The following is a 126,608-nucleotide window of genomic DNA, read 5'->3' as shown; positions in this document are numbered from 1 at the left end:
AAAACTTTCCAGATTTAGCGTTCCTTCATGTTCTCACAAATGGATCTGTTTTCTAAAAGGAATATGGGTTCAGTGTTCAGCTGACTGATGGGAGTGGCTACTGATGAGTCATGTGACCTGCCATCATCCACTGATAAACAGTGCTGGGTAGAATGTAAATAAAACCTGATTACATGATTACAGATTACATGATGAAAACTGTAGTTAGTAACATTCTAGGTTACTAATTTTACGTATTCTCACTGCTTTTTAGATTACTTATAATCAAACCTGTTTTATACTTACCATTAAAGATACAGTAATGATATAAAAAAAGCAAAGAGAAAGAGAAAGAAAACATTCTCCTTAAATATATGTATATATATATATATGTAACGCATTAAACATTACAATTGCAGGGTTTCCCAAACTGGGCTTAATATAAGAACTGAAGCAGGTTTGTGAGTTGATAAAAAGCTAATAATTAATTAAATCATAAAAACGAAAAATAAAATACTCAACACTTGACACTTAACACTTGAATACTAAAAATATGAATATTTATTTGTTTACCTGCAGGTCAGTATGAATATTAGAGATTTATTTCCAAACTAATATTAGTTTGAAAACATTTTTTGTCCAGACTTCCAGAATAAAAAGTTCACGTGTTTGCAATTACATATATTTGAATTGAGAAAATAGTAATCATATTTGCGTGACCCCCCAAATCCCTATAGTTTGGGATGAGAATAGTTAAGAGCGAGGAGATAGGGTGGAGGAAGGATGCCGGAAAACTGTTGTGGAACAGAGGTGAGTTGGCTGTATATATAGCCTAAATATTGTGCTAGTTAAGTTGATTATCTAGACGAGCTCCACCTGTGTTGAATTGATTGATTATCTGAACGTGCTCCTCCCGAACCTTGTTAATAAAACATCACTTACTGAAGGTCACTAGATATGATGAAGACACAGTTTTCTACATCTACACATCACTAGTGTTTAGTAACTTGCATAATTTTTTGTTTCATACATGCTGTAATTGCTTGAGAGGTCCCCCCCCCCCCTAAATTCAGAAGCACGATTTGCAAATTTATTTACATGATATTTGTGAATATACTCCAAGCTAAATGTTATGACACTCTGTATCATAAAAAAGTAATAAAACAAGTAATTAGGAAGAATCGATAAATTATGAATAATTTACTGCCATTGTGTGAATAAAATGTAATCATGTAATACATGAAAAGGTAACTACAATCTGAGTATGAGCATTTTACAATGTATTATACTCAGAGGTGTCAAGTAACGAAGTACAAATACTTCGTTACTGTACTTAAGTAGAAATTTGGGGTATCTATACTTTACTTGAGTAATTATTTTTCAGCCGACTTTTTACTTCTACTCCTTACATTTTCACGCAAGTATCTGTACTTTCTACTCCTTACATTTTAAAAAATAGCTTTGTTACTGCTATTTCATTCCGGCTTGTTATCATTCAGAGAGAAAAAAAACCTATCCAGATAAATCGCGCCATCCGGATGGAGTGAATTTGATTGTGGTTGGATGAGAAGTATAAACATATACCATTCCGACACCCTATTGGTCCATACGCGATCCATCGCACCTGCACATGACACAAATCACATCACACTCCAGCAAGGGCATAGCCAGTTTTGGGTTCGTTTATCAAAAAATATATTTCTTAAAAGTAGGGTTGGGTATGGAATCGGTATCCGATCGCCTCAGAGTCAGTCCGCTTAAATTTCAAATGAAACCGGCGTCAGACCGGTCTCCTCCCATCTTTCAGCGCGCTCTTCAAACCGCAGACCGCGGCGGAGCAGCGCGAGCTCAAACAGAGACAGAGGACACAAGGTGTGTGTTTATCAATAGATTGTTAGAATATCTGTATCTGTGAAGTTCTTTGTCATAAATACAGTTTACAAAAGGTCACGAAGAAGCAGTCGGTTTCTCATCTACTGTAAAGTTTTCGCTTGTCACTGCTCATCACGAAACAGCTGTTTCCTCCAGCGACAATCTAGTCCTTAACACATATGAACGAACACATACTTTAATTAAACTTATTTAAATATACTTCATTTAATCGTACGTACTTTATACATACACTACTGTGCAAAAGTCTTAGGCAGTATTTTCACTTAAAATAATTCATTTTGCCATTGTCAAACTGCTTGTGCATTCATAATCGCACTAGAAAAAAAAAAAAAAAAAAATATATATATATATATATACATATATATATATATATATATATATATATATAATATATAAATAACTGGCTTAAAACCATTTTTGGGGTGAAAATACTATTCTTTCTTTTCCATAAGACTTTTGCACAGTACTGTATTTTAAAAACGAGATTGTTGCTACTTTATAAAGAATGAGCATACAGTCATTCACAGAACTGATTAAAGACAGTGACAGACAGCACTGATCTTAACTAAATATCAGAGTGAGTGACAGAGATACAGTAGAAACATCATGTGTGGTTTTGTATTAAATAATGACCCAGATTGTGAAATACATTTATTAGCCTTAGATTAAGGGAAGCCAACTTGGGAAATGAGATCATCCAAGGTGAAAGCTATGGATTTATTTTAAATATTTGTAATGTTCTTTAATGTTATCCATAGTTTTTTTTTTTGTAGTTCTTTTTTTTTTTTTTTTGTATCGGTTCAGGCACCATTTAGGCGCCTGTACAGTTTTAAAAGTATCGGAAAGGCACTGGACCCTACTTAAAAGTTATTATTTCTCACTACTGGCTCATTTACCAAATGGGTGCTTTCTCTCCGTCCTCCACAAATTAAGCTACTGTAGGTAGTTGGGTAGCGAGACATTTTAATAAATTATCGTTTGCGATTGACAACGCAAATGACAATGTTGTGATATCTAGGCTATAGAGCATCACAGTCCCACCCACAGCTGGTGCCGGAACTAAAAATTCAATGCAATTTCTGCATTGACATTTGGGGTATAAGCCATAAAAACGTAACCATACATGGTAGACTTAAAACCAGCTACGGCTGTACTAAGCGATAGTATATGCTCATATAAACGCAAAAGGATCATGGAGCACTAACCTTGTTTTGATATAAATGCCTTTTATTCGCGATGTCTTGGCTAAGTACTTCATTATCCACAATCCTGAACAATCCCACAATCCCACAGTGATGCATCTGATTGGTGAAGCTCATGTAACCGTCTGGTTAAACCCCGCGAAGGTCCGTGAAGACTGAAGATCATTAATAAAAAAATAAAATAAAATAAAATAAAAACCTGTGTTGCGTTTTTGCACGGTAGACTTATCAGTGCAATCATGATCTCCTTGGCTGCCATTGAGAGTTTTGCAGGGAGGTTGGTAACTTTTAGTTAGCATTATCGTCCACTTTAGCTAGGCTACTGTAGCTTTCATATGAAATGTCATATCAAGCGTTTTATAATGCCACTGTCAAAACAATATTTAGCCTAGGCATACCTTTTTTGTACATTTACTGAACATTTGTGTAATGGCAACGACATGTGTTGACGACTGAGCAGTGATTGCAGTCAGGTACAAAGCACTGCACCATGTTGCTGACGTTATCATTAACCACTTTCACACACGCACACAATATATAAAATACACGATGATAAATATAAAAATCAATACACAATACATATATAAAACACAATTTATTTACACGATTAATACTGAAAGAACTGCTATTACTGCACATTCACTATATAAAATAAAATCAGATTTGGATGTCGCTCAAAAGGCTTGTTGCCTCGTTCGCAGTTGTGGCTTCAGTCGAATTCAATGAGGCGCGGTGGTTTATGGGATGAGTAGTTCCTGTGCTCGAAATGAAAATATGTACACAGTCTTGTACCTTTGACTTTGTTTTGGATTTTGTCTTATTTTTTTCACTCGAAATGATGTGTTATATGCTTATGAGATCAGCCGTAGCTGGTTACCCTCACACATGCTCTAAAACTCTTTAGATACGGATTTTTCCGAAAGTGAATGGGAGAAATGAATGGGAAATTTACTTCCGGCACCAAAGCTCTCTCGGCTGTGGGTGGGACTGTTAAGCTCTATATCAACTTTGTAACTCGTTCCCCCCCGAACACTGGACATAGCAGACGTATGTACCGAATACAAGAAGCTATCAATCAAGAAGGTATCAGGATTATGAGTTATTTTTCATTTTTCGTTTTTGATTAATCACTTGGATTAATCATTAATTTTGACAGCACTATAATGTTTATTGTAAATAGTCAACCACACAAGAGTAATTGTTACTAAGCCTGCACCAATGTTCTTGTCCATTCCCCTCACAGATTCCTGCAGCTAAGCTTGGATGTACATTTACATTCCATTAAAGGTTATTGATGACATGCCTCTGAAGTTTGACTTTTTGCACCATAACAATACTTATTGGCAACTAGTCATCATATCTCTAGCTCTTTAATGTATTTGCATTGTACTAAAGTGCGTTCATTTTAAATGGGCATATATGTGGCTGAAACAGGTAGCCTAGTGCATCCCAAATTTTTCAACATGAACATTTTAATATAACATTATAGTCATTATGGCCTTTAGAAAAATGCTTTTTTGAGGAGGTGTGGTAGTGCACAATAGGCCCCTGTGGCACGGCCCAAGCTTTTGTTCTTAATGGCATTTTTTTTCCTTACATTACTTTTACTTTTATATTTTAAGTAGTTTTTTAAAGCAGTACTTTTACACTTTTAATTGAATAAAAAGCTTGAGTTGATACTTCAACTTCTACAAAAGTCTTTTTAAACCCTAGTATCTATACTTCTACTTGTGTAATGAATGTCAATACTTTTGACACCACTGATTATACTCTAATAACAAGTACTTAATTTTTGGAATCTGATTATGTAATCCAGATTACTACCCAGGGGTGCATTTCCAAAACAACAATGCATTACCAATAGAGTTCAATAGAACTTACCACATAAAAATATAAATCATAACTTATTCAGAGAAATAACATTGACTATATACTGTACAGACTTAAAGACATGAATAATTATTTCCAAGATGACGCATATCATTACAGAGCAATATAGTAACAGAGGCTTGCATTGTATTATTCATTGTATTTCCTCTTCAGGAACTCGAGCTGCATCGAAAGGCTTTGGGGAACGCATTTAGCGTGAGCGACTCTGAATATGATATCTGTCTTATAGAAGAGTAAGCGACCAGGAAGCTATAAAGACACGAGCCGCGCAGCTGGCTTCAGCTTCTGCATTTTCAGCAAGCGCTCTATGTGTGCATGTCATTCTGTCTTGTCAGTCTTATTTATTGTTGTTTGTCACTATTAGCTCCTAACAAAGGGTAAGCAATAGTCAAAGAGCAAAGCTAAGAAGAGACATCTGAAAGGCGAATCCAGATCGCGTTTCAGATTGTGTGTTTATCACGAGTGGGAATACACGGTCTGTGCGCGGTCTGCCTGGGATTGAGGCACGCTGTTTCGGCTCTTGAGGGAGCCGACTGCCTGCACTGGTACAAGCCAGTGTGGACGCTTCGATCCCGGAGGACTCTCTCGAGGGGGAGTCTTCGCCAGCGTTCCTCGCGGTGTCGGTCCTGCTTTCGCCGAGGCGGAGCGGCGCCTGCACTCGCTGGGTTCGCAGATAAGATCTGCTGGAGGGTAGGGAGACGGGCGCATCCCTATCTCCTACCTCACCCGCCAGATCTGCCCGATATCCGGGTGCGGAAGCCCGAGTGCTGCGGTCCTTCCCCCCCGAGTGACGGCCGTGATGCACCGCCTTTTTTTTTCTCCGAGGAGATTGTAACGGAGGGCGTCGATGAGCTCGCAGTTGCACAAACATAAGCTGCATAAACATCAATTGCACAGACAAACAGTTACACAAGCATCAGTTTCACAAACATATTATGCCTAACTGTATAACGAGCAGTATTAATGAGGAGCGCAGCTCACGCTGTCAGCTCTCGAAAAAAATAAAAATAAGGGGGCTGACTGTGCTTCTCGCATATCTAAGGACGGGGCGAAGACGGCTCTGCCTATCTCCACCCGTATTCCCTAGATTTAGAGTTCATTCTCGAGGTTCGGAAGCACGCAAAGCGGTTCCTTCCCCCTCTGTGAACTCGCAGCTGCAGCTACTTATCTCCGAGGAGATTAATATTGTTTGTGTGACTAAGCGGCTCGCGTGTTGCCGAGGCAACGCATGTACTACATAATTTCAGTTTTGATGTAAATCTTGCCAAAACCAGACCGTCTTTACTCGTCTGACTGGATAACTGCATTAATTCTGAGGAACTAAATTCAGTATCTATCTGACTATGAGAAGTTAGATATGAATTATATTAACAATGCAGACCGTGTTTACTCGTATGATTGTTTGTTTGCATTAAATTCTGAGGAATATAATGACACTTATCTCACTCTGAGAAATTATATATACTGGAGGGGCTGCTGGGTGGGAGCAGAGGGCAGAGGGTGACCCCTACTGGGGTGCAGCGGCATACACCGCATTACACGGTTCCCGTCTCGCCTCAGCGCCCTCTGGGGGCCGGTCTGCCAACCCTGCCAGTGTTCCAGGGCGCAGCGGTCCCCAGCAAGCATCATTCTCAGTATTTTCCGCCCGTGCGTGTAGCGGGGCTGAGACGCTCGCTGCCCCTGCGGGGGCCTCTTACACCAGAGGTCAGTCTCGAGAGACTGATTCCCTTAGTAGATTATTTAGCAGCATGAAAACTACTGCCAAATGTATCTCAATGGGTCCTGCATACAGTAGAAAAAGCTACCGTATTCAGTTCAGCTCTGTACCACCGATATTCAACGGGGTCATTCCGACGATGGTCGGCCCCGGGCAGGGTCTGGTTATGGAACAAGAAGTGGAACCCTATTAGAGAAGGAGGCCATCAAGGTGGTCCCTCCTCAAGACAGGGAGTCCAGGTTCTACAGCTGGTATTTCACAGTTCCAAAGAAGGATGGGGGGTTGCGTCCGATTATAGACTTGAGGGTCTTAAATCGTTCAGTTATGAGATTGAAGTTCAAAATGCTCACGATCAAGCATGTTGTAGGTCAGATCAGGTCCGAGGACTGGTCTGTCACAATATATCTCAAAGATGCATACTTCCACATTTCCATCCTTCCACAACACAGGAAGTTTCTGAGGTTCGCTTTCGTGGGCGAAGCCTACCAATATCGAGTACTTCCCTTCGGCCTTGCACTCTCACCCCGCACGTTCACAATATGTGTAGATTCGGCTCTGGTTCCCCTGCAATGTCTATTCACTTTATATGCAACAATGGTGACGTGTGTGTTGCTGTGGCAAAAACGTTGTGGGCAGAGCTACCTGTAACCATGCATGACATTGAGAAGGCTCAAAGAGCTGATACTATGTGTGAAGATTTAAGGCAGCCTGATGTAGATTTTACTTCAGGACGCATTGGTTATAAAGAACAACAAGGAGTGTTGTATCGGGTTGTGCCATCTAAACATGGTGGGTCTAATTATCAATTGGTTGTTCCCATAGAGTTGAAATCCCAGTTTCTTTCCTATTTTCATGATAGTCCATTTGGTGGCCACCTAGGTAGAATGAAAACCCTTTTGAAGATTTTAGAAGTGGCATGGTGGCCATCAGTTAGGAAAGACGTATGGGATCATGTTCGTACGTGCATTACCTGTCAGAGGTATAAAGGTGATAACAAAAAACCAGTAGGGAAGATGCAAACAGTAGAGGTTTTGACCCCTGGGGAAATGCTTGGTGTCGATTTTATGGGACCGCTCCCTGTGAGTAAGGCCCGTAATACGATGTTGATGGTGGTTGTAGATTACTATTCGAAGTGGGTTGAACTTTTCCCTTTGAGGGATGCTAAGACACCAAAAGTTTGTCAGATTTTGAAAAATGAAATTTTTACCCGTTGGGGTGTTCCAGCCTTTTTGGTTTCAGATCGTGGACCCCAGTTTACTGGCCAAGTTATGAATAAGTTGTGTGAATCCTGGGGAGTGGTACAGAAATTAGCCACAGCTTACCACCCTCAAACTAATTTAACTGAAAGGGTAAACAGAGTTTTGAAAACAATGATAGCTTCATATGTTGGTCAGCATCATCAGGATTGGGATAAATGGTTACCGGAATTCCGTTTAGCTATAAACACAGCTGTTCATGAAACCACTGGGGTGGCCCCTGCGTTGCTAGCTTTAGGACGGAATATAAAAGGCCCACTTGAGCGGTTGATTAAACCCATGCCGGATACGTCAGCATATAACACTCTGCAGAAGCAACAGGAAATACAGGAAGAGGTGCATAGACATATTGGTGTAGCCAAATCTAGACAAGCTAGATATTACAATGCACGACACAGAGATGCACACTTTGAAGTCGGGGATCTAGTCTGGGTAAGGGCTCATCCTTTGTCTAAAGCTGAAAGTAAATTCTCTGCTAAACTTGCACCACGATGGTTAGGGCCAGTTAAAGTAGAGAAAAGACTAGGTCCCATAATGTATAGAATTAGCGGGGTGTTGAATGATGGGAAATCAGATACAGTTAATGTAGTTAATTTGAAACCTTTTTTTTTTTAGCCCCAAGCCGTAGGTTGGGGGGGGGGGGGGGGGGGAATGTAATGGTGCCCATTAGCTGAGTCTGTTTCATGCATGTTATTGTATACATGAACGATTTTTGTTTTGTTTTTTTTGATTATTATTGTTTTTATCGTCATGTATTTTGTATGCATATTGTGTCTCATTTACTCTGTGTATATCTGATCTGGGAATGAAGATCGATAACGTGATGCGGAGGAGAAAGTATGAGGTGGAACATGTTAATGATGTGTGGACTCGGATGTATATAAGGGGAACGCAAACGGAGGGAAGGAGGAAAAAAAAAACAGTTCCGCTTATGCCCGGCGAAGCAAGACCTGCGTTCACTTAATCGGAAGTCGGAACGATGGGCCCGGTGGTGGACTTTTGGTCCGAGCACGATATTTTCCACGAGTGATTTGCGCGGTCGCAAAATGCCTGTGTGGTAAGCAGCGGGGATTTAAATGTGTGAACCGCTGTGTTCTGCTTCTAATCGCTGTGGAGTCAAACGGCCGCAAAATGAACGTGTTTTAAAGTGGTCTGAATTGGAAGAGACTGGGAAAAACGGACTTGATGAATTGTTCTAATGGACTCTGAAGGCTGTTATGGTGTTGAATTTCCTTGTCGATTATGTAATGTAATTTGTAATTGTTTTAAAGGTACGGGGTTATGTGCAATGTAAGTTAGGTGGGGGTATAATGAAAAAGGGTGTTTAGAAGATGAGAAATGAGGTCAATACACGCACTTTAAGCAATTTATGAAGTATGATGTGTTTTTTTTTTGGTTGTTTTTCTTTTTGATTTGATCAAAATGATATTTGCAGTCACAAATGGATCCAACTTATGCCCTTGAAGCGTACTGTAAAATCCCTTATTGTAATTGTTGATGAAGAGTAAGTGGATTGTTACAATATGCTCTAGACATAAGGTATGTTTCACATCATTATTGGGTGGTTTAATATTCGAATTGTGTAAACATTATGTCATTACATGATTATGTAAATGAACTACTAAAGTGAACCGGTTCATTGAAATAAACTGTCTGAGAGAAATGCATTTTCCACGTTGCCTGAGAGTCTGGATTACTGCTAATAATGTCCATTTTCTGTTCAGTTTTTCATAAGACCTAAAAATAGTGCAGCCACTGACTTGCATTATATCTGTCACAATTTCTAGCCGGGGTGTCCATGAGCTCCATTAGAGGGCACTCCATCCTTTATTCGGATCACCGGATTTCTATGACCCTTAGGGAAGCATCTGGAAGCCGCTCATTAAAGGGTGTGTGTGAGTTTGTGTGTGTGTGTGGGGGGGGGGGTGCTCTGTCACGATCTCTTTTGCCCATGAGCTCCTCTAGAGTGCACTCCATCCCTTACCTTCACCTTCTCACCCCAGAGTCCCATTCCCAGAAACCCGAACTTAGGAACTCATTACAAACACGCCTGTTTCCAATTAGGAGGACTACTTCAGTTGTACTCTAACACACACATTGAGTCTTTTTTTAGCTGTTATGAGACATTTCTAAGCATTTCATTGTTTCCTTGCCTATGTGTTTTTGTCGTTGGATTGTTCCCTGGTTTGTGATTGTTGGCTGCCTGCTCTGACCAATGCCTGTTATTTGGATTACTCTTTTGCCTTGCCCTGGGACATAGTTGTTTGGTGGTGTTTGACCCTGCCAGTTTCAACTAAACTTATACCATGACTTATACCAATGTCATGCCGCCCAATCACCAAGGATCACAGTTTCCATTAAAAACTAATTATATGTGACACCTTTAATTTTTGTCTAAAATCATTGTTGGACTGATTGCTAATAAACAGCTTTAAAGATGTATACTTTGAAGATCACCTGATCCATATTTTAAAAAGTTGAAAAGTTAGTAAAATTTTTAAATGTAAGTGGCGCTAGTGATGTTTGGCAGATAAATATATCTTCCAGAAGAGAGCTGATAGAAATAAGAAAGAGATTTCCATAGCTGAAAGCCATTTGTAAGCAGCGTCTCATTCAGAAGAAGATGATTATATAATAAGACACTCATGAAATGTTTCTCTGTGAGTCTCTGTCACAGCAGGATCTGCTCAAGTCCACTATGATCCTGTTCTTCTAGATCTGTGTTACCTGCAGGAACTGGATGTGATCCTGTGTGTGTGAAAGCTGCTCCAGCTCAGCGTCTCTCCTCCTCAGATCATTGATCTCCTGCTCCAGTCGCTCCAGTCGTCCTTCAGCTCGACTCACTGCAGTCTTTTCCTGATCTCTGATCAGTCGTATCAGCTCAGAGCGGCTTCTCTCAATGGAGCGGATGAGCTCAGTAAAGATCCTCTCACTGTCCTCCACTGCTGTCTGTGCAGAGCGCTGTTAGGACACACAGTGATTCAGCTTCAGTGAGACTCAAACAAACTTCTCTTCTTCTCCAGACTCACCTTATGAGACTCCACAGTCTCTCTCAGCTGCTGGAGATCTTTCTCTCTCTGCTGGGATGTCTTCTGCATCTTCTTAATCTGTTTCTGCATGACAAATGGATGACAGTAAATATTACAGAAAACTACTGTCTCTAAATCATCATGTGGACAGATGAATCCTGTAAAAGTGGAACTGATAACCAATGGCTGTAGGTTCAAAGTCAAAAAAGGATAATTTATTATTTACCACCATTGTACATGAATTGAAATGCAGATATAAGCTTGTTTCTCTTCATAAGTGTAAGCAGTAGTGTTAAATACCTGTTTCTCTGTCCTCTGTGCTACAGCTGATACAGTTTTGTGTTTTTTATGCTCATATTTTGTACACAGCTCACAAATGCATTGTTGGTCAGTAAAGAGCCAAAAAGAATACATGTCACACCTCTGTTTATCAATTTGCACTGGCTTCCAATAGCTGCTCGCATAAAATTCAAGGCATTGATGTTTGCCTACAAAACTACCACTGGCTCTGCACCCATTTACCTAAATTTGTTACTTCAGACTTATGTGCCCTCTAGAAGCTTGTGTTCTGCAAGTGAACATCGCTTGATTGTTCATCCCAAAGAAGCACAAAGTCACTTTTACGGACTTTTAAATAAAATGTTCCCTTCTGGTGGAATGAACTCCCCAACTCAATCCGAGCAGCTGAGTCCTTAGCCATCTTCAAGAATCGGCTTAAAACACATCTCTTCCATCTTTAATTGACCCTCGAACTTTAACACTCACTATTCTAATTCTATTCTTTAAAAAATCTAACTACCTTTCTAATCTTTTTGTATTCTATTTTCTTTTCATTTATTATGCAATTGTATATGTATGTGTGTGTGTGTATGTGCAAAGACCTCTAACACTAGCTTGCTCTATTCTTTTTTAATTTTATTTTTTATTCTATCTGTTTTCTTTTTATTTATTATATTAGTTAAAATCCCATGCTACGTGTACTGTGTTAACCTAACTGAGACTTGTTATAGCACTTATATATCATTGCTCTTTTTGTTGTTTTTGATTGCTTCCACTGTCTTCATCTGTAAGTCGCTTTGGATAAAAGCGTCTGCTAAATGAATAAATGTAAATGTAAATGTAAACCACGCCCCCCCTGCCACAACGTTAACAACATCAGTATTGCGTGACAATGTGTATATAGTGTGTATTAGCTACTTGTAGATTTCAATTGCTGTACAGTCTAATCTCTAATTGTCAAACCATTCGAAATTCATATAAATAAATTGCTCTTTTAACACAAAAAGCAAATTTATGTTCCTTAGAACTGGTTCTATTTGATCTTGTGTAATCCTGTGTATCAGTACCACTTAAATTAGAAAACATTATTACAAGCATAACATTGTGAATCGGGTAAGGAGGTAAGGTAAGGTAAGGAGATAGCGTTGAAACCTTGGCTGGTAATGTACTTGCTCAAGAATTTATTTTGGATCGTTTTTAACCAAAGAAAAGTCATGGACTGCAGCTCTAAAATAAAGTGTAAACAAAAGTAACTATGAGCATTTGAAAATGTAATATACTTGAGGTACTTTATTTTTGGAATCTGATTGCAGATTAAACAGTTACTGCCCAACACTTCTGACCTGCCCCCCAACACGTGAGGCACACACACACACACACACACACACACGCACGCACGCACGCACGCACGCACGGACGCGCACACACACACGCACGCACGCACGCACACACACACACACGCACGCACGCGCACAAACACACACACACGCGCGCACGAACGCATGCACGCGCACACACACACACACACAAAGGCATGACAATAAAATCAGTGGCAAAAGAACACAAAACACTGAAAAGTGCTGGAGAAACATGAGATGAATAAGGAAAATGATTAATTGTCTGTGATCATCTGAATTGAAAGGATTTTTAATAAATAAAGTAATAATAAAAATAACTGATGTGACTTTACATTAAAAACTAAACGACTGATTTCAGTCAACACATGCAGAGGACGAGAAAAGCATAGAAACTACTATTTGAGGATTTGATATACACATTTATTTTGATTCATGTTATTTCACTGACAGAAGTTCAGCTGCAGTATTAATGTCATGAAGATAAAAGAAGAGACACTATAACATCTACTGTTCCTAATTTATCTTGCAGCTCAAAGCATTATGGGTAGAATCTCTCGTCAGTCTATTCTGAGTCTAACACAGTTTTACTGATGATCCTCTATAAACACCAAACCCAGGATAGAGCGTCTGAGTGAATGTGGTCTGGACTGTGTGGATGAGGTTCATTGTGTCAGAGACGCTGTAGAAGGACAGAGTTCCTGCTCTGTGATCCACAAACACTCCTATTCTACTGCTGATGGACTGTACTGGGAGATCAGTCCATGTGTTATTGTGTATGAATGAGTATCTGGAGGGAGAGCAGTACAAACTCCAGGACTGATCATTATATCCAAACACACACTCATTTCCCCGTCCCTTCCTGCTGATGCTCTTATATGACACTGTTATAAACACACCATTATACCCACTCCACTCCAGCTCCCAGTAACAGCGTCCACACACACTCTCTCTACACAACACCTGATTCACATCAAATCTGTCTGGATGATCAGGATACGACTGGACTGTGTTAGTGGCAGTAATCACTCTGTTCCTCTCAGACAGACGGAGGCGTTTATTCACTGTGTTCAGATCCAGAGTGAGCTGATGGGAATCTGATGGAGATAAAACACATCAGAATCAGGAATTATGAATCGGTTTGATCTTTTCATGTTCAGTGTATCATCAGTGTCTCAGTACAAATGACCAGATATCCTGTACAAATCATCATTTACATCATCAGTTATAAAACTCTTCTTTCTCCTTCTACAGGAAGAACATGAACACACTCAGTGAGGTTTTCTTCTGGTTTTCTTACTGACTTACATTGTAGGAAGTCGTTCCTGGTTCTGGGAACAATGTTGGTGAATGTGACTGTGGAAATCAACAGACATGAACAGTGTGATTCTCATGAACCTGTATCCATTCCTAAGACATTTCTAAAATGTGAACCTGGAGCACAAAACATAAGTGTAAATTTTTCAAAATTGAGATTTATACATCATCTGAAAGCTGAATAAATAATCCTTACACTGATGTATGGTTTGTTAGGAAGACAATATTTGGTTGAGATACAATTATTTAAAAATTTGGAATCTGAGGCTGCAAAAAAAAAAAATATAAATATTGAGAAAATCGCCTTTTAAATTTTACAAATAAAGTTCTTAGCAATGCATTTTACTAATCAAAATTTTTTGTTTTAACATTTATAAATATCTTCATGGAACATGATCTTTACCTAAAATCCTAATGATTTTTGGCATAAAAGAAAAATCGATAATTTTGACCCATGCAATTTATTTTTGGCTATTGCTTCAAATATACCCCAGAGACTTCAGACTGCTTTTGTGCTCCAGGGTCACATACGATGTTCTCCATGATATGAGATAATTATGGACTCATTTCTGAGAGCAGATGAATCTCCAGGACTTTACCTCTGTCTGAGATCTTCTTGAGCTCCTCTTTGCAGAAATCCTCCAGTTTGTCTCTCAGCTGATGGACAGATTCTCTCAGACCATCAGAAGAGAGAGAACTGAAGAGATCTTCATTTATGTCTGTAGATTCAGGAGGTGCGGAGAGAGACTGGAAACTCTACAGAAAACAGAAATCAAAACTCATTTATAAGTGGTGTCTCTTTCAAAAGATGATCAGATGAGAGTCTGACTGATGATTATACAATAAGACACTCATGAAATGTTTCTCTGTGAGTCTCTGTCACAGCAGGATCTGCTCAAGTCCACTATGATCCTGTTCTTCTAGATCTGTGTTACCTGCAGGAACTGGATGTGATCCTGTGTTTGTGAAAGCTGCTCCAGCTCAGCGTCTCTCCTCCTCAGATCATTGATCTCCTGCTCCAGTCGCTCCAGTCGTTCTTCAGCTCGACTCACTGCAGTCTTTTCCTGATCTCTGATCAGTCGTATCAGCTCAGAGCGGCTTCTCTCAATGGAGCGGATGAGCTCAGTAAAGATCCTCTCACTGTCCTCCACTGCTGTCTGTGCAGAGCGCTGTTAGGACACACAGTGATTCAGCTTCAGTGAGTCTGAACTGAGACGGAGACAAACTTCTCTTCTTCTCCAGACTCACCTTATGAGACTCCACAGTCTCTCTCAGCTGCTGGAGATCTTTCTCTCTCTGCTGGATTCTCTGCTGGAACGTCTTCTGCGTCTTCTTCAGCTGCTTCTGCAGGACAAACAGATGATAGTGAATATCACAGAAAACTACTGGCTCTAAATCAACACATGGACGGATGAATCCAGTAAAAGAGGAAGTGATGGCTGTAGATTAAACTCCAGAAATCATGACAGGAGTATGTGAATTCACATGAAGTTTAAGCCTGTTTCACCCTACAAGTGTAAGTATTATAAAAATGAAACTGACAGAGACAGAGCTTCACACTGACAGTGTTTCTGCTGCATAATTAAAACTGCATAAATAACTGATTAATAGTTCCCTCCATTATTTTATTTTGCTTAATCAAATCCTATTTTATTAAAGATTGTGTTGATAACAGTTTATGGGGCATTTTCACCAAACATTGATACTCTTCTAATAGCTGCTGTTCATTTATGCTGAATGCTATAACCTGTTAATATGAGCACCAATATAAACAGTTATAGGGAAAGTTACTTTTAAAAGTTACAATATTCCATTACTCCTTATAAAGTAACTAATTGCATTTGTTACTTTTTATGTATCAGGGAACAGGCAGACCCGTTCCCAGCCAGTGGCCGACACAGGTATAGTGAAATTCCCATCATTCCAAGGATTAAAGACTGTTTATTTACTCCCCGTCTCCTCGTTCCGCACTTTTCCCAACACAGATCGTGACATTTGTGTCACTTATTTGAAAGAGTAATTTGACATTTTGTCATACATTTTAAAAGTAATGTGTTACATCACTAGTTACTTGAGAAAAGTAATCTGAATACATAGTTCACATAACTTTTAATGTGTTACCCCCAGCGCTGGATATAAGCACATATGAAATGGGCACATATGAAAATTGTTAGCAATATTTAATTAGAGTCAAGATTTAAATACCTGTGTCTCTGTCCTCTGTGCTGCAGCTGATACAGTGTCATGGTTTTTATGTTCATCCATCGTACACAGCACACAAATACATTTCTGATCAGTGCGACAGAAAACCTCAAGAAGCTTCTCATGTTTCTGGCAGATCATCTCCTGCAGTCGTCCAGTGGCTTCAGTCAAATTGTGTCTCTTTCCTTTAAACCAACTCTCGTGTTGCTCGAGGTGATTCAAACAGTAAGAATTAAGACACACCAGACAGGACTTGACAGCTTTGTATTTTCTTCCAGTACAGACGTCACACTGCACATCTCCAGCTCCAGCATCACAGTCATCAGAGAGTCTGGTCTTCTTCAGTTTCTCCACCACTTCAGCCAGAATGGTGTTTTTCCGTAAAGCAGGTCTTGGACTGAAGGTCTCTCTGCACTGAGGACAGCTGTAGACTTTCTTCTGATCCTCCTGATCCCAGCAACCTTCAATACAGCTCTTACAGTAACTGTGTCCACACTGGATGGTCACTGGATCCTTCAGGAGATCCAGACACACTGGGCACATGAACTCATCCTGAGAAATTCTGGCTTCTGCCATTTTACTGCTTAAATACAGAGACACAACACACGACAGCTCAACTACACTTTAGTTTCTCTTTCCCTGAAATCATGTGACTCCTGTTTCCCGGTTCTGTTTGAGTCACGTGTGTATAACAGGTGTGTCTGTGAGTCTGTAAAGCATGAAATGTCTACTAGATGTCAGTCTCAGACAAACTCTCAATGAACACAAGTTACAGAGAAGCAGCACAAGAGCTTTAAAAACTGCAGAAATACTGCATCCTGATTACTACACTTAATGCAGAACTGAAAACTTTGTCGAGATTAAGCGTTCCTTCATGTTCTCACAAATGGATCTGTTTTCTAAAAGGAATATGGGTTCAGTGTTCAGCTGACTGATGGGAGTGGCTACTGATGAGTCATGTGACCTGCCATCATCCACTGATAAACAGTGCTAGGTAGAATGTAAATAAAACCTGATTACATGATTACAGATTACATGATGAAAACTGTAGTTAGTAATGTATTCTAGGTTACCAATTTTAGATGATGTATTCTCACTGCTTTTTAGATTACTTATAATACAACCTGTTTTATATTTTACCATTAAAGATACAGTAATGATATAAAAAAGCAAAGAGAAAGAGAAAGAAAACATTCTCCTTATATATATATATATATATACCAGCATTATAAAATGCATTAAACATTACACCTGTAGGGTTTCCCAAACTGGGCTTAATATAAGAACTGAAGCAGGTTTGTGAGTTGATAAAAAGCTAATAATTAATTAAAGCATAAAAATGAAAAATAAAATATTCAATAATAGAATAAAATAGAGATTTATTTCCAAACTAATATTAGTTTGACAACATTTTTTGTCCAGACTTCTAGAATAAAAAGTTCACGAGTTTGCAATTACATATATTTGAATTGAGAAAATAGTAATCATATTTGCGTGACCCCCCAAATCCCTATTGTTTGGGATGAGAATAGTTAAGAGCGAGGAGATAGGGTGGAGGAAGGATGCCGGAAAACTGTCGTGAAACAGAGGTGAGTTGGCTGTATATATAGCCTAAATATTGTGCTAGTTAAGTTGATTATCTAGACGAGCTCCACCTGTGTTGAATTGATTGATTATCTGAACGTGCTCCTCCCGAACCTTGTTAATAAAACATCACTTATTGAAGGTCACTAGATATGATGAAGACACAGTTTTCTACATCTACACATCACTAGTGTTTAGTAACTTGCATAATTTTTTGTTTCATACATGCTGTAATTGCTTGAGAGGTCCCCCCCCCCCCTAAATTCAGAAGCACGATTTGCAAATTTATTTACATGACATTTGTGAATATACTCCAAGCTAAATGTTATGACACTCTGTATCATAAAAAAGTAATAAAACAAGTAATTAGGAAGAATCGATAAATTATGAATAATTTACTGCCATTGTGTGAATAAAATGTAATCATGTAATACATAAAAAGGTAACTATAATCTGAGTATGAGCATTTTACAATGTATTATACTCAGAGGTGTCAAGTAACGAAGTACAAATACTTCGTTACTGTACTTAAGTAGAAATTTGGGGTATCTATACTTTACTTGAGTAATTATTTTTCAGCCGACTTTTTACTTCTACTCCTTACATTTTCACGCAAGTATCTGTACTTTCTACTCCTTACATTTTAAAAAATAGCTTCGTTACTGCTATTTCATTCCGGCTTGTTATCATTCAGAGAGAAAAAAAACCTATCCAGATAAATCGCGCCATCCGGATGGAGTGAATTTGATTGTGGTTGGATGAGAAGTATAAACATATACCATTCCGACACCCTATTGGTCCATACGCGATCCATCGCACCTGCACATGACACAAATCACATCACACTCCAGCAAGGGCATAGCCAGTTTTGGGTTCGTTTATCAAAAAATATATTTCTTAAAAGTAGGGTTGGGTATGGAACCGGTATCCGATCGCCTCAGAGTCAGTCCGCTTAAATTTCAAATGAAACCGGCGTCAGACCGGTCTCCTCCCATCTTTCAGCGCGCTCTTCAAACCGCAGACCGCGGCGGAGCAGCGCGAGCTCAAACAGAGACAGAGGACACAAGGTGTGTGTTTATCAATAGATTGTTAGAATATCTGTATCTGTGAAGTTCTTTGTCATAAATACAGTTTACAAAAGGTCACGAAGAAGCAGTCGGTTTCTCATCTACTGTAAAGTTTTCGCTTGTCACTGCTCATCACGAAACAGCTGTTTCCTCCAGCGACAATCTAGCCCTTAACACATATGAACGAACACATACTTTAATTAAACTTATTTAAATATACTTCATTTAATCGTACGTACTTTATACATACACTACTGTGCAAAAGTCTTAGGCAGTATTTTCACTTAAAATAATTCATTTTGCCATTGTCAAACTGCTTGTGCATTCATAATCGCACTAGAAAAATATATATATAATATATATATATATATATATATATATTATATATATATATATATATATATATATAATATATAAATAACTGGCTTAAAACCCTTTTTGGGGTGAAAATACTATTCTTTCTTTTCCATAAGACTTTTGCACAGTACTGTATTTTAAAAACGAGATTGTTGCTACTTTATAAAGAATGAGCATACAGTCATTCACAGAACTGATTAAAGACAGTGACAGACAGCACTGATCTTAACTAAATATCAGAGTGAGTGACAGAGATACAGTAGAAACATCATGTGTGGTTTTGTATTAAATAATGACCCAGATTGTGAAATACATTTATTAGCCTTAGATTAAGGGAAGCCAACTTGGGAAATGAGATCATCCAAGGTGAAAGCTATGGATTTATTTTAAATATTTGTAATGTTCTTTAATGTTATCCATAGTTTTTTTTTTGTAGTTCTTTTTTTTTTTTTTTTTTTTGTATCGGTTCAGGCACCATTTAGGCGCCTGTACAGTTTTAAAAGTATCGGAAAGGCACTGGACCCTATTTAAAAGTTATTATTTCTCACTACTGGCTCATTTACCAAATGGGTGCTTTCTCTCCGTCCTCCACAAATTAAGCTACTGTAGGTAGTTGGGTAGCGAGACATTTTAATAAATTATCGTTTGCGATTGACAACGCAAATGACAATGTTGTGATATCTAGGCTATAGAGCATCACAGTCCCACCCACAGCTGGTGCCGGAACTAAAAATTCAATGCAATTTCTGCATTGACATTTGGGGTATAAGCCATAAAAACGTAACCATACATGGTAGACTTAAAACCAGCTACGGCTGTACTAAGCGATAGTATATGCTCATATAAACGCAAAAGGATCATGGAGCACTAACCTTGTTTTGATATAAATGCCTTTTATTCGCGATGTCTTGGCTAAGTACTTCATTATCCACAATCCTGAACAATCCCACAATCCCACAGTGATGCATCTGATTGGTGAAGCTCATGTAACCGTCTGGTTAAACCCCGCGAAGGTCCGTGAAGACTGAAGATCATTAATAAAAAAATAAAATAAAATAAAAACCTGTGTTGCGTTTTTGCACGGTAGACTTATCAGTGCAATCATGATCTCCTTGGCTGCCATTGAGAGTTTTGCAGGGAGGTTGGTAACTTTTAGTTAGCATTATCGTCCACTTTAGCTAGGCTACTGTAGCTTTCATATGAAATGAGTCATATCAAGCGTTTTATAATGCCACTGTCAAAACAATATTTAGCCTAGGCATAGGGGTGGGCGATATCTCGATATTTAAAATATATCGAGATATTTTTTAAACACGATATGGATTTTGACATATCGTATATATCGATATGTTGTTTATATTTAATTCTGATTCCGCCACTTTGCTTCTTTGCCTTCTCTGTGCTGTGCTCGCCCCCGCTCGCTCGCCCCCGCCTCCTTGCTTTTGTCCCCACTCCCTTCGCGTGTATAGAACTAGTCTAAAAAACAAAGTCTAAAAACAAAAGGACAACTGGCTCCATTATATGGAGATACTTCGGTTTTAAGGCGTAGGACGAACAGAAGGCAGATGTCTAACGTAGGGCCCAATGATTTCCGCGATGCAGAAAACACGGACGGAATCCAGTCATAAAAACGGTATTTACAGTTTAACGCGGAATGTCACGGAATTGGTTAAATTTTGAATGAATTATCAAAAGTAGGTCATGCACTTAAATCAAATCGCGATATAGACTAATATCTGCAAATATTAACCCAGAAAAGTCTATTTAAATATGAATCCTGCATGTTCTGCGTGTCTGTGTTAACGAATGGCGCAGAAGCGCGTCTTCATTCATTAAACACACGGAAGCGCGTGATGCTCGCGCTGATTTCAGCGTCTTTCCTCTCACTGATAAAGATGTGAACACATGAGGAACATCTCCAGAACTGCACCGAGAGTCACTTCATGAGCATCTGACCGTTTGATTTGAGTAAAACTAGCTCATATCACATCATAGACTGTAGTATCACATACACAGAACTGTAAAGGTAAACCCGTCAAAATAAAAGTATTTGACAGAAATCTATTACTATTGTACAGCAGAATGTAGATAGCCCACTACTACTATTATTAAAATGAAATGAACATATTTTTTAAGGAATAATCACACAACATTTCTTCCATGTTTTATTTTTAATAGTAAATCCCCTTTGTTTACCAAAAAATAAAGTTTGCTTAATTTTAAATAATTAAAAGATAAATTAAATAAATGCTTTATGCCTTCATTTGACAACCAGAAAAATGTAAATACACAGAATTTCTGAAGGGAAAAAATTTCACATAAGGCTATTTTAAGATTTTTTTAACTAATTAAGTTGTTTTTATGCATTTAAATAATTACACATGCTAAAACACAGAATTAGGTAACAATAAAGCATATGGTGAAGAAAAAAATAAAACGTTTCATAGGGCCCTAAACATGTAATATTTGGCATATTTGTTTTTGCAGTAGTTTTAGGGGGGTTATTTTTCCTGTAAAGATATCGAGATATATATCGTATATCGAGATATAGCAAAATATATCGAGATATATTTTTTGCTCCATATCGCCCAGCCCTACCTAGGCATACCTTTTTGTACATTTACTGAACATTTGTGTAATGGCAACGACATGTGTTGACGACTGAGCAGTGATTGCAGTCAGGTACAAAGCACTGCACTATGTTGCTGACGTTATCGTTAACCACTTTCACACACGCACACAATATAAAATACACGATGATAAATATAAAAATCAATACATATATAAAACACTATTTATTTACACGATTAATACTGAAAGAACTGCTATTACTGCACATTCACTATATAAAATAAAATTCACTGGAGGAAAAAGTTTGCGCGGGCGGCCGTCATCAGATTTGGATGTCGCTCAAAAGGCTCGTTGCCTCGTTCGCAGTTGTGGCTTCAGTCGAATTCAATGAGGCGTGGTGGTTTATGGGATGAGTAGTTCCTGTGCTCGAAATGAAAATATGTACACAGTCTTGTACCTTTGACTTTTTTTGGATTTTGTCTTATTTTTTTTCACTCGAAATGATATGTTATATGCTTATGAGATCAGCCGTAGCTGGTTACCCTCACACATGCTCTAAAACTCTTTAGATACGGATTTTTCCGAAAGTGAATGGGAGAAATGAATGGGAAATTTACTTCCGGCACCAAAGCTCTCTCGGCTGTGGGTGGGACTGTGAAGCTCTATATCAACTTTGTAACTCGTTCCCCCCCGAACACTGGACATAGCAGACGTATGTACCGAATACAAGAAGCTATCAATCAAGAAGGTATCAGGATTCTGAGTTATTTTTCATTTTTCGTTTTTGATTAATCACTTGGATTAATCATTAATTTTGACAGCACTATAATGTTTATTGTAAATAGACAACCATACAAGGGTAATTGTTACTAAGCCTGCACCAATGTTCTTGTCCATTGCCCTCGCAGATTCCTGCAGCTAAAATTGGATGTACATTTACATTCCATTAAAGGTTATTGATGACATGCCTCTGAAGTTTGACTTTTTGCACCATAACAATACTTATTGGCAACTAGTCATCATATCTCTAGCTCTTTAATGTATTTGCATTGTACTAAAGTGCGTTCATTTTAAATGGGCATATATGTGGCTGAAACAGGTAGCCTAGTGCATCCCAAATTTTTCAACATGAACATTTTAATATAACATTATAGTCATTATGGCCTTTAGAAAAATGCTTTTTTGAGGAGGTGTGGTAGTGCACAATAGGCCCCTGTGGCACGGCCCAAGCTTTTGTTCTTAATGGCATTTCTTTTCCTTACATTACTTTTACTTTTAGATTTTAAGTAGTTTTTTAAACCAGTACTTTTACACTTTTAATTGAATAAAAAGCTTGAGTTGATACTTCAATTTCTACAAAAGTCTTTTTAAACCCTAGTATCTATACTTCTACTTGTGTAATGAATGTCAATACTTTTGACACCACTGATTATACTCTAATAACAAGTACTTAATTTTTGGAATCTGATTATGTAATCCAGATTACTACCCAGGGGTGCATTTCCAAAACAACAATGCATTACCAATAGAGTTCAATAGAACTTACCACATAAAAATATAAATCATAACTTATTCAGAGAAATAACATTGACTATATACGGTACAGACTTAAAGACATGAATAATTATTTCCAAGATGACGCATATCATTACAGAGCAATATAGTAACAGAGGCTTGCATTGTATTATTCATTGTATTTCCTCTTCAGGAACTCGAGCTGCATCGAAACGCTTTGGGGAACGCGTTTAGCGTGAGCGACTCTGAATATGATATCTGTCTTATAGAAGAGTGTGACGTCACGGGCGGGGTGACGTAAGCGACCAGGAAGCTATAAAGACACGAGCCGCGCAGCTGGCTTCAGCTTCTGCGTTTTCAGCAAGCACTCTATGTGTGCATGTCATTCTGTCTTGTCAGTCTTATTTATTGTTGTTTGTCACTATTAGCTCCTAACAAAGAGTAAGCAATAGTCAAAGAGCAAAGCTAAGAAGAGACATCTGAAAGGCGAATCCAGATCGCGTTTCAGATTGTGTGTTTATCACGAGTGGGAATACACGGTCTGTGCGCGGTCTGCCTGGGATTGAGGCACGCTGTTTCGGCTCTTGAGGGAGCCGACTGCCTGCACTGGTACAAGCCAGTGTGGACGCTTCGATCCCGGAGGACTCTCTCGAGGGGGAGTCTTCGCCAGCGTTCCTCGCGGTGTCGGTCCTGCTTTCGCCGAGGCGGAGCGACGCCTGCACTCGCTGGGTTCGCAGATAAGATCTGCTGGAGGGTAGGGAGACGGGCGCGTCCCTATCTCCTACCTCACCCGCCAGATCTGCCCGATCTCCGGGTGCGGAAGCCCGAGTGCTGCGGTCCTTCCCCCCCCCGAGTGATGGCCGTGATGCACCGCCTTTTTTTTTCTCCGAGGAGATTGAAACGGAGGGCGTCGATGAGCTCGCAGTTGCACAAACATAAGCTGCATAAACATCAATTGCACAGACAAACAGTTACACAAGCATCAGTTTCACAAACATATTATGCCTAACTGTATAACGAGCAGTATTAATGAGGAGCGCAGCTCACGCAGTCAGCTCTCGAAAAAAATAAAAATAAGGGGGCTGACTGTGCTTCTCGCATATCTAAGGACGGATCGAAGACGGCTCTGCCTATCTCCACCCGTATTCCCTAGATTTAGAGTTCATTCTCGAGGTTCGGAAGCACGCGAAGCGGTTCCTTCCCCCTCTGTGAACTCGCAGCTGCAGCTACTTATCTCCGAGGAGATTAATATTGTTTGTGTGACTAAGCGGCTCGCGTGTTGCCGAGGCAACACATGTACTACATAATTTCAGTTTTGATGTAAATCTTGCCAAAACCAGACCGTCTTTACTCATCTGATTGGTTAACTGCATTAATTCTGAGGAATTAAATTCAGTATCTATCTGACTATGAGAAGTTAGATATGAATTATATTAACAATGCAGACCGTGTTTACTCGTCTGATTGTTTGTTTGCATTAAATTCTGAGGAATATAATGACACTTATCTCACTCTGAGAAATTATATATACTGGAGGGGCTGCTGGGCGGGAGCAGAGGGCAGAGGGCGACCCCTACTGGGGTGGAGCGGCGTACACCGCATTACACGGTTTCCGTCTCACCTCAGCGCCCTCTGGGGGCCGGTCTGCCAACCCTGCCAGTGTTCCAGGGCGCAGTGGTCCCCAGCAAGCATCATTCTCAGTATTTTCCGCCCGTGCGCATAGCGGGGCTGAGACGCTCGCTGCCCCTGCGGGGGCCTCTTACACCAGAGGTCAGTCTCGAGAGACTGATTCCCTTAGTAGATTATTTAGCAGCATGAAAACTACTGCCAAATGTATCTCAATGGGTCCTGCATACAGTAGAAAAAGCTACCGTATTCAGTTCAGCTCTGTACCACCGATATTCAACGGGGTCATTCCGACGATGGTCGGCCCCGGGCAGGTCCTGGTTATGGAACAGGAAGTGGAACCCTATTAGAGAAGGAGGCCATCAAGGTGGTCCCTCCTCAAGACAGGGAGTCCAGGTTCTACAGCTGGTATTTCACAGTTCCAAAGAAGGATGGGGGGTTGCGTCCGATTATAGACTTGAGGGTCTTAAATCGTTCAGTTATGAGATTGAAGTTCAAAATGCTCACGATCAAGCATGTTGTAGGTCAGATCAGGTCCGAGGACTGGTCTGTCACAATATATCTCAAAGATGCATACTTCCACATTTCCATCCTTCCACAACACAGGAAGTTTCTGATGTTCGCTTTCGTGGGCGAAGCCTACCAATATCGAGTACTTCCCTTCGGCCTTGCACTCTCACCCCGCACGTTCACAATATGTGTAGATGCGGCTCTGGTTCCCCTGCAATGTCTATTCACTTTATATGCTCTAGACATAAGGTATGTTTCACATCATTATTGGGTGGTTTAATATTCGAATTGTGTAAACATTATGTCATTACATGATTATGTAAATGAACTACTAAAGTGAACCGGTTCATTGAAATAAACTGTCTGAGAGAAATGCATTTTCCACGTTGCCTGAGAGTCTGGATTACTGCTAATAATGTCCAGTTTCTGTTCAGTTTTTCATAAGACCTAAAAATAGTGCAGCCACTGACTTGCATTATATCTGTCACAATTTCTAGCTGGGGTGCCCATGAGCTCCTTTAGAGGGCACTCCATCCTTTATTCGGATCACCGGATTTCTATGACCCTTAGGGAAGCATCTGGAAGCCGCTCATTAAAGGGTGTGTGTGAGTTTGTGTGTGTGTGGGGGGGGGGGGTGCTCTGTCACGATCTCTTTTGCCCATGAGCTCCTCTAGAGTGCACTCCATCCCTTACCTTCACCTTCTCACCCCAGAGTCCCATTCCCAGAAACCCGAACTTAGGAACGCATTACAAACACGCCTGTTTCCAATTAGGAGGACTACTTGAGTTGTACTCTAACACACACATTGAGTCTTTTTTTAGCTGTTATGAGACATTTCTAAGCATTTCATTGTTTCCTTGCCTATGTGTTTTTGTCATTGGATTGTTCCCTGGTTTGTGATTGTTGGCTGCCTGCTGTGATCAATGCCTGTTATTTGGATTACTCTTTTGCCTTGCCCTGGGACATAGCTGTTTGCTGGTGTTTGACCCTGCCAGTTTAAACTAAGCTCTGTAATACAGCTTTTACCTGGATCCCTTATACCAATGTCATGCCGCCCAATCACCAAGTAACACAGTTTCCATTAAAAACTAATTATATGTGACACCTTGAATTTTTGTCTAAAATCATTGTTGGACTGATTGCTAATAAACAGTTTTAAAGATGTATACTTTGATGATCACCTAATCCATATTTTTAAAAGTTGAAAAGTTAGTAAAATTTTTAAATGAAAGTGGCGCTATTGATGTTTGGCAGCTAAATATATCTTCCAGAAGAGACAGCTGATAGAAATAAGAAAGAGATTTCCATAGCTGAAAGCCATTTGTAAGCAGCGTCTCATTCAGAAGAAGATGATTATATAGTAAGACACTCATGAAATGTTTCTCTGTGAGTCTCTGTCACAGCAGGATCTGCTCAAGTCCACTATGATCCTGTTCTTCTAGATCTGTGTTACCTGCAGGAACTGGATGTGATCCTGTGTGTGTGAAAGCTGCTCCAGCTCAGCGTCTCTCCTCCTCAGATCATTGATCTCCTGCTCCAGTCGCTCCAGTCGTTCTTCAGCTCGACTCACTGCAGTCTTTTCCTGATCTCTGATCAGTCGTATCAGCTCAGAGCGGCTTCTCTCAATGGAGAGGATGAGCTCAGTAAAGATCCTCTCACTGTCCTCCACTGCTGTCTGTGCAGAGCGCTGTTAGGACACACAGTGATTCAGCTTCAGTGAGTCTGAACTGAGACGGAGACAAACTTCTCTTCTTCTCCAGACTCACCTTATGAGACTCCACAGTCTCTCTCAGCTGCTGGAGATCTTTCTCTCTCTGCTGGAATGTCTTCTGCATCTTCTTAATCTGTTTCGGCACGACAAATGGATGACAGTAAATATTACAGAAAACTACTGTCTCTAAATCATCATGTGGACAGATGAATCCTGTAAAAGTGGAACTGATAACCAATGGCTGTAGGTTCAAAGTCAAGAAAGGATAATTTATTATTTACCACCATTGTACATGAATTAAAATGGAGATATAAGCTTGTTTCTCTTCATAAGTGTAAGCAGTAGTGTTAAATACCTGTTTCTCTGTCCTCTGTGCTACAGCTGATACAGTTTTGTGTTTTTTATGCTCATATTTTGTACACAGCTCACAAATGCATTGTTGGTCAGTAAAGAGCCAAAAAGAATACATGTCACACCTCTGTTTATCAGTTTGCACTGGCTTCCAATAGCTGCTCGCATAAAATTCAAGGCATTGATGTTTGCCTACAAAACTACCACTGGCTCTGCACCCATTTACCTAAATTTGTTACTTCAGACTTATGTGCATCTAGAAGCTTGCGTTCTGTAAGTGAACGTCACTTGATTGTTCATCCCAAAGAAGCACAAAGTCACTTTTACGGACTTTTAAATTAAATGTTCCCTTCTGGTGGAATGAACTCCCCAACTCAATCCGAGCAGCTGAGTCCTTAGCCATCTTCAAGAATCGGCTTAAAACACATCTCTTCCATCTTTATTTGACCCTCTAACTTTAACACTCACTATTCTAATTCTATTCTTTAAAAAAATCTAACTACCTTTCTAATCTTTTTGTATTCTATTTTCTTTTCATTTATTATGCAATTGTATATGTATGTGTGTGTGTATGTGTAAAGACCTCTAACACTAGCTTGCTCTATTCTTTATTTTCTATTCTATCTGTTTTCTTTTTATTTATTATATTATTAGTTAAAATCCCATGCTACGTGTACTGTGTTAACCTAACTGAGACTTGTTATAGCACTTATATATCATTGCTCTTTTTGTTGTTTTTGATTGCTTCCACTGTCTTCATCTGTAAGTCGCTTTGGATAAAAGCGTCTGCTAAATGAATAAATGTAAATGTAAATGTAAACCACGCCCCCCCTGCCACAACGTTAACAACATCAGTATTGCGTGACAATGTGTATATAGTGTGTATTAGCTACTTGTAGATTTCAATTGCTGTACAGTCTAATTTCTAATTGTCAAACCATTCGAAATTCATATAAATAAATTGCTCTTTTAACACAAAAAGCAAATTGATGTTCCTTAGAACTGGTTCTATTTGATCTTGTGTAATCCTGTGTATCAGTACCACTTAAATTAGAAAACATTATTACAAGCATAACATTGTGAATCGGGCTAAGGTAAGGAGATAGCGTTGAAACCTTGGCTGGTAATGTACTTGCTCAAGAATTTATTTTGGATCATTTTTAACCAAAGAAAAGTCATGGACTGCAGCTTTTAAATAAAGTGTGACCAAAAGTAACTATGAGCATTTGAAAATGTAATATACTTGAGGTACTTTATTTTTGGAATCTGATTGCAGATTAATCAGTTACTGCCCAGCACTTCTGACCTGCCCCCCAACAAGTGAGGCACACACAGACACACACACACACACACACACACACACGCACGCACATACGCACGGACGCACACACACACGCACACACACACACACACACACACACACACAAAGGCATGACAATAAAATCAGTGGCAAAAGAACACAAAACACTGAAAAGTGCTGGAGAAACATGAGATGAATAAGGAAAATTATTTATTGTCTGTGATCATCTGAATTGAAAGGATTTTTAATAAATAAAGTAATAATAAAAATAACTGATGTGACTTTACATTAAAAACTAAACGATTTCAGTCAACACATGCAGAGGACGAGAAAAGCATAGAAACTACTATTTGAGGATTTGATATACACATTTATTTTGATTCATGTTATTTCACTGACAGAAGTTCAGCTGCAGTATTAATGTCATGAAGAGAAAAGAAGAGACACTATAACATCTACTGTTCCTGATTTATCTTGCAGCTCAAAGCATTATGGGTAGAATCTCTCGTCAGTCTATTCTGAGTCTAACACAGTTTCACTGATGATCCTCTATAAACACCAAATCCAGGATAGAGCGTCTGAGTGAATGTGGTCTGGACTGTGTGGATGAGGCTCATTGTGTCAGAGACGCTGTAGAAGGACAGAGTTCCTGCTCTGTGATCCACAAACACTCCTATTCTACTGCTGATGGACTCTACAGGGAGATCAGTCACAATGTTATTGTGTCCAAATGAGTATCTGGAGGGAGAGCAGTACAAACTCCAGGACTGATCATTAGATCCAAACAAACACTCAACACCCCGTCCCTTCCTGCTGATGCTCTTATATGACGCTGCTATACGCACTCCATGATCACATCCACTCCACTCCAGCTCCCAGTAACAGCGTCCACACACACTCTCTCTACACAACACCTGAGGCCACGCATCAAATCTGTCTGGATGATCAGGATACGACTGATCTATTCTACTGCCAGTAATCACTCTGTTGTTCTCAGACAGACCGAGGTATTTATTCACTGTGTTCAGATCCAGAGTGAGCTGACGGGAATCTGATGGAGATAAAACACATCAGAATCAGGAATTATGAATCTGTTTGATCTTTTCATGTTCAGTGTATCATCAGTGTCTCAGTACAGATGACCAGATATCAGTGCTGATCATCATTTACATCATCAGTTATAAAACTCTTCTTTCTCCTTCTACAGGAAGAACATGAACACACTCAGTGAGTTTTTCTGCTTGTTTTCTTACTGACTTACATTGTAGGAAGTCGTTCCTGGTTCTGGGAACAATGTTGGTGAATGTGACTGTGAAAATCAACAGACATGAACAGTGTGATTCTCATGATCCTACATCCATTCCTAAGACATTTCTAAAATGTGAACCTGGAGCACAAAACATAAGTGTAAATTTTTCAAAATTGAGATTTATACATCATCTGAAAGCTGAATAAATAATCCTTACACTGATGTATGGTTTGTTAGGAAGACAATATTTGGTTGAGATATAATTATTTAAAAATTTGGAATCTGAGGCTGCAAAAAAAATATATAAATATTGAGAAAATCGCCTTTTAAATTTTACAAATTAAGTTCTTAGCAATGCATTTTACTAATCAAAATTTTTTGTTTTAACATTTATAAATATCTTCATGGAACATGATCTTTACCTAAAATCCTAATGATTTTTGGCATAAAAGAAAAATCGATAATTTTGACCCATGCAATTTATTTTTGGCTATTGCTTCAAATATACCCCAGAGACTTCAGACTGCTTTTGTGCTCCAGGGTCACATACGATGTTCTCCATGATATGAGATAATTATGGACTCATATCTCAGAGCAGATGAATCTCCAGGACTTTACCTCTGTCTGAGATCTTCTTGAGCTGCTCTTTGCAGAAATCCTCCAGTTTGTCTCTCAGCTGATGGACAGATTCTCTCAGACCATCAGAAGAGACGAGATAACTGAAGAGATCTTCATTTACGTCTGTAGATTCAGGAGGTGCTGAGAGAGACTGGAAACTCTACAGAAAACAGAAATCAAAACTCATTTATAAGTGGTGTCTCTTTCAAAAGATGATCAGATGAGAGTCTGACTGATGATTGTATAATAAGACACTCATGAAGTGTGTCTCTGTGAGTCTCTGTCACAGCAGGATCTGCTCAAGTCCACTATGATCCTGTTCTTCTAGATCTGTGTTACCTGCAGGAACTGGATGTGATCCTGTGTGTGTGAAAGCTGCTCCAGCTCAGCGTCTCTCCTCCTCAGATCATTGATCTCCTGCTCCAGTCGCTCCAGTCGTTCTTCAGCTCGACTCACTGCAGTCTTTTCCTGATCTCTGATCAGTCGTATCAGCTCAGAGCGGCTTCTCTCAATGGAGCGGATGAGCTCAGTAAAGATCCTCTCACTGTCCTCCACTGCTGTCTGTGCAGAGCGCTGTTAGGACACACAGTGATTCAGCTTCAGTGAGTCTGAACTGAGACGGAGACAAACTTCTCTTCTTCTCCAGACTCACCTTATGAGACTCCACAGTCTCTCTCAGCTGCTGGAGATCTTTCTCTCTCTGCTGGATTCTCTGCTGGAGCGTCTTCTGTGTCTCCTTCAGCTGCTTCTGCAAGACAAACAGATGATCATCAATCTCACAGAAAACTACTGGCACTAAATCAACACATGGACGGATGAATCCAGTAAAAGTGGAACTGATGGCTGTAGATTGAAACTCCAGAAATCATGACAGGAGTATGTGAATTCACATGAAGTTTAAGCCTGTTTCACACTACAAGTGTAAGTATTATAAAAATGAAACTGACAGAGACATAGAGCTTCACACTGACAGTGTTTCTGCTGCATAATTAAAACTGCATAAATAACTGATGAATAGTTCCCTCCATTATTTTATTTTCCTTAATCAAATCCTATTTTATTAAAGATTGTGTTGATAACAGTTTATGGGGCATTTTCACCAAACATTGATACTCTTCTAATAGCTGCTGTTCATTTATGCTGAATGTTATAACCTGTTAATATGAGCACCAATATAAACAGTTATAGGGAAAGTTACTTTTAAAAGTTACAATATTCCATTACTCCTTATAAAGTAACTAATTGCATTTGTTACTTTTTATGTATCAGGGAACAGGCAAACCCGTTCCCAGCCAGTGGCCGACACAGGTATAGTGAAATTCCCATCATTCCCAGGATTAAAGACTGTTTATTTACTCCCCGTCTCCTCGTTCCACACTTTTCCCAACACAGATCGTGACATTTGTGTCACTTATTTGAAAGAGTAATTTGACATTTTGTCGTACATTTTAAAAGTAATGTGTTACATCACTAGTTACTTGAGAAAAGTAATCTGAATACATAGTTCACATAACTTGTAATGTGTTACCCCCAGCGCTGAATATAAACACATATGAAATGGGCACATATGAAAATTGTTAGCAATATTTATTTAGAGTCAAGATTTAAATACCTGTGTCTCTGTCCTCTGTGCTGCAGCTGATACAGTGTCATGGTTTTTATGTTCATCCATCGTACACAGCACACAAATACATTTCTGATCAGTGCGACAGAAAACCTCAAGGAGCTTCTCATGTTTCTGGCAGATCATCTCCTGCAGTCGTCCAGTGGCTTCAGTCAAATTGTGTCTCTTTCCTTTAAACCAACTCTCATGTTGTTCGAGGTGATTCAAACAGTAAGAGTTCAGACACATCAGACAGGACTTGACGGCTCTGTATTTTCTTCCGGTACACACGTCACACTGAACATCTCCAGCTCCAGCGTCACAGTCAGCAGAGAGTCTGGTCTTCTTCAGTTTCTCCACCAGTTCAGCCAGAATGGTGTTTTTCCGTAAAGCAGGTCTTGGACTGAAGGTCTCTCTGCACTGAGGACAGCTGTAGACACTTGTCTGATCCTCCTGACCCCAGCAGTCTGTAATACAGATCTCACAGTAACTGTGTCCACACTGGATGGTCACTGGATCCTTCAGGATATCCAGACACACTGGACACATGAACTCATCCTGAGAAATTCTGGCTTCTGCCATTTTACTGCTTAAATACAGAGACACAACACACAACAGCTCAACTACACTTCAGTTTCTCTTTCCCTGAAATCATGTGACTCCTGTTTCCTGGTTCTGTTTGAGTCACGTGTGTATAACAGGTTTGTCTGTGAGTCTGTAAATCATGAAATGTCTACTAGATGTCAGTCTCAGACAAACTCTCAATGAACACAAGTTACAGAGAAGCAGCACAAGAGCTTTAAAAACTGCAGAAATACTGCATCCTGATTACTACACTTAATGCAGAACTGAAAACTTTGTCGAGATTAAGCGTTCCTTCATGTTCTCACAAATGGATCTGTTTTCTAAAAGGAATATGGGTTCAGTGTTCAGCTGACTGATGGGAGTGGCTACTGATGAGTCATGTGACCTGCCATCATCCACTGATATACAGTGCTAGGTAGAATGTAAATAAAACCTGATTACATGATTACAGATTACATGATGAAAACTGTAGTTAGTAATGTATTCTAGGTTACCAATTTTAGATAATGTATTCTCACTGCTTTTTAGATTACTTATAATACAACCTGTTTTATACTTACCATTAAAGATACAGTAATGATATAAAAAAGCAAAGAGAAAGAGAAAGAAAACATTCTCCTTGTATATATATATATATACCAGCATTATAAAATGCATTAAACATTACACCTGTAGGGTTTCCCAAACTGGGCTTAACATAAGAACTGAAGCAGGTTTGTGAGTTGATAAAAAGCTAATAATTAAAGCATAAAAATGAAAAATAAAATATTCAATAATAGAATAAAATAGAGATTTATTTCCAAACTAATATTAGTTTGACAACATTTTTTGTCCAGACTTCTAGAATAAAAAGTTCACGAGTTTGCAATTACATATATTTGAATTGAGAAAATAGTAATCATATTTGCGTGACCCCCCAAATCCCTATTGTTTGGGATGAGAATAGTTAAGAGTGATGAGATAGGGTGGAGGAAGGATGCCGGAAAACTGTTGTGGAACAGAGGTGAGTTGGCTGTATATATAGCCTAAATATTGTGCTAGTTAAGTTGATTATCTAGACGAACTCCACCTGTGTTGAATTGATTGATTATCTGAACGTGCTCCTCCCGAACCTTGTTAATAAAACATCGCTTATTGAAGGTCACTAGATATGATGAAGACACAGTTTTCCACATCTACAAATCACTAGTGTTTAGTAACTTGCATAATTTTTTGTTTCATACATGCTGTAATTGCTTGAGAGGTGTCCCCCCCCCAAATTCAGAAGCACCATTTGCAAATTTATTTACATGACATTTGTGAATATATTCCAAGCTAAATGTTATGACACTCTGTATCATAAAAAACAAGTAATAAAACAAGTAATTAGGAAGAATCAATAAATTATGAATAATTTACTGCCATTGTGTGAATAAAATGTAATCATGTAATACATAAAAAGGTAACTATAATCTGAGTATGAGCATTTTACAATGTATAATACACTAATTACAAGTACTTACCACATAAAAAATATACATCATAACTTATTCATAGAAATAACATTGACTATATACGGTACAGACTTAAAGACATGAAGAATTATTTCCAAGATGATGCATATCATAACAGAGCAATATAGTAAAAGACGCTTGCATTGTATTATTCATTGTATATTTACATCAGTTTCAGATACTAATAACAGACATATGATCATGTTTAATATTTCCTGCATAATTACATACATAAAAATATATATATTGTGTTGGATAAGTTTCCTGTATCATCAGTGTGTAGCAGACACACTCACCAAAACGATTTCAAGATATTGATACATATCCTGCCCGAAAAGACCATTAAACATTGCAGATAACTTTTGATGTAAAATATATATTTACATACCCATATCTTAACCTCCAGGGACCCAGGAATAGACTTTTGTCCTCTTTAGTGGATATTATATATTTTGATGAGTTACTCAGAGAACTTGCATGTCACAGTTGTAAGTCTGGATGTCCTGTATAAAGCACATTCAAGGCTTTTAAGAGATACAAAATGTTTGGAAGTTTCACTATTAGCACTCCCTCTCCTTGCTCTTTAAAAATGGCTGCCATTAAAGAGATACTCCACACCAAAATGAAAATGTTGTCATTAATTTCACTTTGATTTGAAAGAAAACAGCACAGCCTTGTGGACCTTGACACTGTTGTTTACCTGGCAGTCTATGTGTAATGATGAGACAGAGACGTTCGGATCCATGTGCAGAACTTTAATGATGAGAATGGTCAGACAGGCAATGATCAGTAACGGCATCAGGTATGTAGGGATAATCAGAGTCGAAACCAGAAACAAGCAGATGTCGGGGGCAGGCAGCAGAGAATCAGAGTCGGTATTAACAATCCAAGGGTCAGGTACAGAAGGTAAACACAAGGAAAACGCTCGGAAATGTCAGACTGGCTAAACAAGACTTCGCAGTGAGTGAGAGTGCTGCTTATATGTGTGTGTGTAAATGAGGTGCAGGTGTGGCAAGGAAATTGGCTGATGAATGAGGTGCAGGTGTGGCAGGGTGATTGTGATGCAGTGACTTATGGGTAATGTAGTTTGGGTGTGGTGCAACAGTATGAGAGGTGCTGTGAAATCAACGGGGACCTGATCAACGGTGACCTGGCTAGGTTCTGGGAAATCAACGGGGACCTGATCAACGGTGACCTGGTTAGGTTCTGGGAAATCAACGGGGACCTGATCAACGGTGACCTGACTTGACTCTGGAAAGTCGACGGTGACTAGCCCTGGCTCTGGAGGGTCATCGGTGACTAGCCCTGGCTCTGGAGGGTCATCGGTGACTAGCCCTGGCTCTGAAGGGTCCACGAACACCTGACTCGACTCTGGAGGGTCCACAAGCACCTGACTCAACTCTGGAAAGTCCACGGGCACCTGCCTTGACTCTGGAAGGTCAACTGGAACCTGACTCGACTCTGGAGAGTTCACTGGAACCTGACTCGACCCTGGAGGGTCAACTGGAACCTGACTCGACCCTGGAGGGTCCACTGGAACCTGACTCGACCCTGGAGGGTCCACTGGAACCTGACTCGACCCTGGAGGGTCCACTGGAACCTGACTCGACTTTTGACCGCCTGTAGAGACGTGAGACGCCTCGGCTTTGGGCACTGCCTCTAGAACGGCCTCGGGCACCGCCTCAGTAACGATCTCCGGGCTTTGAGGAACGGTAGACGTCCGTCTCCTCCCCCTCCGCCCTCTATGGTGGCGAGTCGGTGGCACCTTGTCTGGAGGCTCAGGCGTTGAGTCGGCCATCTTGTGCTTTGGCGCTGGGCTGGTGGCCATCTTGTGCGGTGGCGCTGGGCTGGCGGCCATCTTGTGCTGTGGTGCTGGGCTGGTGGCCATCTTGTGCAGTGGCGCTGGGCTGGCGGCCATAATGTGCAGCGGCGCTGGGCTGGCAGCCATCTTGTGCAGTGGTTTTGGGGCTTTAAAGTCCTCTGCCTCTCCCACAGTGAAAGGAGAACCACATAACAAGAGCGAAAAGTCCATCATATCCCTTAAGCTGCAATTAAACTCCCCTCTAGGTAACCATGATTTTACTGGTTCATTGAGTCCAAAACGGAATAAATCCTTAAACAAGACAAACAACATTGTTTAGAGGAACTCGATATACCAAGTCACAGAACTGTTGAACATAGTCCTCAATAGATCGATTGTGGTGTATTTTGCCGGTTCTCCAAAGAATCGAACTCAGTCAGGGATTTTTCTCTCAGAAGAAAAGACTTTATTTTAAGCAAAACAAAGCCGAGAGTTCCTTGCAAGGAGATCTCCCGAATGCTATGTAGCATCTCATTATATACCCTATACAGGGTGTTTCCAAATAGTCAGTCTTTTCCTTATGCTCACTTTTCATGCATCCCTAGAGAGGAGAGGCCCTCTGCTTGATTTTCTCTAAACACAGGCCCTCAATGTATGTCTGACCATGTGTTTCTCATCAGTTTTGTACATTCCAGGGCGTAGGCAACTTTCTATCCTTTACCTATAGGATTATAATGGAAAAACAACTAGCAACAAAAATGGCTAGATTCACATTGATTATTCTTGATTGATTAAAATCTTATTAATAAAAATCTTCCACATATTCTCCCCTTTGAGACTTAATAAGTCTCACATTTGATTATTCTTATCCAGAGTGCTACTCCATAATCCAGTCATATTAGTTACACGACCTCGTGACTAAATAAGTCACATTGTATTATCACCAGTGACTAGATTATGAAATTCCACTCTGAGGGATTACTGGACCAAACATCTCTCTCCTAATTTGACAAGGAGCGAGTAAAAGATCCAGTCTCCCTAATTCCTTTTTCTAATAGTACACAATGTTAAAAGCGTGAGCGTGCAATTGGTTCAGCACTTGCCTGGTTATCACAGTTATGTATAAAAGGCATACAAATACATACATCACATCACACATTGAATATCACAAGATTATAAGAGTTGATCTTCAGCTCAGATACCTTATGTATCATAGAGAGCCTTTTCGGTTACCTTCAAAAATCTATTTCCCATTGTCTTGACATCTTTGAATTTAATTTGCTTAGCTGTGGCTTTGACTCGTGACCTCAATATAGGAAGTATACAGTAAAAGAGTAAATCTCCTGTCAATAATGCAATTCCTAAAAACCTTCCCAATTTAGTTATAAACTATGCTCCACATGCTCCTAACTGTAAATCAAACCAGTCTTACATTTTATTATCTTTTCCAACATTTTCTTTATCTACCATTCTTAGCCTTTTCAATTTGATCAGTTCTTCATTAAATGCTCCCTTCTATAAATACAGCATTGTCCCCCAAACATAACACATACTTTTCCTTCTTCAATTCTCAAATAATCTCAAGCTTTTCTATTTTGCTCCTTTCATTCTATTTGTTGCATCCAATTGCTCTATTCTCCCTTCTATCCTTCCTACATCCATATTTCCCTTCTCATAACCTTCAAATTCTTGATCTGACATTACTTGACATTATCTTTCCACTTTTTCTTTTCTATTTTTTGGCTCATATCTGCACCCAAGTATTTTGATCTCAGTAGCAGTCCCATCACTCTCTCATTTCTTCTTCACCAGGGAGACTCTTTGCGAGTCGTTGCAATGGTCTTTCCCTCGTTGGCAAGGGTGGGTCGTTACTAGCACGACCTTCATCCCTCACTTCATGCTGTGTGGAGTTGTTGAAGCTGGTTGGCGTCTTTTAAGGTTAGAGATGTGAACTCAGGTGTCACTCTGTAACCGTTTTGCTGATTAATGCAAGGCTCTCTTGAGATCCTAACTGCACCCTCACTGGTTCTCTTTGATGGAGCGAAGCATTCCTTGGCCTTACTGGAACTGCTGTCACCTGTAAATGGAAAACTTAAGAATTTTTTGTTAGTGTTATCAAGCATGATAATTTGTTCATCTTGCTAGTCGTCCTTCTTGGTGTGACATGTGGAAATGTAATGTGGGTTGAGGGCTGTCTTGGCCCCTTTTTGAGTTTTCACAATTCCAGTGCTGTCTTTACTATTTTTTAATTCCTTTCAATTTTATTCTCAACAATTTGCTTATTTAGTTATCTTTTTGTTTTGTAAACTGAGTTCCACTATATCACTGGATATTTTATCTAGGCCTATCTTGCTCAGTAGCATAGGCCTTTTGACCTGGAAAACACTCAACCCACTTTATTTATTTTAACAGTCAGAAAGACAATATTTCATCCTTTTGACACAATCAGCTCCATCATGATATGCTGAAAAGAAAGTTAGATGTGGGGTGGACCGAGCAAACTTGCTTTGCTCTGCCTTCCCATGTTATTCGCTGCGCATGCGTGGCACTGTTTTTCTTTCTTCCACAACAAAGACCTAGGTACTGACCAGGAAACTTAACCAAATTCATCCATGGTCATTATTTTTCTGGGCATAAGTTTGCCCTGTGGGCCCACATTCATCTTTGTATACAGCTGTTTGGGCAAATTGATTGAATTGCCTCAGTGTCTCGTCAGACACTCTCTTTCATGCCATACAACACCATCATTCATACTTTTTCACACACTTTCACTCCCCTTTTTTGCCAAAAACTTTTCTTTTCTTTCTTTCCTTCCTTTTTTCAAAATCTAATAGATTGATTTGTTTAGAATATTAGGCCTAGGCATTGGGCATTTGAGAGAGCCAATTATCATTTCTCAAATGTCATGTGTTTGTCTAATTTAAAGTTTATTCAAATACTTTTTTGTTATTGCTCATGAGCAGCTCTGAGAGGAGGATTGGAGATCTCGCATAATCTAGGATCCATGGCCATCAACATTTTCATCTTGTTATCCCCAGTGATTACAGCATATGTGATTACATGATTTTAGAAATAATTTTTTATTCAATATTATTTTATTCAGTTTTACCTTAGAAAATTACCTTTAAACAAAATGGAGTGACCAATATTTCTATTTTCTCAACAATATATATTTTTTCTATTTTTCATCAAGATACCCTTTTTTATTTATTTATTTATTTCCTTTTCCCAAAGCACTCAGCATTGTTGTCAAGTATTCAGTTATGCATTTTCCCCTAGTTGTTTAATGAAACAGCCTTATTCTGCCAAATCCAGCTCCATGTTTATCTGATTGGTGAGTCAAGTACTCACTTCTGTCTGTCAAAATAATTTTTTCTTTAAGACATAAGGCTGGACTGGAACCTATTGAAAAGCAGATTGTGAGAGTTAGTTAAAACACAGAATTTAAAGAAGTGCTGTGAGACCAGTGAATAATCAAGATATAGTTAATAAAATAATGAAATAAAATAATTTAAATTTGAAGCAGTCTCTATAGTGTTCGTTGTATATTCAGCACCTGTGCACTGAAGGTATGGAAGTCCTTCTGGTGACATCATCCGCCTGGGCTGTTGTACTGGGTCGTCAGTCGGTGATGGCGCTCAAAGACCTGATGTTGTGGCGTACGGTCTCCGTTGTTTCTCTGCTTCTTCTCAGTCTGGCTTCTGGTTGCTTTCTGCCAGAGTTTTGCATTTCATAATGTTCTTTTCACCCTCAGGAAAAGTCTCAAGTGAAAGATTCACCTTTTCCTGCTTTGCTTCAGTCTTTCTCCATGCTGAAGTGTGTTATTCTCTTTCAGGAGGGGAGGGGAACATCCGTCAGCCCCTCCCTTTCCTTCTCTCTGTAGCTGTGTTTGCTGCTTTGCCACTTCTCCAGTTCATTGCTTTCCTTTGTCAAGGCACTGTTCCAGAAATCATCTGAAAGTTTAACACTCAGAGACTGCATTAATCAAATGTACCTATGTAACTTCTGACCAAATTGTTTCTGAGCAGTCAGCTATTTTTCTAATTTTCACTTTTCAACCTCCTCTTTCAGTGGTCCCTTAATAAAAACAAAATCATCTGGTTGATAACAGCAGTTCTCTTATTCTTTGTTAGTAAAGCAAGTTCTTCATTGCAGGAAAATAGCAAGCATTTTTTCTTCTTTGCAAAATGCAGAAATCAGCTACCTTTATTTTCTAAGTATACTGCGATAAAACAAAATAAACCTTCCTTTTATAACAGCATGACATGCGTATGGTAAAATAAAGACTTCAATCATAATTTTTCTTCTATATTTGCATACATGATTCAGAATAATCTAGTATTTGTGAATTAATGTTTCCTAACCAACATAAAATAATTCCTATTACTGTAAATAAAATCATTAAATTTAATTCTTTAAGCAACTAGTTCCCTTCCTATTGTAAAATGCCTATAGCTTTTGAATCAAAATGTATATTAACTTGGTCACCCAATCTTGCTCTCATTCCACATTGCACAAGTTATGTATTTTATTTTTTACATTTACACAAGCCCAATCTCTGAAACTCTGTAATGGATTAAATTTCATACTGTCCCAGGGATAACAAGATACAAATTTTAGATGTCTTCACATATTAGATATAAAGTTTTAACCACATTCATCTTTTAAATTCATCTATTAAGACTAGTTATTAAATAATAAATGCATATCTTATTTTAATTAATTTATTATTATTTCTATATTCCACCATATCTGCCATCTCTATATTAGTCCATTTCTTGGAACATTTGTATTTATTTTCTCTAAAACAACCTTCATACAGTTAACTTTATTGTTTTAGGGCTCCTGCACTTATCCTTTCTGGGTTGCCTCTGTGTTTCACAGCTGGCTTCTCTTCTTCATCCATCTCTATCTGCCCTTCTAACTCTAGTTCTCCTGTTACCGCCACGGTTCCCTTGAGTATTGGGAACTCTCCTTCTACCGGCAAATAGGGGGGAGGCTCTGAAAATAACTTTTCTTTTCTCATGTTATCTTTCTCTGCCCCTTCAGGACTTTCCTAGCCTGTTTTATACTCTTCAACATATCCTCACCTTCTTTTTAAACGGAGCAATTACTTCTTTCTCTTTTCATACTGATGCTTTTAGTTTTATAGTTTTTTATCAGAGTTTCCATTTCCTCACACAATGCTACATCAAATGTCCCTTCCTTTGGCAATGTTGTCGTCATATTTTTTGTTCTCTTCTGCCATTTTTTTGAGATTTTGTTTATTTGCTCTTTACACAGTGGATATTTTAATCCAATTATTTCCACTGGTGTGGCTGCCATATCTTTTTACCCCTTTCACCCTACTTTTTATTCTTTACTATGTGTCATACCTTTTTTGAATTTAATTTTTTATTTTGTCTCATGCATTTATACTTTATTTATTTATATTATTCTTTGACTGTCTATTTTATTTACTCTTATTTTATCACCCGTGTAATACACCTTTAATGTGGAAACTTCCTACCTTGCTCTCATTCCCACTGCTCTGGGCTCAGAAAATTTTCTCCCCTTTCACACAGACATCCAAAATGCAAAAATCTATTATAGATCTTGGTTCAAACTTTATTGATACTATTTTCCTAACCTCATTCACACTTTCTGCACTCTTGATTGAGCCAGAGTGGTTATTCTTGCATACTTTTTCCCTTTATCTAAGGGATAATCAGTCATTAATTGTCCTTTTATTATCAAGGCTCATCATACATTCATCCCTCTCAAGTGGATACTAGTTGCGTCCAACTCCACCCAGCCACCCTGAAGCGACGGTCCAGGAATGGTGCGCAACTTTTAGCCACCCAACACAGAATTTATTTGTTCACACATTCATTCGTCCGGACACAGATACATCCACACAACAAAACACAGCTCTACCTAGAGCTCGCTCTTCCTAGAGCGTCCTTAAGGGCCCACCTATTCTGTCCTTCGAGAATTTCACTTATACTTTCTCAAAGCGGTATCCGTGGGGCTTTTCCTCACGATTCCTTAACTAATCTGCTTATCCGTTTATCACTGTCCTTACCTGGCACAGCTATCCAATAAACACAGACCATTGCATACAGTGTCTTTATGCCTACACCATATTTGTCTTAAATCAAGATTGCCTTCCAAGGCTTTCCTATTAATAAACCAAATATGTGCATGCAGTTATTTCTTCTGGAGTAAAACCCCTTTTTCAATTTAGATATCCTATTATTTTTTTCTAAATTTGGAAGAGCAGATTTTAAGTGTCCTTAGCACTCAGAACTGACCAGTCAACAACACACACTAATTATATAAGCAAAAATGCTTACCTTATTCTATGGTGGCCACCACTGTGTGTGTGTTGCTCATCAGTCAGCTCAAAAGCAGTCGTCCACTCTGCTCCTTTCCAGTCCCATCTGGGGTGCCAAATCTGTGGTGTATTTTACCGGTTCTCCAAAGAATCGAACTCAGTCAGGGATTTTTCTCTCAGAACAAAATACTTTATTTTAAGCAAAACAAAGCCGAGAGTTCCTTGCAAGGAGATCTCCCGAATGCTATGTAGCATCTCATTATATACCCTATACAGGGCGTTTCCAAATAGTCAGTCTTTTCCTTATGCTCACTTTTCATGCATCCCTAGAGAGGAGAGGCCCTCTGCTTGATTTTCTCTAAACACAGGCCCTCAATGTATGTCTGACCATGTGTTTCTCATCAGTTTTGTACATTCCAGGGCGTAGGCAACTTTCTATCCTTTACCTATAGGATTATAATGGAAAAACAACTAGCAACAAAAATGGCTAGATTCACATTGATTATTCTTGATTGATTAAAATCTTATTAATAAAAATCTTCCACACGATCTCCTTGCTTTAGATTTAACAGCAGGTCTACTGGATCTGTGGTTAGGCTGGATTGGTGATATGCCGACATTGAAACAGGAACCGATACCTCAGTGATAAGGGGATACCGGGCTGCTGGATCCTGGTATGGCGAAGTCTTCTGTAATGATGAGACAGAGACGTTCGGATCCATGTGCAGAACTTTAATGATGAGAATGGTCAGACAGGCAATGATCAGTAACGGCGTCAGGTATGTAGGGATAATCAGAGTCGAAACCAGAAACAAGCAGATGTCGGGGGAAGGCAGCAGAGAATCAGAGTCGGTATTAACAATCCAAGGGTCAGGTACAGAAGGTAAACACAAGGAAAACGCTTGGAAATGTCAGACTGGCTAAACAAGACTTCGCAGTGAGTGAGAGTGCTGCTTATATGTGTGTGTGTAAATGAGGTGCAGGTGTGGCAAGTAAATTGGCTGATGAATGAGGTGCAGGTGTGGCAGGGTGATTGTGATGCAGTGACTTATGGGTAATGTAGTTTGGGTGTGGTGCAACAGTATGAGAGGTGCTAGTGTCCAAGTGACATCTGGTGGTTGATGGGTGGAATGGTCCTGAGTGGAGTGCCCTCTACTGAAGCTCATGGGCACTCCATCTAATGATCGTAACATAATGGGACAGACACAGGCCTCCCGGTTTTAATCAAAAATATCTTAAATTGTGTTCCGAAGACAAACAAAGCTTTTATGGGTTTGGAACGACATGGGGGTAAGTGATTAATGAAAACATTTTCGTTTTGGGGGAAGAGTATACCTTTAATTCAGTGTTTGTTCAGTCAATGTTTGTTTTTGTGAAAAGTGGGGATATCCCATAGGTGTAATGGTTTTTATACTGTACAAACTGTATATTCTATGGCCCTTCACCAACCCTACCCCTAACCCTAACCCTCACAGGAAACTTTGTGCATTTTTACTTTCTCAAAAAAAACTCATTCTGTATGATTTATAAGCGTTTTGAAAAATGGGGACATGAACATGTACTGTTACTGATTTATCTTGCAGCTCAAAGCATTATGGGTAGAATCTCTCATCAGTCTATTCTGAGTCTAACACAGTTTCACTGATGATCCAGAAACCCAAAACCCAGGATAGAGCGGCTGAGTGAATGTGGTCTGGACTGTGTGGATGAGGCTCATGGTGTCAGAGACGCTGTAGAAGGACAGAGTTCCTGCTCTGTGATCCACAAACACTCCTATTCTACTGCTGATGGACTTTACAGGGAGATCAGTCACCATCTTATTGTGTGTGAATGAGTAACTCGGGGGAGTGCAGTCCAAACTCCAGGACTGATCATTATATCCAAACTTACACTCATAACCCCGTCCCTTCCTGCCGATGCTCTTATATGACACTGCTATACGCAGTCCATAATCACATCCACTCCACTCCAGCTCCCAGTAACAGCGTCCACACACACTCTCTCTACACAACACCTGACGAAACTTATCAAATCTGTCTGGATGATCAGGATACGACTGGACTGTGTTAGTGACAGTAATCACTCTGTTGTTCTCAGACAGATGGAAGCGGTTATATGCTGTGCTTGGATCCAGAGTGAACTGACGGGAATCTGATGGAGATAAAACACATTAGAATCAGGAATTATGAATCGGTTTTATCTTTTCATGTTCAGTGATTCATTAGTGTCTCAGTAGAGATGACCAGATATCAGTGCAAATCATCATTACCATCTTCATCAGTTATAAATCTCTTCTTTCTCTTTCTACAGGAAGAACATGAACACACTTTTTCTGCTTGTTTTCTTACTGACTTACATTGTAGGAAGTCGTTCCTGGTTGTGGGAACAATGTTGTTGAATGTGACTGTGGAAATCAACAGACATGAACAGTGTGATTCTCATGATCCTCCATCCATTCCTAAGACATTTCTAATATAATTTTCTTCATGATGATGGACTGGTTTCTGAGAGGAGATGAATCTCCAGGACTTTACCTCTGTCTGAGATCTTCTTAAGCTCCTCTTTGCAGAAATCCTCCAGTTTGTCTCTCAGCTGATGAACAGATTCTCTCAGACCAGCAGAAGAGACGAGAGAACTGAAGGGATTGTCATTTATGTCTGTAGAATCAGGAGGTGCTGAGAGAGACGGGAAACTCTACAGAAAACAGAAATCAAACTCATGAGAAACAGATAGTGACACTCAAAGTACACAAACATGACTCTGTATATTAGCAATCAGTCTTATAAGGATTTCAGAAAAAAATGCAAGATGCTACAAATAATACAGTGTTTAATTTTGCATAAAATTGTGCAATGGCAGAATCAAGAAATTCTGGAGTGACTGAACAATGGTCTAGCGCATTAAAACCAAACAGAACCCGACCATGACTTAAAGGCACAATTCACACAAAAATCAACATTTTCTTTTAATTTAGATTTAGATTATTGATAACATTTTTAGCTGAAACTGTGGTCCTTAGTGATTCATAAAATGCAAGTCAGTGGCTGTCACGAAGAGACTTGGACTCAGTTGCAGGTGGTCCAAAAGGTCAGTATTGAAATTCAAAAAGGGAAAAAAATAGACAACAAAAAACTTACCAGCTACAGGGCAGCCTGGAGCAGCTCCAAAAGTGTCTCCTGGACAAAAAATCCACCAAAGTAAAGCCAAGATTAACTGACAGAGAGATGGGGGTGCTGTTGAGGCAGGGAACTGGTGGCATGGCGAAGAAGAGCCGAGACAGTGATTGGGAGGGGGAGGAGTAGTAGCAGATGAGTTAAGGAGAAAATGAAACACATGCCGAGAAACATGAAAGACTGGGTGTATTCGACCAAGTGTGGGAGGTAACTTGAGCTTTACCCCCAATGGACCCAACACCTTGGTGATCTAATATGCCCCCATGAACCTGGGGGCTAACTTGCGAGAAGCCACCTGGAGACATAGGTCCTTGGTTGACAGCCATACTCTCTGACCAAATCCGTAGCGGGGAGCAGGACTTCGGTGATGGTCAGTCGCTGCTTTGGTTCATCTGGAAACCCAAGCCAAGGTTTCCTCAGCCGTCCTCAAGGTTTGGCAACACCGGTGGAAAAAGGCTAAGGCAGACGGAACAGCAGCATCGGGCTCCTGTGAGGGGAACATAGGAGGTTGAAAACCAATGGAGCATTGGAATGGGGACATACCTGTGGCGGCCGCTGGCAAAGAGTTTGCCCACTTGGATTGCCCATTGGTCTGAAGGTGAAAACATGATGACATACTCGTAGAGGCCCCGATACCCCTGGCTACTGATGGGCCCTGGCTTTTAGCGGGCATTTGCTGATGAAGTGTCTGGCCCTCCCACAGTAGCAGCATAAGCCCTGGGTGGGTCTCTCTTCTTTCTGCTGAGGAGTGAGACACAGGCGTCCCACCTGCATAGGTTGAGGGTCAGCAGGGGATGGCAGAGGCAAGACAGAAGTGGAGTCACTGGTCATTTCTCCCACCCTCCAAGAGGTGCGAGCAGTGGATTGTTGGCGACGAAGGCGAAGGCAGCTCTCCACATGGAGGGCCAAGTCAACCAGATCATCAAAGCTGTGCAGAAGCTCGGCAGGTAGCGATTTTGTCTTGTATATCCTCATCCAGTCCAGCACAGAACACAGCTCTGCAAGACCCCTCATTCCAGTCAAAGGCCGCTACTAAGGTCTTGAACTCGATGGCAAACACAGTCACTGAACTGCCTCTCTGCCATAGCCATGCCAGCCGGGCTGCCGCCTCATCACCCAAGCAGAACGATCAAATAACTTGACCATCTCCTCCTGAAAGTCTTCAAAAGAAGCAGAAAAGGGAGCCCGGGCCTTCAACACTGACGTTCCCCAGTCACTGGCCCTGCCTGTTAGGAGGATTAAGACAAAACCCACTTAAGTGAAGTGAAGTAAAGTGACGTGACATTCAGCCAAGTATGGTGACCCATACTCAGAATTTGTGCTCTGCATTTAACCCATCCAGAGTGCACACACACAGAGCAGTGAACACACACACACACTGTGAACACACACCCGGAGCAGTGGGCAGCCATTTATGCTGCGGCACCCGGGGAGCAGTTGGGGGTTCGGTGCCTTGCTCAGAGGCACCTAAGTCGTGGAATTGAGGGTGGAGAGAGCACTGTACATGCACTCCCCCCGCCCACAATTCCTGCCGGCCCGAGACTCAAACTCACAACCTTTCGATTACCAGTCCGACTCTCTAATCATTAGGCCACGACTTCCCTAGTCTCCTCCTGGGTGTACCGGTGGGGCCCACTTCTGAACTCTCAACCTGTCCTGTCAGAATTGTCTGCTTACCCTGTTATGGCCAAACATGTCATCTCTGAACTGTCTGTCTGTCCTGTTACAGCCACAAAGGCTGTGGTTAAATTCTCTGTCTTCTCTATTGCAGTCCTGCCTAATCCGCCGTGGTGGTTTCCTGCACCATGAGCTCCACTGTGGGGATCTTCAGTCCCATTTGCTCAGTTGTAGTGGTCCTCAGCTTTGCCCTGGTACTCTTCAGTTCCACCCTTTTAGTTTTCAGCTTCACCTGCTCTGTTCTGGTGGCCTACAGCTTGCTCTGCTCTGATGGCTCCACCCTGTTGTCCAATTAGGAGGACTATTTAATCTCACACTCATACTTTGCTGAGTACGTATTGTTTAGCTGTTAAGAGACATTTCTAAACATTTCCTTGTTTTCTTACCTTTGTGTTTTTGTCTTTGGATTGTTCCCTGGTTTGTGATTGTTTGCTGCTTGCGCTGACTAATGCGTGTTATTGGATTACTCTTTTTTTTTTGCCCTGGGACATAGTTGTTTGCTGGTGTTTGACCCTACCTGTTTCAACTTTAACTGTTTTCACTTTAATAAAACATGTACATGGATCCCTTACTCCGTTGTCATGCCACCCAATCACTAAGGAAGTCAGTTTCAGTAAAAAAAAATATTATTTGCAACACCTTCAATATTTGTCTGACATCCTTGTTCGACTGATTGCTAATATACAGCTTTAAATATATATACTTTGAAGATAACGTGATCAATTTTTTAAAAAGTTGAAAAGTCAGTGAAGTTTTGGACTGTTGGTGGCACTAGCAATGTTTGACAGCTAAATATATCTTCCAGACGACAGAGCTGAAAGAAATGAGAACGCGATTTCCAGAGCCAAAAGCCATTTGTAGCTCATTCAGAAGAAGATGATTATATAATAAGACACTCATGAAATGTTCCTCTGTGAGTCTTTTTCACCACAGGATCTACTCGAGTCCACTATGATCCTGTTTCTTTAGATATGTGTTACCTGCAGGAACTGGATGTGATGTGTGTGTGAAAGCTGCTCCAGCTCAGCGTCTCTCCTCCTCAGATCATTGATCTCCTGCTCCATTTGCTTCAGTCGTCCTTCAGCTCGACTCACTGCAGTCTTTTCCTGATCTCTGATATCAGGAATCAAGAGCTGTACCAGCTCAGAGCAGCGTCTCTCAGTGGATCGGATGAGCTCAGTAAAGATCCTCTCACTGTCCTCCACTGCTGTCTGTGCAGAGCGCTGTTAGGACACACAGTGATTCAGCTTCAGTGAGTCTGAACTGAGACGGAGACAAACTTCTCTTCTTCTCCAGACTCACCTTATGAGACTCCACAGTCTCTCTCAGCTGCTGGAGATCTTTCTCTCTCTGCTGGGATGTCTTCTGCATCTTCTTCAGCTGGTTCTGCAGGAAAAATGGATGATAGTATATATTTCAGAAAACTACTGTCTCTAAATAATCGTGTGAACAGGTGAATCCTGTAAAAGTGGAACTGATAACCAATGGCTGTTACCACCATCGTTAAGTCAAGTCACTTTTATTTATATAGCGCTTTTAACAAAAAAGCAACTGAAATCGAGCATCGCGTTAGTTCAGTCAGGTCACGTGAGTCACGCTTGCATCAGCTGACAGTCAGCTGTTCCTTACGTGTACCAATCCAGTCTTGACACCTATCTCCTGCGGTCTATTTAAATTCCCATTATTCAGTGTCTCTTCCATCGCATCGCTGCTTGCAATTAACTCCCTCCTCCAACCCCATCTCCACCAACTGAACCTGTTATCTGATCTAATTTGTTCTTTCTTTACAGTGTCTTCATTGGAAGCAGTCTCCATGACATTTTGTTTACAACTCATGTAATTGAGAATTGTAATTATGTATGCTTATAATGGTTCTTTTCTGTATCCCAGGTGGGTTTATCTTGCTGCTCTCCCTGCCCTGTCCAAGCATGGCTGCATGGACAGGCATGTGGAGTGTTGCCCAGAACATAACCATACCGCCAACACAAACTGTATGCAATTATAATTGTCATTAAATATACTTGACGGAAGTGGTCCTGATTGAACAACATTAATTAGGAAAACAGTGTGTCAACAATGCAAAAAGGCAGTTCATCACTGAATTCAGTGATATCATCATATCAGTTCAGTTTAAACAGTATCTGTACAATCATTTGCAATCAAGTCAATGATATTCCTGTAAATGAAGTGTCCCGAACTAAGCAAGCCAGAGGCGACAGCGGCAAGGAACCAAGACTCCATCGGTGACAGAATGGAGATAAAACTTTGGGAGAAACCAGGCTCAGTCGGGGGGCTGACTGATTTAAAATAATGTAATCATCAGGTTTTAACCAGGTTTTTGTCAAACAGAGCACATCTAAATTATGATCAGTGATCATATTATTTACAAAAAGTGCTCTCGTAGAAAGGGACTTGATATTCAATAAGCCAAGCTTTATCATTTCTTTATCCGTATTACATCAGTTTTTTATTTGTCGAACCTCAATTACATTGTTATTTTTAACTTGGTTTGGACATTTTACTGTATTTTCTAGTTCGGGGAACAGACACAGTCTCTATAGTGTGATATCTAGGTGAAAGAGTGTCTATGTGCTGAGAATTAACAGACTTCTGTGACGTGAGGCAGCTGGCAGACGGTCGGTTTAGCCAGTCTGTCTGCTTCCTGACCTGGACCCCAGTTAGTCCAAACTCTAAGACTATTTGCCATATTTCTACATATGCTATATTTTACATTCACTACCCTGACCTACAATTCCTGACAGCCTGAGACTCGAACTTGCAACCCTTGGATTGCAAGTCAAACACTCTAACCGTTAGGCCACGACTGCCCCAGAGAGAGAAGAAAGAAGAGCGAAGAGCGAAGAGCGGCACCACACCAGGAGGGAGGAAGACCATCTCTTTTCAACAGGTCAGGTCTGCCCCAAAAGCTCATCCAATTGTCTATTAAATCTATGTTATTCTGCGGGCACCACTTAGACATCCAGCCATTGAGTGATGAAAATATGCTATGCACGGTAAGCAGGGAGGGGACCAGAGCATATTACATGTTTGCAAGTTCACACAATTCTTTAATATTATTTTTAGTGATTTCCTACTGGCAAATCATTGATGACATCGTTAGCACCGGCTTGAATAACAATCTTACTGTATTTATGTTTAGCATTAGCAAGCCTTTTTAAATTTGCCAAGATGTCAGGAACTCTGGTTCCCGGTAAACATTGGACTATGGTGGCTGGTGTCTCTATATTCACGTTCCGTACAATGGAATCACCAATAACTAGAGCACTTTCATCAGGTTTCTCAGTGGGGAGAACCTGTTTAAAGTTTTGATCAGAACAGAAGGATGGAAATGCTAATGACAAGCTAAAGAATGCTAACCTGATGCAGGTGCATCGGAGATTTAGAATAAAAGCGAACGATCAAATTAATCAGATTAGATTGATATATATAATATCAGAAATATGGTGGGAATTAAGTAAAATTTCATAACTTTAAACAGAGTGATAGTAAGATAGAGATTCTACAGAAAAACAAAGCTACACTGAACTACATGGAGCTACAATCACAAACCAGCAGCAAGGCAAGCAGGAAGCAGGATATGAATTGTACATTAATTAAAATGCAGATATAAGCTTGTTTCTCTTCATAAGTGTAAGCAGTAGTGTTAAATACCTGTTTCTCTGTCCTCTGTGCTGCGGCTGATACAGTTTTGTGGTTTTTATGCTCATATTTTGTACACAGCTTACAAATGCATTGTTGGTCAGTAATACAGTACATTTCCAGATGTTTCTCATGTTTCTGGCAGATCATCTCCTGCAGTCGTCCAGTGGCTTCAATCACTTTGTGTGGCTTATGTACATGAAATTCCTCATGAAGGTCAAAATGAGTTTGACAGTAAGATTCCTGACACATCAGACAGGACTTGACGGCTTTGTATTTTCTTCCAGCACAGACATCACACTGCACATCTCCAGCTCCAGCATCACAGTCAGCAGGACGTTTCCTCTTCTTCAGTTTCTTCACCAGTTCAGCCAGCACAGTGTTTCCAGCTAAAGCAGGTCTTGGACTGAAGGTCTCTCTGCACTGAGGACAGCTGTAGACTCTCATCTGATCCTCCTGATCCCAGCGGTCTGTAATACAGTTCTCACAGTAACTGTGTCCACACTGGATGGTCACTGGATCCTTCAGGAGATCCAGACACACTGGACACAAGAGATCATCCTGAGAAAAGCTGGCTTCCGCCATTTTACTTCATGAATACAGAGACACAACACAGAACAGCTCAACTACACTTACACTTCCTTGTTCTCTGAAGATATGTATTTCCTGTTTCCTGTCACATCAAAATATGTCTCAAAAATACCCTAACTCCCCCATCAAATAACTGTTGTTCTACAATACACCACACCACCAATGGTGATTAAATATAACAATTGTGTATCTCATATCACATAAAACCATGCAAATTATAATTAATGTTATACTTTTTTTCAAATTGTTAATGTTAACAACATCAGTATTGCGTGACAATGTATATATAGTGTGTATTAGCATTACTTGTAGATTTCAATTTCTGTACAGTCTAATCTCTAATTGTCATACCACTCAAATTTCATATAAATAAATTGTTCTTAAATAATTTTCAAACAACGTTTTTATTTAAAAAAAAAAAAAAAAAAAAAAACACTTGTCCATTGTTAGATGCTGGTTTAATGATGCTATGGCTTGACATAAAAATGTATGTAATTTTTTATAAAAAGATTTAAAAGTATTATGTATAGGCTAACATTTTGTCACACCAGGGGAGTAGCCATAATTTCAGAAGTGACAGAAATGTCAAATACAATAATTTTATTTATGTTATTTAGTATTATTTTTATTATTATTTTTATTACAATGAATTATTTTCTTATCTATTACTTTGAATTTGCTATATGAAATCAAATACACTGCTGGACAATAATCAATCATTAGTAATTATATTTTTTTCCTTTCCTAATGGCAATTGATTGTTTCATATACAATTATTCAAATTTTCTAGACAGAATATGGTATAAAATATACTTTATAGTTTCTGTACTGTAAAAGATGTTATGTCAATTAGCACCGCATCATTCATACATTTTATTTATAGTGTTATTTTTTAATTTATTTTTTTACATTTGAGTTCATTCTGCTTTTTATTCAGCTTAGCTGCAGATATAGCCTGGCACATCTTCAGATCACTTCTCTTTCATTGCGAAAACTTCATTGAACACATTGTCTCTCAGCAGGACTCACACACACACTGATTTTACTGTCTATTTGAGAATTTGATATACACATTTATTTTGATTCATGTTATTTCACTGACAGAAGTTCTGAAGAGAAAAGAATAGACTATGTAACATTTCACTGTTACTGATTTATCATGCAGCTCAAAGCATTATGACTAAAATATCACTTCTAATCTGATTCATCAACACAGTTTCACTGATGATCCTCTATAAACACCAAACCCAGGATAGAGCGGCTGAGTGAATGTGGTCTGGACTGTGTGGATGAGGTTCATTGTGTCAGAGACGCTGTAGAAGGACAGAGTTCCTGCACTGTGATCCACAAACACTCCTATTCTACTGCTGATGGGCTGTTCAGGGAGATCAGTCACTATGTTATTGTGTGTGAATGAGTAACTTGAAGGTAAGCAGTCCAAACTCCAGGACTGATCATTACATCCAAACAAACATTCATTACTCTTACCCTTCCTGCTGATGCTTTTATATATCACTGATATATACACACCATTATACCCACTCCACTCAATCTCCCAGTAACAGCGTCCACACACACTCTCTCTACACAACACCTGATACCAGTAATCAAATCTGTCTGGATGATCAGGATACGGCTGGACTGTGTTAGTGACAGTAATCACTCTGTTGTTCTCAGACAGATGGAAGCGTTTATATGCTGTGTTCGGATCCAGAGTGAACTGACAGGAATCTGATGGAGATAAAACATATCAGAATCAGGAATTATGAATCTGTTTATCTTTTCATGTAGCTGAACTCTTTATGTTCAATTTATCATCAGTGTTTCAGTACAGATGACCAGATATCAGTGCTAATCATCATTTACATCATCAGTTATAAAACTCTTCTTGCTTTTGCTGCTCGACCTCAGCTCTGCCTTCGATACCGTCTCCCATCAACTACTCATTTCGCGCCTTTCGGATGTGGGTATTTCTGGTGCTGCTCTTTCCTGGTTCTCCTCTTATCTCTCTGACAGACTGTTTTACATTTCACTTCTGAATTTTCGCTCACCCACTGTCCCCCTGAAGCAAGGTGTCCCTCAGGGATCCGTTCTTGGGCCATTATTATTTATAATTTATATAATACCTCTTGGTCAGATCCTCCGCCGTCATGGTTTTAATTATCATTTTTACGCTGACGACATTCAATTATATACTACCTGTACATCAACTTTATCTTTCACAACTGACAAAATCTCTGCTTGTGTGCATGAAATAAAAGATTGGCTTCATTCAAATTTTCTAAAACTTAACATGGACAAAACTGAGATTATTTTCACTGGACCTTCATCACTCACTAATAAAATTCCTACTAACTTCACCTGTGAGATTGCCGGCTCTCTTATCAAACCATCTAGTACTGTTAAAAATCTTGGTGTAATTTTTGATTCCTCTCTATCTTTCCACTCTCACATTAATTCCATCACTAAATTGGCATTCTTTCATCTACGTCGTATCGCTCAGCTCAGTCCCTTTATCAGTATCTCAGATGCTGAAACTGTCATCCATGCATTTGTCACCTCACGTCTTGATTACTGCAATGCACTTTTCATTGGCCTACCAGCTAGCTCCATTTCCAAATTGCAATACATTCAAAACTCTGCTGCCAGACTACTCACCCACACCAAGCGTTCTGCACATATTTCCCCAATTCTGCATGATCTTCACTGGCTTCCCGTGGCTTACCGTATAAAATTCAAAATTCTCCTTCTCGCTTTTAAGTCTCTGCATGGCCTTGCTCCCCCCTACCTCTGTAACCTGCTTCTCCCCTACACCCCAACTCGCTCTTTACGATCCGCTGATTCCAGCCTCCTCGTTGTCCCTCGGCATCGCCTTGCTTCAATGGGGGGCAGATCATTCAGTGTTGTTGCACCCAAAATGTGGAACTCTCTTCCCCCATCACTCCGTTTTGTTAACACTATCTCTGAATTCAAATCCATGCTCAAAACACACCTATTTTCTGAATGTTATAGGTCTTAGTGGGTTTTTTTTTTTTTTTTTCTACCCAATTCTCTTTTACTGTACTTGCACTCTCATTTGCCCATTGTTGTTCTGTCTGCTCTCTTTGTCAATTGTCTTTTCTGTTGTTTGTTTATTGTAAAGTGTCCTTGAGCTCTGGAAAGGCGCTATATAAATACAACTTATTATTATTATTATTATTATTATTATTCTTTCACCTTCTACAAGTAGAACATGAACACACTCAGAGAGTTTTTCTGCTTGTTTTCTTACTGACTTACATTGTAGGAAGTCGTTCCTGGTTCTGGGAACAATGTTGGTGAATGTGACTGTGGAAAACAACAGACATGAACAGTGTGATTCTCATGATCCTACATCCATTCCTAAGACATTTCTAATATGATGTTCTCCATGATATGAGATGATGATGAGTTCATTTCCTAGAGCAGATGAATCTCCAGGGGTCTAATTTATAAACGCTGTGAACGCACAAAATGGGCATAGAAACATGCGTATGCAATTTTCCATGCACATATTGTGATTTATAAAAATAAACTTGGCGTAAATAAGGACACACCATACAGACATTATAAACCATGCGTACAACCTCTTTTTCATGGAGGGAGAAAATTATTGAAGAAAACAACGATTTTAAACTCTTGTTTTCATGTCCTTATACACATTTATATTAAATGTTCTACTCGCATTAAAGAAGATTAACACTGAAATTACATAATTTTAGAAACAACATAATTACGTAATTTCATCAACAATAAACATAATTTTCTTGTGACATGTTATTTTTTTAATGGCAGCTAGGAGTGCTATAGGTGCACAATAATTAATCTTTAAACTAAACTACAGATCAGATGTTATGAGAAATATATTAGCGAGAACATTCATCGATGATGCGCACTTACTGTGATATTATTGTGTATACTGTTGGATTACTGTACAACCACAGAGGTGTTAATGTCGTGTAAAGTCAACTCTACAACATTATGTAAAATTCCACTATATTTGAAGGACATAACTAGGTGAAAACAGTAAGATTTGCATTTTTCCTTTCTACAATACTTTGTCAGTGATGCGCCGAATCAGACGACACACTGCAATAAACATGGGCTTACCTGTTTCCACTAAAATAGCTAAAATATGTTATCAGCAAAACTGCATACATTTAATTTGAAATAATTTAAATTCTATTTGGCCTATCTAAAATATCTGAGAACTATTTGAAACCATTTTGTTTTTATGGATAATTTCATATATTGATTCAAAAACATATGCATAGTAAAACTAAGCGTTGTAAGCTGAATATTTGTTGATTTCGGGGAGGAGACGCGGTGGAGATGCACGTACGCACAATCTTCCCCTGACTGGAATTTATAAAGAGATTTTTGTGCAGGTTCTGGTGTGCGCATGGTTTTATAAATATGAAACCTTTTGGGTGTACGCATGATCTAGCTTTTTCGTACAATTTTAGGATGAAATCTATGGAGAGATTTATAAATGAGACCCCAGCACTTTACCTCTGTCTGAGATCTTCTTGAGCTCCTCTTTGCAGAAATCCTCCAGTTTGTCTCTCAGCTGACGAACAGATTCTCTCAGACCAGCAGAAGAGACAAAAGAACTGAAAGGATCGTCATTTACGTCTGTAGATTCAAGAGGTGCTGAGAGAGACTGGAACCTCTACAGAAAACAGAAATCAAACTCATTAGCTCCATACTTCACCCAGTAACCTGCAGGAACATCAGATTTCTCTTCAGGAACTCAAGCTGCATCAGAGAGCTCTTTGGGAATGCCTTTAGTGTGACTGGCTCTGAATCATGCGTGTAATCAGACCAATGGATGGGAAAGACTTTATAGGTGGGTGAAATCAGAGACCAGGAAGCTTAAAAGCACGTGCGACAAAGCTGGCACTAAGCCTTCTGTCTTTCAGCAAGCGCTCTGTGTGTGTCTGTACCATATTCGTTTGTGAGTCTTATTTAGTGTTGTTTGTCCCTCTAAACATGTCAAAAGCACCTCAAAAGACCAAGCACAAACTTAAGGGTGAGGGCAAGTAGCGTTTCAAGATGTTTGTTCCTCCCTGCGTTACATTACAGATGGGGATACACATAGTTTGTGTGCTGTCTGCTTCGGAGCAGAGCAAAGAGGCTCTTGAGAGTCTCCCGACTCGCCATCGGATGCAGTGGTGACTGCAGAGAGAAATTTGTGGCTGACCCTTTCAGAAATTATGGCTAAAGATAGGGTCTGCCTCATGGATGCCTCACTTGTGTCCTCAGGCTAGTTCGGCTCTCAGACAGGCGGCAACATTCCAGCGGTTCCTCCATAGTCACTCTGGATCTGCGGACCATCCTTAAGGCTAAGAGGTCTTCAGCCAAAAAGCCTTGACACCTTTGGCCCAGGCTTATGAGGGCAGTCCCCTCCAGTACCCAGTAATCAGGTTAGTTTGCCTCCATCTGCACTCCGCCCTGGCTTCCCACTCTGCTGGATCTATCCTAAATCTTTTCTCCACTGGCTCTGCCTCAGTCTCCAGGTGCTTAACCAGCACAGGGAACTGGCCCTCCATACCTCCTCCGATCCACCTCCACTCTGCCTTCCTAACAGACTTCTGTGACCCTTTGGGGAGCATCTGGAAGCTGTTTTTTTGGGGGGGAGGGGTGTGCTTTGTCACAATCTTCAGCTGGATTGATCATGATCTCCTCCAGGGGGCACTCCATCCCTTTCCTTCACCTTTGTACACTGAAATCCATTTCGCAGAAACCCCAGCCTAGGAACTGATTATGGACACAACTGTTTCCCATTAGGATGACTATTTAAAGGGGTCATATGATGCGATTTAATTTTTTCCTTTATCTTTGGAGTGTTACAAGCTCTTGGTGCATAATGAAGATCTGTAAAGTTGCAAAGACTAAAGTCTCAAACCCAAAGAGATATTCTTTATCAAAGTCAAGACTCTGCCATGCCCAACGAAATGCCTTGAATAAACACACCCCCACATATCTACATCACAATGTGGAAATATCTGCGTAATGCCGCCCGAATGTTCACGCAAAGAAAGAAGGCAGGGTTTCAGTAACCGCAGTTAGTGTTCAAGCAGCCATATCAGGGAGATGCTGTGTATATCTAGGCAAAAGCACTTCATTTGGCCTTTCAAAGATAGATTCATTTAGGAATCATTAAGATTACTTTTTATGGACGACTGTTTCGTGAACCTTGGAGAGGAGGTACTTCTGACTTTGCTATTGATTGTTCAAATCCGGAGTTTTGCATGTTGCATGTGTGTGTGTGTGAGAGAGAGAGAGAAAGAGAGAGACGGTCACACATGTGTCTGTCAGGCAACTCTGTTCCGCTTTCAGGCATGAACTGATGGTAATACTAAGGACATTATTAACTCCCTTTACATTTATTTTAAAAGAAGAAGCTCGCGATTATGGAAAGGGTCGTTATTTCCAATGAGTGCTTGTGGTGATCAGCCAATCACAATGCACTGGGTCAGTTGGCCAATCAGGAGAGACTACGCTTATTGAAAGGATGGACTTTGTAGAAACAATGCGTTTGAGAGAGGTGGGGCATAGATGACCTACAATAATGTACAGTATTTGAAAAATAATGTTTTTTGAACATTAAAGCATGTCAACATATTCTGTTACACCAAAAACACAAAATAATGATCTTTTATAAAGCATCGTATGACCCTTTTAAGTTGTACTCTCACACTCACACATTGCTGAGTCTTGTTTAGCTGTTAAGAGACATTTCTAAGCATTACCATGTTTCCTTGACTTTGTGTTTTTGTTGTTGGGTTCTCTTTCTTTTTGTGATTGTTTGCTGCCTGCTCTGCCTAGTGCCTGTTATTTGGATTACTCTTTTGTCTTGCCCTAGGTTGTTTGCTGTTGTTTTACCCTGCCTGTTTCAACTACGCTCTTTAATAAAGCTTGCACTTGGATCCCCTATTAGAGGTCTGCTAACAAACCGAGTCTGAAGAGTCCCAAAATACTTTCGGGCTTCGGGTCGGGCTCAGGGTTAATGTTTAATGAATTGCTTTGGGCTTGGGTCAGGCTTGGGTTTATAGCTAAACTAAAACTATGTGCAGTAGGCTATGCTGCTTACATAGACAACACAACACAACACAGAAACTTTTATTAGTAAAATAGCTTCAACAGGCTACTGACTCGTAATGTTATATTTATGTGCAATTTTTTGAAGTAACTAAGCATTGCTTGAAGAGAGAGATGTGCAGACGCAGGTTCTCACACAGGCAACTTTGATTATGTTCCTTTACATGCATTTGTTTACTGACCATTGCATGCAATCGTGATTTACAGCATTTTTTTTAATTGGCTATTCGTTGTGAAAAAAAAAAAAAAACGGGTTCAGCCTCTAAATTTAACCATGCCGCTTGTGTTGGGTCGAGTCAGACAAATCTGGGTATTGGCCAAGTTCAGGATTCAGTTTAAGGCACATGCAGAACTCTATCCCCTATTCTTCACCACAGAATATAGTTTCAGCTAAAATCAAATAATTTTGACACCTTGAATTTTTGTCTGAAATCCTTGGTGGACTGATAATATACAGTTATATACAGCTATATAGTTATATACAGCTAATATACAGTTTTGAAGATATATACTTTGAAGATCACCAGATACATTTTTATTTTTTTTTTTAATTGAAGGATTAGTGAAGCTTTGAACTGTTGGAAGTGCTTGTGATTGCTGACAGTTAAATATTTCTTCCACAAGAAAGACCTCAGATAAATTATTCCTAAGAGATTTTTGAAAGCCATTTGTAAGTAGCGTCTCTTTCAAAAGAAGATGTGAGTCTGACTGATGATTATATAATAAGACACTCATGAAATGTTTCTCTGTGAGTCTCTGTCACAGCAGGATCTGCTCAAGTCCACTATGATCCTGTTCTTCTAGATCTGTGTTACCTGCAGGAACTGGATGTGATCCTGTGTGTGTGAAAGCTGCTCCAGCTCAGCGTCTCTCCTCCTCAGATCATTGATCTCCTGCTCCAGTCGCTCCAGTCGTTCTTCAGCTCGACTCACTGCAGTCTTTTCCTTATTTCTGATATCAGGAATGAGGAGCCGTACCAGCTCAGAACAGCGTCTCTCATTGGAGCGGATGAGCTCAGTAAAGATCCTCTCACTGTCCTCCACTGCTGTCTGTGCAGAGCGCTGTTAGGACACACAGTGATTCAGCTTCAGTGAGTCTGAACTGAGACGGAGACAAACTTCTCTTCTTCTCCAGACTCACCTTATGAGACTCCACAGTCTCTCTCAGCTGCTGGAGATCTTTCTCTCTCTGCTGGAACGTCTTCTGTGTCTCCTTCAGCTGCTTCTGCAGGTTAAACGGATATAGTAAATCTTGTATAAAACTGCTGGCACTAAATCATTATGTGAACAGAAGAATCCAGTAAAAGTGAAACTGATAACCAATGGCTGTAGGTTCAAACTCCAGAAGTTATAATCAATCATCATCATCATACATGAATGAAAATTAACATTACTGTAAAGCTTGATTTGCACTACAAGTGTAAGCAGTAGTTTTAAATACCTGTTTCTCTGTCCTCTGTGTTGCGGCTGATACAGTGTTGTGTTTTTTATGCTCATATTTTGTACACAGCTCACAAATGCATTGTTGGTCAGTAATACAGTACATTTCCAGATGTTTCTCATGTTTCTGGCAGATCATCTCCTGCAGTCGTCCAGTGGCTTCAATCACTTTGTGTGGCTTACGCAAATGAAGTTCCTCATGACGGTTGAAATGACTTTGACAGTAAGATTCCTGACACATCAGACATGACTTGACAGCTTTGTGTTTTCTTCCAGCACAGACGTCACACTGCACATCTCCAGCTCCAGCGTCACAGTCAGCAGGACGTTTCCTCTTCTTCAGTTTCTTCACTATTTCAGCCAGCACAGTGTTTCCAGCTAAAGCAGGTCTTGGACTGAAGGTCTCTCTGCACTGAGGACAGCTGTAGACTCTCATCTGATCTTCCTGATCCCAGCGGTTTGTAATACAGTTCTCACAGTAACTGTGTCCACACTGGATGGTCACTGGATCCTTCAGCAGATCCAAACACATTGTACATGAAAGCTCCTCCTGAGCAGAGCCGATCAGCCCTATACGCTCACTACGCAAGCTGCGTAGGGCCCCGCAAATTACTCAAGGCCCCGCCTCCTCCTCGTGTCATAGCGCGTCACGTCACCGTCAATTAATGTTTACAACATCCATGACAAAATGAAGCGAAACTATCCTTCTGGTCACGAAAAGAGGAAAAAAAAACCCATGAAAGTGAACTGCGGGAACAACAATCAGGTAAACTTGTCTTCTCTCCTCTCTAAGTTTGAGGTCAGCAAAGCAAAGTTTATGTGCATTTAATGTTGTGTTTTTTCGGTCTTGCTAACCTAGCTGGGCAGGCAGGCAGTGCATCTCTTGCATCACTTTGTGCCTGACAAAAGTGAGAGTAAAATACAATTATTAATTACGTTTGTTTTTGATAAACGACAAAGTGCAACGGTGTTTGTTTACTGCAGCTCGGAAAAGATAACCGCGTCGCGTGTGTTATCATGCGTTCATATGCGCATGCACGAAATGAAATGCGCATTTTTCAAGCAGAAATATATGTGGAGACCAAAAAAAAAAAACATTAAAAAAACCTTTAACATGCTATGGCAAGCCATTTTAGCTTTTATTCATTCACAGTTTATGCATTTTTGATATCAAGCATTACATTTTTTTACTATTTGCAATGTGAATTCTTGATTATTTTTACTAATAGTTAGTCAATAATAGCTAATACTAATAATATTAATACTAATAGCTAATAGTAATACTTAGTTACATTTTTATCTACCAATGTCTATTTTTGATATCAGGAATTACATGTTAACTTGTACAAAAGTTCATTCTTGATATCAATGATGTCATCACTCACAGGGATTATTGATATCTGCATAACTAGTTCACTAGTTAAATATTACAATAGCCAAGCCATAGTATAAATAGTATTTTATATTTGAAAATGTATAAAAGAAAATTGGGAGCCAGTTTGAATGGGTCTGATGCAGCTTATAAAACGAGTTATCTATAATTTGCAGGTGCTATGCTTAAGTTTGTCAGTAGAGGAGATGCTGGACCATCAGCCAGTACAAGCACAGACTCAGTTGATACACATCCAGCCTCAGCCAGTACTAGCACAGACCCAGAACAGCCAGCTTCAGCAAATACAGCACAGCAGTCTTCAGCAAGTACTAACACAGACCTAGGTGAAGTACAGGCAGTCTCAGCCAGTTCTAGCACAAACCCAATACAGCCAGCTTCAGCAAATACAGTACAGACGTCTTCAGAAAGTAGGAACACAGTGACAGACCCAGGTGAAGTACAGGCAGCCTCAGTCAGTACTAGCACAACCAGAGGTGTACAGTCAGCAGCAGATACAAGCAGCTCAGACCCAAATAGAACAGTTGCCGCTCCACCAAATGACCCAGCAGATTGGCCCCCCGTCTTAACAGACTTTATGAGGACTGAGTTAGTGCGCAGAGGTCCATTCAAACCAGGACTGGATTTTTCTTTCCCTAAAGACAAGTCTAGAAGAGCTTTCCATTCAGGCTTATTACAGAGAAAACTGTCAAATGGGGAAAAGATTCACAGGAGCTGGCTTACATACTCAATCAAAAACAATGCTGTTTATTGTTTTTGCTGTAAGCTCTTTTCTACAAAATACAATAAAATTATAAAGGAAGGTGTGAATGACTGGTCAAATATCAATGCCATTCTGAAACACCATGAAAGTAGTCCTGAACACACACAAAATATGATTAAGTGGAGAGAACTTGATCTGCGCCTAAGTCAGGGTCAGACTCTTGACCAGATACAAATGACCATTTATGAGGCTGAAAGAAAGAGATGGCGTGATGTCCTTACACGTTTAATAAGTATCACCCAGTCTCTGGCTGAACGAAACCTAGCATTCAGGGGTTCGTCAGAAAAACTCTTCCAGCCAGATAATGGAAACTTCCTAAAAGAGGTTGAATTACTGGCAAAATTTGATCCCATTATGGAAAACCATCTCAGCAAAATTAAAGATGGACAGACACATGCTCATTACCTTGGGCAGCACACACAGAATGAGCTAATACAGATTGTGAGTGGCAACATTCTGGAAGCAATAGTGACTCAAATAAGAGACTCAAAGTACTTCTCCATTATCTTGGACTGTACACCTGACATTAGTCACCAAGAGCAAATGTCCATTATTCTGAGAAGCGTGGCTTTAAGGGGAAAGCCAGAGATCAAGGAGCACTTCCTCGGCTTTGTAAATGTTGAGGCTACAACAGGTTTAAATCTGTCCACTGTCATCTTAAATAAGCTGAATGAGCTGAAGATTTCATTTGAAGATTGCAGAGGGCAAGCTTTTGATAATGGGGCCAACATGAAAGGCAAGAACCAAGGACTACAAGCTAGACTGCTCAGAAGAAATCCCAGAGCCGTGTTTGTCCCATGTGGAGCACATACTCTAAACCTTGTAATTGCAGATGCTGCCAAATCTTCAAAAGATGCAGTTGGGTTCTTTGGACATGTGCAAAAGCTCTTCACCTTCTTTTCAGCTGGCACACAAAGATGGAGTGTTTTAAAGAAACACGTGAAGATAACCATGAAGTCATGGAGTGACACAAGATGGGAGAGTAGGCTCAAAAGCGTTCATGCAATAAGGCACCAGGCATCTGAGGTTCGGGAGGCATTACTGGAAGCCAGACAGACAATCAATGATCCTGTGGCCAAAGTGGAGGCACAAGCACTTGCAGAGGAAGTTGGGTCCTACCGCTTCTTGATTTGCTGTGTCGTATGGTGTGAGATACTGACTATTACAAACATAGTGAACAAGCTCCTCCAATCCGCCTCAATGCAGTTGGATATAGCAGTTAATTTAATCTCGAATGCAAAGGCTTCCCTCACTACATACCGGGACACTGGATTCTCTGAGGCACAGACAACAGCCACAAGCATTTGCGAAGTAATGAATGTGGAGGCTGTTCTGAAAGAGAAGAGACTGAGAAACAGCAAGAGGCATTTCAGCTATGAGGCTCCTGATGAACCAATGACTGATGCACTGAAAAACCTTGAAGTCAACTTCTTTAACATTGTGGTCGACTCTGCTGTGACATCCATGGATGAGAGATTTGAAACACTCAACCAGGTGAAATCCAAATATGGAGTGTTGCTAAACTTCAGCACTGCCTCACAGATGTCTAGTGAATCTTTAAAGGCTCACTGCATGGAAGTTCAAAATACTCTAACCTTCAGAGATGACTATGACATCAGTGGAATGGATCTGGCACACGAGATTCAGAATTTACCTGATCTTCCATCAGATAAGATGACTGCATTTGAGTTGCTTTCATTTCTCTGTGAGAAAAACCTGGAGGAACTCTATCCTAATCTTTGGATAGCCCTAAGAATTGCAGTCACCCTGCCTGTAACAGTAGCATCGTCAGAGAGGAGCTTTTCAAAATTAAAGCTCATCAAAAGCTACCTGAGGTCTTCAATGTCACAGGAACGTTTGAGTGGATTGGCCATCATGAGCATAAATCATGATGTGGGGAAACACCTGTCCTATGATGACATCATTGATGATTTTGCCTCAAGAAAGTGCAGAAAAGGAATATTTTGATGGTAGGATTTTAATTCAAACATTCAAATGTTTACGCATTTGTAACATGTAACGAGTAACATGTAAGATTGTGTAAATGACTGTTTAACTAACTATGTGATATTCTTCTCAGTTTCTTCTAGACAGTCCAAATAGACTGGTGTTGCCCATACTGATGCCGAAAATGCCCAGGCTGTAGAGAGAACCTAAGTTAATCCCAAAAGCCAAAGCTCAGAGTTATAATTTATTCTTTTCTTCTTATTTATGTTTACGTTAATATTCACTTACTTAATAATATTCACTTGTTATCTTAATATTCTATAGGAAATACTCTATTCAATAAATATTGTTTGTTTGAACCTCATTCTGTTCTATATTGTTGTTCTATATTGTCGACTGTTTTGTTTAAAGGAGGGAGGATTGTATTGGGATCACTGAAGTGTCAGGTGTGACTGTGTGGCAATGGCAAATGGTTTACATAGCTCACGGCGTCACGGGTCAGTTAGAGGGCCCCTTAGCAGAATTTTGCTTAGGGCCCCAGGGAGGTCAGGATCGGCACTGCTCCTGAGAAAAGCTGGCCATTTCACGGCATGAATACAGAGACACAGAACACACAACTGCTCAACTACACTTTCACTTTCTTTTCCCCCTTGAGTCATGTAGCAGTTTAATATATGTCTAAAAAAATCCCCTAACTCCCCCATCAAAAAAAAAAATCCCACCTATAAGAGCCACCTAAAGTGGGAATTCTCCCCCATTTTCCAAAATGAAATGTCTGCCACTTTTGTTCTGACTGAGGGAAAAAAAGCATTACAATAAATCACGCTGCCAATGGTGATTAAATCTAACGATTGCTTAGCTCATATTTATAAAGGACTTAAGCCTAAAAAAATATGGAGACAGTTACATCCAAAGTTTTTTTTAGTACTCTTGCTTTTCTAGAACACTCAGTCTTATTCCAGAATTTATAATTTTCTGATTTCACCAATAATTGTCATATATTAGGCTGATTGCCTTTATAATACAATAGTAATTTCAGATCACACCTCTATATTATTTACTATTTATTAATATTAAATATTCCCCTGTGCCCTCCACCCTCCTTTTTACATCACTTCAGAAACTATACACTGATTTTATCTGGAATAATAAATGAGCTCGAGTTTGACTGCCACTTTTATACTCACCATACAATAGGGGTGGTCTCCAATTTCCTAATCTACAGTGGTATTATTGGGCAGGGCACTTGAGGTCTACTTTATACTGTTTTCTCCTGAACCCCGTCCATCTTGGTTGGACATTGAATCTTTCTTTATAAAGTAAAAACTTTATTTGACAGATTTCAATATTCTCAGAAAAGGCAAAGATGTTGTATCTCTTAATCCTAATCTCATTAATACTATTAAAGTCTGGTGTGATGTGCATAATTATTAAGGTCAGACAAATACTTTATCATGTTTTACCCCAATATGGGGAATTGAGAGCTTTAAACCTGCTAGATCAGACTATGGATTTAATCTATGATATAATAAAAAAGAATAAAATTGAGGATTTTTTTATAGGAAACTATTTAATGTAATTTATATAGGAAACAAGTTAATGTCAAAAAGGCCCCACTGGATTATGAGAACTTTTTTTACTCCAATTAGGTTAAACTAAATTTGTCTGAACGCTCCAGACTCATGCATTAAATGCACATTTGTCACGATCCGGTCTTTGAACTGCCGTAAATTCACCACACAGACTTTCACACTACACAATACACCCTGGACTACATTTCCCATGATACATCCCATGATAAAAATCACACCATGCATCTGAGAAAAGTCTCTCTCACACACACACACAGACACACACACACACATACACACACACACACACACACACACAGCACAATCATCGGACACGCTTTATAAGCATTGGACTTTTGTTCAGCGCTTATCACTCTCCTAGTTTCATTGGATTCCCCCTCTTGTCTACCCCTCTGGATATTAGACCAAGATGGCGGAGCGTACACATCGCAAGGCTCAGCGTCTCTCTAGTTTTTGCAATTTTGCAGTATTATTTGCTTCTCAGGCTGCCTGTGGCTCTCACACGGACAGCAACATCTATACCTCCTCTGTACTGAATTACATCACCATTGACAGTGTTACAACAGAAAAACAGATAACAACTTACCCTAATCAGAAGCCATGGATGAACAAGGAGGTGCGACTTCTGCTGAAAGTCCACAACACTGCCTTCAGGTCAGATGACGCTCAAGCATACAGTAAATCCAGGGCTAACCAGAAAATGGGCATCAAAAAGGCCAAGTACTGCTACAAGCTGAAGGTAGAGGAAGACTTTTCCAACTCTTATCCTCGACGCATGTGGCAGGGCATCCAGATCATCAGTGACTAACAGTGACAGCAAGGAGACGGCCACCAAAATCACTCCCTTAGCAGACCACCAACCTCTCAAACTCACCTCCACAGATGTCCACACTGCATTGAGCCGGATCAGCGCACGCAAGGCTGCTGGCCCTGATGGCATTCCAGGACGTGTGCTTAGGGCATGTGCAGAACATCTTGCAGGGGTCTTCACGGACATTTTTAACCTGTCCCTCACCCAAGCAACTGTGCCAACATGTTTTAAGTACGCATCCATTGTGCCAGTACTGAAACACTCCTCCCCAACGTGCCTGAATGACTATCGCCCCATAGCACTCACACCCATCATTATGAAGTGTTTTGAGCAACTGGTCCTAGCACACCTCAAAGACTCCCTCCCACCCACACTAGACCCACACCAATTTGCCTACCGTAAAAATAGGAGCACAGAGGATGCAGTTTGCACAGTGCTGCACTTCTGCACTCATGCACTTGGACAATTACAACACGTATGTTAGGATGTTGTTTGTTGACTTCAGTTCAGCATTTAACACCGTCATTCCCTCCAAGCTGACCACAAAACTTGGAGACTTGGACATTAACACCTCCCTCTGCAACTGGATCATGGACTTTCTGATGAACAGGCCTCAGCATGTTCGGTCAGGCCACACCTGCCCCACCACCATCACACTTAACACCGGCGTACCACAGGGCTGTGTGCTGAGCCCATTCCTTTACTCCCTTTACACCCACAACTACAAGCCTGTGCATGGATCCAACTTCATCATAAAGTTTGCAAATGACACCACTGTGATTGGCCTCATCAGTAACAACGATGAGATTGCCTACATGGAAGAGGTACACCACCTGGCCACATGGTGTGCTGACAATAACCTGCTACTTAACACCAGTAAGACAAAGGAGCTCATTGTGGTCTTCAGAAAGAAGAAAGGAAGTAAGCATGACCCCATCCAAATTAATAAGATGGTTGTTGAACGTGTCTCAAGCTTCAAGTTCCTGGGACACTGAAGAAGAACCAGCTCTCTTCAGCCATAGTGGTGAACTTTTACCGGTGTGCGCTCGAGAGCATCCTGACCAGTTGTATCACAGTCGGGTATGGGAACTGCTCAGTGGCTGACCGCAAGGCACTGCAGAGGGTGTTGAAAACTGCCCAACCTATCACAGGGACACCACTTCCTGCTCTTGAGGACACCCAGAGTGCATACTGTAGTATCTTCTAATCTAATCTAATCTAATATTGTTCGCTCATTGAAGATCCATGCTTGTTACCTGATTGCCATTGTTTGACCACGTCTCTTAATAAAGCCTTGCATATGGTATTGATATTCCACGTTTCGTCAGCTCCATAACAATTCAATTCAAGTTTATATGTATAGCACTATTCCAATACAAATAATTGCAAAGCAACTTCTCAGAAAATGTTCTACAATATTTAGTAGCAGTTTACAGGTGGGGACTGTAAGTTTATGTGCATATGACAGGAACTTAAAATAATAATAAAAAACCAACTACATGGGGTTGTCCTAAGGTGCAGGAGACATTTTTATTTGATAATTTTTTTCCTTATAATATTGTACACTGTACTAGCACTCTTTTTTGACGTGTATACTTCAAGCAAAGTGTGTAATAGCTATGTATTGGAAAAAAGTGGAAAGGCCATCTGATGTACAGTGGATCGATAATATGTCTTTTTGTTTGTCAGTGGAAAAGATTATATATATAATTTAAAAGATAAATTGTCCTTTATTTGAGAATATTTGGAAACCCTTTATATCCTTTATCTTTTTATATTATGATTTGCTTCTTGTGAGTTTTTTTTTTAACTCTTATTAGTCTGTAACTATCTGAACTAACCCCCTTTTTTATTTTTATTTTTTTTATAAATAATAATTTATTTATTTTATATATTACATCTATTAGTTGTTTTTCCTTTTATTGTTATTTAAGTCATTGTTATCATGTAAAATAGATCTAACAATTTTATTGTATAATATTGTTGTAATATACTGGCATAATTTGTTACATCTCAATAAACAAATAGTTAAAAATTATATTTTCTCTCATTACAAGTTCTTAATTTTTGGAATCCGATTGCAGATTAATCAGGTACTGCCCAGCACTGCTGACCTGACACTCCAGCAAGTAAGGCAACTACTGAACACACACACATAAAAAAAGCATGGCAATAAAATCAGTGGCTCATGACATCGGAAGACAGAAGAACACAAAAACACTGAAAAATGTTGAAACATGAGCTGAATATTTAAATTATTTATTGACTGTGATTATCTGAATTGAAAGCTAATGATAGCAATAATAAAGCAATAATAAAAATATCTGATGTGACTCTACATTAAAAACGAAATGACTGATTTCAATCAAATCATAAAGAGGATGAGAAAAGAATAGAAACACATTGTCACTCAGCAGGACTCACACACTGATCTTACTGTCTATATGAGGATTTAATACACACATTTATTCTGATTCATGTTATTTCAGTGATAAAAGTTCAGCTTGAGTATTAATGTCTTGAAGAGAAAAGAAGAGACTCTATCACATCTACTGTTACTGATTTATCATGCAGCTCAAAGCATTATGGGTAGAATCTCTCGTCAGTCTATTCTGATTCATCAACACAGTTTCACTGATGATCCAGAGCAAACACCAAACCCAGGATAGAGCGGCTGAGTGAATGTGGTCTGGACTGTGTGGATGAGGTTCATTGTGTCAGAGACGCTGTAGAAGGACAGAGTTCCTGCTCTGTGATCCACAAACACTCCTATTCTCCTGCTGATGGACTCTACAGGGAGATCAGTCCATGTGTTATTGTGTTTGAAATAGTAATTGGAGGGAGTGCTGTACAAACTCCAGGACTGATCATTAGATCCAAACAAACCTTTATTACCCAATTCTTTCCTGCTGATGCTCTTATATGACACTGATGTAAATACACGTCCACTCCACTCCAGCTCCCAGTAACAGCGTCCATATACACACTCTTTACACAACACCTGAGAATGACTATCAAATCTGTCTGGATGATCAGGATACGGGTTGACGGTTCTACTGACAGCAATCACTTTGTTCCTCCCAGATAGACGGAGGTTTTTATTCACTGTGTTCATATCCAGAGTGAACTGATGGGAATCTGATGGAGATAAAAAAAAAACACATCAGAATCAGGAATTAAGAATCGGTTTGATCTTTTCATGTAGCTGAACTCTTCATGTTCAGTCTATCATCAGTTTCTCAGTACAGATGACCAGATATCAGTGCAAATCATCATTTACATCATCAGTTATAAAACTCTTCTTTCACCTCCTACAAGTAGAACATGAACACACAGAGTGAGGTTTTCTGCTTGTTTTCTTACTGACTTACATTGTAGGAAGTCGTTCCTGGTTCTGGGAACAATGTTGGTGAATGTGACTGTGGAAATCAACAGACATGAACAGTGTGATTCTCAAGTCAAGAGTAAAACATCAGAAAATAATCAGACATTTCTAATATGATGTTCTCCATGATATGAGATGATGATGGATTGGCTTCTGAGAGCAGATGAATCTCCAGGACTTTACCTCTGTCTGAGATCTTCTTGAGCTGCTCTTTGCAGAAATCCTCCAGTTTGTCTTTCAGCTGATGAACAGATTCTCTCAGACCATCAGAAGAGACGAGAGAACTAAAGGGATCTTCATTTACGTCTGTAGATTCAGGAGGTGCTGAGAGAGACTGGAAACTCTACAGAAAACAGAAATCAAACTCATGAGCTCCACACTTCACCCAGTAACCTGCAGGAACATCAGCAGTCACATTAGAGCTACAGATTCTAGTATTTGCAGCTTACACTATATGTGAACTTTCTAGAAAATAGTTTGGATGAAAAAACATCTGCAAAGAACATAAATGTCCATCTAACAGTTGCATACATCTAACAGCACATCAATGCAATGCAGTAGATTAGTAAAAAAAACAGCTCAAAGGTTATGGTTAGATTAACTAATATTTAGAATTTCAGAATGGTTAAAAAACTGAAACTTTATAAAAATTAGACTATATATTAGTGATCAGTCTCATTAGGATTCTTATGACAAAAAAATGCAAGGTGCCGCAAAATAATGCAGTGTTTGGTTTTGCATAAAATTTCCCCACGGTGCTGGCCCCACTTCTGCTGATGGTGGCTGCACTCGGGGGTTTGCAAGTGGATCTGGCAAAGGGAATGGAGACGGGTGAGTCCCTATCTCCTTCCACTTCCGCCAGATCTGACGGCCAATCTCTGGAGTCGGAAACACGCTCTGCGGTTCCTTCCACCCAGGGAGAGGGATCGACATTCCGCCTCTCTTCCTCCGAGGAGGTCGATGTGGAGTCTGTCGATAGGGATTCGCCAGCCCATTCAGCACAGTATGAGGAGCTCTTAGAGGTGGTTACTTGCGTGGTGGCCAAGCTAAACATCAAATGGCCAGCCGAGAAAACAGCAGAACTGCAGCGAAGCAAGCTTGATGAACGCTTCCTGCGGGCGAGTCAACCACCTTTTTTCCCGATCTGCATGAAGAGATAGCCAGATCGTGGAAACGCCCGTTTTCAGCCCGCCTCTACACCCCCTCATCAGATTATTATGGCGTAGTGGGGATGGGAGAGCACGGATATAGAGCGATGCCTCGGGTTGAACAGACGCTTGCGAGCTATCTGTCCCCCGGAGCTGCTTCATCTCTGAAGGCCCCGGCGTTGCCCTCCAAGCCGCTCAGACCAACTTCTGCATTGGTGAGCAAAGGGTATGCAGCAGCAGGGCAGGCTGGTGCATCTCTGCACACCATGGCAGTGTTACAGGTGTACCAAGCCGACCCACTAAAAGAGCTAGACGAGGGAGAGGAGATCAAGTCCAATGATATTTCTGAGCTGAGACAGACTGCTGATCTCTCCCTCCGCGCCACCGAGGACACCGCCCGAGCGATTGTGTGGTCCATGGCAGCTATGGTGGCCGCGGAGAAACATTTATGGCTGACCCTGTCCAAAATGAAAAAGCGGGACAGGGTCTGCCTTATGGATGCCCCAATCCAGCCTTCTGGCCTGTTCGGCTACGCATTCAGTACTGTCGTCGACAGGTTTCAGGAGGCACGCAAACAAATACGTTCATAACGTTCCATAAGTTCCTCCCTCGTCGCTCTCTCGGGGCATCTGGGCGGGGGATGCCCCAGCCACATACCAGCTCCTCGTACAGAGAGGCTCAAAAACAAGGCTCTCGGCTGAGGACTTAGACAACAGAAGGTCAGGGCTTCACAGGGCAGTCTCTGCTGGGGTAGAGCGGCATACACCGCAGTACATGGTGCCCTTCTCGCCTCAGCCCCCTCTAAGGGCCGGTCTGCCAACCCTGCCAGTGTTCCAGGGCACGCTAGCCTCGCTGTCAGTATCTTCTGCCCGATGAGATTCTCGCCGCCCCTGCGGGGGCCTCTTACACCAGAGGTCAGTCTTGAGAGACTGATTCCCTTAGTAGATTATTTAGCAGCATGGAAACTACTGCCAAATGTATCTTAATGGGTCCTGCACACAGTAGAAAAAAGCGTATTCAGTTTGGCTCTACACCGCCAATATTCAACGGGGTTACTCCGACGATAGTAGGCCCCGAGCAGGCTCTGGTTATGGAACAAGAAGTGAAAACCCTATTAGGGAAGGAGGCCATCGAGGTGGTCCCTCCTCAAGACAGGGAGTCCGGGTTCTACAGCCGGTATTTCATAGTTCCAAAGAAGGATGGGGGATTGCATCCGACCATAGATCAGCTGGTCTTAAATTGATCAGTTATGAGACTGAAGTTCAAAATGCTCATGATCACGCATGTTGTAGCTCCCTTCGGCCTTGCACTCTCGCCCCACAGGTTCACGAAATGTGTAGATGCTCTGGTTCCTCTGCGCATGCAGGGCAGCCGCATTGTCAACTATATCGACGATTGGTTGATTTTAGCTCAGTCAGAGCAGGTTGCGGCTTGACATCGAGATGTCGTTCTCACACATATGAGGGAGCTGGGTTTGCCTCCGTCCCTTGGAAATGTGGAAGAAACCTTGGTTTTTGAATCAGGGCCCGGTGGTGGGAGCTCCTTGTCAGTTGGGGTGCGATCATGAGTGGCCACCCTGCCCGTGGTCTGTGGAGAGGTCGCCATCTGACATGGCATATCAATTGTCTAGAGATGCTAGCAGTTTATCGTGCACTACAGCACTTCCTCCCAGACCTAAGGGGTCACTATGTGTTGGTGCTCACCGACAACTCATCGGTGGTCTCTTACATCAACCACCAGCGAGGTCTGCGTTCGTGCCCCTTGTACAAGCTGGCGCACCAGATCCTTGTTTAGTCCCAGGGCAAACTCCTCTCATTAAGAGATTCCTTATATATTCCTGTGAAATTAAATATGGGAGCAGACATACTGTCAAGGCAGGGGCCAAGGCCCTGGGAATGGAAACTTCACCCCAAGGTGGTGAACCAGATATGGAGAATTTTTGGCAGAGCTCAAGTAGATCTCTTTGTGACTCAAGAGACATCACAATGTCCCCTTTGGTTCTCTCTAGTTCATCCAGCTCCTCTGGGACTGGACGCTATGGTACAGACCTGGCTGAGGCTTCATCTGTATGCCTTTTCCCCTATTGCTCTGCTTCCGGGAGTTCTGGCGAGAGTACGCCGGAACGGGGTCCGTCTGTTTTTAGTAGCCCCGTTCTGGCCGGGCCGAGTATGGTTCGCAGATCTGGTCTTGCTCCTCGACGGCTCACCATGGGAGATACCAATCAGGACAGACCTACTCTCTAAGACGCAGGGCACGATAATTCACCCTCGCCCAGAGTTGTGGAAACTGTGGGTGTGGCCCCTGAGGAGGCACAACTCATAGCATCCGGTCTCTCAACCGAGGTTGTTGAGACCATCTTCCAAGCCAGAGCTCCCTCAACGAGGAAACTGTAGACCCTGAGGTGGAAACTCTTTACCTCATGGTGCAGAGACCGCCAGCTAGACCCAGCTAACTGCCCAATTGGTACAGTTCTTGAGTTTCTACAAGCCAGGCTCTCTGCAGGGTTGACCCACTCCACGCTGAAGGTTTACGTGGCGGCCATTGCGGCCTACCATGTCCCTCTGCAGTGCGCTGAGGTTGAGACCTCCTGTACGGTCTCGTATTCCCCCATGGGACTTGGTTGTGGTGATAGAGGCTCTTTGCAAAACTCCATTCGAGCCGATTCAAGATATTTCAGACAGACATCTGAACTCATTTTTTGGGTGAACCATCCCTTTAAGACCCGATCAAATAAACACATTTTTGTCTGAAATCCTTGTGGAAGTGTTTACTAATATACCATGATCAAATTCATCATCCAGGCAAATAAAAATAAATTTGATCAGCATTGAAGATCACCTGATCTAACTTTTAAAAAGTTGAAAAGTTAGTTGAACTTTGAGCTGTTGGGGGCGCAAGTGGTGTTTGACAGCTGAATTTATGTTCCAGAAGAAAGAGCTCAGAGAAATGATTCCTAAGAGATTTCCAAAGCTGATAGCCATTTGTAAGTGGCGTCTTTTTTAAAAGATGATGATCATAATAACACATAATAACATAAAATGGTATAATAATGCACTTGCTCAAGTCCCCCCTGACCCTGTTCTTCTAGATCTGTGTTACCTGCAGGAACTGGATGTGATGTGTGTGTGAAAGCTGCTCCAGCTCAGCATCTCTCCTCCTCAGATCATTGATCTCCTGCTCCAGTCGCTCCAGTCGTTCTTCAGCTCGACTCACTGCAGTCTTTTCCTGATCTCTGATCAGTCGTATCAGCTCAGAGCGGCTGCTCTCAATGGAGCGGATGAGCTCAGTAAAGATCCTCTCACTGTCCTCCACTGCTGTCTGTGCAGAGCGCTGTTAAGACACACAGTGATTCAGCTTCAGTGAGTCTGAACTGAGACGGAGACAAACTTCTCTTCTTCTCCAGACTCACCTTATGAGACTCCACAGTCTCTCTCAGCTGCTGAAGATCTTTCTCTCTCTGCTGGATTCTCTGCTGGAGCGTCTTCTGTGTCTCCTTCAGCTGCTTCTGCAGGACAAATAGATGGTAGTGAATCTCACAGAGAACTACTGGCACTAATCATCATAAGTGTTTCTGCATCATTAATCTCCGGCTCTATACAGAAGTCTGAGTATTACACTGAGTATTAACTTGATCACTAGTTTTAAATACCTGTTTCTCTGTCCTCTGTGCTGCAGCTGATACAGTGTTGTGGTTTATATGGTCATCCATACACAGCACACAAATACATTTCTGATCTGTGTGACAGAAAACCTCAAGAAGCTTCTCATGTTTCTGGCAGATCATCTCCTGCAGTCGTCCAGTGGCTTCAGTCAAATTGTGTCTCTTTCCTTTAAACCAACTCTCATGTTGTTCGAGGTGATTCTGACAGTAAGAGTTCAGACACATCATACAGGACTTGACAGCTTTGTATTTTCTTCCAGTACAGACGTCACACTGCACATCTCCAGCTCCAGCGTCACAGTCAGCAGGACGTTTCCTCCTCTTAAGTTTCTTCACCAGTTCAGCCAGCATGGTGTTTTTGGCTAAAACAGGTCTTGGACTGAAGGTCTGTCTGCACTGAGGGCAGCTGTAGACTCTCATCTGACTCTCCTGATCCCAGTAGTCTGTAATACAACTCTTACAGTAACTGTGTCCACACTGGATGGTCACTGGATCCTTCAGGAGATCCAGACACACTGGACACATGAACTCATCCTGAGAAAAGCTGGCTTCTGCCATTTTACTGAATGAATAGAGACACAACACAGAACAGCTCAACTACACTTCAGTTTCTCTTTCCTTTAAGTCATGTGATTCTGGTTTCCTGTGTTTATGTTTGTGTTTGAGTGACGTGTGTAAAACAGGTGTGTCTGTGAGTCTGTACATAATGAAATGTCTAGTAGATGTCAGTTTCAGACAAACACTCAAAAAGTACCAGCGACAAAGAAGCAGGACTATAGCCTTGAAAACGTGAACAAACACCATCCACTGTTAAGCAGTGCTGTGTGGATTACTAACAAATTGTAGTTTGTTACTGATCACATATTATATAATAAAAACTCTAGTTAGTAACAAAGTCACTCAGTTTATTTATTCTGACTGCTTTTTAGATTGCTTTTTTTCTCAAACTTGTTTTTAACTTAGCATTAAACATACCATATTGATATAAATTATCAACATTATGAAATGCATCAAACATTATATTACATTACTTTGGGCCATCAGTGGGCTCCACCACTGGAGTTTTGATAATTCTTCCCGCACTACATTTCCCATAAGCCCAGTGCCTGGTACTGATCACCCTCTTACACCTGAAGCTCATTAACCCAGCTATTTATAGCAGGCCCACACTTAGGCTCTTTGCAAAGTCTTGAATTTGCCTTGGTGAACATTTCTGAGAACTTGTATTTTTGGACTGCCTATTGTTATTACCCTGCCTGCCTTTGTTACCGATCTTTTGCTGCTTGCACCTAGGACTGTTAACCTTATATTGGATTATCGTTGTAGTTTGATTGCCGCCTGCCCTGACCACACGCCTGGTAACTGTTTATGATTCTTTCTGCCCTGCTCCACTGCCTTACCTGTTATTGTGATGAATCAGTACACATGCAAATGTGATGTGAAATTATTGAAATATTAACTTTGTATCTGATCATCAGTGAATCAGGACATGGCACATTTAGACTTGGCAACATCAAGTGACTTCTCTATCTGGATAACTGATCGGATCGTTGTTTTTTACACAATATTCAAATAAGTCTTACACCATCTATTCTCACCTGCTTGTGTGCTCCGTGATGAAAATTTAACATCTGTTTCTATATTTCCCTTTCTCCGAGTCTACATACCATAAGAGAAGACCAGACCTAAACAGTAACGGCACCATGAGCACAACCGATCCATTTCAGGAGATCAGGAATCGTTTGCAAAAATAAAACTTCCTGCTAAAACATTGTTAGAACAATGCACTCAGTTTTATGAACTGTTTTATAATCAATATATAATTTACATAAAATAATGATTAGAGGTTTGAAATATTTTTGTCAAGACTTCCAGAACCAACAGTTACTAAAGTTCACTTGATATGATGAAGACACAGTATTTCAAAGCTACACATCCGTGATCTTATGGATTAATTTAGTCCATAACGAAATATGTCTTTTAATGAAACCTCATCAAAAGGTATCCTAAAAGATAACTCACAGGACTGAGTGATATACTCCTCAATAGGTGAACTCCCCGTCGCAATTTGAGTAACTGGTCGACAGGGTCCATACTTGGCCAAGGTCCTTTAGGAAAGCCGCTGGATCTTTGTGTGTTCAGACCAGGGGTCTCACATTGTGTACGCACAAAACAGGCCACTTCCTACGCAAAAGACGGGATTTATAATTACAAAGTTGATGGGAAGATTTGCGCATCTCCACACAATCTCTGATCCATGCGTACGCACACTTTTACTACAGTGAGAAAAACTGTAGTTTTCATTTTGATATAAATAATAAGATTAAAAATGACACTCATTAATGGAGATGAGCACTGAGATCACAAACAGTCAATATGCAGAAGTTAAAGATTATATGAATAGACATATTTGTAGTGGATGTGATATTTTTTGATTAAACTAAATTGCAGATCTCACGTTATGTGAAAATATTTTTAGTGAGAACAAGGAAATGAATCATTATCAGCAAAATGGCATAAATGTATTTTATTTAAAACTATTAAAATAGCCTACTATTTGGCCAGTGTAAAAGAATGAATCAACTCCTTTCTAAAAAGCTTCTCCGAGAAGTATTTTACACAATTTTGTATTTATGCATTTTTTAATATATTTATTCTAAAACATAACAAGGATACTGGGTTATTTTAAGAAATGTAAATTGTTGGCAGAAATGGAATTTATAGTCCGTATTTCCCTAATGTCTTGTACCTTTGATGGAGTTAAACATGGTGTCACATGGATGGGAATATGCCTGGCAATGATATGCAGACGAGGTTATGCATAGTAAAACTACACATTGCAAACTCCATACATAGTGATTTCAGGGAGGAGATGGGGAGGAAATGCACGTACGCACAATCTTTCTCCAACTGACATTCATAAAAGGATTTTTGCGCAGGTTCTGGTGTGCGAATGGTTTTATAAATCTGAAAACTTTTGTGCATTTGCAGAATCTAGCTTTTGTGTGTACGTACACTTTTAGGACGAATTCTAGGCACCAGGCAATCAAATCAAGTGTGCAAGCATTAATCTTACTGTCATTATAAGGATTTATTACATACATTTATTATGACATGTTGTCACTGACAGACATTCAGCTGCAGTATTAATTCAGTTCAAGTTTATTTGTGTAGCGCTTTTCACAATACAAATTATTTCATAGTAGCTTTACAGGAAAATAAGTTTCTATAATATATTCAGTAGTAGCTTGTCAGTAGTGACTACGTCAAATTGATGTACATATGGCAGAAATGTACGGTAAAATTCAGTTAAAGACAAAATCAAACAGACAATGAACATTATTAACAGCAATGATTATATGTTGCAAATTAAATTAAATTGTGTCATTATATGTTGCAAAAAAAATTAAATTATGTCATTTAATCAAACAATTAATTTCATGAAGAAAAAAAAGAGACTCTATAGCATCTCATTGTTACTAATTTATCATGCAGCGCAAAGCATTATGGGTAAAATATCACGTCAATCTATTTTGATTCATCAACACAGTTTCACTGATGATCCAGAACCAACCAAAAACCCAGGATAGAGCGTCTGAGTGAATGTGGTCTGGACTGTGTGGATGAGTCTTATTGTGTCAGAGACGCTGTAGAAGGACAGAGTTCCTGCACTGTGATCCACAAACACTCCTATTCTACTGCTGATGGACTTTACAGGGACAGAAGTCCATATGTTATTGTGTATGAATGAGTATCTGGGAGAAGTGCAGTCCAAACTCCAGGACTGATCATTATATCCAAACAAACCTTTATTATCCAATCCCTTCCTGCTGATGCTCTTATATGACACTGCTATACGAACACCTCCAATCCACTCCAGCTCCCAGTAACAGCGTCCACACACACTCTCTCTACACAACACCTGATTCACATCAAATCTGTCTGGATGATTAGGATACGACTGATCTGTGTTAGTGTTAGTAATCACTCTGTTGTTCTCAGAGAGACGGAGGCGTTTATTCACTGTGTTCAGATCCAGAGTGAACTGACGGGAATCTGATGGAGATAAAACACATCAGAATCAGGAATTATGAATCTGTTTGATCTTTTCATGTTCAGTGTATCATCAGTCTCTCAGTACAGATGAACAGATATTTGTGCACATTATCATTTACATCATCAGTTCTAAAACTCTTCTTTCTCCTTCTACAGGAACAACATGAACACACTCAGTGAGGTTTTCTTCTGGTTTTCTTACTGACTTACGTTTTAGGAAGTCGTCCCTGGTTCTGGGAACAATGTTGGTGATTGTGACTGTGGAAATCAACAGACATGAACAGTGTGATTCTCATGAACCTGCATCCATTCCTAAGACATTTCTAATTTAATGTTCTCCATGATATGAGATGATGATGGACTGGTTTCTGAGAGCAGATGAATCTCCAGTGGTCTCATTTATAAACGTTGCATACACACAAAATGGGCATAATATATGCGTACGTAATTTTCCACGCACATATCGTGATTTATAAAAAATAAACCCGATTCCAAAAAAGTTGGGACGCTGTAGAAACTGTGAATAAAAACAGAATGCAATGATGTGGAAGTTTCAAATGTAAATATTTTATTCAGAATACAACATAGATGACATATCAAATGTTTAAATCTAGAAAATGTATAATTTTAAGGGCAAAATAAGTTGATTTTAAATTTCATGGCATCAAAAAAGTTGGGACAAGGCCATGTTTACCACCGTGTGGCTTTTTATAACAGTCTGCAAACGTCTGGGGACAGGAGACAATTTGCTCAAGTTTAGGAATAGGAATGTTGTCCCATTCTTGTCTAATACAGGCTTCTAGTTGCTCAACTGTCTTAGGTCTTCTTTGTCACACCTTCCTCTTTATTAAGCGCCAAATGTTTCTATGGGTGAAAGATCTGGACTGCAGGCTGGCCATTTCAGTACCTGGATCCTTTTACACAGTCATGATATTGTAATTGATGCAGTATGTGGTCTGGCATTGTCATGTTGGAAAATGCAAGCTCTTCCCTGAAAGAGACGATGTCTGGATGGGAGCATATGTTGTTCTAGAACTTGGATATACTTTTCAGCATTGATGGGTCCTTTCCAGATGTGTAACCTGCCAATGCCACATGCACTCATGCAACCCAATACCATCAGAGATGCAGGCTTCTGAACTGAGCACTGATAACAACTTGGGTTGTCCTTGTCCTCTTTAGTCCGGATGACATGGCACCCCAGTTTTCCAAAAAGAACTTCAAATTTTGATTCGTCTGACCGCAGAAAAGTTTTCCACTTTGCCACAGTCCATTTTAAATGAGCCTTGTCCCAGAGAAAACACCTACACTTCTGGATCATGTTTAGATATTGCTTCTTCTTTGACCTATTGAGTTTAGCCGGCAATGGTGAATGCCATGGTGGATTGTGTTCACAGACAATGTTTTCTGGAAGTATTCCTGAGCCCATGTTGTGATTTCCATTACAGTAGCATTCCTGTATGTGATGCAGTGCCTTCTAAGGGCCTGAAGATCGTGGGCATCCAGTATGGTTTTCCGGCCTTGACCCTTACGCACAGAGATTGTTCCAGATTCTTTGAATCTTTGGATGATATTATGCACTGTAGATGATGATAATATCAAACTCTTTGCAATTTTCCTCTGAGAAACTCCTTTCTGATATTGCTCCATTATTTTTGGCCGCAGCATTGGGGGAATTGGTGATCCTCTGCCCATCTTGACTTCTGATAGACACTGCCGCTCTGAGAAGCTCTTTTTATACCCAGTCATGTTGCCAATTGACCTAATAAGTTGCAAATTGGTCCTCCAGCTGTTTCTTATATGTACATGTAACTTTTCCGGCCTCTTATTGCTACCTGTCCCAACTTTTTTGGAATGTGTAGCTCTCATGAAGTCCAAAATGAGCCAATATTCGGCATGACATTTCAAAAGGTCTCATTTTCAACATTTGATATGTTATCTATATTCTATTGTGAATAAAATATGTTTACGACATTTGTAAATTATTCCATTCCTTTTTTACTCACAATTTGCACAATGTGCCAACTTTTTTGGAATCGGGTTTATAATTACATAATTTAATTAACAATAAACATAATTTTCCTGTGATGTTATTTTATGACAGTGAGGAGTGCTATAGGTGCACAATAATTAAACTTTAAACTACACAGATCACATGTTATGATAAATATTTTAGCGAGAACAATGATTGATGATGCACACTTACTGTGATATTATGGTGGACACTGCTGGACAGAGGTGTTAATGTTGTGTAAAGTCATCTTTCTACAATACTTTGTCAGTGATGCGCCGAATCAGACTATACACTGCAATAAATATGGGCTTATCTGTTTCCACTAAAATAGCTAAAATATTTGTATCTTATCAGCAAAACTGCATGCATTAAATTGAAATTCTGGTCATTGTAAAAGAATGAGATCATCTAAAATATATCTGAGAACTACTTAAAACAATTTTTAATGGATATTTTTAGATATTTATTCTAAAACATAGCAAGGATACTATTTACCTACTGTCTCCGTGTTAAACATGGTGTCACGTGCATGGGAATTCACATGGAAATGATATGCAGATGAGGTTATGCATAGTAAAACTATGTGTTGTTAGCTCCATATTTGGTGATTTCGGGGAGGAGACGAGGTGGAGATGAACGTATGCACAATCTTCCCCTGACTGGAATTTATAAAGAGTTTTTTGTGCAGGTTCTGACGTACGCATGGTTTTATACATCTGAAAACTTTTGGGCGTACGCAAAATATAGCTTTTGTGCCTACGTGAAATTTTAGGATGAAATCTACGAAGAGTTTTATAAATGAGACCCCAGGACTTTACCTCTGTCTGAGATCTTCTTGAGCTCCTCTTTGCAGAAATCCTCCAGTTTGTCTCTCAGCTGATGGACAGATTCTCTCAGATCATCAGAAAAGACAAGACAACTGAAGGGATCGTCATTTATGTCTGTAGATTCAGGAGGTGCTGAGAGAGACCTGAAACTCTACAGAAAACAGAAATCAAAACTTTTGAGCTCCACACTTCACCCAATAACCTGCAGGAACATCAGATTTGTGCGGCTCTTGTTGAGTTGATCTTTAGTAACTCACCTCAATCCAGCCCCTTTCACTGCAACAGCTTAATTTTTCTCATATTCATTATATCCCACTAGAGCTACAGATTCTAGTATTTGGCACTTACACTATATGTGAAACTTCTAGGAAATAGTTTGGATAAAGATCTGCTAAAAACTAGAGATGTTCCGATACCCTTTTTCTCTTCCTGATACCAATTCCGATTCCTGGGCTCAGGGTATCGGCCGATACCGAGTACTGATCCGATACCTTAGTGTGTATCTGTATATACAGCTGTATATACTACTTGAAACAAAAATCTAAACACTGCAAACTAAAAAAGGTATTTTAGTTTTACAATATAACTGTATAAAAAACTCCAACAAATAAGTCTAGGAATATAAAAAATGATATATTAATCAGATAATCTCTTTACAACAAAACAAGTAAAAAACAAGCAACCGTCTAGGCATAATTATTATTATTAATAGACACGTATTACTACATATTACTACATAGTTATTACTACATAGAGACATAGCTAAATCTACTGTAGGCTACAACAGTAGCTTAATATATTGTCAATTTACTCGCCATGAACATCTTTGAGTGACTGTGTGTATGATATGACAGTTTTCTCAAATGAAACGGTAAATTCTCATGAAGTGACGGTATATGCGTTCATGTCCTCATATAGTGACACACGGCATGAGACTACAAAACAGCGAGCTCCCGCGCATCTGCGCCCGTCACCCACAGAGATGTAGAATTTGCAGGAGTAATATTTAAATAGTATTTTGCAGTTTAAGATTCTCCGACACTAGTATATATTCAGCTACAGTCTGGAGCCCTGCACTTAGACTAACACGGAAGCGACTGAACGCAGCTGCGGGTACCGAATATACTCAAACTTACTACCGGTACTACAGAGACGCTGGTATCATCACATTTTTAAATTTTCAGCACCGACTTGGTAGTGAAGTGCCAGTACTTGTGGCATCCCTAGTCGCCGTTTTACTGTCTGGTTGGTCCAGTCTGAAATACTGCTAAACAGCAGACATACCGCTAACCACTGATGTATAATATAGAAGCGGCTTCACTGTCTGTTGGCAGTTTAGAAAGCGATGAGCGATCCAGTCATATATAGATCAGTGCTGCTAACGCGTTTTCGTTTCTTCTTCGCTGCTCTAAACAGGGGTTGCTTGTGGCAACACAGCACAACTTCCTGTGTTTGCAATGCATTCTGAGCAGCGAAGAAGAACCGTGCAGCGGTTAGGCAAAGCTAGCGGTCATAACTAGGTCTTGAAAATGGTATCGGATCAGTGTATGAGTTCATGTACTCGCCGATGCCGATGCCAGAATTTTGTTGTGGTATCGGTGATATTTCCGATACTAGTATCGGAATTGGAACAACTCTACTAAAAACATCAATGTATATCTAACAGCTCCAGTGGCCACTCGTCGGGGAAGGAAGGGGAGGCACTGCTTCACCATGATTTTGAGGTAAAAATGGGAGGAGGTTGATTTAATGTTAACAAAATTCACAATCAATTTTGGTGCATGAAGCCTTGTAGTCCCCTACAACGGCTAGCCGTCCTTCTGGTATCAACCAATCATCATAGAGACGAAAAATTACGTGATATTAGTTTTAATGTCTCCCGCTGCGCTGATAATGTACCAAGTACTTATGCTGAGTAGCGATATTGAATATTTGATTGCCATCAGATTTACCAAGTTCTCATTCAAACAGTATAAATAAAAATTTTAAATAAAGTGAAAACATGTCTAAGATAATATAGGCTACAACAGTCAGCTTAATTAAATGGCCCAACACACAGCTCTCTTTAAACACAGACTGTTGAGAAGGGATGAAAGTTTGCTTTAAGTGATAGTCCGGGTAAGTGATATTATATTATATTAGCTTACTGTGTGTCGTTTTCTTTACGTTTTCTTACTAAAAGCAACCAAAAAGCCATTTTAATGTGGTCAAGCAAATAATAGTAATAATAATAATAATAATCGGCAGGGATCCGAGACCAATACAATTAGTGTGCCTCCTCTATTTTTAAACCCACAAGCTGCCACTGAACAGCTCAAGCACATCAATGGAGCCTGATTGTAGGGATGAGCAGATTTGCTTAGGAAAGGCATAGAGTAGAATGAACATTTATAACTTTAGAGCAGTTAGAGAAATTTCAAAAGGACCCTTGAAGGGTAGTGAAGTGTGGTGGTGCTAGAGCTGTTTGACTGCCAAATATCTTCAAGAAGAAAGAGCTCAGAAAGAGACTTTCAGAGCTCAAAGTCATTTTTAATTGGTGTCTTTTTCAAAAGAAGATGATCAGATGAGAGTCTGACTGATGATTATATAATAAGACACTCATGAAATGTGTCTCTGTGAGTCTCTGTCACAGCAGGATCTGCTCAAGTCCACTATGATCCTGTTCTTATAGATCTGTGTTACCTGCAGGAACTGGATGTGATGTGTGTGTGAAAGCTGCTCCAGCTCAGCATCTCTCCTCCTCAGATCATTGATCTCCTGCTCCAGTCGCTCCAGTCGTTCTTCAGCTCGACTCACTGCAGTCTTTTCCTGATCTCTGATCAGTCGTATCAGCTCAGAGCGGCTGCTCTCAATGGAGCGGATGAGCTCAGTAAAGATCCTCTCACTGTCCTCCACTGCTGTCTGTGCAGAGCGCTGTTAGGACACACAGTGATTCAGCTTCAGTGAGTCTGAACTGAGACGGAGACAAACTTCTCTTCTTCTCCAGACTCACCTTATGAGACTCCACAGTCTCTCTCAGCTGCTGGAGATCTTTCTCTCTCTGCTGGATTCTCTGCTGGAGCGTCTTCTGCGTCTCCTTCAGCTGCTTCTGCAGGACAAACAGATGATAGTGAATCTCACAGAAAACTACTGGCTCTAAATCAACACATGGACGGATGAATCCAGTAAAAGTGGAACTGATAACTAAGAGCTGTAGGTTCAAACTCTTGAAGGGATGATTGATGGTTTACCACTATTGTACATCTATGAATAAATATCAAAACCTCTTTCACGCTACAAGTGTAAGTATTATAAAAGTGAAACTGAAACAGACATAAAGCTTCAAATTTAAAGTTTTTCTCCATTAATCTGTGGCTCTATACAGAAAACAATCTGACTGTTGGATCACCACACTGAGTATTAACTTGATTGCTAGTGTTAAATACCTGTTTCTCTGTCCTCTGTGCTGCGGCTGATACAGTGTTGTGGTTTTTATGCTCATATTTTGTACACAGCTCACAAATGCATTGTTGGTCAGTAATACAGTACATTTCCAGATGTTTCTCATGTATCTGGCAGATCATCTCCTGCAGTCGTCCAGTGGCTTCAATCACTTTGTGTGTCTTACGCAAATGAATTTCCTGATGATGGTCAAAATGAGTTTGACAGTAAGATTCCTGACACATCAGACAGGACTTGACAGCTTTGTATTTTCTTCCAGTACAGACGTCACACTGCACATCTCCAGCTCCAGCATCACAGTCAGCAGCAAGTTTGGTCTTCTTGAGTTTATTCACCAGTTCAGCCAGCACAGTGTTTCCAGCTAAAGCAGGTCTTGGACTGAAGGTCTGTCTGCACTGAGGGCAGCTGTAGACTTTCTTCTGATCCTCCTGATCCCAGCTGCCTTCAATACAGCTCTTACAGTAACTGTGTCCACACTGGATGGTCACTGGATCCTTCAGGAGATCCAGACACACTGGACACATGAATTCATCCTGAGAAATTCTGAATTCTGCCATTTTACTGCTTAAATACGGAGACACACAACACACGACAGCTCAACTACACTTCAGTTTCTCCTTCCCTGAACTGGTGATTCATGTTTCCTGGTTCTGTTTGAGTCATGTGTGTAAAACAGGCATATCAAGTCTATAAAGCATGATTTGTCTATTAGATGCCAATCTCAGGCATACACCCAAAGAATACAAGTTACAGAGAAGCAGGACAACAGCCTTACAAAGTGCAGAAATACTGTATCCTGATTACTATACTTACAGGTACATCTAAAAAAAATATTTCCTAGAAAGAGTTATATTTGTAATTTAATTGTAAAAAAGCAAACTTTCTTGTCAAGTCAAGTCACCTTTATTTATATAGCGCTTTAAACAAAATACATTGCGTCAAAGCAACTGAACAACATTCATTAGGAAAACAGTGTGTCAATAATGCAAAACAACAGTTAAAGGCAGTTCATCATTGAATTCAATCAGGACCACTTCTGTCAAGTATATTTATGACAATTATAATTGCATACAGTTAGTGTTGGCGGTATGGTTATGTTCTGGGCAACACTCCACATGCCTGTCCATGCAGCCATGCTTGGACAGAGTGGGGAGAGCAGCAAGATAAACCCCCCTGGCAAACAGAACAGAACCATTATAAGCAGACATAATTACAATTCACAATTACATGAGTTGTAAACAAAATGTGATAGAGACTGCTTCCAATGAAGAGACTGTCAAGAAAGAACAAAGTTAGATCGGATAACAGGTTCAGTTGGTGGAGTTGGGGTTGGAGGAGGAAGTTAATTGCAAGCAGCGATGCGATGGAAGAGACACTGAATAATGGGAATTTAAATAGACCGCAGGTGATAGGTGTCAAGACTGGATTGGTACACGTCAGGAACAGCTGACTGTCAGCTGATGCAAGCGTGACTAACGTGGCCTGACTGAACTAACGTGATGCTCGATTTCAGTGTTGTCATCTCTGTTCAGTTTAAATAGTGTCTGTGCATTTATCTGCAGTCAAGTCAATGATATCACTGTAGATGAAGTGACCCATAACTAAGCAAGCCAGAGGTGACAGCGGCAAGGAACCGAAACTCCATCGATGACAGAATGGAGAAAAAAACCTTGGGAGAAACCAGGCTCAGCTGGGGGGCCAGTTCTCCTCTGACCAGACGAAACCAGCAGTTCAATTCCAGACTGCAGCAAAGTCAGATTGTGCAGAAGAATCATCTGTTTCCTGTGGTCTTGTCCTGGTGGTCACCTGAGACAAGGTCTTTACAGAGGATCTGTATCTGGGGCTCTAGTTGTCCTGGTCTCCGCTGTCTTTCAGGGCAGTAGAAGTCCTTTCTAGGTGCTGATCCACCATCTGGTCTGGATACGTACTGGATCCGGGCGACTGCAGTGACCCTCTGATCTGGATACAGACTGGATCTGGTGGCCACGGTGACCTCGGAATAAGAGAGAAACAGACTAATATTAGCGTAGATGCCATTCTTCTAATGATGTAGCAAGTACATCGGGTGTTATGGCTTGTATTCTAGATTCAATGCACACATATTTAAATATTTCAGATCTTCTTTGTTTTAATGAAGGTTATGACTTTCAGTCTCTCAAAAAATTAGAATATTCCATTTTGAGCTTGATTACTTTGATTAATTTTGAGTATAAATACTGGGTACCTCCTGGGCTAGTTTATAACATGCAACCACAATTAGGGGAAAGACTACTGACTTGACAATTGTCCAGAAGATGATCATCTTGAGGAGCTGAAGGTCACTATCAAAGCAACCTGGGCCTCAATAGCGCCACAGCAGTGCCACAGGCCGATCACCTTCATGCCATGCCGCATTGAAGCAGTAATTTGTACAAAAGGAGCTCCAACCAAGTATTGAGTGCATAATTAAACCTACTTTGTAGATCTGGAACATTTCTGTTTTGTAAATCTTTATTTGATTGATCTTTGAGAAAATATTAGAATTTTTGAGATACTGAATTTTTAATTCCCTAAGCTGTAAGTTGTAACCATCAGAATTAAAACAAAAAACTTTTGTTTTTGTGCAATGAATCTTCAATATAAGAATGTTTGCTTTTAATTAAATTTAACTAAAAAACTAAAAACTCAGTAATATATTCTAGGTTACTAATTTTAGATAACGTGTTCTCACTGTTTTTCTAGATTACTTATAATCAAACTTGTATTATATCTATATAGCATATATATCAGACTGACATCATTGATCTGCCTCCTGATGGTGAATGGTCCAATATAGCGGGGACTATGCTTGCGGCAAGGTTGATGGAGACGAATGTCCCACGTGGATAACCAAACCTTCTCACAAAGTTGGTATTGCAGAATGGCTCTGCGATGAGTGTCTGCTTGGGCTTGGTGTCCTGAATCTTTCATTCAGTCTGGCCATTTGATTGTGGATGATATCCAGAGATGGGGCTTACTGATACTCAGAGGAGTTGGAAGAAGGAAGTGAAATGAATTGGGCCCACGAACAGAGGTAATGTCTTCAGGGATGGCGAAATTGTGAAAAAAATTTGAATAACTGCAATGGTGTTTCCATGGCAGTAGATCGTTTTCTGATAGGGAGAAATCTGTATCTCTTAGAGAACCTGTCGACAACTATAAGGATACATGTGTAAGATTCAGACCTGGAGAGGTCTTAAATATAGAGACACACAACACACAAAAGCTCAACTACACTTCAGTTCCTCCTTCCCTGAACTCAGGTGATTCATGTTTCCTGGTTCTGTTTGAGTCATATGTGTAAAACAGGCATGTCGAGTCTGTAAAGCATTATTTGTCTATTAGATGTCAATCTCAGACATACACCCAGAGAATACAGTACAAGCTACAGAGAAGCAGGACAACAGCCTTACAAAGTGCAGAAATACTGCATCCTGATTACTATACTTACAGGTGCATCTCAAAACAAAACAAAAATTCTAGAATAGTTTTTTTTCGACTCGAAAGAGTTGAAGTGATAAAATATAATTTAATTCCCACTATATTTCTGATATTATCTGTCAGTCTTATCTGATTAATTTGCTCATTCTCTTTTATCCTAAATCTTCAAGTGCAGCTCATCTGCATTGCATTAGCATTCGTTAGCTTGTCATTAGCGTTGAAATTCATGCCTATCGCTGTTTTCTTTTCTTTTTCATTTTCTCCTGTCCTTCAAAGTTCTTCAAAAAACTGTGTTAAGAACTTGACCCCAAAGAACTAGTTAATTATAGACCAATCTCAAATCCCCCTTTTCTGTCCAAGATACTAGAAAAGGTACTATCCTCACAATTATATTCCTTCTTAGAGAAAAATTTTATCTTTGAGGATTTCCAGTCAGGATTTAGACCGTATCAAAGTACTGAGACTGTTCTCCATAAAGTAATAAATGACCTGCTCTTATCATCTGATTGTGGTTGTATCTCTCTATTAGTTTTAATGGATCTTGGTGCTGCGTTCGACACTATTGACCACAACATTTTTTTGCATAGACTAGAAAACTTTGTTGGCATTAATGGAAGTGCATTATCATGGATCTAATCATATTTATCAATTCATAGCAGTGAATGAAGAGGTATCATATCGATCACAAGTGCAGATGGAGTACCTCAAGGCTCAGTACTAGGGCCATTACTCTTCACTCTTTACATGTTAACCTTGGGAGATATCATCAGGAAACATGGTGTCAGCTTTCACTGTTATGCTGATGATACTCAGTTCTATATTTCTTCGCAGCCCGGCGAAACATAACAATTTGAAAAACTAATTAAATACATAGTCTCTATAAAAAGCTGGATAACAATAAAAAAACATAGGTGTTAATTATAGGACCTAAAAACTCTGCTTGTAATAACCTAGAACACTGTCTAAGACGTGATGGCTGCTCTGTCAATTCTTCGTCATCAGTTAGGAACCTAGTTGTGCTATTTGAAAGCAATCTTTCCTTAGAAAATCAAATTTCTAGCATTTGTAAAACTGCATTTTTCCATCTCAAAATTATATCTAAATTACATTAGATTACTGTAATGCTTTAATGGGTGGTTGTTCTGAACACTAAATAAACAAACTCCAGCTAGTCCAAAAAGCAGCAGCTAGTGTTCTTACTACTGTATAACCAGAAAGTATGACCATATTAGCCCGGTCCTGTCAACACTGCACTGGCTCCCTATCAAACATCGTATAGATTTTAAAATCTTACTGCCCTGAATGGTTTAGCACCTCAGTATTTGAACGAGCTCTTGTTAAATTATAGTCCTCCACATCTGCTGCATTCTTAAAACTTGATAATACCTAGAAAATCTAAATCAACTGTGGGCAGCAGATCCTTTTCCTATTTAGAATGTTAACTCTGGAACAACCTACCTAACATTGTTGGCATACACACTCTTGCAGTTTAAATCTAGAATAAAGAGCTATCTCTTTAACCTGGCTTACACATAACACACTAATATGCTTCTAATATCCAAATCCGTTAAAGGATTTTTAGGCTGCATTAATTAGGTAAACCTTCCCATAACACCCAGTATACTTGCTACATTGTTAGAAGAATGGCATCTACGCTAATATTAGTATATTTCTCTCTTATTGCGAGGTCACTGTAGCCATCAGATCAGGTCTGTATCCTGATCAGAGGATCACTGCAGTGACCCGGATCCAGTACGTATCCAGCTCAGATGGTGGATCAGCACCTAGAAAGGACCTCTACAGTAGAGCTCTTCACAGTGCACCCGAGACTAGTCGACCCGGGACCCGACCCGGGACCCGTATTGGTTCGGTTCTATATTTTAAATGATCAGCCAGGTCCGGGTCAGGTCCGAATCTATTACCTCGGGTCCCGGGTCCCGGGTCTGTTTAACATTATATGTAATACCCATGCGATCGGTGAACAAACACTGCAGTGATCAGACACTGCTTGTGTTTTTTGTAACTTGCAATTTGTAAAATTATGAAAAGAGTTGATCTCTCTCTCTCTCTCTCTCTGCCTTTAGAAGCAGAGCGCGCAGACTCAAAGTTAATGCAAGTGCACACCAATATTTTAGGTTGACATATTTTATTACATATTTTATTATTTTTAAACATATTTTAGGTTGATACAGCTAGCACGCATGTGCAGTCTCAAGCGCGTTTCATGTTTCTATGGCAACCAGTGAGGGACACTTCGACCGCCAAACCATGCTTTATATTTTCTCCCATTTTTATAATAATATAAATGAAGCGTTAAATCTTAAAGTTTTAGTGGTCAGATTCAGACTCAACACAGAGCAGAGAGCACCGAGATGATAGCAAATATATAATGTCAGCAGTCATGGCATTGCACATGGCATTGTTATTATAGTTCAAAAGGGCAAACAGTCGAAGTTTATTAAGCGAGTTAACTCGAGTCAGAATGTACATGTGCACAGTTGCATTTGTCATCCGTCACCGTGACATCAAGTGGACTTTTAAAGCTGAAATAATGAGTGGATTAAGCTTGGACTTAGAATAACGAGAGGAATAAAATGGATAACTTTCTTGTGGGAGGATTGTAATGCATCACAGGCAGTCAGGTACAAGGAAGAGAGACTACGGCTCCTTAAATTAGGTAAGACAAAAAGCTTTATTTTTCGCAACAGGTTTATTGACTTGTAATAGTAATTTAAGGTGGAATATGTTACAATCTTGTCCAGTCGGGTCTATGTCTTCCCGGTTGGGTCAGGTCCGGGTAGGCATTTCTCAGATCTACACGGGTCCAGGTTCACCTTTTGAATTAGACCGGTTCAGGTCGGTTCGGTCTAGTACATTACAGGTCTCTTTTGGGTTCGGACATTAATTTTTGGACCCATGAAGACCTCTACTCTACAGCCCTGAAAGACAGCGGAGACCCGGACAACTAGATCCCCTGTAAAGACCTTGTCTCAGACGACCACAGGGACAAGACCACAGGAAACAGATGATTCTTCTGCACAATCTGACTTTGCTGCAGCCTGGAATTGAACTACTGGTTCAGTCTGGTCAGAGACTAAACTAGCAATGAGCCTGGTTTCTCCCAAGGTTTTTTCTCCATTCTGTCACTGATGGAGTTTCGGTTCCTTGCCACTGTCGCCTCTGGCTTGCTTAGTTGGGGACACTTCATGTGTAGCGATATCATTGACTTGATTGCAAATGATTGCACATATACTATTTAAACTGAACTGAGATGAATGATGACATCACTGAATTCAATGATGAACTGCCTTTAACTGTCATTTTGTATTATTGACACACTGTTTTCCTAATTAATGTTGTTCAGTTGCTTAGACACAATCTTTTTATAAATAAAGTTGACTTGACTTGTTAATGCTTCCTCTGCTTGCTCTATGGTTACTTCCTGTTTGGCAGCCATATTAGCATAGCCATGCCAAACAGAACTTGATGCGAACTCTACTAAGCATTTTCCTTGTCATTGCCTTGTTTCATGCTATTGCCTTGTTTTTGTTTTGTTTTTGTTTTGTCCTGTTTTATCTTTTTACTTTGGATTGCCCCTTTGGATTTTGCCCTTGGACCGGTGCCTTGTGTTTTGTGAACTGTTTGTTGCCTGCCCTGAACACTGCGCGTTTCTGGATTACGATTCAGTTTCGCCCTTGGATATTCCTATTTTTCCTATTTGTGGACCTTGCCTATTTTGACCACACTGTGTTTTTATAAAAGCTTGCAATTAGATCTATAACGCTTGTCTGTGTCCTGCCATTACAGCACTGTAACTCAATCCATTAGATTCAAGCCCGCTAAATTTACTGTAGATTTAGTCAACTAAAAACGTATGATATTTAGTCTATTATAACTGGATATAGCTCATTTGCATTTTTTGGTCTCTTGTTTCTCATTTTCCTCTTTACAATACCCCATGGATTCAGGTATGGTGCGTTTGCTGGCCAGTCAAGCACACCAACACCATGGTCATTTAATCAACTTTTCGTGCCTTTGGCAGTGTGGACAGGTGCCAAATCCTGCTGGAAAATGAAACCTGTGTCTTCAAAAAGCTGTTCAGGAGAAGGATGAAGCATGATGTGCTCCAAACCCTCTTGGTAAATGGATGCAGTTACTTTGGTTTTCAAAAAACACAAGGGACCAACACCAGCAGATGACATTGCAAACCAAATCATAACAGACTTTGGAAACATAACACTGGACTTAAAGCAACTTGGGCTATGAGCTTCTCCACCCTTCCTCCAGACTCGGACCTTGGTTTCCAAATGAAATGCAAAAGTTCTCATCTGAAAAGAGGATTTTGGACCACTGGGCAACAGTCCAATTTTTGTTCTACTTAGCCCAAGTAAGATGACTCTGACCTTATTTGTGGTTCATGAGTGGCTTAACAAGAGGAATACTACAACTGTAGCCAAATTCCTTGACACATCTGTGTGTGGTGGCTCTTGATGCCTTGACCACAGCCTCATTCATTTCCTTGTGAAGTTCACTCAAATTATTTAATCAATTTTTCTTGACAACCCTCATAAGGCTGCGGTTCTCTCGGTTGGTTGTGCATTTTTTTCTTCCGCACTTTTTCCTTTCACTCAACTTTCTGTTAACATGCTTGGATACAGCACTCTGTGAACAGCCAGCTTCTTTGGCAATGAATGTTTGTGTCTTACCCTCCTTGTGAAGGGTGTCAATGATTGTCTTCTGGACAACTGTCAGATCAGCAGTCTTCTCCATGATTCTGTAGCCTAGTGAACCAAACTGAGGGACCATTTTGAAAGCTCCGGAAATCTTTGCAGGTGTTCTGAGTTGATTAGCTGATTGGCATGTCATCATATTCTAATTTGTCGAGATAGTGAATTGCTGGGTTTTTGTTAAATGTGAGCCAAAATCATCAAAATTAAGAGAACCAAAGACTTACAGTAAACTACTTCAGTCTGTGTACATTGAATTTATTTAATACACAAGTATAACAATTTGAGTAGAATTAATGAAATAAATACACTTTTTCATGACATTCTAATTTATTGAGATGCACCTGTAGTATGAGATGCTTGTATTGTATTATTCACTGTACTGTATATTAGAATCAATTTCAGACACTTATACCAGATATATGATAATGTTTAATATTTCCTACAAAATTATGTACATAAAGAAATATATTTTGTGTTGGATCAGTTTCCTGTATCATCACTGCTCCACTCATACACTCACTATATATATCACTCAATCAATAAATTGCTTATACTGCCCAAAGAGCAATCAAGCTCGGGTTTGGACGAGACCAAGTGTGAAAAAACCCACAGTTCGAGAAAACGACAGATACGCATCATAACTCAACGGGACTCACACACACACTGACGTTACTGTCTATATGAAGATTTGTTACACACATTATTCTGACATGTTATTTCAGTGAAAGAATTTCAGCTGCAGTATTAATGTCATGAAGAGAAAAGAAGAGACTCTATAACATCTACTGTTACTGATTTATCATGCAACTAAAAGCATTATGGGTAAAATATCATGTCAGTCTATTCTGATTCTAACACAATTTCACTGATGATCCTTTATAAACACCAAACCCAGGATAAAGCGGCTGAGTGAATGTGGTCTGGACTGTGTGGATGAGGTTCATTGTGTCAGAGACGCTGTAGAAGGACAGAGTTCCTGCACTGTGATCCACAAACACTCCTATTCTACTGCTGATGGACTTTACAGGGAGATCAGTCCATGTGTTATTGTGTATGAATGAGTAACTGGAATGAGAGCAGAATAAACTCCAGGACTGATCATTACATCCAAATGAACACTTATTACTTGTTCCCTTCCTGCTGATGCTCTTATATGACACTGATATACGAACACCTTTATCTCCACTCAACTCCTGCTCCCAGTAACAGCGTCCACACACACTCTCTCTACACAACACCTGAACATACACATCAAATCTGTCTGGATGATCAGGATACAGCTGGACTGTGTTAGTGGCAGTAATCACTCTGTTCCTCTCAGACAGATATAGGAGTTTATTCACTGTGTTCAGATCCAGAGTGAGCGGACGGGAATCTGATGGAGATAAAACACATCAGAATCAGGAATTATGAATCTGTTTGATTCATGTAGCTGAACTCTTTATGTTCAGTGTATCATCAGTGTCTCAGTACAGATGACCAGATATCAGTGCTAATCATCATTTACATCATCAGTTATAAAACTCTTCTTTCACCTTCTACAAGTAGAACATGAACACACACAGTGAGGTTTTCTGCTTGTTTTCTTACTGACTTACATTGTAGGAAGTCGTTCCTGGTTCTGGGAACAATGTTGGTGAATGTGACTGTGGAAATCAACAGACATGAACAGTGTGATTCTCATGATCCTCCATCCATTCCTAAGACATTTCTAATATGATGTTCTTCATGATGATCAATTGGTTTCTGAGAGCAGATGAATCTCCTGGACTTTACCTCTGTCTGAGATCTTCTTGAGCTCCTCTTTGCAGAAATCCTCCAGTTTGTCTCTCAGCTGATGGACAGATTCTCTCAGACCAGCAGAAGAGACAAGACAGCCGAATGGATCATCATTTACGTCTGTAGATTCAGGAGGTGCTGAGAGAGACTGGAAACTCTACAGAAAACAGAAATCAAACTCATGAGCTCCACACTCCACCCAGTAACCTTCAGGAACATCAGATTTGTGCAGCTCTTGTTGACTTGACTGATCTTTAGTAACTCACCTCAATCCAGCACTTTCATTCATATTCATTATATCACATTAGAGCTGCAGATTCTAGTATTTGCCACTTACAGTATATGTAAACCTTCTAGGAAATAGTTTGGATAAAACATCAGTTAAAAATATAAATGTCCATCTAACAGCTCAACCACATCAATGGAGTCTGATTGTAGGGTGGAGTAGATTTGCTCAGGAAAGGCAGAGATTAGAATGAACATTTACAACTTTATAGGAATTAGAGACACAGAAATTTCAAAAGGACCCTTGAAGGGCAGTAAAGTTTGGTGGCACAAGTGGTGTTTGACAGCTAAATATATCTTCAAGAAGAAAGAGCTCAGAGAAAACATTCCTAAGAGATTTTCAGAGCTGCAAGCCATTTGTAAGTGACGTCTCTTTCAAAAAAATATGATCAGATGAGAGTCTGACTGATGATTATATAATAAGAGACTCATGAAATGTGTCTCTGTGAGTCTCTGTCACAGCAGGGTCTGCTCAAGTCCACTATGATCCTGTTCTTCTAGATCTGTGTTACCTGCAGGAACTGGATGTGATGTGTGTGTGAAAGCTGCTCCAGCTCAGCGTCTCTCCTCCTCAGATCATTGATCTCCTGCTCCAGTCGCTCCAGTCGTTCTTCAGCTCGACTCACTGCAGTCTTTTCCTGATCTCTGATCAGTCGTATCAGCTCAGAGCGGCTTCTCTCAATGGAGCGGATGAGCTCAGTAAAGATCCTCTCACTGTCCTCCACTGCTGTCTGTGCAGAGCGCTGTTAGGACACACAGTGATTCAGCTTCAGTGAGTCTGAACTGAGACGGAGACAAACTTCTCTTCTTCTCCAGACTCACCTTATGAGACTCCACAGTCTCTCTCAGCTGCTGGAGATCTTTCTCTCTCTGCTGGATTCTCTGCTGGAACGTCTTCTGTGTCTCCTTCAGCTGCTTCTGCAGGACAAACAGATGATAGTGAATCTCACAGAAAACTACTGGCTCTAAATCATCATGAACAGATGGATCCAGGAAAAGTGGAACTGATAAGAGCTGTAGGTTCAAACTCTTGAAGGGATGATTGATGGTTTACCACTATTGTACATCTATTAATAAATATCAAAACCTGTTTCACACTACAAGTGTAAGTATTATAAAAGTGAAATTGACACAAACGTACAGCTTCAAATTTAAAGTTTTTCTCCATTAATCTGTGGCTCTATACAGAAAACAATCTGACTGTTGGATCACTACACTGAGTATTAAATTGATTGCTAGTGCTAAATACCTGTTTTTCTGTCCTCTGTGCTGCGGCTGATACAGTTTTGTGTTTTTTATGCTCATATTTTGTACACAGCTCACAAATGCATTGTTGGTCAGTAATACAGTACATTTCCAGATGTTTCTCATGTTTCTGGCAGATCATCTCCTGCAGTCGTCCAGTGGCTTCAATCAATTTGTGTGGCTTACGTAAATACAATTCCTCATGACGGTTGAAATGAGTTTGACAGTAAGATTCCTGACACACCAGACAGGACTTGACAGATTTGTATTTTCTTCCAGTACAGACGTCACACTGCACATCTCCAGCTCCAGCATTACAGTCAGCAGCAAGTTTGGTCTTCTTGAGTTTCTTCACCAGTTCAGCCAGCACAGTGTTTCCAGCTAAAACAGGTCTTGGACTGAAGGTCTGTCTGCACTGAGGACAACTGTAGACTTTCTTCTGATCCTCCTGATCCCAGCTGCCTTCAATACAGCTTTTACAGTAACTGTGTCCACACTGGATGGTCACTGGATCCTTCAGGAGATCCAGACACACTGCGCACATGAACTCATCCTGAGAAATTCTGGCTTCTGCCATTTTACTGCTTAAATACAGAGACACACAACACACGACAGCTCAACTACACTTCAGTTTCTCCTTCCCAGAACTCCAATGATTCATGTTTCCTGGTTCTGTTTGAGTCACGTGTGTAAAACAGGCATATCAAGTCTATAAAGCATGATTTGTCTATTAGATGTCAATCTCAGACATACACCCAAAGAATACAAATAGCAAATCTGTCATGGCACGAGCGTAACTGGCTTGTAAAGGGACTCTGATTGGTTTATTGCACTATAACGGTGGCGGCTGCCCTAGCTTAAATTTTTTAAGAAAATGGTTGGGCGCCAGACAAGATAAATCCTGTCAAATTATAAATTAACCCAGGATAGCAAAAACTAAGAAACCACCTATTACAATAATAATAATAAACAGTCCAAGGAACATTTCATAAGAGAAGTGTATTCCATGAAAGAAAGAAAAAAATCATCATGACAAAAGATCAAATAAAAACAAAGTTCACTGCTTAAGTGTTAAGTGAATAGCTGTGAAATTTTTTTTTTTTTAAGAACTTTTGTCATTATTTTTTTTTTCATGGACTTATGGAATAAATTTCTCTAAAACTTAAAAACCTGAAAACTTAAACTTGATCATTTGTTGTGAATTGTTTTGTTGTGGAATTATTGAAACCTTATGGTAAATTGTTTAGGGTTAATTTTTTTTTTTTTTTACCTCTGTGCTATTAATTGGGGAGTGTTATTAATTGGGAAGTTTTTTGTGTGTGTGAACATTTGAATTTTGAAAGTGTTTGTGAATTATTGAACCGTTGAATTGAAATGTATTAATTAACAATGCTGTATTTTTTGTGGAACTTGTATAAATTGTGTCTGTGGACGTTAATTGGTTCAGTAGAGTTGTTGTTAACTACTTGTCTCGGGGGGGGGGGGATATTTTATCTAGCCATTTCTGTAAATTGTAAAATTGCTGTTTTGTGAAAAGTGTGGTGCTTAAAATTACTGACGAACACAATTATTGATTTAAGTATACATTTTACTGATATCCTGCCAAAAATTTGTTTCACCCACACAAGCACAACACACATGGCAAATCCCCCTCTTTCCCCATCCACTTTTATAGAAATGGAATCACTTCCAGACATCTCAACCCCTTTATGGCCTCCAGCAGTGCAACCTCTGATGCCACCAGTAGCTCCACCTGATGTCTCTGCAGTGAATAACACCCCTGTTCCATTCAGCCAATCCATCCTGTGTCCTGTATGCTAATGGCTTCTCCTGTGTTGGCTGGCAGCACTCCTGTGCACACAGTCAACTGGGCACCCCCAGTGGATAACATGCAACTATGCACATCATCTGAAGGAGGATCTCTTTCAAGTTCTCAGCATGACCTACCCATCGCTCTACCAACTCCTCGAAAAGAAATTCAAAAGTTTACTTCTCAGGTACAAGGGAACTGGGAAAATATATTTGACTTCATGAAAAGACAAGAAAAAACAGTGAATGATCTTACCCAAGAAATGAAAGCCACTTATACCCAAAACAAAAATCAACTCACTGACCTCGCTGCAAAAGTGGAGGATAACAAGAGTCAAGTCTTCACTCTACTGACCTCTACCAAACAACAGGAGGAATCTGAAATGGATAAGTTGATTAAAGCTATGAAGCAAATGATTACAGCTGAAATCCAAAAGATGGAATCTACCTGGGTGGTAGAGATGCGTTTCATGGTGGATCTCCAGTCAGAAGTTTAGCAGGACATCAAAGCTTTTCAACACACATTTCAAACAAGCCATGATCACATTACTATATAACTTCCGAAATATGTCACCCAAAATGACCAGTTATCCACATGTGTAAAGGAGCTGAGAAAAGAGATGGAGAAAGGATTTCAGGATCTAAAAAATCAAATTGAAGAACAACAAAAATTGGCAGCACAAATTTCCAGCACCATTACTTCAACTACGCCATCTGTGTATACTCCAGCAATTCCTTCAACTTCTTCAACCCCTCTTCCCACACCTATCGTAAAAAGTGATTATATTAAATTAACTTTTCCCACTTTTGGTAGACCATCAGATGATCCAGACCCCTACTGTACTTCACAAAATGTCAGACTTTTCATTCTCCTACAGAGCCCTTTGCAAAAGATGGAAGGCAGATCTAACTGAAGGTGAAATTGTTAAGATGATACTTAAGAACATCAAGCCCTACCTTGCCAGCCAATTGCGTAGTCGGGTGAGTACTGTAGAGTAGTTAGTCAAGTTAGGACACCAACTGGAAAAAGATTATGAGCAACAGCTTCGATATGAAGGTCGAATGAGCCCTAAACATCCACCCACATCACAAAGACCCTCCTCAAACCAACCTGCTGAGAAAATCCCAGTTCAGTGCTGGAAATGCCAAGGACAGCATCCTCCAGGCAAGTGTCCACACTATATCCCTCCACCGTCCCCTCAGTCATCTGCACACCAATTTACCAGCAGTAAACATCCCTATTCATCTCCTCAGACAAGGGGTCAGTTTTTAAACAACTCCGTTACTGCTACAGAAATGCAGAAGCCTCCAAGTAAAAACAAGAAAGCCTCTACCTCCACAAACCTCAATGCTCCGACGACAGTACCTCAACAGTTGTTTGTTCCCGTTAGCATTGCTGCATGGACTGGAAAAGCCATTGTTGATACTGGGGCAAGTTACACACTCATTAATGAAAGTCTCATGAAACAGCTCACATCACCAGATCAGCTTCATCTATGGTCTCGTGGTCCTCTCTACTTAGCAAATGGAGAAGCAGAGATTCCATTAGGATGGATGAATACCACCATACAACTCCATGACCAAGACTTGCTGTTGTTTTGTCATCACAAGCCCTTGCCTATGCTGTAGTCCTGGGATTGGACTTTATTTTCTTGCAGTGGAATGAAACTTAATGTCTCAGATCAAAAATATTCTTTCAAGTTTGCCCCTGCAAAAGAGTACCCCTTTCAACCAGGTAATGCCAGTATGCCAATTGTGGGTCCCCAATGTGAATACCTGCAACAGAAGAAATCCACACAGAATCTGTCACTGTTGAGTTCTGTTCCACCTCCATTCCCCCAACTGTTAATACACCCACCTGACCTTATGGACGGAAAAATTTTAATTGAAAATGCAGTAAAAGAGACTCATTTACCTCCAGAAGGCCAACAACAGTTGCTCCACATCCTGAAAAGCAACCCTCAGGTATGTACTCTCCAGACTGGACGCACTGATGTTCTGCAGCCCCACATTTATACCACTTGTCAGGTACCCATTAAGCAAAAACCATACTGTTTGTCCCGTTAAGCAACTTTCCATGGAGGAACAGCTTGAGGAGATGTTGATGAAAGGACTTGTTGAGCCATCCCACTCTGGTTGGGCCTCCCCAGTGGTCTTGGTACCCAAAAAGGATGGCAAACTTAGATTCTGTGTGGACTACAGAAAGGTTAATTCTGTGACTAAAAGTTATGCTTACCCTCTTCCAAACATTACAGAAATCTTGGAGTCACTCTCTAGAGCGGCTATTTTCTCTACTATTGACCTCAACAGTGGTTATTGGCAGGTAGCAATGGATCCCAACTGCAAAGCCAAGACTGCCTTCATCACTCCTGCAGGTTTCTTTCAGTTTAATGTTATGCCGTTTGGTCTCAAAAATGCTCCGGCCACTTTCCAGAGACTTATGGTAACAGTCCTGGGGGAACTAAGGAGAAAAATATTCTTTGTCTATATAGACAATATAATCATTCACTCACCTTCAATCACTCAACACATTCATGACCTTCAGACTGTCCTCCGCAGATTGGAGACTGCTGGTCTAACTATTAATTTGAAGAAGAGCAAGTTCTGTCTTCAAGAAAGCACCTTCCAAGGACATGTTGTAAGCATTTACAGCATTTCAGCAGACCCATGTAAGACTGAGGGCATTCATGCCTACCCCGCACCTAGAAACCTGAAGGATTTAAGTCAGGTTTCTTGGACTGGCTGGGTGGTATCATCGGTTTGTCCCGAAATTGTCAAGGATAGCCCTCAACTCACTAAAAAAGAAAGCACATCGGTTTGAATGGACAACTCCATACCAACAAGCATTTGAGCAGTTAAAGTCGTGCCTCACTTGACTGTCTGGCAGTCATATGGGCTTTGGAAAAATGGCAACACTACCAGGAACACAAACTCTACACAGTTGTCACTGACCACTCTGCACTACAATGGGTCATGGGTTCCACCAAAACCACCAGCCGACTCATCACCAGCCGACTCATCTGCGACTGCAAAAATGTGATTTTATCATTGAGTACAGAAAAGGGAAACTCAATGTAGCCCCAGATGCGTTATCTAGGTCTTCACCAATCTCGAGCTGCAGTCTGTACACCAGCCACAAGGAGTCAGACATGCCATTGTCAGATGTTGTCCTGTGGGAGGAACAGCACAAAGACCCTGAGGTTACAAAACTATTGAAAGCAGTTGCAGAGAACCGTGCAAGTTATTGAGGACAAATTATATCAGAAAACTTACCTACCAAATAACCAGTTGCACTATCGAGTGTATGTACCCAGTAATCTTCGGCCCTGTCTGTTGCAGCACTACCACTCCAGTCCTCTTAGTGGCCATGGAGGAATCTACAAAACATACAAAATGTGAAATGTCAAATAATAAAACATGACAATCAAAAGCCTGCTGGGAAACTGCAGCAAACCACTACCACTCACCCAAACCAAATGCTGGGAGTTTACATCATTGGACCACTACCAAGAAGTACAAACCAGAATGAGTACCTGCTTGTGTTTGTTGATTATTATTCCCGATGGGTTGAGTTGTTCCCCATGCGCAAATCCACTGCCCAGAATATTGCCTCTATCTTCAGAAAAGAAGTTCTGACTCGATGGGGTGTTCCAGATTATCTCCTCTCAGACAGGGGTGTTCAGTTTGTCTCCTCTGTGTTCAAAGAACTGTGTGAAAATTGACTGACTACAGCATACCATCCGCAAACCAACATTACTGAAAGAGTAAATCGGACCCTCAAGAATATGATTTCAGCTTATGTGGATGAAAATCACAAGAAGTGGGACCAGTTCTTACCTGAGTTTCGAATCGCCATAAATTCAGCCATACAAGAAACCACTGGACTGTCCCCAGCAGAGCTTCAGCTTTGCAGAAATCTTTAAGGTCCAATGGACAAGACGCTTCATGGGGCTAATTTAACCCCAGACGCTGCTACCTACGATGTGATCCATCATCTTCATCACTTACAAGCCCAAGCCAAAGAAAACAGAAGGAAAGCAAAATTGAGACAACTGAAAAATTGACAACAACAAAAATAGAAGAGATTTAACATTTAAGAACAAGGATTGTGTATGGTTACATAACTTCCCACAGTCCAGTGCACAACATAATTTTATTCTGAAGCAGCTGGGTCCTCTGAAATATAATATAGCCCTGGAAGACACCGGAGAAGATGTCCATACAGCACATGTCTGTAATTTAAAAATGAGTTTTCCAACTGCCGAGGAATTGGACTCCCAGGAAACACAAAAACTCCTTGACTTGTTTCAAGAAGCCTCTGATGAGGAAGAAGAATTTTTAGGTTTCTAATAAATTCTTTCTTTTAAACAACCATGGGTTGTTTTCTTCAAGGGAGGGAGAGTGTGGCAGTGGAAAAACTTCGGCCACCGTATCTTTTAGTTTACATTCGTTTTCACATGGAATGATTGGGGCGGAGTTTTCAATTAACAGCGGAAGGATGGAACATATAAAGGAGATGTGACGTACCTGAGAGAGGCGCGTCATCAAAGTTTGTTTGCAAGGTTTACAGGTGCATGTTTCAGAGTTAATGGATTCCAGTGAAGAGAGAAATTACGGCTGCTTGGATTATTGTTCCCTGTAAGTGATGTTTGAGCAGCATAGAGTTTGACTAAACTTAAGCGTAACGCTTCCAGACCGTCTATATGGGTGAAATATCCAACGAAAAGCTGCCCATTTATCCTCCTGTCCTAGTGTCTGACGACGATGTGCAACCTCAGCATCCTTCACATTTGCAAACCTGATCAGTAGCCTACTTAATGATGCGGTTTTCTACACGTCAATTGCCAAATTCACTTGTTAAGTGTAAAGCTGTGAACTTTGTTTTTTTTATGACCTTTTGTCATGATGATTTTTTTCTTTCTTTCATGGACTTATGGAATAAATTTCTCTTGTGAAATGTTCCTTGGACTATTTATTATTATTATTGTAACAGGTGGTTTCTTAGTTTTTGCTATCCTGGGTTAACATAATTTAGCAGGATTTATCTTGTCTGGTCCCCGAACATTTTCTTAAAAAATTTAAGCTAGGGCTGCCACCACCATTACAGCACGTTACGCCCAAAAAACACCCATTACTCATTAAGAGAATTGGGACAACACGTTTTGACCATGTGCCTGTGCACGCCAACCGTTTTTCCGTCGTTAAAATAGCAAAAGTGGATTTGGACACACCCTGAGTGCACCTGTGCCATGGGCTTTACACTTTGCATTTAGATCGTTAAAGTAGGTCCCTCTATGAACACAAGTTACAGAGAAGCAGCACAACAGCTTTCATAACTGCAGAAATACTGCATCCTGATTACTACACTTGCATTACTACTGCATGTATTACATGTATTCTCACTGCTCTTTAGATTACTTATAATCAAAGTTGATTTATACTTATCATTAAACAGACCATATTGATATAGAAAAAAGCAAAATGAAAGAAAATATACTCCTTTATATATATATTAAGCATTATAAAATGCATTAAACACATGCTTTGGTTTCCCAAACTGGGCTTAATATAAGAACTGAAGCGGGTTTGTGAGTTGATAAAAAGCTCATAATTAATTAAATCATGAAAATAAAATAAAAAATACTCAACACTTGAGAGTTGAATACTAATAATAGAAATATTTATTTGTTTATTTATTTGTGCTGTTAGATTATTGAAACATTAACTTCCTCAGATATATGTCAAGTAATTATTATATTTTAAGGGGTTTGACTGACAATAAATAAAGAAAAATATACGAGCAAGCATTAATAAGCATGAAAACAACAATGCCATTACACACCCCAAGCCTTACAGGTTTGAAAATATTTTGGTCCAGACTTCCAGAATCAAAAGTTCACAAGTTTGCACTTACATATTATCGGATTGAGAAAATAGTAATCATATTTGGTGTGCTGTCCTGAGAGAGGGCTCCGAGCCCAGGATATTAGAAAGAATCAATCAATTATGAATAATTTTCTGCCATTGTGTGAATAATGTAATCATGTAATTCAGAAAAAGTACTTAGTTTATGGAATCTGATGACGTAATCCAGATTACTACCCAGGGATGCATTTTCCAAAACAACAATGCATTACCAATAGAGTTCAATAGAGCTTACCACCATAGTAAGCTAACGATGCTTTTGGGAAAAGCACCCAAGAACTGCCTAGTGGTTAGAGAGTTTGACTCCTAACCCTAGGGTTGTGGGTTCGAATCTCAGGCCGGGAATACCATGATTTAGGTGGCTCTTGAGCAAGGCACTGAACCCCCAACTGTTCCCCAGGTGCTGCAGCATAAAAGTGGCTGCCCACTGCTCCGGGTGTGTGTTCACAGTGTGTGTGTGTTCACTGCTGTGTGTGTGCACTTTGGATGGGTTAAATGCAGAGCACAAATTCTGAGTATGGGTCACCATACTTGGCTTAATGTCACGTCACTTATTATTAATATACACTCTAAAAAATGCTGGGTTGTTTTTTCAACCCAACTGCTGGGTTGAGGCCGTTGGATAGGACTTTGGGATGTTTTAACCCAAGTTTGGGTTGAAAATAACTATCTTTTTTAACCCAGCGGGGGTGGGTTGAGGACGCGGACGTGAAGGAGAGCACGCACGTCACGTCAAAATCGTACGTCTCTCCAGTGCGAGCAGCCGCCATTTTCTCAGCGTGATAGAAGCGAGAAGCGAGTGAAAGACTATGGTAAGTAACGTTAAATATTCAAAATGTAAAGTTATCTTTTATTGTTTACCCGGTTGTATGAAAGGCGGAAGGTTTTATGAAAGGCGGAAACAAAGGAGCTTAACGTTATATCTAACGTTATATAAAAAAAACGGACGCGGTTTTCGCCTCGGACACGGAGGTCTTAACTGCCTCATGTAACGTTACTGAACGGAGGATGTACTTTTAATATAACGTCTGTGAATGTATTTTGTCATATTTACATAAGATTTTACATTATCTGTTCTCTTTGAGGCGTTAACAGACGGTTATGGTCACGGTTACGCTCATGTGAATTTGTCTTTTTTTTTCGCGGTTAAACTGAATGTATGTTTGTCTCCTAAAGGAAACGGCATTGTGTAGTAAAGACTAGCATAATTATTTTGAGGCTGTTGAAGTGGTAACTGTTAAAAGTATGTTTTACATGTAATGTTTCAGACTTGTCCAGCTCCTGTCTTCATTGTCCTCGCGCTGAGAGTTAAAGACACAGAAGCTGTTTGTGTGAGGAGTCACAGACCTGTGTGAGGATGAGGAGGAGGTGTTCTTCTGAAGAGAGGGACAGACGGTTTAAGGAGAGTAAACTTCAGAATAACATCAAGTTATCTTTATTTTTACTAAGACTAAAATAATGTGTGTGGTTTTTTTAGATGTTGAAATCCAGAGACAAGATAACTTCATTCTTTTGAGACTGATGTAAGTTAAATTATTATTACTTTTTTTTTTTTTTTTAGAAAATTTATGTTTCTGTTGTGTCCTGCCTGTTAACTTCACATTTTGATGCAAAAACAGTGTGATTTTATATATGTATGTATGTATATGTTAATATTTTATTGAAACCATTGATGTCCCTCTTTGCAGAACTCAAACTAACTGGAGTTAAGGACACACAAGTCTGCTTGTGTGAGGAGGAGGTTTTCTCAGCTTCTTCTGAAGAGAGGGAAAGATCGTTTAAGGCAAGTAAACTTCATAATTTCATGTTATCAGTTGTTGTTTTTTTACTAAGAGTAAAATAATGTTTGTTTTTTGTTTTTGTAGATGTTAAAAGCAAAAGACATGGGAGATCATCATTCCCTTGAGATTTTATGTAAGTTATTTTTAGAAAATAAATTTTTCTGTTGTCTCCTACCAGTTTACTTCACATTTTGATGCAACAACAGTGTGATTACGTGCTCATTTCATTAAGACCATTGATGTCTGTGTTTTTCATTGCAGAACTCAAACCAACTTTGGAGTTGTCTGATTTGGAGAGTCATTATTCTTGGTCTGCGCTCTTAGAGGTAAAGTTCACACAAAAAATCATTTACTTGCCCTCAAGTCATTCCAAACCTATAAGACTTTTGTCTGTCTTTACAACATAAATTAATATATTTTTAGTTTTCTCATAATATTTGTTAATCCATTTATAGTTTAGATAATCAGTATTTTCAAGCTTCATAAATATAGAGTTATTGTAGAAGTAAATTCTGATATTTATATATGAATACATCTTAAATTATATGATAGCAAACATGTATGTTCAAAATAAAATATTGGTCTCCCAGACCAGCAATGGAGGACACAAAAAGAGAATATTAAATATATTCATATGTTTTCCAAAAAATGAACAGAGTTTGTATGAGTCTGGAAAAACATGGGGAGAGTAAATTATGAACATTTTAATTATTTGGTGAACTAACGGTTTGAAGAGCAGCCCTCCATGTACATGAATATTGTGAGGTATGTGAATGTCATGTCTGTTTTAATGTTTCAGTAAAGAAGCTTTCTGAAAGCAATATTTATTCAAACAATATCGCATGTCCTCACACTAGTGCTGCCATTATAGACTTCATGAGAGCTGTGGTGGACTGAGACATTAAACAACCGCACAAAGTGTTGAAACTTTAAAACCGATTATTTACCTATCCTTACGGATGTGAATACACCTCTACCTGAAAATGGATAGTTTAATTAAATGTTTAATTTTTTCAAATGTGTTTCTCTTAGGCCACTGATGAAGAGCAGGCGGTGACTGGATGAATCCTGGTCAGAGAGGAGAATCTTCTTTCCCCTAAACAGCACTGGTTTTAAAGGAGGACGCTGCCCTGGATGATGTAGAAGATGTCACATGCTGTGCAGATGGGGTTTCTTCATGATTACATCAGTTATGCTAAAGAGATCATGAAAATTGACCGTGATGCATGATCTGTATTCATGGACAATGAAACAAACTGTAAGTGTATAATTTGTTAAAAAAAAAAAAATTAAATGCTTTTTCTGTGTTGTTTAGTAGAAAAGTTTGCACTCTGTCATTCATACACCTGCTCACATTCTTTCACACACACACACACACACACACACACACACATGCGTCTGTTAAAGGTTATAATATCAAAGTTAATGTTGTGATTTATTTGTGTACTGTCATGCCAGAATAGTTGGAAAAAAAACTAACTAATTGTAAATTTATTGTATGTGTTTTCGTATATTTTTATACAATATATACAATTGAACAAAGTCCAATTTGATCTTAAGTTATATTCATCAAATGTTCAATGCTTTGTTTATGAACTCTGTAGCTGTTAATGCCATCCTTTTCTGCATTTCTTCTAACATGTTACTTTTTGACTTTTCTCTTGTTTTTAATAAATATTTTCCTTTTGGTAATTATTATTTGTGTGTAAAAGTGATATTTAAAATGAACAACATTTGTAGGTTTAATGCCTAGCTCAATTTGGGTTAATTTTAACGTAGAAATGCATTGTTTCCCCACATGGCTGCACTCTGCGAGTTTATTTTCTGCCAGCAGGAGGCGCTAAGAGCGGGAGAGGTAGGTTTCTCCGGTAACGGCTGCAGAGCGGTGCTGAGCTCACAAACGCTGCCTTATCAAGCATATGCGAAATGATATCGAACATTTTCTAAATACAGCAGTTTTCCTTCTGAAATACAGTGATAAAAAAACACCCGCCCTGTTTTTTAAAACCCTGCAATATAGTCATTTTAAACCATAAAAAAGGCAACCCAGCAGGCTGGGTTAAACATGATAACCCAACTGGTTGGGTTAAAACAACCCAGCGCTGGGTTCGTCCCTTTTTGACCCAGCGCTGGGTTGTCAAAATAACCCAAATTGGGTTGTTTTCAACCCAGCAGTTTTTAGAGTGTATATATATATATATATATATATATATATTGTATTGGATAAGTTTCCTGTATCATCAGTGTGTAGCAGACACACTCACCAAAACGATTTCAAAATATAGCTTATCGTGCCCGAAAAGACCATTAAATATTGCAGATAACATTTGAAGTAAAAATGTATTTACATACACATATCTTAACCTCATAGGACTCATGAATAGACTTGTTCTCTGTAGTGGCTATTATATATTTTAACAAATTACTCTGAGAACTGTTGTAAGTCTTGGCATGTCACAGTTGTAAGTCTGAATGTCCTGTAGGGAGAAAAATTCAGGGCTTTTGAGAGATACCAAATGTTACACACTCCCTCTCCTTGGTCTTTAAAAATGGCTGGCATTCAATTAGTGATCAAATTTAACAGTCTTATGAAAATATGATAACATTTTGTAATTATAATTTAATTGGGACTAATTTTTAAACTGTTTGTCATAAATCAATCAAGCAATAAATCAAGCAGTCGAGTTTGGGTTCAGACCAGGCAATCAAACCAAGTGTGAAAGCACTGATCTTACTGTCAATATTTAGTAAATTTAATCAGACATGTTATTTCACTGACAGAAGTTTAGCTGCAGTATTAATGTCATGAAAAGATTATGGGTAGAATCTCTCATCAGTCTATTCTGATTCATCAACACAGTTTCACTGATGATCCAGAACCAACCAAAAACCCAGGATAGAGCGGCTGAGTGAATGTGGTCTGGACTGTGTGGATGAGGCTCATTGTGTCAGAGACGCTGTAGAAGGACAGAGTTCCTGCTCTGTGATCCACAAACACTCCTATTCTACTGCTGATGGGCTGTACAGGGAGATCAGTCACTATGTTATTGTGTCTGAATAAGTATCTGGAGGGAGAGCAGTCCAAACTCCAGGACTGATCATTAGATCCAAACAAACCTTTATTTTTCTTACCCTTCCTGCTGATGCTCTTATATGACACTGATATATACACGCAACCTAACATAGCTGCACTCCACTCAGTCTCCCAGTAACAGCGTCCACACACACTCTCTCTACACAACACCTGATGAAAATAATCAAATCTGTCTGGATGATTAGGATACGGCTGGACTGTGTTAGTGACAGTAATCACTCTGTTGTTCTCAGACAGATATAGGAGTTTATTCACTGTGTTCAGATCCAGAGTGAACTGACGGGAATCTGATGGAGATAAAAACACATCAGAATCAGGAATTATTATCTGTTTGATCTTGTCATGTAGCTGAACTCTTTATGTTCAGTGATTCATCAGTGTCTCAGTATAGATGACCAGATATTCTGTACAAATTATCATTACCATCACCAGTTCTAAAACTCTTCTTTCTCCTTCCACAGGAAGAACATGAACACAATCATTGAGTTTTTCTGCTTGTTTTCTTACTGACTTACATTGTAGGAAGTCATCCCTGGTTCTGGGAACAATGTTGGTGAATGTGACTGTGGAAATCAACAGACATGAACAGTGTGATTCTCATGATCCTGTATCTATTCCTAAGACATTTCTAATATGATGTTCTCCATGATATGAGATGATGATGGACTCATTTCTGAGAGCAGATGAATCTCCAGGAATTACCTCTGTCTGCAATCTTCCTGAGCTCCTTTTTGCAGAAATTCTCCAGTTTGTCTCTCAGCTGATGGACAAATTCTCTCAGAGCATCAAAAGAGAGAGAACTAAAGAGATCTTCATTTACGTCTGTAGATTCAGGAGGTGCTGAGAGAGACGGGAAACTCTACAGAAAACAGAAATCAAACTCATGAGCTCCACACGGGGATGCCACTTATAAAAGTGATATAAAGAGAAAGAACAGTTCTGACATGAAGGACATATGAGGGAAGGACAGGATAATAATATATAATATTTCCTAAAACATCTATTGCTTTTCAACCTGTTGGTTTCTGAAATGAACAAGAGACAAAGCTGCACAATCAATTAAACGTTTTGTCTATACATGTGTACCGTGCCCGTGAGGTGACTTGTTCGAGTTACTTCGTTTTGTCGTGGCCACAAGATTTTTTCGAGGCAACAACATCCTTATGTCATGGCCTTGAGATGCTATGTTGAGGGAACAACATCCATTTCTCGTGACCACGACTTCTTATGATGAGGGAACGACATGTTTTTCTCGTGGCCACGAGTTTAATACGTAAACGAACCTGCGTGACTATAGCAACCCGGGATTATCAGAGATGGATTCATTCATATTTTATTTTGAATTACGAAATTATTATATTATATTTATACATATATAATGTATGTTTTTACATTTTATGCATTTATGACATTTCATGTTAATGTCGAGCATCTACAGTACGCTATTATTTACAAAAGTATTCAGAATGTTAAGTAAACAGATCAAAATTGAAGCAAAAAAAAAAAGAATATAAACGAAATAAAAAAATAACCAATAATAATAGGCAAATAATAATAATAATGTACACATATTACGGGGGAAAGACTATCATTTAATGGACTTACAAGACTGTAGGAAGGATAAAAAAAAGTTTTTATATTTTATTATGCACTTTATGTAATATTTATTTATGATAAACTTAATTTGCTATGGTCAAGCAGGTTTATTTATGCATTAAACTCGTGGCCACAAGAAAAAAAATTTCGTTTTCTCATCAAAAGAAGTCGAGGACATGAAAAATGGATGTTGTTCCCTCAACATAGCATCATGACATATTATCATGTTCCCTCGAGTTATTATTTCGTAGCCACGACGAAACTAAGTAAACCGAACAAGTCATCTTACAGGCACCGTACTTGTGTGTTCAGCATGGCACGAAATTAATGTTTCTAGATTAAAGCTTTAATGAAGGCTACTATTAAACTACTATACGGATACTGAATATAATCTATATTGGGCCAAATATTTGCTAGTCCACATAATACCTGATTTCACCAGAAGCCTGCAAATATTACAAATAATACCAATATTTTTGAAGAGTAAGCCACCACAAATTCAGTAATTTTACCTTAGAGAATTCAAGAGCTGAAAGACATTTGTCTCTTTCAGAAGAAGATGATCAGATGAGAGTCTGACTGATGATTATATAATAACACACTCATGAACTGTTTCTCTGTGAGTCTCTGTCACAGCAGGATCTGCTCAAGTCCACTATGATCCTGTTCTTCTAGATGTGTGTTACCTGCAGGAACTGGATGTGATCCTGTGTGTGTGAAAGCTGCTCCAGCTCAGCGTCTCTCCTCCTCAGATCATTGATCTCCTGCTCCAGTCGCTCAAGTCGTTCTTCAGCTCGACTCACTGCAGTCTTTTCCTGATCTCTGATCAGTCGTATCAGCTCAGAGCGGCTTCTCTCAATGGAGCGGATGAGCTCAGTAAAGATCCTCTCACTGTCCTCCACTGCTGTCTGTGCAGAGCGCTGTTAGGACACACAGTGATTCAGCTTCAGTGAGTCTGAACTGAGACGGAGACAAACTTCTCTTCTTCTCCAGACTCACCTTATGAGACTCCACAGTCTCTCTCAGCTGCTGGAGATCTTTCTCTCTCTGCTGGATTCTCTGCTGGAGCGTCTTCTGCGTCTCCTTCAGCTGCTTCTGCAGGACAAACAGATGATAGTGAATCTCACAGAAAACTACTGGCTCTAAATCATCATGAACAGATGAATCCAGTAAAAGTGGAACTACAGTACAGCCATCAGTTCCACTTTTACTGGATTCATCTGTAAACGAGCTTCACACTGACAGTATGGCTGCTGCATAATTATGCTGCGGCTTTACACAGAAAATAAATGAACATAGTCAATAAATTACTGAAATGTTCAGGATTCAGTCAGGTTTACTGAACCAAATGTAATCTGTCACTACATTTAATTTGTGTTCTGAATGACGGAAGTATAAAGAATAGATGAATAATTCAGTCCATAATTTTATGTTGCTTATTTAAAGCCTATATTACAACAATTGTGTTGATAAAGGTTTACAGGTCATTACTAGGCATCAGTATAATAAATTTTGGGAAAGTTACTGTGACGAGTGGGGCGGGGCCGAGATACGTGGGAACAGGAGCGAGGCGGTGGAATGATTGGAAATGAGCGACACCTGCTCGACCCACCGGAGGAGATGGAGGGATATAAAACGGGAGCGACTACAGTGACGAAGAGAGAGGACAAGGCCTGGGCTTTAGTTTGTGTTTGCTTTTTATTTGTGTGCAACAGTCGTCCGCGAGGGGCTGTTGCGCTGTTTTGTGTTTATTTTGATTATTATAGTTTCAGTTCGATTGTCCGCCGTTTCCCGCCTCCTTCTTCCCGATGATTATGAAGATTGAATCCGTTACATCGGTGCCGAAACCCGGGAGAAGGAGGGATGTGCTGCTGAAGATCCCTCGCCACTGGTGTGAATCCGCGGTGCCATCGAGCAGGCGAGTGAGTGTGCCACCATGGACGCTCGAGGCGGTGGACTGGAGTGAGTTGCCGGGGACGGGCGAGCTCGCTGCCGGCCGCCCGTGATGTGGATGGGCGGCTGCCGTCCGTGAGGGAGCGGAGGAGTCGCCGCTGTTCACCAGGGGGCTGGAGCCTGCTGCCATCCGCCTGAACGGGGAGGAGCAGGGAACGGGGGACTCGTGCCAGCTGCCCAAAACCAGAGGAGCCGTCGCCATCCACCGGGCAGGGGAGGAGTGTCGTGCCGTCCGCCGAGGGCCGTCCAGTGCCACCGCCAGGCATTGCGTAGGAGATCACTCATCTGGTGGAGGGCCGAGCAGCAGTGCGTCTGGGAACCGGACTTTTTTTTCTCTCCTCTCTCGTCTGTGTCGCTCCTCATCCTTCCATCTCCTTTTCTCTCGCCTCGTCTGTCCTACCCCCAGGTTCCCGCAGGTCCCCGTGAGCGGTCCCCCGGAGGGGGGGTAGAGCGCAGTCTCACCTGGGCAGTGCTTGCTTATTTCTTTTTTAATAACAAAAACCCCAAAGGAGAGTTATCAGTAAATAAATGGGAAAACAACGGAACTTGCTGTCAGGATTCTGGACTGTTGTATGTCATGTTTTGCCTCTGTTTCTGTTTTTTTCTTATTTGGTCATGTTCCTGACTTTGTTTAGTTTATGATTCTTGACACCTGTGTTTAGTAACTATCCCTTGTAATTTAGTTGCTGGTTGTTTTCCTTTTTCTGTTATTCTCATTGGGTGTTGTGAATAAATGTCTGTTATTCCAAAGGTTTAAAGACACCTGACACCAGATCTGATAGAATACAGTTACCTCCAAGTGTTCCCTCCATTTTTGTTTCTGTTTTTGTTTCTGTTTTTCGCTCAGTCTTTTTGTTTCCATAGTGTTTCCCATTGTGTCTATGGGTCCCTTCTTTCGCCCCAAATTCCTCCTACTCCTGCTGGAACAGGGTGAGCGCTTGCTCGAGGACCATACCAGACTGTCAAATTTACCTGCTACCCTTACTGCGCACTCTGTGCGTTCTATGTTGCTAGCCTGAAAACTGCATGCAGAGCTCCATCAATTGAATATGGTTCTCCAGGGGAATTCACTGTCTTCATGGAGTGGACTCTGTCAAGAAACGTATCGCTATCCTGCCCCATGGATGATCTTGTCAGATCAACTCCAGACCCAGTGCCCAGCCCATCATCTCCCCACGTTACAGAGCGTCAGCCAGAGCCCACCCGAACTGAGGATCACGTGGAGCCTGAGGCCGTAATGTCAGTCCAGGTGCAAGAGCTGGCTACAGAGCCAGTCATGAGGGAGAAAGCCACAGACATTGTGTGTGCGGAGAGGAGCTCCACCCCCTGCACTCTGGCTGATGGTGAGCTAAGTATGGCACTGGAAATGCGCCAAAATGAAGAGGAGATGGTTCCGGTCCCCAAATTTAGTCCAGAGCATCCTCCAGTGCTTGCTCCTCCAGAGCACCATCCTGTTCCCATGTTCAGCCTAGCGGGTGCTCCCAACCCAGAGTTTAAACCCGAATGGAGGCTCAGAAATACCTGCCCTCCCACACAATCCTGGCTCCTCCTCCGCTGTCATCTGGCAGCAACTTTGCTCACCCACAGCCCACCATCTATGTAGTGTGAGCTCCACGGACTGCCATCCTCCAGTAAGCTCCACGGGACTGACATCCACTAGCTTCGCCTCATCCCTCCATCCTTCCGGCTCTGTCAGACTCCTTCATCCCCTTGGCTCCTCCTCAGTACCCAGTCCACTTCTTTGCGTCGGTAGCTGGTGCCATTATTCCGCCCAGGACATCCGGATCCTCCCCATCACCCTGGCCCATCAGCTCTACGTCTACTCCACAGGCTCCTCCACCACCTGCTTTGCTGCCGTTGGTCGACCCCCTGGAATCGGCAGTCATTCCTCCTCCATGGCTCCTCCCTCTGTCGGCTTCACCAGGGGTTGACATTATGGCTGTGGCCTGGCTCTAGCTGGGCTCCTCCTGCTCCAAGCCCCTCCTGTCTCCTCCCTGGTGTCCATCCTACAGAACCTTCTCCTTAGTACCCCCCACCCCCCTGTTGTTCTACAGTGCCTGTTTCTGTTCCTGATTTTCCTTATTTGGTCATGTTCCTGTCCTCATTTAGTTTATGATTCCTGACACCTGTGTTTAGAAATTATCCTTTGTATTTTAGTTCCTTTGTCGGTTCTACTTCTTGAGTGTTATGAAATTCCCCTGTCATTCCAGGGATTAAATTCTGTTTATTTACTTCCAATATGCAATTTTCACCCAACACAGATTGCATCATTTGCGTTACATATTTGAAAGAGTAACTATGTTTACTACATATTTTGTAGTTAAATGTTGCATTACTAGTTACTTGAGAATAGTAATTTGAATACATAGTTTACATAACTTGTAATGTGTTACCCCCAACGCTGAATATAAGCACATATGAAATGGGCACATATGAAAATTATTAGCAATATTTCATTAAAAACAAGATTTAAAAACCTGTATCTCTGTCCTCTGTGCTGCAGCTGATACAGTGTTGTGATTTTTATGTCCATCCATCGTACACAGCACACAAATACATTTCTGGTCAGTGCGACAGAAAACTTCAAGGAGCTTCTCATGTTTCTGGCAGATCATCTCCTGCAGTCGTCCAGTGGCTTCAGTCAAATTGTGTCTCTTTCCTTTAAACCAACTCTCGTGTTGTTCGAGGTGATTCAAACAATAAGAGTTCAGACACACCAGACAGGACTTGACAGCTTTGTGTTTTGTTCCAGTACAGACGTCACACTGCACATCTCCAGCTCCAGCGTAACAGTCATCAGAGAGTCTGGTCTTCTTCAGTTTCTCCACCAGTTCAGCCAGAATGGCGTTTTTCCGTAAAGCAGGTTTTGGGCTAAAGGTCTCTCTGCACTGAGGACAGCTGTAGACTCTCTGATCCTCCTGATCCCAGCAACCTTCAATACAGTTCTTACAGTAACTGTGTCCACACTGGATGGTCACTGGATCCTTCAGGAGATCCAGACACACTGGACACATGAACTCATCCTGAGAAATTATGGCTTCCGCCATTTTACTTCATGAATACAGAGACACAGCACAGAACAGCTCAACTACACTTCAGTTTATCTTTCCCCGAACTGTGCTTCCTGTTTTCTGGTTCTGTGTTTGAGTGACTTGTAAAACAGGTTTGTCTGCGAGCCTGTAAAGGTCTACTAGAAACTAAAACACTCAATGATCACAAGTTACAGAGAAGCAGGACAACAGCTTTAAAAACTGCAGAAAAACTTCATTCTGATTACGACACTTGTACTGCAGGACTAAAAATTTGTCCAGATTTACAGTTCCTTCCTTACAGAATAGGGGTTCAGTGTTCAGCTGACTGGCGGGAGCGGCTACTGATGAGTCACGTGACCTGCCATCATCCACTGATATACAGTGCTGGGTAGAATGTAAGTAAAACCATAATGTAGTCTATTACTGATTACAGATTACATGATGAAAACTGTAGTTATTCAAGTCACGTCACCTTTATTTATATAGCGCTGGATATATAGTACTGGATCCGGGTGACTGCAGTGACCCTCTGGTCTGGACACAGACTGGATCTGGTGGCTACGGTGACCTCGGAATAAGAGAGAAACAGACTAATATTAGCGTAGATGCCATTCTTCTAATGATGTAGAAAGTACATCGGGTGTTATGGGAAGTGTTCCCTGTTCTGGTTTACCTAATTAATGCAGCCTAAAAATCTTTAAACAGAGTTGGATATTAGAAGCATATTAGTTTGTTGTGTGTAAACCAGGTTAAAGTGATGGGTCTTTAATCTAGATTTAAACGTCAAGAGTGTGTCTGCCTCCCGAACAATGTTAGGTAGGTTATTCCAGAGTTTAGGTGCCAAATAGGAAAAGGATCTGCCGCCCGCAGTTGATTTTGATATTCTAGGTATTATCAAATTGCCTGAGTTTTGAGAATGCAGCGGATGTGGAGGATTATAATGAAACAAGAGCTCATTCAAATACTGAGTTGCTAAACCATTCAGGGCTTTATAAGAAATAAGCAATATTTTAAAATCTATACGATGTTTGATAGGGAGCCAGTGCAGTGTTGACAGGACCGAGCTAATATGGTCGTGCATCCTGCTTCTAGTAAGAACTCTTGCTGCTGCATTTTGGACTAGCTGTAGTTTGTTTACTAAGCGTGCAGAACAACCACCCATTAAAGCATTACAATAATCTAAGCTTGAAGTCATAAATGCATGGATTAACATTTCTGCATTTGACATTGAGAGCATAGGCCGTAATTTAGATATGTTTTTGAGATGGAAAAAAATAGTTTTACAAATGCTTGAAACATGGCTTTCTAAGGAAAGATTGCTATCAAATAGCACACCTAGGTTCCTAACTGATGACGAAGAATTGACAGAGCAGCCATCAAGTTTTAGACAGTGTTCCAGGTTATTACATGCAGATTTTTTAGGTCATGTAACTCGTCATCCAGTTTTTATATTGACTATGCATTCCATTAGTTTTTTTTAATTGGTGCTTTTCACTGGGCAGCAAAGAAATATAGAGTTGAGTATCATCAGCATAACACCATGTTTCCTGATGTTATCTCCCCAAAGGTAACATGTAAAACGTGAAGAGTAGTTGCCCTAGTACTGAGCCTTGAGGTACTCCGTACTGCACTTGTGATCGATATGATACATCTTCATTCACTGCTACAAATTGATGGCAGTCATATCAGTACGATTTAAACCATGCTAATGCACTTCCATTAATGCCAACAAAGTGTTTTAGTCTATGCAAAAGAATGTTGTTGTCAATAGTGTCGAACACAGCACTAAGATCAAATAGAACTAATAGAGAGATACACCCACGATCAGATGATAAGAGCAGGTCATTTTTAACTCTAAGGAGAGCAGTCTCAGTACTATGATATGGTCTAAATCCTGACTGGAAATCCTCACATATAACATTTTTCTCTAAGAAGGAATATAATCGTGAGGATACCACCTTTTCTAGTATCTTGGACAGAAAAGGAAGATTCGAGACTTAAAGACATGAAGCTTTATTTCCAAGATGATGCATATCATTACAGAGCAATATAGTAACAGAGGCTTGCATTGTATTATTCATTGTATATTTAAACCAGTTTCTTGCATGTCACAGTTGTATGTCTGGATGTCCTGTACAGGGCACATTCAGGGCTTTTCAGAGACTCCAAATCTTCAGAAGTTTCACCATTAGCACTCCCTCTCATTGGTCTTTAAAATGGCTGGCATTAATTTAGTGATCAAATTTAACACATTTTGTTATTATTATTTATTTCTGACTCATGTTTAGACTGTTTGTAATAAATCGATCAAGCAATAAATCAAGCACTCGAGCTCAGGTTCAGACCAGACAATCAAACCAAGTGTGAAAGCACTGATCTTACTGTCTATTTGAGGATTTAGTAAATTTATGCAGAGTGAGAGTCAGCTTGAGAAGTTCAGAAAGAAGTTCAGCTTGAGTATTAATGTCATTAAGAGAAAAGAAGAGACTCTATAACATCTTACTGTTACTGATTTATCTTGCAGCTCAAAACATTATGGGTAGAATCTCTCATCAGTCTATTCTGATTCATCAACACAGTTTCACTGATGATCCAGAATTAACCCAAAACCCAGGATAGAGCGGCTGAGTGAATGTGGTCTGGACTGTGTGGATGAGGCTCATTGTGTCAGAGACGTTGTAGAAGGACAGAGTTCCTGCACTGTGATCCACAAACACTCCTATTCTACTGCTGATGGACTTTACAGGGACAGAAGTCCATATGTTATTGTGTCCAAATGAGTATCTGGAGGGAGTGCTGTACAAACTCAAGGACTGATCATTGTATCCAAACTTACACTCATCACCGCGTCCCTTCCTGTTGATGCTCTTATATGACACTGATATAAACACACCCTCATGTCCACTCCACTCCAGCTCCCAGTAACAGCGTCCACACACACTCTCTCTACACAACACCTGATTCACATCAAATCTGTCTGGATGATCAGGATAAGACTGGAGTTTGTCAGTGTCAGTAATCACTCTGTTGCTCTCAGACACAACAAGCCATTTATTCACTGTATTCAGATCCAGAGTGAACTGACGGGAATCTGATGGAGATAAAACACATCAGAATCAGGAATTATGAATCTGTTTATCTTTTCATGTTCAGTGATTCATTAGTGTCTCAGTACATATGACCAGATATCAGTGCAAATCATCATTTACATTTTCAGTCTTTCATCTTCCACAAGAAGAACATAAACACACTTTTCAAGAAAAAAATGTGAGTTTTTCTGCTTGTTTTCTTACTGACTTACATTGTAGGACGTTCTTCCTGGTTCTGGGAACAATGTTGGTGAATGTGACTGTGGAAAACAACAGACATGAACAGTGTGATTCCCATGAGCCTCCATCCATTCCTAAGACATTTCTAATATGATGTTCTTCATGATGATCAATTGGTTTCTGAGAGCAGATGAATCTCCAGGACTTTACCTCTGTCTGAGATCTTCTTGAGCTGCTCTTTGCAGAAATCCTCCAGTTTGTCTCTCAGTAGATGAACAGATTCTCTCAGACCAGCAGAAGAGACGAGAGAACTGAAGAGATCTTCATTTACGTCTGTAGATTCAGGAGGTGCTGAGAGAGACGGGAAACTCTACAGAAAACAGACATCAAAACTCATCAGCTCATCATAAAGAGAAAGAATAGTTCTTACATGAGAGGCATTTGGGCGATGGACAGGATAATAATATTTAATATTTCCAAGAAATCTCTCCCAATCATTCATTCATGACCTACCCATCTATTGATTTTTCAACCTGTTGGTTTCTGAAATTAATGAACTGTTAAACTACTATACAGATACTGTATATAATGTATAATGGGCCAAATATTTGCTAGTCCACATAATACCCGATTTCACCAGAAGCCTGCAAATATTACAAATTATAAAAAAATTTTTAGGAAAAATCCGCCATAAATTCAGTAATTTTACCTTACAGATTTCCAGAGCTGAAAGCCATTTGTCTCTTTCAGAAGAAGATGATCATATGAGAGTCTGACTAATGTTTATATAATAAGACACTCATGACATGTTTCTCTGTGAGTCTCTGTCACAGCAGGATCTGCTCAAGTCCACTATGATCCTGTTCTTCTAGATCTGTGTTACCTGCAGGAACTGGATGTGATCCTGTGTGTGTGAAAGCTTCTCCAGCTCAGCGTCTCTCCTCCTCAGATCATTGATCTCCTGCTCCAGTCGCTCAAGTCGTTCTTCAGCTCGACTCACTGCAGTCTTTTCCTGATCTCTGATCAGTCGTATCAGCTCAGAGCGGCTTCTCTCAATGGAGCGGATGAGCTCAGTAAAGATCCTCTCACTGTCCTCCACTGCTGTCTGTGCAGAGCGCTGTAAGGACACACAGTGATTCAGCTTCAGTGAGTCTGAACTGAGACGGAGACAAACTTCTCTTCTTCTTCAGACTCACCTTATGAGACTCCACAGTGTCTCTCAGCTGCTGGAGATCTTTCTCTCTCTGCTGGATTCTCTGCTGGAGCGTCTTCTGCGTCTCCTTCAGCTGCTTCTGCAGGACAAATAGATGATAGTGAATCTCACAGAAAACTACTGGCTCTAAATCAACACATGGACAGATGAATCCAGTAAAAATGGAACTGAAGAAGAGAAGCCATGACATGAGTACACAAATTCACACGTTTAAGTTAAGTTTAAGCCTGTTTCAAACTACAAATATAAGTTTTATAAAAGTGAAACTGACAGAGATGAAGCGCTTCACACTGACAGTGTTTCTGCTGCGTAATTAAGTTCTACTCAGAAAATAAATGAACAAAGTGAATAAATGACTGAAATGATCAGGATTCAGTCAGATTTACTGAACAGAAAGTCATCTGTCACTGCATTTAACTTGTGTTTTGAAAGATGGATGTATATAATTTGTCAAATAACAGATGAATAGTTGACTCCATTGATTTATGTTGCATAATCAAACACTGTAAAAAATTGTGCCCTTAATTAACAGTAATTTACTAGCAGCAGGGGTGTTTTACATTACATTAATACAGTTCAGTTCAGTATTTACTCTCATTATCAGTGTATGACTTTGCATACATTTTTTTCTATGGATGTTCACAAATATTTTAGTTAAAAATTAACTTTTTTTTCATTTGGTAAATCTGACATTTGCATTTTACAGTAAATTACTGTTTTTCCTTGACTTAACGACAACAAACTGTAGAAAAACAGTTATTTACTGGCAGCAGGGGTGGCAGCAGGGGTTGTAAATTAATTACCATTTATTACTGTTAAATTATGTTTCATGCTGTTTTTTCTTCATCTTAAATCTTTAACCCTTTAAACTCCACAACGAAATCCTCAGTTTTAAATGAACACTTATAATCTGTACACACTACAGAGTGTTTGAGTAAGACTGAATCAGTGAAGTTACAGTTCTAACAAGCGCTTAACCATACTTCAGATACTTTTTCTAAACTCTTAACACAGACTCACACCTACAAAACACAATTGGCCATATGGATAATTTTCTTCTCAAAAACACATTTTGTTAAATATATACTAATTCTTCATTTCAAAATAGAACACATCTTTATCTGCACACACCAACTTTACCAAAACACTGGAAATCTGACAAAAAGAATAACACTTGTTTTCACCTCACAAGGTACATACAGTCAATCAAAGTACACCAGGTTTCAAAATACTGGCTATTGTTGACATTACTAAAACTGCATTGACTTTTAAGTTTCAGTTTTACATGTATTTGCATGCAAAACATGCAATTCACTGTTTTACACTAAATGTATTGGTTTGGAACTGTATGTCCAAATGTACAGTAATGTTCACATTAATGTTCACTCTCACTGCTCCTGCTCCTCTCACTGCTCCTCTCACTGCTCCTGCTCCTGCTCCTCTCAGTTCTCCTGCTCCTCTCACTGCATCTCTCACTGCTCCTGCTCCTCTCACTGCATCTCTCACTGCTCCTGCTCCTTTCACTGCTCCTCTCACTGCTCCTGCTCCTCTCACTGCATCTCTCACTGCTCCTCTCACTGCTCCTGCTCCTCTCACTGCTCCTCTCACTGCTCCTGCTCCTCTCACTGCATCTCTCACTGCTCCTCTCACTGCTCCTGCTCCTCTCACTGCATCTCTCACTGCTCCTCTCACTGCTCCTGCTCCTCTCACTGCTCCTCTCACTGCTCCTGCTCCTCTCACTGCATCTCTCACTGCTCCTCTCACTGCTCCTGCTCCTCTCACTGCTCCTGCTCCTCTCACTGCATCTCTCACTGCTCCTCTCACTGCTCCTGCTCCTCTCACTGCTCCTGCTCCTCTCACTGCATCTCTCACTGCTCCTCTCACTGCTCCTGCTCCTCTCACTGCTCCTGCTCCTCTCACTGCATCTCTCACTGCTCCTGCTCCTCTCACTGCATCTCTCACTGCTCCTCTCACTGCTCCTGCTCCTCTCACTGCATCTCTCACTGCTCCTTTCACTGCTCCTGCTCCTCTCACTGCTCCTCTCACTGCTCCTGCTCCTCTCACTGCATCTCTCACTGCTCCTCTCACTGCTCCTGCTCCTCTCACTGCTCCTGCTCCTCTCACTGCATCTCTCACTGCTCCTGCTCCTCTCACTGCATCTCTCACTGCTCCTCTCACTGCTCCTGCTCCTCTCACTGCTCCTCTCACTGCTCCTGCTCCTCTCACTGCATCTCTCACTGCTCCTCTCACTGCTCCTGCTCCTCTCACTGCCCCTCTCACTGCTCCTGCTCCTCTCACTGCATCTCTCACTGCTCCTGCTCCTCTCACTTTTCCTGCTCTTCTCACTGCATCTCTCACTGCTCCTGCTCCTCTCACTGCTCCTGCTCTTCTCCCTGGGCCCCTTGCTCTTACTCTTACTCTTCCTCGTCCATACATTACAGTGTTTCTCTTTTTCTGTTTCTGTTTCCAAAAACATCACTCTTCAAAGTCCTCCTTTTATTGTATAAGTTTATTGTCTAAAAAATAAGCCCTGCCATTGAGTCTAAGCCAGATTGGAATCAGTTGTGGTTGGCCCAATTTACACAACATAAATCAGCTAAGATATATTGTTTTTGAACTGATATCATTGCAGAAGCAGAGGTTTTTATACTGTATCTAAGGTTTGGAACATTGTTTTTGCTATTGTGGGATGTTGTGTGTTAACATTTGTAAATACTACAAAAACGATCCATAATTTTGTTGGGAGGTATAGCTTGTCTGTTCAGAATATGTAAGCATTGTGGAAATGTGTTCAATGACTCCATATTGTGTGAAAACGACATGAAATGTGTGAATGGTATGGCCACAATAGATAGATGCTGTGCTAATTGTGTTTAGAGTTTTGAAAATGTGACAACTGCTTGGACAAATGCTTGTTAGCGACTGTAAAAAACTGTAATGAGATAATTCTGTGATTAATTGATGATTGAGCATGAGTGATGAACACCTGCTATTAACAAACAGAACCACTAAAGGAAAGAGAAACACAAGGACTACAAATGACTTCAGCCACTGCCTTAGATGAAATCAATTGAAATAAAATAATTCATAAAATCTCTCAAGATCTGATTAAATAACTCCTAAAGCAGCTTCACCAGATTCACATTACTAACCAGACTGACTTTATTTCTGTCAGATGTCTAGAGAAGATCTTATTGAGAGTTAAATAGGTTTAGGCGTTTTTTTCACTACCATAATGGAGATCACTAAAACTTAAGACAAAAGCAAAATTATAAGCACATAAGAATTCAAGAAAATAAGTGAACAATTCAGGGGCATAATTTATTCATGCCGCAATGCATGCTGGGAGTAATGGATGAGTTTTATCCTTTGCTGGTACCCAGCATGCATTGCAACATGAACCTTTTGATTGTCACCATTGTTGAGATTCATATGCTGATTGTTGATGTCTCTTCTTTGAGTGTTGCGGACACTGCTGCCCAAAATATTTAAAACTCCAACGGTGTTAAATCCATATGTTCTGGTTATCACATTACGATTCAATCTTATAAAATTGAAGAAACAAAGAATTGTGTAATTCACACTAATATTTTAACACCAAATTAATATTTGACTATTATAGCAACACTTTAAGTCAGTCTAACAGATCATGCCTGATATAATCACTTGACCATCAAAATGTATATTGCTGTAACAGATGTACCATAAAGATACAAATATAGCAATGAAACAAAATTTAAAGTACAAAAGTCAAGGCTCAGGAGCCCAACTAAAGCAAACACTGATCTCCACAATGGTGATGTCAAATGAAACAGTAACATTATCATCCAAATCTCTGTAATTCTCAATAAGATCTTTTGGTTTCTGATCTCTGATCTGACAGAAATAAAGTAATTCTGGTTAGTAATGAGTGAAGTTGGTAAAGCTGTTTGTTGATTGTTTAAATCTTCAGTTTATTTCATCTAAGGCTGTGGCTGAAGTCAGTTGTAGTTCTTGTGTTTGTATTGTTTCTCTTTTCTTCAGTGATTCTGCTCGTTAACAGCAGCTGTTCATCAGTGTGTCTGAATTCACTCATTAGTTTTCATTTTCTCTGTCAGGTGGACTATATTAGTAAAGTCATGTAGGGAATAGTGAATGAGGGTGTAGGGTGTGATTTGAGACACAGCCACTGAGTGTCGACTTTGAACGTTGTTAATTTACGATATATAGCAGCAGGCCACCTTCTCGAAAATGATGAATATTACCCAAAATGCACTGTTTTAATGAAAAACAGTATGTTACTGTCGAAATTTGGACGTTTTTTTACAGCGATGTTTAACAGTAAAGACTATACGGGGCATTTTGACCAAACAGTGAAACTCTTTTGTGCAGAATGCTATAACTATTTAATATAGGCATCAATGTAAACAATGTTGGGGAAAGTTACTTTTTAAAGTAATGCATTACAATATTGCATTGTCACTTAAAAAGGTAACTAATTGTTTTGGTTACTTTTTATGTAAAATAATGCATTACAATATCCTGTTACTCAAAGTAACTAATTGCATTAGTTACTTTATGGGACATTAACCATTCCTTAACTTTTGTATTACTTTTGTCGCCTTGGATGTGCTTGCTTATTTTTTTTTTTTATAAAAAAAACCCCCACAAAAGTAGAGTTATCAGTTAATAAATGGTAAAACAAAGGAACATGCGTTACTTATTTGAAGGAATACCTTAGATATTTTGTAGTAAATTTTAAAAGTAATGTGTTACATTACTAGTTACTTCAGAAAAGTAATCTGAATACATAGTCCACATAACTTGTAATGTGTTACCCCCAGCGCTGGATATAAGCACATATGAAATGGGCACATATGAAAATAGTTAGCAATATTTAATCAGGATCAATATTTAAATACCTGTTTCTCTGTCCTCTGTGCTGCAGCTGATACAGTTTCGTGGTTTTTATGGTCATCCATACACAGCACACATATACATTTCTGATCAGTGCAACAGAAAACCTCAAGGACCTTCTCATGTTTCTGGCAGATCATCTCCTGCAGTCGTCCAGTGGCTTCAGTCAAATTGTGTCTCTTTCCTTTAAACAAACTCTCATGTTGTTCAAGGTGATTCTGACAGTAAGAGTTCATACACACCAGACAGGACTTGACAGCTTTGTATTTTCTTCCGGTACAGATGTCACACTTAACATCTCCAGCTCCAGCGTCACAGTCAGCAGAAAGTGTGGTTGCCTTCAGTTTCTCCACCAGTTCAGCCAGAATGGTGTTTTTCCCCAAAGCAGGTCTTGGACTGAAGGTCTGTCTGCACTGAGGGCAGCTGTAGACACTTGTCTGATCCCAGTAGTCTGTAATACAGCTCTTACAGTAACTGTGTCCACACTGGATGGTCACTGGATCCTTCAGGAGATCCAGACACACTATACACATGAACTCATCCTGAGAAAATCTGGCTTCTGCCATTTTACTGCATAAAGAGAGAGACACAAACTCACAACAGCTCAACAACACTTCAATTTCTCTTTCCCTGAACTCAGGTGATTCCTGTTTTCTGGTTCTGTGTTTGAGTGACGTGTATAAAACAGGTTTGTCTGTGAGTCTGTAAAGCAGGAACCTCATTCCTCATTCCGCATTCCTCATTCCTCATTCAGGAATTTGTTTTCGTGATAGAAGCTCCGCAGTACAACAGAATGACAGCGACAGAACATAAAACACATAATAAAAGAATACAAAATACAAAAATTAGGTAATGTGCTATGAGACCGTTCAAGTACTGAGGAGCTACACCATTCAGGGCTTTATAAATAATTAGCAAGATTTCAAAATGTATTTGTTGTTCAATAGGGAGCAAGTATAGAGTTGACAGAACAGGGCTAATATGGTGATACTTCCTGGTTCTAGTAAAAACTCAGTTGAAGTTTGTTTATTAATTGCACAGAACAACCTCCCAATTAAGCATTACAATAATCTAACCTTGAGGTCATGAACACATGAATTAACGTTTATGCAATTGCCATTGGGAGCATAGGTCATAATTTAGATATTTTTTAAGATGAAAAAATGCAGTTTTACAAATGCTAAAAAAAAACATGGTTTGCAAAGGAAAAATTATCAAATAGCACACCTAGGTTCCTAACCGATGACAAGGAATTAACAGAGCAGCCATCAACTGTTAGACAGTGTTTTAGGTTATTACATGCAGATGTTTTTGGTCCAATAATTAACACCTCTGATTTTCAAAATTTAACAGTAGGAAATTACTAGTCATCCAGTTTTTTAATTGAACTATGCCTTTTGTTAGTTTTGTTAAATTGTCTTACAGACTGGGTTTTGGGGATAAACAAGATTATACTCTTCAGGTCAAT

The 126,608-nt window shown here is 40.1% G+C and overlaps 8 protein-coding genes, 1 long non-coding RNA gene and 1 pseudogene across 9 annotated transcripts; all 10 read right to left on the bottom strand.

Moving 5' to 3' along the window:
• Positions 1–13,168: 13,168 nt before the first annotated feature.
• On the bottom strand, positions 13,169–17,001 carry LOC113068756 (tripartite motif-containing protein 16-like). The gene is made up of 6 exons (XM_026241615.1): positions 16,123–17,001; positions 15,166–15,261; positions 14,853–15,086; positions 14,517–14,673; positions 13,909–13,956; positions 13,169–13,697 (listed from the first exon to the last, which is right to left on the bottom strand). The coding sequence occupies exons 1-6, from the start codon at positions 16,693–16,695 to the stop codon at positions 13,177–13,179; spliced, it is 1,629 nt and encodes a 542-aa protein (XP_026097400.1). The 5' UTR covers positions 16,696–17,001; the 3' UTR covers positions 13,169–13,176.
• Positions 17,002–29,195: 12,194 nt separating this feature from the next.
• Positions 29,196–32,868, bottom strand: LOC113068755 (tripartite motif-containing protein 16-like). Its single transcript, XM_026241614.1, has 6 exons — positions 32,192–32,868; positions 31,232–31,327; positions 30,919–31,152; positions 30,580–30,739; positions 29,974–30,021; positions 29,196–29,763 (listed from the first exon to the last, which is right to left on the bottom strand). The coding sequence occupies exons 1-6, from the start codon at positions 32,762–32,764 to the stop codon at positions 29,237–29,239; spliced, it is 1,638 nt and encodes a 545-aa protein (XP_026097399.1). The 5' UTR covers positions 32,765–32,868; the 3' UTR covers positions 29,196–29,236.
• A 10,989-nt stretch (positions 32,869–43,857) lies between these two features.
• Positions 43,858–51,668, bottom strand: LOC113068753 (tripartite motif-containing protein 16-like). Its single transcript, XM_026241613.1, has 6 exons — positions 50,900–51,668; positions 48,530–48,613; positions 48,208–48,450; positions 44,912–45,071; positions 44,734–44,781; positions 43,858–44,528 (listed from the first exon to the last, which is right to left on the bottom strand). Exons 1-6 carry the CDS (start codon positions 51,470–51,472, stop codon positions 44,005–44,007), a joined length of 1,632 nt encoding a protein of 543 aa, XP_026097398.1. The 5' UTR covers positions 51,473–51,668; the 3' UTR covers positions 43,858–44,004.
• Positions 51,669–52,494: 826 nt separating this feature from the next.
• LOC113068724 (tripartite motif-containing protein 16-like) lies at positions 52,495–63,496 on the bottom strand. The gene is made up of 7 exons (XM_026241551.1): positions 63,453–63,496; positions 60,041–60,620; positions 59,741–59,824; positions 59,416–59,661; positions 56,009–56,168; positions 54,758–54,805; positions 52,495–53,209 (listed from the first exon to the last, which is right to left on the bottom strand). Exons 1-7 carry the CDS (start codon positions 63,494–63,496, stop codon positions 52,686–52,688), a joined length of 1,686 nt encoding a protein of 561 aa, XP_026097336.1. The 3' UTR covers positions 52,495–52,685.
• A 5,667-nt stretch (positions 63,497–69,163) lies between these two features.
• Positions 69,164–75,877, bottom strand: LOC113068723 (tripartite motif-containing protein 16-like; annotated as a pseudogene).
• Positions 75,878–84,613: 8,736 nt separating this feature from the next.
• On the bottom strand, positions 84,614–85,697 carry LOC113068760 (E3 ubiquitin/ISG15 ligase TRIM25-like; the record flags this gene model as incomplete). Its single annotated transcript, XM_026241619.1, has 2 exons — positions 85,059–85,697; positions 84,614–84,721 (listed from the first exon to the last, which is right to left on the bottom strand). Coding segments are annotated over exons 1-2 (681 nt in total), but the record flags the coding sequence as incomplete, so codon positions are not given.
• A 9,077-nt stretch (positions 85,698–94,774) lies between these two features.
• On the bottom strand, positions 94,775–97,232 carry LOC113068722 (E3 ubiquitin/ISG15 ligase TRIM25-like). Its single transcript, XM_026241550.1, has 2 exons — positions 96,577–97,232; positions 94,775–94,801 (listed from the first exon to the last, which is right to left on the bottom strand). The coding sequence occupies exons 1-2, from the start codon at positions 97,147–97,149 to the stop codon at positions 94,775–94,777; spliced, it is 600 nt and encodes a 199-aa protein (XP_026097335.1). The 5' UTR covers positions 97,150–97,232.
• Positions 97,233–98,389: 1,157 nt separating this feature from the next.
• LOC113068762 (uncharacterized) lies at positions 98,390–102,382 on the bottom strand. The gene is made up of 4 exons (XR_003279595.1): positions 102,219–102,382; positions 101,915–102,088; positions 98,830–98,891; positions 98,390–98,759 (listed from the first exon to the last, which is right to left on the bottom strand). It is a non-coding gene; the product is annotated as an uncharacterized LOC113068762 (long non-coding RNA).
• An 8,966-nt stretch (positions 102,383–111,348) lies between these two features.
• LOC113068758 (E3 ubiquitin/ISG15 ligase TRIM25-like) lies at positions 111,349–115,823 on the bottom strand. Its single transcript, XM_026241617.1, has 3 exons — positions 115,208–115,823; positions 111,777–111,872; positions 111,349–111,697 (listed from the first exon to the last, which is right to left on the bottom strand). The coding sequence occupies exons 1-3, from the start codon at positions 115,775–115,777 to the stop codon at positions 111,449–111,451; spliced, it is 915 nt and encodes a 304-aa protein (XP_026097402.1). The 5' UTR covers positions 115,778–115,823; the 3' UTR covers positions 111,349–111,448.
• Positions 115,824–120,284: 4,461 nt separating this feature from the next.
• On the bottom strand, positions 120,285–126,273 carry LOC113068759 (E3 ubiquitin/ISG15 ligase TRIM25-like; the record flags this gene model as incomplete). Its single annotated transcript, XM_026241618.1, has 2 exons — positions 125,146–126,273; positions 120,285–120,323 (listed from the first exon to the last, which is right to left on the bottom strand). Coding segments are annotated over exons 1-2 (756 nt in total), but the record flags the coding sequence as incomplete, so codon positions are not given.
• Between the last annotated feature and the right edge of the window lie 335 nt (positions 126,274–126,608).

The sequence above is a fragment of the Carassius auratus genome, linkage group LG49B (genome assembly GCF_003368295.1).
Source record: "Carassius auratus strain Wakin linkage group LG49B, ASM336829v1, whole genome shotgun sequence".
In the NCBI taxonomy this organism is placed as follows: domain Eukaryota; kingdom Metazoa; phylum Chordata; class Actinopteri; order Cypriniformes; family Cyprinidae; genus Carassius; species Carassius auratus.
Note: the sequence above shows the minus strand (reverse complement) of the source record. Positions and strands in the feature narration are given on the sequence as shown.

Coding starts and splice junctions, on each gene's coding strand:
- LOC113068756 (XM_026241615.1), bottom strand. CDS start 16,695: ATGGCAGAAGCCAGAATTTCTCAGGATGAGTTCATGTGCCCAGTGTGT. Junction 15,087..15,165: donor AGACTGTGGAGTCTCATAAG/GTGAGTCTGGAG, acceptor GTGTCCTAACAG/CGCTCTGCACAGACAGCAGT. Junction 13,698..13,908: donor CAGGAACGACTTCCTACAAT/GTAAGTCAGTAA, acceptor TATCTCCATCAG/ATTCCCATCAGCTCACTCTG.
- LOC113068755 (XM_026241614.1), bottom strand. CDS start 32,764: ATGGCAGAAGCCAGAATTTCTCAGGATGAGTTCATGTGTCCAGTGTGT. Junction 30,740..30,918: donor ATCACATCCAGTTCCTGCAG/GTAACACAGATC, acceptor TGTTTTCTGTAG/AGTTTCCAGTCTCTCTCAGC. Junction 29,764..29,973: donor CAGGAACGACTTCCTACAAT/GTAAGTCAGTAA, acceptor TATCTCCATCAG/ATTCCCGTCAGCTCACTCTG.
- LOC113068753 (XM_026241613.1), bottom strand. CDS start 51,472: ATGGCGGAAGCCAGCTTTTCTCAGGATGATCTCTTGTGTCCAGTGTGT. Junction 45,072..48,207: donor ATCACATCCAGTTCCTGCAG/GTAACACATATC, acceptor TGTTTTCTGTAG/AGTTTCCCGTCTCTCTCAGC. Junction 44,782..44,911: donor TAAGAAGATCTCAGACAGAG/GTAAAGTCCTGG, acceptor TGATTTCCACAG/TCACATTCAACAACATTGTT.
- LOC113068724 (XM_026241551.1), bottom strand. CDS start 63,496: ATGCTTGTGGCTGTTGTCTGTGCCTCAGAGAATCCAGTGTCCCG. Junction 56,169..59,415: donor ATCACATCCAGTTCCTGCAG/GTAACACAGATC, acceptor TGTTTTCTGTAG/AGGTTCCAGTCTCTCTCAGC. Junction 53,210..54,757: donor CAGGAACGACTTCCTACAAT/GTAAGTCAGTAA, acceptor TATCTCCATCAG/ATTCCTGTCAGTTCACTCTG.
- LOC113068722 (XM_026241550.1), bottom strand. CDS start 97,149: ATGGCAGAAGCCAGAATTTCTCAGGATGAGTTCATGTGCGCAGTGTGT. Junction 94,802..96,576: donor CACAGAGGACAGAAAAACAG/GTATTTAGCACT, acceptor TTCTACTTGTAG/AAGGTGAAAGAAGAGTTTTA.
- LOC113068758 (XM_026241617.1), bottom strand. CDS start 115,777: ATGGCGGAAGCCATAATTTCTCAGGATGAGTTCATGTGTCCAGTGTGT. Junction 111,873..115,207: donor CACAGAGGACAGAGATACAG/GTTTTTAAATCT, acceptor TTTGTCCTGCAG/AAGCAGCTGAAGGAGACGCA. Junction 111,698..111,776: donor AGACTGTGGAGTCTCATAAG/GTGAGTCTGGAG, acceptor GTGTCCTAACAG/CGCTCTGCACAGACAGCAGT.